The sequence below is a fragment of the Dromaius novaehollandiae genome, unplaced genomic scaffold (assembly GCF_036370855.1).
Source record: "Dromaius novaehollandiae isolate bDroNov1 unplaced genomic scaffold, bDroNov1.hap1 HAP1_SCAFFOLD_32, whole genome shotgun sequence".
NCBI classification, from domain to species: Eukaryota; Metazoa; Chordata; class Aves; order Casuariiformes; family Dromaiidae; genus Dromaius; species Dromaius novaehollandiae.
Window position 1 is genome coordinate 3040498 of NW_026991447.1, and position 136544 is coordinate 3177041.

Sequence of the window (136544 nt, forward strand, 5' to 3'; positions counted from 1 at the left end):
CTGCCAGTGTCAGGCTCATGGCTGCTGGCTGTGCTTGTGAGGTCACAGCAGACTCAGTGTCTCTGTGGATAGTGCCATGCTCATGGCTGCTGGCTGTGCTTTTGAGGTCACAGCAGACTCAGTGCCTCTCAGGCCAGTATCAGGCTCATGGCTGCTGGCTGTGCTTGTGACGTCACAGCAGCCTGATTGCCTCCTAGGCCAGTGGCAGGCTCATGGCTGCTGGTTGTGCTTGTGACGTCACAGAAGCCTCAGTGCCTCTGAGGCCAGTGGCAGGCTCATGGCTGCTGGCTGTGATTGTGAGGTCACAGCAGCCTCAGTGCCTCCTAGGTTAGTGTCCATCACCCCCTACTGGCTGTGCTTGTGAGGTCACAGCAGACTCAGTGCCTCATACTTTAGTGCCCAGCTCCCCCTGCTGGCTCTGCTTGTGAGGTCACAGCAGACTCAGCGCCTTCCAGGCCAGTATCAGGCTCATGGCTGCTGGCTGTGCTTGTGACGTCACAGCAGCCTCAGTGCCTCTGAGGCCAGTGGCCGTCTCATGGCTGCTGGCTGTGCTTGTGAGGTCACAGCAGACTCAGTGCCTGCTAGGTTATCTCCAGTGCCCCCTGCTGGCTGTGCTTGTGAGGTCACAGCAGACTCAGTGCCTCATAGTTTAGTGTCCAGCGCCCCCTGCTGGCTCTGCTTGTGGGTTCACAGCAGACTCAGTGCCTCACAGGCCAGCATCAGGCTCATGGCTGCTGGCTGTGCTTGTGAGGTCACAGCAGCCTGAATGCCTCCTAGACCAGTGTCAGGGTCATGGCTGCTGGCTGTGCTTCTGAGGTCACAGCACCCTGAATGCCTCCTATGCCAGTGGCAGGCTCATGGCTGCTGGCTGTGATTGTGAGGTCACAGCAGACTCAGTGCCTCCTAGGTTAGTGTCCATCTCCCCCTACTGGCTGTGCTTGTGAGGTCACAGCAGACTCAGTGCCTCAGTTTAGTGTCCAGCGTCCACTGCTGGCTGTGCTTGTGAGGTCACAGAAGCCTCAGTGCCTCATACCCCAGCATCAGGCTCCTGGCTGCTGGCTGTGCTTGTGACGTCACAGCAGCCTCAGTGCCTCTTCTGCCAGTGCCATGCTCATGGCTGCTGGCTGTGCTTCTGAGATCACAGCAGCCTGAATGCCTCCTAGGCCAGTGGCAGGCTTATGGCTGCTGGCTGTGCTTGTGAGGTCACAGAAGCCTCAGTGCCTCCTCTGCCAGTGGCAGTCTCATGGCTGCTGGCTGTGCTTGTGAGGTCACAGCAGCCTCAGTGCCTCCAAGACCAGTATCAGGGTCATGGCTGCTGGCTGTGCTTGTGAGGTCACAGCAGAATCAGTGCCTGCTAGGTTATCTCCAGTGCCCCCTGCTGGCTGTGTTGTGAGGTCACAGCAGACTCAGTGCCTCCTCTGCCAGTGTCAGGCTCATGGCTGCTGGCTGTGCTTGTGAGGTCACAGCAGACTCAGTGCCTCTCAGGCCAGTATCAGGCTCATGGCTGCTGGCTGTGCTTGTGACGTCACAGCAGCCTGATTGCCTCCTAGGCCAGTGGCAGTCTCATGGCTGCTGGCTGTGCTTGTGAGGTCACAGAAGCCTCAGTGCCTCCTCTGCCAGTGGCAGGCTCATGGGTGCTGGCTGTGATTGTGAGGTCACAGCAGCCTCAGTGCCTCCTAGGTTAGTGTCCATCACCCTCTACTGGCTGTGCTTGTGAGGTCACAGCAGACTCAGTGCCTCATACTTTAGTGTCCACCTCCCCCTGCTGGCTCTGCTTGTGAGGTCACAGCAGACTCAGCGCCTTCCAGGCCAGTATCAGGCTCATGGCTGCTGGCTGTGCTTGTGACGTCACAGCAGCCTCAGTGCCTCCTCTGCCAGTGCCATGCTCATGGCTGCTGGCTGTGCTTGTGAGGTCACAGCAGCCTCAGTGCCTCTCAGGCCAATATCAGGCTCATGGCTGCTGGCTATGATTGTGAGCTCACAGAAGCCTCAGTGCCTCAAAAGTTAGGGTCCAGCGTCCCCTGCTGGCTCTGCTTGTGAGGTCACAGCAGACTCAGTGCCTCAAAAGTTAGTGTGCAGCGCCCCCTGCTGGCTGTGCTTCTGAGGTCACAGCAGCCTCATTGCCTCCTCTGCCAGTGGCAGGCTCATGGCTGCTGGCTAGGATTGTGAGGTCACAGCAGCCTCAGTGCCTCATAGTTCAGTGTGCAGCGTCCCTTGCTGCCTCTGCTTGTGAGGTCACAGCAGACTCAGTGCCTCAAAAGTTAGTGTCCAGCGCCCCCTGCTGGCTGTGCTTGTGAACTCACAGCAGCCTGAATGCCTCCTATGCCAGTGGCAGGCTCATGGCTGCTGGCTGGGATTGTGAGGTCACAGCAGACTCACGGCCGCATAGTTTAGTGTCCAGCGTCCCCTGCTGGCTGTGCTTGTGAGTTCACAGCAGCCTCAGTGCCTCCCAGGCCAATATCAGGCTCATGGCTGCTGGCTGTGCTTGTGAGGTCACAGCAGCCTCAGTGCCTCTGAGGCCAGTGGCAGTCTCATGGCTGCTGGCTGTGCTTGTGAGATCACAGAAGCCTCAGTGCCTCTGAGGCCAGTGGCAGTCTCATGGCTGCTGGCTGTGCTTGTGAGGTCACAGCAGCCTCAGTGCCTCCTAGGTTAGTGTCCATCGCCCCCTACTGGCTGTGCTTGTGAGGTCACAGCAGACTCAGTGCCTGCTAGGTTCTCTCCAGTGCCCCCTGCTGGCTGTGTTGTGAGGTCACAGCAGCCTCAGTGGCTCCTCTGCCAGTGTCAGGCTCATGGCTGCTGGATGTGCTTGTGAGGTCACAGCAGACTCAGTGTCTCTGTGGATAGTGCCATGCTCATGGCTGCTGGCTGTGCTTTTGAGGTCACAGCAGACTCATTGCCTCTCAGGCCAGTATCAGGCTCATGGCTGCTGGCTGTGCTTGTGACGTCACAGCAGCCTCAGTACCTCCTAGGCCAGTGGCAGGCTCATGGCTGCTGGTTGTGCTTGTGACGTCACAGCAGCCTCAGTGCCTCTGAGGCCAGTGGCAGTCTCATGGCTGCTGGCTGTGCTTGTGAGGTCACAGCAGACTCAGTGCCTCCTCTGCCAGTGGCAGGCTCATGGCTGCTGGCTGTGATTGTGAGGTCACAGCAGCCTCAGTGCCTCCTAGGTTAGTGTCCATCACCCCCTACTGGCTGTGCTTGTGAGGTCACAGCAGACTCAGTGCCTCATACTTTAGTGTCCAGCTCCCCCTGCTGGCTCTGCTTGTGAGGTCACAGCAGACTCAGCGCCTTCCAGGCCAGTATCAGGCTCCTGGCTGCTGGCTATGCTTGTGAGGTCACAGAAGCCTCAGTGCCTCGTAGGCCAGTACCAGGCTCATGGCTGCTGGCTGTGCTTCTGAGGTCACAGAAGCCTTAATGCCTCCTATGCCAGTGGCAGGCTCATGGCTGCTGGCTGTGCTTCTGAGGTCACAGAAGCCTTAATGCCTCCTATGCCAGTGGCAGGCTCATGGCTGCTGGCTCTGCTTGTGAGGTCACAGAAGCCTCAGTGCCTCCTCTGCCAGTGGCAGTCTCATGGCTGCTGGCTGTGCTTGTGAGGTCACAGCAGCCTCAGTGCCTCTCAAGCCAGTATCATGCTCATGGCTGCTGGCTGTGCTTGTGAGGTCACAGCAGCCTGAATGACTCATAGGCCAATATCAGGCTCCTGGCTGCTGGCTGTGCTTGTGAGGTCACAGCAGCCTCAGTGCCTCTGAGGCCAGTGGCTGTCTCATGGCTGCTGGCTGTGCTTGTGAGGTCACAGCAGCCTCAGTGCCTCTGAGGCCAGTGGCTGTCTCATGGCTGCTGGCTGTGCTTGTGAGGTCACAGCAGACTCAGTGCCTGATAGGTTATCTCCAGTGCCCCCTGCTGGCTGTGTTGTGAGGTCACAGCAGCCTCAGTGGCTCCTCTGCCAGTGTCAGGCTCATGGCTGCTGGCTGTGCTTGTGAGGTCACAGCAGACTCAGTGTCTCTGTGGATAGTGCCATGCTCATGGCTGCTGGCTGTGCTTTTGAGGTCACAGCAGACTCAGTGCCTCTCAGGCCAGTATCAGGCTCATGGCTGCTGGCTGTGCTTGTGACGTCACAGCAGCCTGATTGCCTCCTAGGCCAGTGGCAGGCTCATGGCTGCTGGTTGTGCTTGTGACGTCACAGCAGCCTCAGTGCCTCTGAGGCCAGTGGCAGGCTCATGGCTGCTGGCTGTGATTGTGAGGTCACAGCAGCCTCAGTGCCTCCTAGGTTAGTGTCCATCACCCCCTACTGGCTGTGCTTGTGAGGTCACAGCAGACTCAGTGCCTCATACTTTAGTGTCCAGCTCCCCCTGCTGGCTCTGCTTGTGAGGTCACAGCAGACTCAGCGCCTTCCAGGCCAGTATCAGGCTCATGGCTGCTGGCTGTGCTTGTGACGTCACAGCAGCCTCAGTGCCTCTGAGGCCAGTGGCCGTCTCATGGCTGCTGGCTGTGCTTGTGAGGTCACAGCAGACTCAGTGGCTCCTAGGTTAGTGTCCATCGCCCCCTGCTGGCTGTGCTTGTGAGATCACAGCAGACTCAGTGCCTGCTAGGTTCTCTCCAGTGCCCCCTGCTGGCTGTGTTGTGAGGTCACAGCAGACTCAGTGCCTCATAGTTTAGTGTCCAGCGCCCCCTGCTGGCTCTGCTTGTGGGTTCACAGCAGACTCAGTGCCTCACAGGCCAGCATCAGGCTCATGGCTGCTGGCTGTGCTTCTGAGGTCACAGCAGCCTGAATGCCTCCTAGACCAGTGTCAGGGTCATGGCTGCTGGCTGTGCTTGTGAGGTCACAGCAGCCTGAATGCCTCCTATGCCAGTGGCAGGCTCATGGCTGCTGGCTGTGGTTGTGAGGTCACAGCAGACTCAGTGCCTCCTAGGTTAGTGTCCATCGCCCCCTACTGGCTGTGCTTGTGAGGTCACAGCAGACTCAGTGCCTCAGTTTAGTGTCCAGCGTCCACTGCTGGCTGTGCTTGTGAGGTCACAGCAGCCTCAGTGCCTCATACCCCAGCATCAGGCTCATGGCTGCTGGCTGTGCTTGTGACGTCACAGCAGCCTCAGTGCCTCTCAGGCCAGTGCCATGCTCATGGCTGCTGGCTGTGCTTCTGAGATCACAGCAGCCTGAATGCCTCCTAGGCCAGTGGCAGGCTTATGGCTGCTGGCTGTGCTTGTGAGGTCACAGAAGCCTCAGTGCCTCCTCTGCCAGTGGCAGTCTCATGGCTGCTGGCTGTGCTTGTGAGGTCACAGCAGCCTGAATACCTCCAAGACCAGTATCAGGGTCATGGCTGCTGGCTGTGCTTTTGAGGTCACAGCAGACTCAGTGCCTGCTAGGTTATCTCCAGTGCCCCCTGCTGGCTGTGTTGTGAGGTCACAGCAGACTCAGTGGCTCCTCTGCCAGTGTCAGGCTCATGGCTGCTGGCTGTGCTTGTGAGGTCACAGCAGACTCAGTGCCTCTCAGGCCAGTATCAGGCTCATGGCTGCTGGCTGTGCTTGTGACGTCACAGCAGCCTGATTGCCTCCTAGGCCAGTGGCAGGCTCATGGCTGCTGGTTGTGCTTGTGACGTCACAGCAGCCTCAGTGCCTCTAAGGCCAGTGGCAGTCTCATGGCTGCTGGCTGTGCTTGTGAGGTCACAGAAGCCTCAGTGCCTCCTCTGCCAGTGGCAGGCTCATGGGTGCTGGCTGTGATTGTGAGGTCACAGCAGCCTCAGTGCCTCCTAGGTTAGTGTCCATCACCCCCTACTGGCTGTGCTTGTGAGGTCACAGCAGACTCAGTGCCTCATACTTTAGTGTCCAGCAACCCTGCTGGCTCTGCTTGTGAGGTCACAGCAGACTCAGCGCCTTCCAGGCCAGTATCAGGCTCATGGCTGCTGGCTGTGCTTGTGACGTCACAGCAGCCTCAGTGCCTCCTCTGCCAGTACCATGCTCATGGCTGCTGGCTGTGCTTGTGACGTCACAGCAGCCTCAGTGCCTCTCAGGCCAATATCAGGCTCATGGCTGCTGGCTATGATTGTGAGCTCACAGAAGCCTCAGTGCCTCAAAAGTTAGGGTCCAGCGTCCCCTGCTGGCTGTGCTTGTGAGGTCACAGCAGCCTCAGTGCCTCCTCTGCCAGTGGCAGGCTCATGGCTGCTGGCTGGGATTGTGAGGTCACAGCAGCCTCAGTGCCTCATAGTTCAGTGTGCAGCGTCCCCTGCTGCCTCTGCTTGTGAGGTCACAGCAGACTCAGTGCCTCAAAAGTTAGTGTCCAGCGCCCCCTGCTGGCTGTGCTTGTGAACTCACAGCAGCCTGAATGCCTCCTAGACCAGTGTCAGGGTCATGGCTGCTGGCTGTGCTTGTGAGGTCACACAAGCCTGAATGCCTCCTAGGACAGTGGCAGGCTCATGGCTGCTGGCTGGGATTGTGAGGTCACAGCAGACTCACGGCCGCATAGTTTAGTGTCCAGCGTCCCCTGCTGGTTCTGCTTGTGAGTTCACAGCAGCCTCAGTGCCTCCCAGGCCAATATCAGGCTCATGGCTGCTGGCTGTGCTTGTGAGGTCACAGCAGCCTCAGTGCCTCTGAGGCCAGTGGCAGTCTCATGGCTGCTGGCTGTGCTTGTGAGGTCACAGAAGCCTCAGTGCCTCTGAGGCCACTGGCAGTCTCATGGCTGCTGGCTGTGCTTGTGAGGTCACAGCAGCCTCAGTGCCTCCTAGGTTAGTGTCCATCGCCCCCTACTGGCTGTGCTTGTGAGGTCACAGCAGACTCAGTGCCTCAGTTTAGTGTCCAGCGTCCACTGCTGGCTGTGCTTGTGAGGTCACAGCAGCCTCAGTGCCTCATACCCCAGCATCAGGCTCATGGCTGCTGGCTGTGCTTGTGACGTCACAGCAGCCTCAGTGCCTCTTCTGCCAGTGCCATGCTCATGGCTGCTGGCTGTGCTTCTGAGATCACAGCAGCCTGAATGCCTCCTAGGCCAGTGGCAGGCTTATGGCTGCTGGCTGTGCTTGTGAGGTCACAGAAGCCTCAGTGCCTCCTCTGCCAGTGGCAGTCTCATGGCTGCTGGCTCTGCTTGTGAGGTCACAGCAGCCTGAATGCCTCCAAGACCAGTATCAGAGTCAGGGCTGCTGGCTGTGCTTGTGAGGTCACAGCAGACTCAGTGCCTGCTAGGTTATCTCCAGTGCCCCCTGCTGGCTGTGTTGTGAGGTCACAGCAGACTCAGTGGCTCCTCTGCCAGTGTCAGGCTCATGGCTGCTGACTGTGCTTGTGACGTCACAGCAGCCTGATTGCCTCCTAGGCCAGTGGCAGGCTCATGGCTGCTGGTTGTGCTTGTGACGTCACAGCAGCCTCAGTGCCTCTAAGGCCAGTGGCAGTCTCATGGCTGCTGGCTGTGCTTGTGAGGTCACAGAAGCCTCAGTGCCTCCTCTGTCAGTGGCAGGCTCAAGGCTGCTGGCTGTGATTGTGAGGTCACAGCAGCCTCAGTGCCTCCTAGGTTAGTGTCCATCACCCCCTACTGGCTGTGCTTGTGAGGTCACAGCAGACTCAGTGCCTCATACTTTAGTGTCCAGCTCCCCCTGCTGGCTCTGCTTGTGAGGTCACAGCAGACTCAGCGCCTTCCAGGCCAGTATCAGGCTCCTGGCTGCTGGCTGTGCTTGTGAGGTCACAGCAGCCTCAGTGCCTCTCAGGCCAATATCAGGCTCATGGCTGCTGGCTATGATTGTGAGCTCACAGAAGCCTCAGTGCCTCAAAAGTTAGGGTCCAGCGTCCCCTGCTGGCTCTGCTTGTGAGGTCACAGCAGACTCAGTGCCTCAAAAGTTAGTGTGCAGCGCCCCCTGCTGGCTGTGCTTGTGAGGTCACAGCAGCCTCAGTGCCTCTGAGGCCAGTGGCAGTCTCATGGCTGCTGGCTGTGCTTGTGAGGTCACAGCAGCCTCAGTGCCTCCTAGGTTAGTGTCCATCGCCCCCTACTGGCTGTGCTTGTGAGGTCACAGCAGACTCAGTGCCTCCTAGGTTAGTGTCCAGCGTCCCCTGCTGCCTCTGCTTGTGAGGTCACAGCAGCCTCAGTGCCTCACAATCCAGCATCAGGCTCATGGCTGCTGGCTGTGCTTGTGACGTCACAGCAGCCTCAGTGCCTCTGAGGCCAGTGCCATGCTCATGGCTGCTGGCTGTGCTTGTGAGGTCACAGCAGCCTGAATGCCTCCTGGGCCTGTGGCAGGCTCATGGCTGCTGGCTATGATTGTGAGCTCACAGAAGCCTCAGTGCCTCAAAAGTTAGGGTCCAGCGTCCCCTGCTGGCTCTGCTTGTGAGGTCACAGCAGCCTCATTGCTTCATACCCCAGCATCAGGCTCAGGGCTGCTGGCTGTGCTTCTGAGGTCACAGAAGCCTCAGTGCCTCCTCTGCCAGTGGCAGGCTCATGGCTACTGGCTGGGATTGTGAGGTCACAGCAGACTCTGTGCCTCAAAAGTTAGTTTGCAGCGCCCCCTGCTGGCTCTGCTTATGAACTCACAGCAGCCTGAATGCCTCCTAGACCAGTGTCAGGGTCATGGCTGCTGGCTGTGCTTGTGAGGTCACACAACGTGAATGCCTCCTAGGACAGTGGCAGGCTCATGGCTGCTGGCTGGGATTGTGAGGTCACAGCAGACTCAGTGCCTCATACTTTAGTGTCCAGCATCCCCTGCTGGCTCTGCTTGTGAGGTCACAGCAGACTCAGTGCCTCATAGGTTAGTGTCCATCGCCCCCTACTGGCTGTGCTTGTGAGTTCACAGCAGCCTCAGTGCCTCCCAGGCCAATATCAGGCTCATGGCTGCTGGCTGTGCTTGTGACGTCACAGCAGCCTGAGTGCCTCCTAGGCCAGTGGCAGGGTCATGGCTGCTGGCTGTGCTTGTGACGTCACAGAAGCCTCAGTGCCTCTGAGGCCAGTGGCAGTCTCATGGCTGCTGGCTGTGCTTGTGAGGTCACAGAAGCCTCAGTGCCTCCTCTGCCAGTGGCAGGCTCATGGCTGCTGGCTGTGATTGTGAGGTCACAGCAGCCTCAGTGCCTCCTAGGTTAGTGTCCATCACCCACTACTGGCTGTGCTTGTGAGGTCACAGCAGACTCAGTGCCTCATAGTTAGTGTCCAGCTCCCCCTGCTGGCTCTGCTTGTGAGGTCACAGCAGACTCAGCGCCTTCCAGGCCAGTATCAGGCTCATGGCTGCTGGCTGTGCTTGTGACGTCACAGCAGCCTCAGTGCCTCCTCTGCCAGTGCCATGCTCATGGCTGCTGCCTGTGCTTGTGAGGTCACAGCAGCCTCAGTGCCTCTCAGGCCAATATCAGGCTCATGGCTGCTGGCTGTGCTTTTGAGGTCACAGCAGCCTGAATGCCTCCTAGACCAGTGTCAGGGTCATGGCTGCTGGCTGTGCTTGTGAGGTCACAGCAGCCTGAATGCCTCCTATGCCAGTGGCAGGCTCCCGGCTGCTGGCTATGCTTGTGACGTCACAGCAGCCTCAGTGCCTCTGAGGTCAGTGGCAGTCTCATGGCTGCTGGCTGTGCTTGTGAGGTCACAGCAGCCTCAGTGCCTCCTAGGTTAATGTCCATCACCCCCTACTGGCTGTGCTTGTGAGGTCACAGCAGACTCAGTGCCTCATAGGTAAGTGTCCAGCGCCCCCTGCTAGCTATGCTTGTGAGGTCACAGCAGCCTCAGTGCCTCACAGGCAGCATCAGGCTCCTGGCTGCAAGCTGTGCTTGTGACGTCACAGCAGCCTCAGTGCCTCCTCTGCCAGTGCCATGCTCATGGCTGCTGGCTGTGCTTGTGAGGTCACAGCAGCCTGAATGCCTCCTAGGCCAGTGGCAGTCTCATGGCTGCTGGCTGTGCTGGTGACGTCACAGCAGCCTCAGTGCCTCTGAGGCCAGTGGCAGTCTCATGGCTGCTGGCTGTGCTTGTGAGGTCACAGAAGCCTCAGTGCCTCCTCTGCCAGTGGCAGGCTCATGGCTGCTGGCTGTGCTTGTGAGGTCACAGCAGCCTCAGTGCCTCCTAGGTTAGTGTCCATCGCCACCTACTGGCTGTGCTTGTGAGGTCACAGCAGACTCAGTGCCTCATAGTTTAGTGTCCAGCGTCCCCTGCTGGCTGTGCTTGTGAGATCACAGCAGACTCAGTGCCTCAATAGTTAGTGTCCAGCGCCCCCTGCTGGCTCTGCTTGTGAGGTCACAGCAGCCTCAGTGCCTCTCAGGCCAGTAGCAGGCTCATGGCTGCTGGCTGTGCTTGTGAGGTCACAGCAGCCTGAATGCCTCCTAGACCAGTGTCAGGGTCATGGCTGCTGTCTGTGCTTCTGAGGTCACAGCAGCCTGAATGCCTCCTATGCCAGTGGCAGGCTCATGGCTGCTGGCTGTGATTGTGAGGTCACAGCAGCCTCAGTGCCTCATAGTTTAGTGTCCAGCATCCCCTGGTGTCTCTGCTTGTGAGGTCACAGCAGCCTCAGTAATTCCCAGGCCAATATCAGGCTCCTGGCTGCTGGCTATGCTTGTGACGTCACAGCAGCCTCAGTGCCTCTGAGGCCAGTGGCAGTCTCATGGCTGCTGGCTGTGCTTGTGAGGTCACAGCAGCCTCAGTGCCTCTCAGGCCAGTATCATGCTCATGGCTGCTGGCTGTGCTTGTGAGGTCACAGCAGCCTGAATGCCTCCAAGACCAGTATCAGGGTCATGGCTGCTGGCTGTGCTTGTGAGGTCACAGCAGCCTCAGTGCCTCCTCTGCCAGTGGCAGTCTCATGGCTGCTGTCTGTGCTTTTGTGGTCACAGCAGCCTCAATGCCTCCTCTGCCAGTGCCATGCTCATGGCTGCTGGCTGTGCTTCTGAGATCACAGCAGCCTTAATGCCTCCTAGGCCAGTGGCAGGCTCATGGCTGCTGGCTCTGCTTCTGAAGTCACAGCAGATTCAGTGCCTCATAGGCCAATATCAGGCTCCTGGCTGCTGGCTGTGCTTGTGAGGTCACAGCAGCCTCAGTGCCTGATAGGTTATCTCCAGTGCCCCCTGCTGGCTGTGCTTGTGAGGTCACAGCAGACTCAGTGCCTCCTCTGCCAGTGTCAGGCTCATGGCTGCTGGCTGTGCTTCTGAGGTCCCAGAAGCCTCAGTGTCTCCGTGGATAGTGCCATGCTAATGGCTGCTGGCTGTGCTTGTGAGGTCACAGAAGCCTCAGTGCCTCTCAGGCCAGTGGCAGTCTCATGGCTGCTGGCTGTGCTTGTGAGGTCACAGCAGCCTCAGTGCCTCTCAGGCCAGTATCATGCTCATGGCTGCTGGCTGTGCTTGTTAGGTCACAGCAGCCTGAATGCCTCCTAGGCCTGTGGCAGGCTCATGGCTGCTGGCTATGATTGTGAGCTCACAGCAGCCTCAGTGCCTCAAAAGTTAGGGTCCAGCGTCCCCTGCTGGCTCTGCTTGTGAGGTCACAGAAGCCTCAGTGCCTCAAAAGTTAGGGTCCAGCGCCCCCTGCTGGCTGTGCTTGTGAGGTCACACCAGCCTCAGTGCCTCCTCTGCCAGTGGCAGGCTCATGGCTACTGGCTGGGATTGTGAGGTCACAGCAGCCTCAGTGCCTCATAGTTCAGTGTCCAGCGTCCCCTGCTGGCTATGCTTGTGACGTCACAGCAGCCTCAGTGCCTCTGAGGTCAGTGGCAGTCTCATGGCTGCTGGCTGTGCTTGTGAGGTCACAGCAGCCTCAGTGCCTCCTAGGTTAATGTCCATCACCCCCTACTGGCTGTGCTTGTGAGGTCACAGCAGACTCAGTGCCTCATAGTTTAGTGTCCAGCGCCCCCTGCTGGCTATGCTTGTGAGGTCACAGCAGCCTCAGTGCCTCACAGGCCAGCATCAGGCTCCTGGCTGCAAGCTGTGCTTGTGACGTCACAGCAGCCTCAGTGCCTCCTCTGCCAGTGCCATGCTCATGGCTGCTGGCTGTGCTTGTGAGGTCACAGCAGCCTGAATGCCTCCTAGGCCAGTGGCAGGCTCCTGGCTGCTGGCTGTGCTTGTGACGTCATAGCAGCCTCAGTGCCTCTGAGGCCAGTGGCAGTCTCATGGCTGCTGGCTGTGCTTGTGAGGTCACAGAAGCCTCAGTGCCTCCTCTGCCAGTGGCAGGCTCATGGCTGCTGGCTGTGATTGTGAGGTCACAGCAGACTCAGTGGCTCCTAGGTTAGTGTCCATCGCCCCCTACTGGCTGTGCTTGTGAGGTCACAGCAGATTCAGTGCCTCATAGTTTAGTGTCCAGCGTCCCCTGCTGCCTCTGCTTGTGAGATCACAGCAGACTCAGTGCCTCATAGTTTAGTGTCCAGCGTCCCCTGCTGCCTCTGCTTGTGAGGTCACAGCAGACTCAGTGCCTCATAGTTTAGTGTCCAGCGTCCCCTGCTGGCTCTGCTTGTGAGGTCACAGCAGACTCAGTGCCTCATAGTTTAGTGTCCAGCGCCCCCTGCTGGCTCTGCTTGTGAGGTCACAGCAGCCTCAGTGCCTCTCAGGCCAGTATCAGCCTCATGGCTGCTGGCTGTGCTTCTGAGGTCACAGCAGCCTGAATGCCTCCTAGACCAGTGTCAGGGTCATGGCTGCTGGCTGTGCTTCTGAGGTCACAGCAGGCTGAATGCATCCTAGGCCAGTGGCAGGGTCATGGCTGCTGGCTGTGCTTGTGACGTCACAGCAGCCTCAGTGCCTCTGAGGCCAGTGGCAGTCTCATGGCTGCTGGCTGTGCTTGTGAGGTCACAGCAGACTCAGTGCCTCATAGTTTAGTGTCCAGCGCCCCCTGCTGGCTCTGCTTGTGAGGTCACAGCAGACTCAGTGCCTCTCAGGCCAGTATCAGCGTCATGGCTGCTGGCTGTGCTTCTGAGGTCACAGCAGCCTGAATGCCTCCTAGACCAGTGTCAGGGTCATGGCTGCTGGCTGTGCTTCTGAGGTCACAGCAGGCTGAATGCATCCTAAGCCAGTGGCAGGGTCATGGCTGCTGGCTGTGCTTGTGACGTCACAGCAGCCTCAGTGCCTCTGAGGCCAGTGGCAGTCTCATGGCTGCTGGCTGTGCTTGTGAGGTCACAGAAGCCTCAGTGCCTCCTCTGCCAGTGGCAGGCTCATGGCTGCTGGCTGTGATTGTGAGGTCACAGCAGACTCAGTGGCTCCTAGGTTAGTGTCCATCGCCACCTACTGGCTGTGCTTGTGAGGTCACAGCAGACTCAGTGCCTCATAGTTTAGTGTCCAGCGTCCCCTGCTGGCTGTGCTTGTGAGATCACAGCAGACTCAGTGCCTCAATAGTTAGTGTCCAGCGCCCCCTGGTGTCTCTGCTTGTGAGGTCACAGCAGACTCAGTGCCTCTCAGGCCAGCATCAGGCTCATGCCTGCTGGCTGTGCTTGTGAGGTCACAGCAGCCTGAATGCCTCCTAGACCAGTGTCAGGGTCATGGCTGCTGGCTGTGCTTCTGAGGTCACAGCAGCCTGAATGCCTCCTATGCCAGTGGCAGGCTCATGGCTGCTGGCTGTGATTGTGAGGTCACAGCAGCCTCAGTGCCTCATAGTTTAGTGTCCAGCGTCCCCTGGTGTCTCTGCTTGTGACGTCACAGCAGCCTCAGTAATTCCCAGGCCAAAATCAGGCTCCTGGCTGCTGGCTATGCTTGTGAGGTCACAGCAGCCTCAGTGCCTCCTCTGCCAGTGGCAGTCTCATGGCTGCTGTCTGTGCTTTTGAGGTCACAGCAGCCTCAGTGGCTCCTAGGTTAGTGTCCATCGCCCCCTACTGGCTGTGCTTGTGACGTCACAGCAGACTCAGTGCCTCATAGTTTAGTGTCCAGCGTCCCCTGCTGCCTCTGCTTGTGAGATCACAGCAGCCTCAGTGCCTCATACCCCAGCATCAGCTCATGGCTGCTGGCTGTGCTTGTGACGTCACAGCAGCCTCAGTGCCTCCTCTGCCAGTGCCATGCACATGGCTGCTGGCTGTGCTTCTGAGGTCACAGCAGCCTGAATGCCTCCTAGGCCAGTGGCAGGCTTATGGCTGCTGGCTGTGCTTGTGAGGTCACAGAAGCCTCAGTGCCTCCTCTGCCAGTGGCAGTCTCATGGCTGCTGGCTGTGCTTGTGAGGTCACAGCAGCCTCAGTGCCTCTCAGGCCAGTAACATGCTCATGGCTGCTGGCTGTGCTTGTGAGGTCACAGCAGCCTCAGTGCCTCTCAGGCCAGTATCATGCTCATGGCTGCTGGCTGTGCTTGTGAGGTCACAGCAGCCTGAATGCCTCCAAGACCAGTATCAGGGTCATGGCTGCTGGCTGTGTTTGTGACGTCACAGCAGCCGGAATGCCTCCTAGGCCTGTGGCAGGCTCATGGCTGCTGGCTGTGCTTGTGAGCTCACAGCAGCCTGAGTGCCTCATAGTTTAGTGTCCAGCGTCCCCTGCTGGCTCTGCTTGTGAGGTCACAGCAGACTCAGTGCCTCAAAAGTTAGTGTGCAGCGCCCCCTGCTGGCTCTGTTTGTGAGGTCACAGCAGCCTGAATGCCTCCTAGACCAGTGTCAGGGTCATGGCTGCTGGCTGTGCTTGTGAGGTCACACAAGCCTGAATGCCTCCTAGGACAGTGGCAGGCTCATGGCTGCTGGCTGTGCTTGTGAGGTCACAGCAGACTCAGTGCCTCCTAGTTTAGTGTCCAGCGTCCCCTGCTGGCTCTGCTTGTGAGGTCACAGCAGACTCAGTGCCTCATAGTTTAGTGTCCAGCGTCCCCTGCTGGCTGTGCTTGTGAGGTCACAGCAGACTCAGTGCCTCCTAGTTTAGTGTCCAGCTCCCCCTGCTGGCTCTGCTTGTGAGGTCACAGCAGACTCAGTGCCTCATAGGCCAATATCAGGCTCATGGCTGCTGGCTCTGCTTGTGACGTCACAGCAGCCTCAGTGGCTCCTCTGCCAGTGCCATGCTCATGGCTGCTGGCTGTGCTTGTGAGGTCACAGCAGCCTCAGTGCCTCCTAGGCCAGTGTCAGGGTCATGGCTGCTGGCTGTGCTTGTGAGCTCACAGAAGCCCGAATGCCTCCTAGGCCATTGGCAGTCTCATGGCTGCTGGCTGTGCTTGTGAGGTCACAGCAGCCTCAGTGCCTCGTAGGCCAGTGGCAGGCTCATGGCTGCTGGCTGTGCTTGTGACGTCACAGCAGCCTCAGTGCCTCATAGTTTAGTGTCCAGCGTCCCCTGCTGGCTCTGCTTGTGAGGTCACAGCAGACTCAGTGCCTCATAGGTTAGTGTCCAGCGTCCCCTGCTGGCTGTGCTTGTGAGGTCACAGCAGCCTCAGTGCCTCTCAGGCCAGTATCAGGCTCATGGCTGCTGGCTGTGCTTCTGAGGTCACAGCAGCATGAATGCCTCCTAGACCAGTGTCAGGGTCATGGCTGCTGGCTGTGCTTGTGAGCTCACAGCAGCCTGAATGCCTCCTAGGCCAGTGGCAGGCTCATGGCTGCTGGCTGTGCTTGTGACGTCACAGCAGCCTCAGTGCCTCCTCTGCCAGTGCCATGCTCATGGCTGCTGGCTGTGCTTCTGAGATCACAGCAGCCTTAATGCCTCCTAGGCCAGTGGCAGGCTCATGGCTGCTGGCTCTGCTTCTGAAGTCACAGCAGACTCAGTGCCTCATAGGCCAATATCAGGCTCCTGGCTGCTGGCTGTGCTTGTGAGGTCACAGCAGCCTCAGTGCCTGATAGGTTATCTCCAGTGCCCCTGCTGGCTGTGCTTGTGAGGTCACAGCAGACTCAGTGCCTCCTCTGCCAGTGTCAGGCTCGTGGCTGCTGGCTGTGCTTCTGAGGTCCCAGCAGCCTCAGTGTCTCCGTGGATAGTGCCATGCTAATGGCTGCTGGCTGTGCTTGTGAGGTCACAGCAACCTCAGTGCCTCTCAGGCCAGTATCAGGCTCATGGCTGCTGGCTGTGCTTGTGAGGTCACAGCAGCCTCAGTGCCTCTCAGGCCAGTATCATGCTCATGGCTGCTGGCTGTGCTTGTGAGGTCACAGCAGCCTGAATGCCTCCTAGGCCAGTGGCAGGCTCATGGCTGCTGGCTATGATTGTGAGCTCACAGAAGCCTCAGTGCCTCAAAAGGTAGGGTCCAGCGTCCCCTGCTGGCTCTGCTTATGACGTCACAGCAGACTCAGTGCCTCAATAGTTAGTGTCCAGCGCCCCCTGCTGGCTGTGCTTGTGAGGTCACAGCAGCCTCAGTGCCTCATACCCCAGCATCAGGCTCATGGCTGCTGGCTGTGCTTCTGAGGTCACAGCAGCCTGAATGCCTCCTAGGCCAGTGGCAGGCTTATGGCTGCTGGCTGTGCTTGTGAGGTCACAGAAGCCTCAGTGCCTCCTCTGCCAGTGGCAGTCTCATGGCTGCTGGCTGTGCTTGTGAGGTCACAGCAGCCTCAGTGCCTCTCAGGCCAGTATCATGCTCATGGCTGCTGGCTGTGCTTGTGACGTCACAGCAGCCTGAATGCCTCCTAGACCAGTGTCAGGGTCATGGCTGCTGGCTGTGCTTCTGAGGTAACAGCAGTCTGAATGCATCCTAGGCCAGTGGCAGGGTCATGGCTGCTGGCTATGCTTGTGACGTCACAGCAGCCTCAGTGCCTCTGAGGCCAGTGGCAGTCTCATGGCTGCTGGCTGTGCTTGTGAGGTCACAGAAGCCTCAGTGCCTCCTCTGCCAGTGACAGGCTCATGGCTGCTGGCTGTGCTTGTGAGGTCACAGCAGCCTCAGTGCCTCTCAGGCCAGTATCATGCTCATGGCTGCTGGCTGTGCTTGTGAGGTCACAGCAGCCTCAGTGCCTCTGAGGCCAGTGGCAGGCTCCTGGCTGCTGGCTGTGCTTGTGACGTCACAGCAGCCTGAATGCCTCCTAGGCCAGTGGCAGTCTCATGGCTGCTGGCTGTGCTTGTGAGCTCACAGCAGCCTCAGTGCCTCCTAGGTTAGTGTCCAGCATCCCCTGCTGGCTCTGCTTGTGAGGTCACAGCAGACTCAGTGCCTCAAAAGTTAGTGTCCAGCGCCCCCTGCTGGCTCTGCTTGTGAGGTCACAGCAGCCTGAATGCCTCCTAGACCAGTGTCAGGGTCATGGCTGCTGGCTGTGCTTGTGAGGTCACACAAGCCTGAATGCCTCCTAGGACAGTGGCAGGCTCATGGCTGCTGGCTGTGCTTCTGAGGTCACAGCAGACTCAGTGCCTCATAGTTTAGGGTCCAGCGTCCCCTGCTGGCTCTGCTTGTGAGGTCACAGCAGACTCAGTGCCTCAATAGTTAGTGTCCAGCGCCCCCTGCTGGCTGTGCTTGTGAGGTCACAGCAGCCTCAGTGCTTCATACCCCAGCATCAGGCTCATGGCTGCTGGCTGTGCTTCTGAGGTCACAGCAGCCTGAATGCCTCCTAGGCCAGTGGCAGGCTTATGGCTGCTGGCTGTGCTTGTGAGGTCACAGCAGACTCAGTGCCTCATAGGTTAGTGTCCATCGCCCCCTACTGGCTGTGCTTGTGAGGTCACAGCAGACTCAGTGCCTCATAGTTTAGTGTCCAGCGTCCCCTGCTGGCTCTGCTTGTGAGGTCACAGCAGCCTCAGTGCCTCCCAGGCCAATATCAGGCTCCTGGCTGCTGGCTCTGCTTGTGACGGCATAGCAGCCTCAGTGGCTCCTAGGCCATTGGCAGTCTCATGGCTGCTGGCTGTGCTTGTGAGGTCACAGCAGCCTCAGTGCCTCGTAGGCCAGTGGCAGGCTCATGGCTGCTGGCTGTGCTTCTGAGGTCACAGCAGCCTCAGTGCCTCCTAGTTTAGTGTCCAGCGTCCCCTGCTGGCTCTGCTTGTGAGGTCACAGCAGACTCAGTGCCTCATAGTTTAGTGTCCAGCGTCCCCTGCTGGCTCTGCTTGTGAGGTCACAGCAGCCTCAGTGCCTCCCAGGCCAATATCAGGCTCCTGGCTGCTGGCTGTGCTTGTGACGTCATAGCAGCCTGAGTGCCTCCTAGGCCCGTGGCAGGCTCATGGCTGCTGGCTGTGCTTGTGAGGTCACAGCAGCCTCAGTGCCTCCTCTGCCAGTGGCAGTCTCATGGCTGCTGTCTGTGCTTTTGAGGTCACAGCAGCCTCAGTGCCTCCTCTGCCAGTGCCATGCTCATGGCTGCTGGCTGTGCTTCTGAGATCACAGCAGCCTGAATGCCTCCTAGGCCAGTGGCAGGCTCATGGCTGCTGGCTCTGCTTCTGAGGTCACAGCAGACTCAGTGCCTCATAGGCCAATATCAGGCTCCTGGCTGCTGGCTGTGCTTGTGAGGTCACAGCAGACTCAGTGTCTCTGTGGATAGTGCCATGCTCATGGCTGCTGGCTGTGCTTTTGAGGTCACAGCAGACTCAGTGCCTCTCAGGCCAGTATCAGGCTCATGGCTGCTGGCTGTGCTTGTGACGTCACAGCAGCCTGAGTGCCTCCTAGGCCAGTGGCAGGCTCATGGCTGCTGGCTGTGCTTGTGAGGTCACAGAAGCCTCAGTGCCTCTGAGGCCAGTGGCAGTCTCATGGCTGCTGGCTGTGCTTGTGAGGTCACAGAAGCCTCAGTGCCTCTGAGGCCAGTGGCAGTCTCATGGCTGCTGGCTGTGCTTGTGAGGTCACAGCAGACTCAGTGCCTCATAGTTAGTGTCCAGCTCCCCCTGCTGGCTCTGCTTGTGAGGTCACAGCAGACTCAGCGCCTTCCAGGCCAGTATCAGGCTCCTGGCTGCTGGCTGTGCTTGTGACGTCACAGCAGCCTCAGTGCCTCCTCTGCCAGTGCCATGCTCATGGCTGCTGGCTGGGATTGTGAGGTCACAGCAGCCTCAGTGCCTCTCAGGCCAATATCAGGCTCATGGCTGCTGGCTGTGCTTGTGAGGTCACAGCAGTCTGAATGCCTCCTAGACCAGTGTCAGGGTCATGGCTGCTGGCTGTGCTTGTGAGGTCACAGCAGCCTGAATGCCTCCTATGCCAGTGGCAGGCTCCTGGCTGCTGGCTGTGCTTGTGAGGTCACAGCAGCCTCAGTGCCTCCTAGGTTAATGTCCATCACCCCCTACTGGCTGTGCTTGTGAGGTCACAGCAGACTCAGTGGCTCCTAGGTTAGTGTCCAGCGCCCCCTGCTGGCTCTGCTTGTGAGGTCACAGCAGACTCAGTGCCTCACAGGCCAGCATCAGGCTCCTGGCTGCTGGCTGTGCTTGTGACATCACAGCAGCCTCAGTGCCTCCTCTGCCAGTGCCATGCTCATGGCTGCTGGCTGTGCTTGTGAGGTCATAGCAGCCTGAATGCCTCCTAGGCCAGTGGCAGGCTCATGGCTGCTGGCTGTGCTTGTGAGGTCACAGCAGCCTGAATGCCTCGTAGGCCAGTGGCAGTCTCATGGCTGCTGGCTGTGCTTGTGACGTCACAGCAGCATCAGTGCCTCATAGTTTAGTGTCCAGCGTCCCCTGCTGGCTCTGCTTGTGAGGTCACAGCAGACTCAGTGCCTCATAGGTTAGTGTCCAGCGTCCCCTGCTGGCTCTGCTTGTGAGGTCACAGCAGCCTCAGTGCCTCCCAGGCCAATATCAGGCTCATGGCTGCTGGCTGTGCTTGTGACGTCATAGCAGCCTGAGTGCCTCCTAGGCCCGTGCCAGGCTCATGGCTGCTGGCTGTGCTTGTGAGGTCACAGCAGCCTCAGTGCCTCCTCTGCCAGTGGCAGTCTCATGGCTGCTGTCTGTGCTTTTGAGGTCACAGCAGCCTCAGTGCCTCCTAGGCCAGTGCCATGCTCATGGCTGCTGGCTGTGCTTCTGAGATCACAGCAGCCTTAATGCCTCCAAGGCCAGTGGCAGGCTCATGGCTGCTGGCTCTGCTTCTGAGGTCACAGCAGACTCAGTGCCTCATAGGCCAATATCAGGCTCCTGGCTGCTGGCTATGCTTGTGACGTCACAGCAGCCTCAGTTCCTCCTCTCCCAGTGGCAGTCTCATGGCTGCTAGCTGCGCTTGTAAGGTCACAGCAAACTCAGTGCCTGATAGGTTATCTCCAGTGCCCCCTGCTGGCTGTGCTTGTGAGGTCACAGCAGCCACAGTGCCTCCTCTGCCAGTGTCAGGCTCATGGCTGCTGGCTGTGCTTCTGAGGTCCCAGCCGCCTCAGTGTCTCCGTGGATACTGCCGTGCTAATGGCTGCTGGCTGTGATTGTGAGGTCACAGCAGACTCAGTGCCTCTCAGGCCAGTATCAGGCTCATGGCTGCTGGCTGTGCTTGTGAGGTCACAGCAGCCTCAGTGCCTCCTAGGTTAGTGTCCATCACCCCCTACTGGCTGTGCTTATGAGGTCACAGCAGACTCAGTGCCTCATAGTTTGTGTCCAGCTCCCCCTGCTGGCTCTGCTTGTGAGGTCACAGCACACTCAGCGCCTTCCAGGCCAGTATCAGGCTCATGGCTGCTGGCTGTGCTTGTGAGGTCACAGCAGCCTCAGTGCCTCCTCTGCCAGTGCCATGCTCATGGCTGCTGGCTGTGCTTGTGAGGTCACAGCAGCCTCAGTGCCTCTCAGGCCAATATCAGGCTCATGGCTGCTGGCTGTGCTTGTGAGGTCACAGCAGCCTGAATGCCTCCTAGACCAGTGTCAGGGTCATGGCTGCTGGCTGTGCTTGTGAGGTCACAGCAGCCTGAATGCCTCCTATGCCAGTGGCAGGCTCCTGGCTGCTGGCTATGCTTGTGACGTCACAGCAGCCTCAGTGCCTCTGAGGTCAGTGGCAGTCTCATGGCTGCTGGCTGTGCTTGTGAGGTCACAGCAGCCTCAGTGCCTCCTAGGTTAATGTCCATCACCCCCTACTGGCTGTGATTGTGAGGTCACAGCAGACTCAGTGCCTCATAGTTTAGTGTCCAGCGCCCCCTGCTGGCTATGCTTGTGAGGTCACAGCAGCCTCAGTGCCTCACAGGCCAGCATCAGGCTCCTGGCTGCTGGCTGTGCTTGTGACGTCACAGCAGCCTCAGTGCCTCCTCTGCCAGTGCCATGCTCATGGCTGCTGGCTGTGCTTCTGAGGTCACAGCAGCCTGAATGCCTCCTAGGCCAGTGTCAGGGCCATGGCTGCTGACTGTGCTTGTGACGTCATAGCAGCCTCAGTGCCTCTGAGGCCAGTGGCAGTCTCATGGCTGCTGGCTGTGCTTGTGACGTCACAGAAGCCTCAGTGCCTCCTCTGCCAGTGGCAGGCTCATGGCTGCTGGCTGTGATTGTGAGGTCACAGCAGACTCAGTGCCTCATAGGTTAGTGTCCATCGCCCCCTACTGGCTGTGCTTGTGAGGTCACAGCAGACTCATTGCCTCATAGTTTAGTGTCCAGCGTCCCCTGCTGCCTCTGCTTGTGAGATCACAGCAGACTCAGTGCCTCAATAGTTAGTGTCCAGCGCCCCCTGCTGGCTGTGCTTGTGAGGTCACAGCAGACTCAGTGCCTCATAGTTTAGTGTCCAGCGCCCCCTGCTGGCTCTGCTTGTGAGGTTACAGCAGCCTCAGTGCCTCTCAGGCCAGTATCAGGCTTATGGCTGCTGGCTGTGCTTCTGAGGTAACAGCAGCCTGAATGCATCCTAGACCAGTGGCAGGGTCATGGCTGCTGGCTGTGCTTGTGACGTCACAGCAGCCTCAGAGCCTCTGAGGCCAGTGGCAGTCTCATGGCTGCTGGCTGTGCTTGTGAGGTCACAGAAGCCTCAGTGCCTCCTCTGCCAGTGGCAGGCTCATGGCTGCTGGCTGTGATTGTGAGGTCACAGCAGACTCAGTGGCTCCTAGGTTAGTGTCCGTCGCCACCTACTGGCTGTGCTTGTGAGGTCACAGCAGACTCAGTGCCTCATAGTTTAGTGTCCAGCGTCCCCTGCTGGCTGTGCTTGTGAGATCACAGCAGACTCGGTGCCTCAATAGTTAGTGTCCAGCGCCCCCTGCTGGCTGTGCTTGTGAGGTCACAAAAGCCTCAGTGCCTCCTCTGCCAGTGGCAGGCTCATGGCTGCTGGCTGTGATTGTGAGGTCACAGCAGCCTCAGTGCCTCATAGGTTAGTGTCCATCGTCCCCTACTGGCTGTGCTTGTGAGGTCACAGCAGACTCAGTGCCTCATAGTTTAGTGTCCAGCCTCCCCTGCTGCCTCTGCTTGTGAGATCACAGCAGACTCAGTGCCTCAATAGTTAGTGTCCAGCTCCCCCTGCTGGCTCTGCTTGTGAGGTCACAGCAGCCTCAGTGCCTCATACCCCAGCATCAGCTCATGGCTGATGGCTGTGCTTGTGACGTCACAGCAGCCTCAGTGGCTCCTCTGCCAGTGCCATGCACATGGCTGCTGGCTGTGCTTCTGAGGTCACAGCAGCCTGAATGCCTCCTAGGCCAGTGGCAGGCTTATGGCTGCTGGCTGTGCTTGTGAGGTCACAGAAGCCTCCGTGCCTCCTCTGCCAGTGGCAGTCTCATGGCTGCTGGCTGTGTTTGTGAGGTCACAGCAGCCTCAGTGCCTCTCAGGCCAGTATCATGCTCATGGCTGCTGGCTCTGCTTGTGAGGTCACAGCAGCCTCAGTGCCTCCAAGACCAGTATCAGGGTCATGGCTGCTGGCTGTGCTTGTGAGGTCACAGCAGACTCAGTGCCTCATACCCCAGCATCAGGCTCATGGCTGCTGGCTGTGCTTCTGAGGTCACAGCAGCCTGAATGCCTCCTAGGCCAGTGGCAGGCTTATGGCTGCTGGCTGTGCTTGTGAGGTCACAGAAGCCTCAGTGCCTCCACTGCCAGTGGCAGTCTCATGGCTGCTGGCTGTGCTTCTGAGGTCACAGCAGCTTCACTGCCTCTCAGGCCAGTATCATGCTCATGGCTGCTGGCTGTGCTTGTGAGGTCACAGCAGCCTCAGTGCCTCCTAGGCCTGTGGCAGGCTCATGGCTGCTGGCTATGATTGTGAGGTCACAGAAGCCTCAGTGCCTCAAAAGTTAGGGTCCAGCGTCCCCTGCTGGCTCTGCTTGTGAGGTCACAGCAGACTCAGTGCCTCAAAAGTTAGTGTACAGCGCCCCCTGCTGGCTGTGCTTGTGAGGTCACACCAGCCTCAGTGCCTCCTCTGCCAGTGGCAGGCTCATGGCTACTGGCTGGGATTGTGAGGTCACAGCAGCCTCAGTGCCTCATAGTTCAGTGTCCAGCGTCCCCTGCTGGCTCAGCTTGTGAGGTCACAGCAGACTCAGTGCCTCAAAAGTTAGTGTCCAGCGTCCCCTGCTGGCTCTGCTTGTGAACTCACAGCAGCCTGAATGCCCCTTAGACCAGTGTCAGGGTCATGGCTGCTGGCTGTGCTTGTGAGGTCACACAAGCCTGAATGCCTCCTAGGACAGTGGCAGGCTCATGGCTGCTGGCTGGGATTGTGAGGTCACAGCAGACTCAGTGCCTCATAGTTTAGTGTCCAGCATCCCCTGCTGGCTCTGCTTGTGAGGTCACAGCAGACTCAGTGCCTCATAGGTTAGTTTCCATCGCCTCCTACTGGCTGTGCTTGTGAGTTCACAGCAGCCTCAGTGCCTCCCAGGCCAATATCAGGCTCATGGCTGCTGGCTGTGCTTGTGACGTCACAGCAGCCTCAGTGCCTCCAAGACCAGTATCAGGGTCATGGCTGCTGGCTGTGCTTGTGAGGTCACAGCAGCCTCAGTGCCTCATACCCCAGCATCAGGCTCATGGCTGCTGGCTGTGCTTCTGAGGTCACAGCAGCCTGAATGCCTCCTAGGCCAGTGGCAGGCTTATGGCTGCTGGCTGTGCTTGTGAGGTCACAGAAGCCTCAGTGCCTCTGAGGCCAGTGGCAGTCTCATGGCTGCTGGATGTGCTTGTGAGGTCACAGAAGCCTCAGTGCCTCTGAGGCCAGTGGCAGTCTCATGGCTGCTGGCTGTGCCTGTGAGGTCACAGCAGACTCAGTGCCTCCTAAGTTAGTGTCCATCGCCCCCTACTGGCTGTGCTTGTGAGGTCACAGCAGACTCAGTGCCTGCTAGGTTATCTCCAGTGCCCGCTGCTGCCTCTGCTTCTGAGGTCACAGCAGACTCAGTGGCTCCTCTGCCAGTGTCAGGCTCATGGCTGCTGGCTGTGCTTGTGAGGTCACAGCAGCCTCAGTGTCTCTGTGGATAGTGCCATGCTCATGGCTGCTGGCTGTGCTTTTGAGGTCACAGCAGCCTCAGTGCCTCTCAGGCCAGTATCAGGCTCATGGCTGCTGGCTGTGCTTGTGACGTCACAGCAGCCTGAATGCCTCCTAGACCAGTGCCGGGTCATGGCTGCTGGCTGTGCTTGTGACGTCACAGCAGCCTCAGTGCCTCATAGTTTAGTGTCCAGTGCCCCCTGCTGGCTCTGCTTGTGAGATCACAGCAGACTCAGTGCCTCAATAGTTAGTGTCCAGCACCCCCTCCTGGCTCTGCTTGTGAGGTCACAGCAGACTCAGTGCCTCATAGTTTAGTGTCCAGCGCCCCCTGCTGCCTCTGCTTGTGAGATCACAGCAGACTCAGTGCCTCAATAGTTAGTGTCCAGCGCCCCCTGCTGGCTCTGCTTGTGAGGTCACAGCAGACTCAGTGCCTCAATAGTTAGTGTCCAGCACCCCCTGCTGGCTCTGCTTGTGAGGTCACAGCAGCCTCAGTGCCTCTCAGGCCAGTATCAGCGTCATGGCTGCTGGCTGTGCTTCTGAGGTCACAGCAGCCTGAATGCCTCCTAGACCAGTGTCAGGGTCATGGCTGCTGGCTGTGCTTCTGAGGTAACAGCAGCCTGAATGCATCCTAGGCCAGTGGCAGGGTCATGGCTGCTGGCTGTGCTTGTGACGTCACAGCAGCCTCAGTGCCTCTGAGGCCAGTGGCAGTCTCATGGCTGCTGGCTGTGCTTGTGAGGTCACAGAAGCCTCAGTGCCTCCTCTGCCAGTGGCAGGCTCATGGCTGCTGGCTGTGCTTGTGACGTCACAGCAGCCTCAGTGCCTCTCAGGCCAGTATCATGCTCATGGCTGCTGGCTGTGCTTGTGAGGTCACAGCAGCCAGAATGCCTCCAAGACCAGTATCAGGGTCATGGCTGCTGGCTGTGCTTGTGACGTCACAGCAGCCTGAATGCCTCCTAGGCCTGTGGCAGGCTCATGGCTGCTGGCTGTGCTTGTGAGCTCACAGCAGCCTCAGTGCCTCATAGTTTAGTGTCCAGCATCCCCTGCTGGCTCTGCTTGTGAGGTCACAGCAGACTCAGTGCCTCCAAAGTTAGTGTGCAGCGCCCCCTGCTGGCTCTGCTTGTGAGGTCACAGCAGCCTGAATGCCTCCTAGACCAGTGTCAGGGTCATGGCTGCTGGCTGTGCTTGTGAGGTCACACAAGCCTGAATGCCTCCTAGGACAGTGGCAGGCTCATGGCTGCTGGCTGTGCTTGTGAGGTCACAGCAGACTCAGTGCCTCCTAGGTTAGTGTCCAGCGTCCCCTGCTGGCTCTGCTTGTGAGGTCACAGCAGACTCAGTGCCTCATAGTTTAGTGTCCAGCGTCCCCTGCTGGCTGTGCTTGTGAGGTCACAGCAGACTCGGTGCCTCCTAGTTTAGTGTCCAGCGCCCCCTGCTGGCTCTGCTTGTGACGTCACAGCAGCCTCAGTGGCTCCTCTGCCAGTGCCATGCTCATGGCTGCTGGCTGTGCTTGTGAGGTCACAGCAGCCTCAGTGCCTCCTAGGCCAGTATCAGGCTCATGGCTGCTGGCTGTGCTTGTGAGCTCACAGAAGCCCGAATGCCTCCTAGGCCAGTGGCAGTCTCATGGCTGCTGGCTGTGCTTGTGAGGTCACAGCAGCCTCAGTGCCTCGTAGGCCAGTGGCAGGCTCATGGCTGCTGGCTGTGCTTGTGACGTCACAGCAGCCTCAGTGCCTCATAGTTTAGTGTCCAGCGTCCCCTGCTGGCTCTGCTTGTGAGGTCACAGCAGACTCAGTGCCTCATAGGTTAGTGTCCAGCACCCCCTGCTGGCTGTGCTAGTGAGGTCACAGCAGCCTCAGTGCCTCCCAGGCCAATATCAGGCTCCTGGCTGCTGGCTGTGCTTGTGACGTCATAGCAGCCTGAGTGCCTCCTAGGCCCGTGCCAGGCTCATGGCTGCTGGCTGTGCTTGTGAGGTCACAGCAGCCTCAGTGCCTCCTCTGCCAGTGGCAGTCTCATGGCTGCTGTCTGTGCTTTTGAGGTCACAGCAGCCTCAGTGCCTCCTCTGCCAGTGCCATGCTCTTGGCTGCTGGCTGTGCTTCTGAGGTCACAGCAGCCTTAATGCCTCCTAGGCCAGTGGCAGGCTCATGGCTGCTGGCTCTGCTTCTGAGGTCACAGCAGACTCAGTGCCTCATAGGCCAATATCAGGCTCCTGGCTGCTGGCTGTGCTTGTGAGGTCACAGCAGCCTCAGTGCCTCCTCTGCCAGTGGCAGGCTCATGGCTGCTGGCTGTGATTGTGAGGTCACAGCAAACTCAGTGCCTGATAGGTTATCTCCAGTGCCCCCTGCTGGCTGTGCTTGTGAGGTCACAGCAGCCACAGTGCCTCCTCTGCCAGTGTCAGGCTCATGGCTGCTGGCTGTGCTTCTGAGGTCCCAGCAGCCTCAGTGTCTCCGTAGATAGTGCCATGCTAATGGCTGCTGGCTGTGCTTGTGAGGTCACAGCAGACTCAGTGCCTCTCAGGCCAGTATCAGGCTCATGGCTGCTGGCTGTGCTTGTGACGTCACAGCAGCCTGAATGCCTCCTAGGCCAGTGGCAGGCTTATGGCTGCTGGCTGTGCTTGTGAGGTCACAGAAGCCTCAGTGCCTCCTCTGCCAGTGGCAGTCTCATGGCTGCTGGCTGTGCTTTTGAGGTCACAGCAGCCTCAGTGCCTCTCAGGCCAGTATCAGGCTCATGGCTGCTGGCTGTGCTTGTGAGGTCACAGCAGCCTGAATGCCTCCTAGGCCTGTGGCAGGCTCATGGCTGCTGGCTATGATTGTGAGCTCACAGAAGCCTGAGTGCCTCAAATTTTAGGGTCCAGCGTCCCCTGCTGGCTGTGCTTGTAAGGTCACAGCAGCCTCAGGGCCTCCTCTGCCAGTGGCAGGCTCATGGCTGCTGGCTGGGATTGTGAGGTCACAGCAGCCTCAGTGCCTCATAGTTCAGTGTCCAGCGTCCCCTGCTGGCTCAGCTTGTGAGATCACAGCAGACTCAGTGCCTCAAAAGTTAGTGTGCAGCGCCCCCTGCTGGCTGTGCTTGTGAACTCACAGCAGCCTGAATGCCTCCTAGACCAGTGTCAGGGTCATGGCTGCTGGCTGTGCTTGTGAGGTCACACAAGCCTGAATGCCTCCTAGGACAGTGGCAGGCTCATGGCTGCTGGCTGTGCTTGTGACGTCACAGCAGCCTGAGTGCCTCTGAGGCCAGTGGCAGTCTCATGGCTGCTGGCTGTGCTTGTGAGGTCACAGAAGCCTCAGTGCCTCTGAGGCCAGTGGCAGTCTCATGGCTGCTGGCTGTGCTTGTGACGTCACAGAAGCCTCAGTGCCTCTGAGGCCAGTGGCAGTCTCATGGCTGCTGGCTGTGCCTGTGAGGTCACAGCAGACTCAGTGCCTCCTAAGTTAGTGTCCATCGCCCCCTACTGGCTGTGCCTGTGAGGTCACAGCAGACTCAGTGCCTCCTAAGTTAGTGTCCATCGCCCCCTACTGGCTGTGCTTGTGAGGTCACAGCAGACTCAGTGCCTGCTAGGTTATCTCCAGTGCCCGCTGCTGGCTGTGTTGTGAGGTCACAGCAGCCTCAGTGGCTCCTCTGCCAGTGTCAGGCTCATGGCTGCTGGCTGTGATTGTGAGGTCACAGCAGCCTCAGTGTCTCTGTGGATAGTGCCATGCTCATGCCTGCTGGCTGTGCTTGTGAGGTCACAGAAGACTCAGTGCCTCTCAGGCCAGTATCAGGCTCATGGCTGCTGGCTGTGCTTGTGACGTCACACCAGCCTGAGTGCCTCCTAGGCCAATGGCAGGCTCATGGCTGCTGGTTGTGCTTGTGAGGTCACAGAAGCCTCAGTGCCTCTGAGGCCAGTGGCAATCTCATGGCTGCTGGCTGTGCTTGTGAGGTCACAGAAGCCTCAGTGCCTCCTCTGCCAGTGGCAGGCTCATGGCTGCTGGCTGTGATTGTGAGGTCACAGCAGCCTCAGTGCCTCCTAGGTTAGTGTCCATCACCCCCTACTGGCTGTGCTTGTGAGGTCACAGCAGACTCAGTGCCTCATAGTTAGTGTCCAGCTCCCCCTGCTGGCTCTGCTTGTGAGGTCACAGCAGACTCAGCGCCTTCCAGGCCAGTATCAGGCTCACGGCTGCTGGCTGTGCTTGTGACGTCACAGCAGCCTCAGTGCCTCCTCTGCCAGTGCCATGCTCATGGCTGCTGGCTGTGCTTGTGAGGTCACAGCAGACTCAGTGCCTCTCAGGCCAATATCAGGCTCATGGCTGCTGGCTGTGCTTGTGAGGTCACAGCAGCCTGAATGCCTCCTAGACCAGTGTCAGGGTCATGGCTGCTGGCTGTGCTTGTGAGGTCACAGCAGCCTGAATGCCTCCTATGCCAGTGGCAGGCTCCTGGCTGCTGGCTATGCTTGTGACGTCACAGCAGACTCAGTGCCTCTGAGGTCAGTGGCAGTCTCATGGCTGCTGGCTGTGCTTGTGAGGTCACAGCAGCCTCAGTGCCTCCTAGGTTAATGTCCATCACCCCCTACTGGCTGTGCTTGTGAGGTCACAGCAGACTCAGTGCCTCATAGTTTAGTGTCCAGCACCCCCTGCTGGCTATGCTTGTGAGGTCACAGCAGCCTCAGTGCCTCACAGGCCAGCATCAGGCTCCTGGCTGCTGGCTGTGCTTGTGACATCACAGCAGCCTCAGTGCCTCTGAGGCCAGTGGCAGTCTCATGGCTGCTGGCTGTGCTTGTGAGGTCACAGCAGCCTGAATGCCTCCTAGGCCAGTGGCAGGCTCATGGCTGCTGGCTGTTCTTCTGACGTCATAGCAGCCTCAGTGCCTCTGAGGCCAGTGGCAGTCTCATGGCTGCTGGCTGTGCTTGTGAGGTCACAGAAGCCTCAGTGCCTCCTCTGCCAGTGGCAGGCTCATGGCTGCTGGCTGTGATTGTGAGGTCACAGCAGACTCAGTGGCTCCTAGGTTAGTGTGCATCGCCCCCTACTGGCTGTGCTTGTGAGGTCACAGCAGACTCAGTGCCTCATAGTTTAGTGTCCAGCGTCCCCTGCTGCCTCTGCTTGTGAGATCACAGCAGACTCAGTGCCTCAATAGTTAGTGTCCAGCACCCCCTGCTGGCTCTGCTTGTGAGGTCACAGAAGACTCAGTGCCTCATAGTTTAGTGTCCAGCGCCCCCTGCTGGCTCTGCTTGTGAGGTCACAGCAGCCTCAGTGCCTCTCAGGCCAGTAGCAGGCTCATGGCTGCTGGCTGTGCTTGTGAGGTCACAGCAGCCTGAATGCCTCCAAGACCAGTATCAGGGTCATGGCTGCTGGCTGTGCTTGTGAGGTCACAGAAGCCTCAGTGCCTCAAAAGTTAGGGTCCAGCGTCCCCTGCTGGCTCTGCTTGTGAGGTCACAGCAGACTCAGTGCCTCAAAAGTTAGTGTGCAGCGCCCCCTGCTGGCTCTGCTTGTGAGGTCACACCAGCCTCAGTGCCTCCTCTGCCAGTGGCAGGCTCATGGCTGCTGGCTAGGATTGTGAGGTCACAGCAGCCTCAGTGCCGCATAGTTTAGTGTCCAGCGTCCCCTCCTGGCTCTGCTTGTGAGGTCACAGCAGACTCAGTGCCTCATAGGTTAGTGTCCATCGCCCCCTACTGGCTGTGCTTGTGAGGTCACAGCAGCCTCAGTGCCTGCTAGGTTATCTCCAGTGCCCCCTGCTGGCTGTGTTGTGAGGTCACAGCAGCCTCAGTGCCTCCTCTGCCAGTTTCAGGCTCATGGCTGCTGGCTGTGCTTGTGAGGTCACAGCAGCCTCAGTGTCTCTGTGGATAGTGCCATGCTCATGGCTGCTGGCTGTGCTTTTGAGGTCACAGCAGACTCAGTTCCTCTCAGGCCAGTATCAGGCTCATGGCTGCTGGCTGTGCTTGTGAGGTCACAGCAGCCTGAGTGCCTCCTAGGCCAGTGGCAGTGTCATGGCTGCTGGTTGTGCTTGTGAGGTCACAGCAGCCTCAGTGCCTCTGAGGCCAGTGGCAGTCTCATGGCTGCTGGCTGTGCTTGTGAGGTCACAGAAGCCTCAGTGCCTCCTCTGCCAGTGGCAGGCTCACGGCTGCTGGCTGTGATTGTGAGGTCACAGCAGCCTCAGTGCCTCCTAGGTTAGTGTCCATCACCCCCTACTGGCTGTGTTTGTGAGGTCACAGCAGACTCAGTGCCTCATAGTTTAGTGTCCAGCTCCCTCTGCTGGCTCTGCTTCTGAGGTCACAGCAGACTCAGCGCCTTCCAGGCCAGTATCAGGCTCCTGGGTGCTGGCTGTGCTTGAGACGTGACAGCAGCCTCAGTGCCTCCTCTGCCAGTGCCATGCTCATGGCTGCTGGCTGTGCTTGTGAGGTCACAGCAGCCTGAATGCCTCCTAGGCCAGTGGCAGGCTCATGGCTGCTGGCTGTGCTTGTGACGTCATAGCAGCCTCAGTGCCTCTGAGGCCAGTGGCAGTCTCATGGCTGCTGGCTGTGCTTGTGAGGTCACAGAAGCCTCAGTGCCTCCTCTGCCAGTGGCAGGCTCATGGCTGCTGGCTAGGATTGTGAGGTCACAGCAGCCTCAGTGCCTCATAGTTCAGTGTCCAGCGTCCCCTGCTGGCTCAGCTTGTGAGGTCACAGCAGACTCAGTGCCTCAAAAGTTAGTGTGCAGCGCCCCCTGCTGGCTCTGCTTGTGAACTCAGAGCAGCCTGAATGCCTCCTAGACCAGTGTCAGGGTCATGGCTGCTGGCTGTGCTTCTGAGGTCACACAAGCCTGAATGCCTCCTAGACCAGTGGCAGGCTCATGGCTGCTGGCTGGGATTGTGAGGTCACAGCAGACTCAGTGCCGCATAGTTTAGTGTCCAGCGTCCCCTGCTGGCTCTGCTTGTGAGGTCATAGCAGACTCAGTGCCTCATAGGTTAGTGTCCATCGCCCCCTACTGGCTGTGCTTGTGAGGTCACAGCTGCCTCAGTGCCTGCTAGGTTATCTCCAGTGCCCCCTGCTGGCTGTGTTGTGAGGTCACAGCAGCCTCAGTGCCTCCTCTGCCAGTTTCAGGCTCATGGCTGCTGGCTGTGATTGTGAGGTCACAGCAGCCTCAGTGTCTCTGTGGATAGTGCCATGCTCATGGCTGCTGGCTGTGCTTTTGAGGTCACAGCAGACTCAGTGCCTCTCACGCCAGTATCAGGCTCATGGCTGCTGGCTGTGCTTGTGAGGTCACAGCAGCCTGAGTGCCTCCTAGGCCAGTGGCAGTGTCATGGCTGCTGGTTGTGCTTGTGAGGTCACAGCAGCCTCAGTGCCTCTGAGGCCAGTGGCAGTCTCATGGCTGCTGGCTGTGCTTGTGAGGTCACAGAAGCCTCAGTGCCTCCTCTGCCAGTGGCAGGCTCATGGCTGCTGGCTGTGATTGTGAGGTCACAGCAGCCTCAGTGCCTCATAGTTCAGTGTCCAGCGTCCCCTGCTGGCTCAGCTTGTGAGGTCACAGCAGACTCAGTGCCTCAAAGTTAGTGTGCAGCGCCCCCTGCTGGCTCTGCTTGTGAACTCACAGCAGCCTGAATGCCTCCTAGACCAGTGTCAGGGTCATGGCTGCTGGCTGTGCTTGTGAGGTCACAGCAGCCTGAATGCCTCCTATGCCAGTGGCAGGCTCCTGGCTGCTGGCTATGCTTGTGACGTCACAGCAGCCTCAGTGCCTCTGAGGTCAGTGGCAGTCTCATGGCTGCTGGCTGTGCTTGTGAGGTCACAGCAGCCTCAGTGCCTCCTAGGTTAATGTCCATCACCCCCTACTGGCTGTGCTTGTGAGGTCACAGCAGACTCAGTGCCTCATAGTTTAGTGTCCAGCACCCCCTGCTGGCTATGCTTGTGAGGTCACAGCAGCCTCAGTGCCTCACAGGCCAGCATCAGGCTCCTGGCTGCTGGCTGTGCTTGTGACATCACAGCAGCCTCAGTGCCTCCTCTGCCAGTGCCATGCTCATGGCTGCTGGCTGTGCTTCTGAGGTCACAGCAGCCTGAATGCCTCCTAGGCCAGTGGCAGGCTCATGGCTGCTGGCTGTGCTTGTGACGTCATAGCAGCCTCAGTGCCTCTGAGGCCAGTGGCAGTCTCATGGCTGCTGGCTGTGCTTGTGACGTCACAGAAGCCTCAGTGCCTCCTCTGCCAGTGGCAGGCTCATGGCTGCTGGCTGTGCTTGTGAGGTCACAGCAGACTCAGTGGCTCCTAGGTTAGTGTCCATCGCCCCCTACTGGCTGTGCTTGTGAGGTCACAGCAGACTCAGTGCCTCATAGTTTAGTGTCCAGCGTCCCCTGCTGCCTCTGCTTGTGAGATCACAGCAGACTCAGTGCCTCAATAGTTAGTGTCCAGCACCCCCTGCTGGCTCTGCTTGTGAGGTCACAGCAGACTCAGTGCCTCATAGTTTAGTGTCCAGCGCCCCCTGCTGGCTATGATTGTGAGGTCACAGCAGCCTCAGTGCCTCTCAGGCCAGTATCAGGCTTATGGCTGCTGGCTGTGCTTCTGAGGTCACAGCAGCCTGAAGGCCTCCTAGACTAGTGTCAGGGTCATGGCTGCTGGCTGTGCTTCTGAGGTCACAGCAGCCTGAATGCATCCTAGGCCAGTGGCAGGGTCATGGCTGCTGGCTGTGCTTGTGACGTCACAGCAGCCTCAGAGCCTCTGAGGCCAGTGGCAGTCTCATGGCTGCTGGCTGTGCTTGTGAGGTCACAGAAGCCTCAGTGCCTCCTCTGCCAGTGGCAGGCTCATGGCTGCTGGCTGTGATTGTGAGGTCACAGCAGACTCAGTGGCTCCTAGGTTAGTGTCCGTCGCCACCTACTGGCTGTGCTTGTGAGGTCACAGCAGACTCAGTGCCTCATAGTTTAGTGTCCAGCGTCCCCTGCTGGCTATGCTTGTGAGATCACAGCAGACTCAGTGCCTCAATAGTTAGTGTCCAGCGCCCCCTGCTGGCTGTGCTTGTGAGGTCACAGCAGACTCAGTGCCTCTCAGGCCAGTATCAGGCTCATGGCTGCTGGCTGTGCTTGTGAGGTCACAGCAGCCTGAATGCCTCCTAGACCAGTGTCAGGGTCATGGCTGCTGGCTGTGCTTCTGAGGTCACAGCAGCCTGAATGCCTCCTATGCCAGTGGCAGGCTCATGGCTGCTGGCTGTGATTGTGAGGTCACAGCAGCCTCAGTGCCTCATAATTTAGTGTCCAGCGTCCCCTGGTGTCTCTGCTTGTGAGGTCACAGCAGCCTCAGTAATTCCCAGGCCAAAATCAGGCTCCTGGCTGCTGGCTATGCTTGTGACGTCACAGCAGCCTCAGTGCCTCTGAGGCCAGTGGCAGTCTCATGGCTGCTGGCTGTGCTTGTGAGGTCACAGCAGCCTCAGTGCCTCCTAGGTTAGTGTCCATCGCCCCCTACTGGCTGTGCTTGTGAGGTCACAGCAGACTCAGTGCCTCATAGTTTAGTGTCCAGCGTCCCCTGCTGCCTCTGCTTGTGAGATCACAGCAGACTCAGTGCCTCAATAGTAAGTGTCCAGCGCCCCCTGCTGGCTGTGCTTATGAGGTCACAGCAGACTCAGTGCCTCATACCCCAGCATCAGCTCATGGCTGCTGGCTGTGCTTGTGACGTCACAGCAGCCTCAGTGGCTCCTCTGTCAGTGCCATGCACATGGCTGCTGGCTGTGCTTCTGAGGTCACAGCAGCCTGAATGCCTCCTAGGCCAGTGGCAGGCTTATGGCTGCTGGCTGTGCTTGTGAGGTCACAGAAGCCTCAGTGCCTCTCAGGCCAGTATCATGCTCATGGCTGCTGGCTGTGCTTGTGAGGTCACAGAAGCCTCAGTGCCTCAAAAGTTAGTGTGCAGCGCCCCCTGCTGGCTGTGCTTGTGAGGTCACACCAGCCTCAGTGCCTCCTCTGCCAGTGGCAGGCTCATGGCTGCTGGCTAGGATTGTGAGGTCACAGCAGACTCAGTGCCTCATAGTTCAGTGTCCAGCGTCCCCTGCTGGCTCTGCTTGTGAGGTCACAGCAGACTCAGCGTCTTCCAGGCCAGTATCAGGCTCCTGGCTGCTGGCTGTGCTTGTGACGTCACAGCAGCCTCAGTGCCTCCTCTGCCAGTGCCATGCTCATGGCTGCTGGCTGTGCTTGTGAGGTCACAGCAGCCTCAATGCCTCTGAGGTCAGTGGCAGTCTCATGGCTGCTGGCTGTGCTTGTGAGGTCACAGCAGCCTCAGTGCCTCCTAGGTTAATGTCCATCACCCCCTACTGGCTGTGCTTGTGAGGTCACAGCAGACTCAGTGCCTCAAAAGTTAGTGTGCAGCGCCCCCTGCTGGCTCTGCTTGTGAGGTCACACCAGCCTCAGTGCCTCCTCTGCCAGTGGCAGGCTCATGGCTGCTGGCTAGGATTGTGAGGTCACAGCAGCCTCAGGGCCTCATAGTTCAGTGTCCAGCGTCCCCTGCTGGTTCAGCTTGTGAGGTCACAGCAGACTCAGTGCCTCATAGGTTAGTGTCCATCGCCCCCTGCTGGCTCTGCTTGTGAACTCACAGCAGCCTGAATGCCTCCTAGACCAGTGTCAGGGTCATGGCTGCTGGCTGTGCTTCTGAGGTCACACAAGCCTGAATGCCTCCTAGACCAGTGGCAGGCTCATGGCTGCTGGCTGGGATTGTGATGTCACAGCAGACTGAGTGCCGCATAGTTTAGTGTCCAGCGTCCCCTGCTGGCTCTGCTTGTGAGGTCACAGCAGACTCAGTGCCTCATAGGTTAGTGTCCATCGCCCCCTACTGGCTGTGCTTGTGAGGTCACAGCAGACTCAGTGCCTGCTAGGTTATCTCCAGTGCCCCCTGCTGGCTGTGTTGTGAGGTCACAGCAGCCTCAGTGCCTCCTCTGCCAGTGTCAGGCTCATGGCTGCTGGCTGTGCTTGTGAGGTCACAGCAGCCTCAGTGTCTCTGTGGATAGTGCCATGCTCATGGCTGCTGGCTGTGCTTGTGAGGTCACAGCAGACTCAGTGCCTCTCAGGCCAGTATCAGGCTCATGGCTGCTGGCTGTGCTTGTGAGGTCACAGCAGCCTGAGTGCCTCCTAGGCCAGTGGCAGGCTCATGGCTGCTAGCTGTGCTTGTGAGGTCACAGAAGCCTCAGGGCCTCTGAGGCCAGTGGCAGTCTCATGGCTCCTGGCTGTGCTTGTGACGTCACAGAAGCCTCAGTGCCTCCTCTGCCAGTGGCAGGCTCATGGCTGCTGGCTGTGATTGTGAGGTCACAGCAGCCTCAGTGCCTCCTAGGTTAGTGTCCATCACCCCCTACTGGCTGTGTTTGTGAGGTCACAGCAGACTCAGTGCCTCATAGTTTAGTGTCCAGCTCCCCCTGCTGGCTCTGCTTGTGAGGTCACAGCAGACTCAGCGCCTTCCAGGCCAGTATCAGGCTCCTGGCTGCTGGCTGTGCTTGTGACGTCACAGCAGCCTCAGTGCCTCCTCTGCCAGTGGCAGGCTCATGGCTGCTGGCTGTGCTTGTGAGGTCACAGCAGCCTGAATGCCTGCTAGGCCAGTGGCAGGCTCATGGCTGCTGGCTGTGCTTGTGACGTCATAGCAGCCTCAGTGCCTCTGAGGCCAGTGGCAGTCTCATGGCTGCTGGCTGTGCTTGTGAGGTCACAGCAGCCTCAGTGCCTCCTAGGTTAAAGTCCATCACCCCCTACTGGCTGTGCTTGTGAGGTCACAGAAGCCTCAGTGCCTCTGAGGCCAGTGGCAGGCTCATGGCTGCTGGCTGTGCTTGTGAGGTCACACAAGCCTGAATGCCTCCTAGGACAGTGGCAGGCTCATGGCTGCTGGCTGGGATTGTGAGGTCACAGCAGACTCAGTGCCTCATAGTTTAGTGTCCAGCATCCCCTGCTGGCTCTGCTTGTGAGGTCACAGCAGACTCAGTGCCTCATAGGTTAGTGTCCATCGCCCCCTACTGGCTGTGCTTGTGAGTTCACAGCAGCCTCAGTGCCTCCCAGGCCAATATCAGGCTCATGGCTGCTGGCTGTGCTTGTGAGGTCACAGCAGCCTGAGTGCCTCCTAGGCCAGTGGCAGGCTCATGGCTGCTGGCTGTGCTTGTGAGGTCACAGAAGCCTCAGGGCCTCTGAGGCCAGTGGCAGTCTCATGGCTCCTGGCTGTGCTTGTGACGTCACAGAAGCCTCAGTGCCTCTGAGGCCAGTGGCAGTCTCATGGCTGCTGGCTGTGCTTGTGAGGTCACAGAAGCCTCAGTGCCTCTGAGGCCAGTGGCAGTCTCATGGCTGCTGGCTGTGCTTGTGAGGTCACAGAAGCCTCAGTGCCTCCTCTGCCACTGGCAGGCTCATGGCTGCTGGCTGGGATTGTGAGGTCACAGCAGCCTCAGTGCCTCATAGGTTAGTGTCCATCACCCCCTACTGGCTGTGCTTGTGAGGTCACAGCAGACTCAGTGCCTCATAGTTAGTGTCCAGCTCCCCCTGCTGGCTCTGCTTGTGAGGTCACAGCAGACTCAGCGTCTTCCAGGCCAGTATCAGGCTCCTGGCTGCTGGCTGTGCTTGTGACGTCACAGCAGCCTCAGTGCCTCCTCTGCCAGTGCCATGCTCATGGCTGCTGGCTGTGCTTGTGAGGTCACAGCAGCCTCAATGCCTCTCAGGCCAATATCAGGCTCATGGCTGCTGGCTGTGCCTCTGAGGTCACAGCAGCCTGAATGCCTCCTAGACCAGTGTCAGGGTCATGGCTGCTGGCTGTGCTTCTGAGGTCACAGCAGCCTGAATGCCTCCTATGCCAGTGGCAGGCTCATGGCTGCTGGCTATGCTTGTGACGTCACAGCAGCCTCAGTGCCTCTGAGGTCAGTGGCAGTCTCATGGCTGCTGGCTGTGCTTGTGAGGTCACAGCAGCCTCAGTGCCTCCTAGGTTAATGTCCATCACCCCCTACTGGCTGTGCTTGTGAGGTCACAGCAGACTCAGTGCCTCCTCTGCCAGTGGCAGTCTCATGGCTGCTGGCTGTGCTTGTGAGGTCACAGCAGCCTGAATGCCTCCTAGGCCAGTGGCAGGCTCATGGCTGCTGGCTGTTCTTGTGACGTCACAGCAGCCTCAGTGCCTCTGAGGCCAGTGGCAGTCTCATGGCTGCTGGCTGTGCTTGTGAGGTCACAGAAGCCTCAGTGCCTCCTCTGCCAGTGGCAGGCTCATGGCTGCTGGCTGTGATTGTGAGGTCACAGCAGACTCAGTGGCTCCTAGGTTAGTGTCCATCGCGCCCTACTGGCTGTGCTTGTGAGGTCACAGCAGACTCAGTGCCTCATAGTTTAGTGTTCAGCGTCCCCTGCTGCCTCTGCTTGTGAGATCACAGCAGACTCAGTGCGTCAATAGTTAGTGTCCAGCACCCCCTGCTGGCTCTGCTTGTGAGGTCACAGAAGACTCAGTGCCTCATAGTTTAGTGTCCAGCGCCCCCTGCTGGCTCTGCTTGTGAGGTCACAGCAGCCTCAGTGCCTCTCAGGCCAGTAGCAGGCTCATGGCTGCTGGCTGTGCTTGTGAGGTCACAGCAGCCTGAATGCCTCCAAGACCAGTATCAGGGTCATGGCTGCTGGCTGTGCTTGTGAGGTCACAGAAGCCTCAGTGCCTCAAAAGTTAGGGTCCAGCGTCCCCTGCTGGCTCTGCTTGTGAGGTCACAGCAGACTCAGTGCCTCAAAAGTTAGTGTGCAGCGCCCCCTGCTGGCTCTGCTTGTGAGGTCACACCAGCCTCAGTGCCTCCTCTGCCAGTGGCAGGCTCATGGCTGCTGGCTAGGATTGTGAGGTCACAGCAGCCTCAGTGCCTCATAGTTCAGTGTCCAGCGTCCCCTGCTGGCTCAGCTTGTGAGGTCACAGCAGACTCAGTGCCTCAAAAGTTAGTGTGCAGCTCCCCCTGCTGGCTCTGCTTGTGAACTCACAGCAGCCTGAATGCCTCCTAGACCAGTGTCAGGGTCATGGCTGCTGGCTGTGCTTCTGAGGTCACACAAGCCTGAATGCCTCCTAGACCAGTGGCAGGCTCATGGCTGCTGGCTGGGATTGTGAGGTCACAGCAGACTCAGGGCCGCATAGTTTAGTGTTCAGCGTCCCCTGCTGGCTCTGCTTGTGAGGTCACAGCAGACTCAGTGCCTCATAGGTTAGTGTCCATCGCCCCCTACTGGCTGTGCTTGTGAGGTCACAGCAGACTCAGTGCCTCTCAGGCCAGTATCAGGCTCATGGCTGCTGGCTGTGCTTGTGAGGTCACAGCAGCCTGAGTGCCTCCTAGGCCAGTGGCAGTGTCATGGCTGCTGGTTGTGCTTGTGAGGTCACAGAAGCCTCAGTGCCTCTGAGGCCAGTGGCAGTCTCATGGCTGCTGGCTGTGCTTGTGAGGTCACAGAAGCCTCAGTGCCTCCTCTGCCAGTGGCAGGCTCATGGCTGCTGGCTGTGCTTGTGAGGTCACAGCAGCCTCAGTGCCTCCTAGGTTAGTGTCCATCACCCCCTACTGGCTGTGTTTGTGAGGTCACAGCAGACTCAGTGCCTCATAGGTAAGTGTCCAGCTCCCTCTGCTGGCTCTGCTTGTGAGGTCACAGCAGACTCAGCGCCTTCCAGGCCAGTATCAGGCTCCTGGCTGCTGGCTGTGCTTGTGACGTCACAGCAGCCTCAGTGCCTCCTCTGCCAGTGGCAGTCTCATGGCTGCTGGCTGTGCTTGTGAGGTCACAGCAGCCTCAGTGCCTCTCAGGCCAATATCAGGCTCATGGCTGCTGGCTGTGCTTGTGAGGTCACAGCAGCCTGAATGCCTCCTAGACCAGTGTCAGGGTCATGGCAGCTGGCTGTGCTTGTGACGTCACAGCAGCCTGAATGCCTCCTATGCCAGTGGCAGGCTCCTGGCTGCTGGCTATGCTTGTGATGTCACAGCAGCCTCAGTGCCTCTGAGGTCAGTGGCAGTCTCATGGCTGCTGGCTATGCTAGTGAGGTCACAGCAGCCTCAGTGCCTCTTAGGTTAATGTCCATCATCCCCTACTGGCTGTGCTTGTGAGGTCACAGCAGACTCAGTGCCTCATAGGTTAGTGTCCATCGCCCCCTACTGGCTGTGCTTGTGAGTTCACAGCAGCCTCAGTGCCTCCCAGGCCAATATCAGGCTCATGGCTGCTGGCTGTGCTTGTGAGGTCACAGAAGCCTCAGTGCCTCTGAGACCAGTGGCAGTCTCATGGCTGCTGGCTGTGCTTGTGACGTCACAGAAGCCTCAGTGCCTCCTAGGCCAGTGGCAGGCTCATGGCTGCTGGCTAGGATTGTGAGGTCACAGCAGACTCAGTACCTCATAGTTTAGTGTCCAGCATCCCCTGCTGGCTCTGCTTGTGAGGTCACAGCAGACTCAGTGCCTCATAGGTTAGTGTCCATCGCCCCCTACTGGCTGTGCTTGTGAGTTCACAGCAGCCTCAGTGCCTCCCAGGCCAATATCAGGCTCATGGCTGCTGGCTGTGCTTGTGAGGTCACAGAAGCCTCAGTGCCTCTGAGGCCAGTGGCAGTCTCATGGCTGCTGGCTGTGCTTGTGACGTCACAGAAGCCTCAGTGCCTCTGAGGCCAGTGGCAGTCTCATGGCTGCTGGCTGTGCCTGTGAGGTCACAGCAGACTCAGTGCCTCCTAAGTTAGTGTCCATCGCCCCCTACTGGCTGTGCTTGTGAGGCCACAGCTGCCTCAGTGCCTGCTAGGTTATCTCCAGTGCCCCCTGCTGGCTGTGTTGTGAGGTCACGGCAGCCTCAGTGCCTCCTCTGCCAGTGTCAGGCTCATGGCTGCTGGCTGTGATTGTGAGGTCACAGCAGCCTCAGTGTCTCTGTGGATAGTGCCATGCTCATGGCTGCTGGCTGTGCTTTTGAGGTCACAGCAGACTCAGTGCCTCTCAGGCCAGTAGCAGGCTCATGGCTGCTGGCTGTGCTTGTGAGGTCACAGCAGCCTGAATGCCTCCAAGACCAGTATCAGGGTCATGGCTGCTGGCTGTGCTTGTGAGGTCACAGAAGCCTCAGTGCCTCAAAAGTTAGGGTCCAGCGTCCCCTGCTGGCTCTGCTTGTGAGGTCACACCAGCCTCAGTGCCTCCTCTGCCAGTGGCAGGCTCATGGCTGCTGGCTAGGATTGTGAGGTCACAGCAGCCTCAGTGCCTCATAGTTCAGTGTCCAGCGTCCCCTGCTGGCTCAGCTTGTGAGGTCACAGCAGACTCAGTGCCTCAAAAGTTAGTGTGCAGCTCCCCCTGCTGGCTCTGCTTGTGAACTCACAGCAGCCTGAATGCCTCCTAGACCAGTGTCAGGGTCATGGCTGCTGGCTGTGCTTCTGAGGTCACACAAGCCTGAATGCCTCCTAGACCAGTGGCAGGCTCATGGCTGCTGGCTGGGATTGTGAGGTCACAGCAGACTCAGGGCCGCATAGTTTAGTGTCCAGCGTCCCCTGCTGGCTCTGCTTGTGAGGTCACAGCAGACTCAGTGCCTCATAGGTTAGTGTCCATCGCCCCCTACTGGCTGTGCTTGTGAGGTCACAGCAGACTCAGTGCCTCTCAGGCCAGTATCAGGCTCATGGCTGCTGGCTGTGCTTGTGAGGTCACAGCAGCCTGAGTGCCTCCTAGGCCAGTGGCAGTGTCATGGCTGCTGGTTGTGCTTGTGAGGTCACAGAAGCCTCAGTGCCTCTGAGGCCAGTGGCAGTCTCATGGTTGCTGGCTGTGCTTGTGAGGTCACAGAAGCCTCAGTGCCTCCTCTGCCAGTGGCAGGCTCATGGCTGCTGGCTGTGATTGTGAGGTCACAGCAGCCTCAGTGCCTCCTAGGTTAGTGTCCATCACCCCCTACTGGCTGTGTTTGTGAGGTCACAGCAGACTCAGTGCCTCATAGTTTAGTGTCCAGCTCCCTCTGCTGGCTCTGCTTCTGAGGTCACAGCAGACTCAGCGCCTTCCAGGCCAGTATCAGGCTCCTGGCTGCTGGCTGTGCTTGTGACGTCACAGCAGCCTCAGTGCCTCCTCTGCCAGTGCCATGCTCATGGCTGCTGGCTGTGCTTGTGACGTCACAGCAGCCTGAATGCCTCCTATGCCAGTGGCAGGCTCCTGGCTGCTGGCTATGCTTGTGATGTCACAGCAGCCTCAGTGCCTCTGAGGTCAGTGGCAGTCTCATGGCTGCTGGCTATGCTAGTGAGGTCACAGCAGCCTCAGTGCCTCATAGGTTAGTGTCCATCGCCCCCTACTGGCTGTGCTTGTGAGTTCACAGCAGCCTCAGTGCCTCCCAGGCCAATATCAGGCTCATGGCTGCTGGCTGTGCTTGTGAGGTCACAGAAGCCTCAGTGCCTCTGAGGCCAGTGGCAGTCTCATGGCTGCTGGCTGTGCTTGTGATGTCACAGAAGCCTCAGTGCCTCCTAGGCCAGTGGCAGGCTCATGGCTGCTGGCTAGGATTGTGAGGTCACAGCAGACTCAGTACCTCATAGTTTAGTGTCCAGCATCCCCTGCTGGCTCTGCTTGTGAGGTCACAGCAGACTCAGTGCCTCATAGGTTAGTGTCCATCGCCCCCTACTGGCTGTGCTTGTGAGTTCACAGCAGCCTCAGTGCCTCCCAGGCCAATATCAGGCTCATGGCTGCTGGCTGTGCTTGTGAGGTCACAGAAGCCTCAGTGCCTCTGAGGCCAGTGGCAGTCTCAGGGCTGCTGGCTGTGCTTGTGACGTCACAGAAGCCTCAGTGCCTCTGAGGCCAGTGGCAGTCTCATGGCTGCTGGCTGTGCCTGTGAGGTCACAGCAGATTCAGTGCCTCCTAAGTTAGTGTCCATCGCCCCCTACTGGCTGTGCTTGTGAGGCCACAGCAGACTCAGTGCCTGCTAGGTTATCTCCAGTGCCCCCTGCTGGCTGTGTTGTGAGGTCACGGCAGCCTCAGTGGCTCCTCTGCCAGTGTCAGGCTCATGGCTGCTGGCTGTGATTGTGAGGTCACAGCAGCCTCAGTGTCTCTGTGGATAGTGCCATGCTCATGGCTGCTGGCTGTGCTTTTGAGGTCACAGCAGACTCAGTGCCTCTCAGGCCAGTATCAGGCTCATGGCTGCTGGCTGTGCTTGTGACGTCACAGCAGCCTGAATGCCTCCTAGGCCAGTGGCAGGCTCATGGCTGCTGGTTGTGCTTGTGAGGTCACACAAGCCTGAATGCCTCCTAGACCAGTGGCAGTCTCATGGCTGCTGGCTGTGCTTGTGAGGTCACAGAAGCCTCAGTGCCTCCTCTGCCAGTGGCAGTCTCATGGCTGCTGGCTGTGCTTGTGAGGTCACAGCAGCCTCAGTGCCTCCTAGGTTAGTGTCCATCACCCCCTACTGGCTGTGCTTGTGAGGTCACAGCAGACTCAGTGCCTCATAGTTAGTGTCCAGCTCCCCCTGCTGGCTCTGCTTGTGAGGTCACAGCAGACTCAGCGCCTTCCAGGCCAGTATCAGGCTGCTGGCTGCTGGCTGTGCTTGTGACGTCACAGCAGCCTCAGTGCCTCCTCTGCCAGTGCCATGCTCATGGCTGCTGGCTGTGCTTGTGAGGTCACAGCAGCCTCAGTGCCTCCTAGGCCAGTGGCAGGCTCATGGCTGCTGGCTGTTCTTGTGACGTCATAGCAGCCTGAGTGCCTCATAGGCCAGTGGCAGTCTCATGGCTGCTGGCTGTGCTTGTGAGGTCACAGAAGCCTCAGTGCCTCCTCTGCCAGTGGCAGTCTCATGGCTGCTGGCTGTGATTGTGAGGTCACAGCAGACTCAGTGCCTCCTAGGTTAATGTCCATCACCCCCTACTGGCTGTGCTTGTGAGGTCACAGCAGACTCAGTGCCTCCTCTGCCAGTGCCATGCTCATGGCTGCTGGCTGTGCTTGTGAGGTCACAGCAGCCTGAATGCCTCCTAGGCCAGTGGCAGGCTCATGGCTGCTGGCTGTTCTTCTGACGTCATAGCAGCCTGAGTGCCTCTGAGGCCAGTGGCAGTCTCATGGCTGCTGGCTGTGCTTGTGAGGTCAGAGCAGACTCAGTGCCTCCTCTGCCAGTGGCAGGCTCATGGCTGCTGGCTGTGATTGTGAGGTCACAGCAGACTCAGTGGCTCCTAGGTTAGTGTCCATCGCCCCCTACTGGCTGTGCTTGTGAGGTCACAGCAGACTCAGTGCCTCATAGTTTAGTATCCAGCGTCCCCTGCTGCCTCTGCTTGTGAGATCACAGCAGACTCAGTGCCTCAATAGTTAGTGTCCAGCACTCCCTGCTGGCTCTGCTTGTGAGGTCACAGAAGACTCAGTGCCTCATAGTTTAGTGTCCAGCGCCCCCTGCTGGCTCTGCTTGTGAGGTCACAGCAGCCTCAGTGCCTCTCAGGCCAGTAGCAGGCTCATGGCTGCTGGCTGTGCTTGTGAGGTCACAGCAGCCTGAATGCCTCCAAGACCAGTATCAGGGTCCTGGCTGCTGGCTGTGCTTGTGAGGTCACAGAAGCCTCAGTGCCTCAAAAGTTAGGGTCCAGCGTCCCCTGCTGGCTCTGCTTGTGAGGTCACAGCAGACTCAGTGCCTCAAAAGTTAGTGTGCAGCGCCCCCTGCTGGCTCTGCTTGTGAGGTCACACCAGCCTCAGTGCCTCCTCTGCCAGTGGCAGGCTCATGGCTGCTGGCTCAGCTTGTGAGGTCACAGCAGACTCAGTGCCTCAAAAGTTAGTGTGCAGCGCCCCCTGCTGGCTCTGCTTGTGAACTCAGAGCAGCCTGAATGCCTCCTAGACCAGTGGCAGGCTCATGGCTGCTGGCTGGGATTGTGAGGTCACAGCAGACTCAGGGCCGCATAGTTTAGTGTCCAGCGTCCCCTGCTGGTTCTGCTTGTGAGGTCACAGCAGACTCAGTGCCTCATAGGTTAGTGTCCATCGCCCCCTACTGGCTGTGCTTGTGAGGTCACAGCAGCCTCAGTGCCTGCTAGGTTATCTCCAGTGCCCCCTGCTGGCTGTGTTGTGAGGTCACAGCAGCCTCAGTGCCTCCTCTGCCAGTTTCAGGCTCATGGCTGCTGGCTGTGCTTGTGAGGTCACAGCAGCCTCAGTGTCTCTGTGGATAGTGCCATGCTCATGGCTGCTGGCTGTGCTTTTGAGGTCACAGCAGACTCAGTGCCTCTCAGGCCAGTATCAGGCTCATGGCTGCTGGCTGTGCTTGTGAGGTCACAGCAGCCTGAGTGCCTCCTAGGCCAGTGGCAGTGTCCTGGCTGCTCGTTGTGCTTGTGAGGTCACAGCAGCCTCAGTGCCTCTGAGGCTAGTGGCAGTCTCATGGCTGCTGGCTGTGCTTGTGAGGTCACAGAAGCCTCAGTGCCTCCTCTGCCAGTGGCAGGCTCACGGCTGCTGGCTGTGATTGTGAGGTCACAGCAGCCTCAGTGCCTCCTAGGTTAGTGTCCATCACCCCCTACTGGCTGTGTTTGTGAGGTCACAGCAGACTCAGTGCCTCATAGTTTAGTGTCCAGCTCCCTCTGCTGGCTCTGCTTGTGAGGTCACAGCAGACTCAGCGCCTTCCAGGCCAGTATCAGGCTCCTGGCTGCTGGCTGTGCTTGTGAGGTCACAGCAGCCTCAGTGCCTCCTCTGCCAGTGCCATGCTCATGGCTGCTGGCTGTGCTTGTGAGGTCACAGCAGCCTGAATGCCTCCTAGGCCAGTGGCAGGCTCATGGCTGCTGGCTGTGCTTGTGACGTCATAGCAGCCTCAGTGCCTCTGAGGCCAGTGGCAGTCTCATGGCTGCTGGCTGTGCTTGTGAGGTCACAGAAGCCTCAGTGCCTCCTCTGCCAGTGGCAGGCTCATGGCTGCTGGCTGTGATTGTGAGGTCACAGCAGCCTCAGTGCCTCATAGTTCAGTGTCCAGCGTCCCCTGCTGGCTCAGCTTGTGAGGTCACAGCAGACTCAGTGCCTCAAAAGTTAGTGTGCAGCGCCCCCTGCTGGCTCTGCTTGTGAACTCAGAGCAGCCTGAATGCCTCCTAGACCAGTGTCAGGGTCATGGCTGCTGGCTGTGCTTCTGAGGTCACACAAGCCTGAATGCCTCCTAGACCAGTGGCAGGCTCATGGCTGCTGGCTGGGATTGTGAGGTCACAGCAGACTCAGTGCCGCATAGTTTAGTGTCCAGCGTCCCCTTCTGGCTCTGCTTGTGAGGTCACAGCAGACTCAGTGCCTCATAGGTTAGTGTCCATCGCCCCCTACGGGCTGTGCTTGTGAGGTCACAGCAGCCTCAGTGCCTGCTAGGTTATCTCCAGTGCCCCCTGCTGGCTGTGTTGTGAGGTCACAGCAGCCTCAGTGCCTCCTCTGCCAGTTTCAGGCTCATGGCTGCTGGCTGTGCTTGTGAGGTCACAGCAGCCTCAGTGTCTCTGTGGATAGTGCCATGCTCATGGCTGCTGGCTGTGCTTCTGAGGTCACAGCAGACTCAGTGCCTCTCAGGCCAGTATCAGGCTCATGGCTGCTGGCTGTGCTTGTGAGGTCACAGCAGCCTGAGTGCCTCCTAGGCCAGTGGCAGTGTCATGGCTGCTGGTTGTGCTTGTGAGGTCACAGCAGCCTCAGTGCCTCTGAGGCCAGTGGCAGTCTCATGGCTGCTGGCTGTGCTTGTGACGTCACAGAAGCCTCAGTGCCTCCTCTGCCAGTGGCAGGCTCATGGCTGCTGGCTGTGATTGTGAGGTCACAGCAGCCTCAGTGCCTCCTAGGTTAGTGTCCATCACCCCCTACTGGCTGTGTTTGTGAGGTCACAGCAGACTCAGTGCCTCATAGTTTAGTGTCCAGCTCCCTCTGCTGGCTCTGCTTCTGAGGTCACAGCAGACTCAGCGCCTTCCAGGCCAGTATCAGGCTCCTGGCTGCTGGCTGTGCTTGTGACGTCACAGCAGCCTCAGTGCCTCCTCTGCCAGTGCCATGCTCATGGCTGCTGGCTGTGCTTGTGAGGTCACAGCAGCCTCAGTGCCTCTCAGGCCAATATCAGGCTCATGGCTGCTGGCTGTGCTTGTGAGGTCACAGCAGCCTGAATGCCTCCTAGACCAGTGTCAGGGTCATGGCTGCTGGCTGTGCTTGTGACGTCACAGCAGCCTGAATGCCTCCTATGCCAGTGGCAGGCTCCTGGCTGCTGGCTATGCTTGTGATGTCACAGCAGCCTCAGTGCCTCTGAGGTCAGTGGCAGTCTCATGGCTGCTGGCTGTGCTTGTGAGGTCACAGCAGACTCAGTGCCTCCTAGGTTAATGTCCATCACCCCCTACTGGCTGTGCTTGTGAGGTCACAGCAGACTCAGTGCCTCATAGTTTAGTGTCCAGCACGCCCTGCTGGCTCTGCTTTTGAGGTCGCAGCAGCCTCAGTGCCTCCTCTGCCAGTGCCATGCTCATGGCTGCTGGCTGTGCTTGTGAGGTCACAGCAGCCTGAATGCCTCCTAGGCCAGTGGCAGGCTCATGGCTGCTGGCTGTGCTTGTGACGTCATAGCAGCCTCAGTGCCTCTGCGGCCAGTGGCAGTCTCATGGCTGCTGGCTGTGCTTGTGAGGTCACAGAAGCCTCAGTGCCTCCTCTGCCAGTGGCAGGCTCATGGCTGCTGGCTGTGCTTGTGAGGTCACAGCAGCCTCAGTGCCTCATAGTTCAGTGTCCAGCGTCCCCTGCTGGCTCAGCTTGTGAGGTCACAGCAGACTCAGTGCCTCAAAAGTTAGTGTGCAGCGCCCCCTGCTGGCTCTGCTTGTGAACTCACAGCAGCCTGAATGCCTCCTAGACCAGTGTCAGCGTCATGGCTCCTGGCTGTGCTTGTGAGGTCACACAAGCCTGAATGCCTCCTAGGCCAGTGGCAGGCTCATGGCTGCTGGCTGTGCTTGTGACGTCATAGCAGCCTCAGTGCCTCTGAGGCCAGTGGCAGTCTCATGGCTGCTGGCTGTGCTTGTGAGGTCACAGAAGCCTCAGTGCCTCCTCTGCCACTGGCAGGCTCATGGCTGCTGGCTGTGATTGTGAGGTCACAGCAGCCTCAGTGCCTCCTAGGTTAGTGTCCATCACCCCCTACTGGCTGTGCTTGTGAGGTCACAGCAGACTCAGTGCCTCATAGTTAGTGTCCAGCTCCCCTTGCTGGCTCTGCTTGTGAGGTCACAGCAGACTCAGCGCCTTCCAGGCCAGTATCAGGCTCCTGGCTGCTGGCTGTGCTTGTGACGTCACAGCAGCCTCAGTGCCTCCTCTGCCAGTGCCATGCTCATGGCTGCTGGCTGTGCTTGTGAGGTCACAGCAGCCTGAATGCCTCCTAGACCAGTGTCAGGGTCATGGCTGCTGGCTGTGCTTGTGACGTCACAGCAGCCTGAATGCCTCCTATGCCAGTGGCAGGCTCCTGGCTGCTGGCTATGCTTGTGACGTCACAGCAGCCTCAGTGCCTCTGAGGTCAGTGGCAGTCTCATGGCTGCTGGCTATGCTTGTGAGGTCACAGCAGCCTCAGTGCCTCCTCTGCCAGTGCCATGCTCATGGCTGCTGGCTGTGTTGTGAGGTCACAGCAGCCTGAATGCCTCCTAGGCCAGTGGCAGGCTCATGGCTGCTGGCTGTTCTTGTGACGTCATAGCAGCCTCAGTGCCTCTGAGGTCAGTGGCAGTCTCATGGCTGCTGGCTGTGCTTGTGAGGTCACAGCAGCCTCAGTGCCTCCTCTGCCAGTGGCAGGCTCATGGCTGCTGGCTAGGATTGTGAGGTCACAGCAGCCTCAGTGCCTCATAGTTCAGTGTCCAGCGTCCCCTGCTGGCTCAGCTTGTGAGGTCACAGCAGACTCAGTGCCTCAAAAGTTAGTGTGCAGCGCCCCCTGCTGGCTCTTCTTGTGAACTCACAGCAGCCTGAATGCCTCCTAGACCAGTGTCAGCGTCATGGCTGCTGGCTGTGCTTGTGAGGTCACACAAGCCTGAATGCCTCCTATGCCAGTGGCAGGCTCATGGCTGCTGGCTAGGATTGTGAGGTCACAGCAGACTCAGTACCTCATAGTATAGTGTCCAGCATCCCCTGCTGGCTCTGCTTGTGAGGTCACAGCAGACTCAGTGCCTCATAGGTTAGTGTCCATCGCCCCCTACTGGCTGTGCTTGTGAGTTCACAGCAGCCTCAGTGCATCCCAGGCCAATATCAGGCTCATGGCTGCTGGCTGTGCTTGTGAGGTCACAGAAGCCTCAGTGCCTCCTAGGCCAGGGGCAGGCTCATGGCTGCTGGCTGTGCTTGTGAGGTCACAGAAGCCTCAGTGCCTCTGAGGCCAGTGGCAGTCTCATGGCTGCTGGCTGTGCTTGTGACGTCACAGAAGCCTCAGTGCCTCTGAGGCCAGTGGCAGTCTCATGGCTGCTGGCTGTGCCTGTGAGGTCACAGCAGACTCAGTGCCTCCTAAGTTAGTGTCCATCGCCCCCTACTGGCTGTGCTTGTGAGGTCACAGCAGACTCAGTGCCTGCTAGGTTATCTCCAGTGCCCCCTGCTGGCTGTGTTGTGAGGTCACGGCAGCCTCAGTGGCTCCTCTGCCAGTGTCAGGCTCATGGCTGCTGGCTGTGATTGTGAGGTCACAGCAGCCTCAGTGTCTCTGTGGATAGTGCCATGCTCATGGCTGCTGGCTGTGCTTTTGAGGTCACAGCAGACTCAGTGCCTCTCAGGCCAGTATCAGGCTCATGGCTGCTGGCTGTGCTTGTGACGTCACAGCAGCCTGAATGCCTCCTAGGCCAGTGGCAGGCTCATGGCTGCTGGGTGTGCTTGTGAGGTCACAGAAGCCTCAGTGCCTCCTAGACCAGTGGCAGTCTCATGGCTGCTGGCTGTGCTTGTGAGGTCACAGAAGCCTCAGTGCCTCCTCTGCCAGTGGCAGGCTCATGGCTGCTGGCTGTGATTGTGAGGTCACAGCAGACTCAGTGCCTCCTAGGTTAATGTCCATCACCCCCTACTGGCTGTGCTTGTGAGGTCACAGCAGACTCAGTGCCTCCTCTGCCAGTGCCATGCTCATGGCTGCTGGCTGTGCTTGTGAGGTCACAGCAGCCTGAATGCCTCCTAGGCCAGTGGCAGGCTCATGGCTGCTGGCTGTTCTTCTGACGTCATAGCAGCCTCAGTGCCTCTGAGGCCAGTGGCAGTCTCATGGCTGCTGGCTGTGCTTGTGAGGTCACAGAAGCCTCAGTGCCTCCTCTGCCAGTGGCAGGCTCATGGCTGCTGGCTGTGATTGTGAGGTCACAGCAGACTCAGTGCCTCCTAGGTTAGTGTCCATCGCCCCCTACTGGCTGTGCTTGTGAGGTCACAGCAGACTCAGTGCCTCATAGTTTAGTGTCCAGCGTCCCCTGCTGCCTCTGCTTGTGAGATCACAGCAGACTCAGTGCCTCAATAGTTAGTGTCCAGCACCCCCTGCTGGCTGTGCTTGTGAGGTCACAGAAGACTCAGTGCCTCATAGTTTAGTGTCCAGCGCCCCCTGCTGGCTCTGCTTGTGAGGTCACAGCAGCCTCAGTGCCTCTCAGGCCAGTAGCAGGCTCATGGCTGCTGGCTGTGCTTGTGAGGTCACAGCAGCCTGAATGCCTCCAAGACCAGTATCAGGGTCATGGCTGCTGGCTGTGCTTGTGAGGTCGCAGAAGCCTCAGTGCCTCAAAAGTTAGGGTGCAGCGTCCCCTGCTGCCTCTGCTTGTGAGGTCACAGCAGACTCAGTGCCTCAATAGTTAGTGTCCAGCACCCCCTGCTGGCTCTGCTTGTGAGGTCACAGAAGACTCAGTGCCTCATAGTTTAGTGTCCAGCGCCCCCTGCTGGCTCTGCTTGTGAGGTCACACCAGCCTCAGTGCCTCTGAGGCCAGTGGCAGGCTCATGGCTGCTGGCTAGGATTGTGAGGTCACAGCAGCCTCAGTGCCTCATAGTTCAGTGTCCAGCGTCCCCTGCTGGCTCAGCTTGTGAGGTCACAGCAGACTCAGTGCCTCAAAAGTTAGTGTGCAGCGCCCCCTGCTGGCTATGCTTGTGAACTCACAGCAGCCTGAATGCCTCCTAGACCAGTGTCAGGGTCATGGCTGCTGGCTGTGCTTCTGAGGTCACACAAGCCTGAATGCCTCCTAGACCAGTGGCAGGCTCATGGCTGCTGGCTGGGATTGTGAGGTCACAGCAGACTGAGTGCCGCATAGTTTAGTGTCCAGCGTCCCCTGCTGGCTCTGCTTGTGAGGTCACAGCAGACTCAGTGCCTCATAGGTTAGTGTCCATCGCCCCCTACTGGCTGTGCTTGTGAGTTCACAGCAGCCTCAGTGCCTCCTCTGCCAGTGTCAGGCTCATGGCTGCTGGCTGTGCTTGTGAGGTCACAGCAGCCTCAGTGTCTCTGTGGATAGTGCCATGCTCATGGCTGCTGGCTGTGCTTGTGAGGTCACAGCAGACTCAGTGCCTCTCAGGCCAGTATCAGGCTCATGGCTGCTGGCTGTGCTTGTGAGGTCACAGCAGCCTGAGTGCCTGCTAGGCCAGTGGCAGGCTCATGGCTGCTGGTTGTGCTTGTGAGGTCACAGCAGCCTCAGTGCCTCTGAGGCCAGTGGCAGTCTCATGGCTGCTGGCTGTGCTTGTGAGGTCACAGAAGCCTCAGTGCCTCCTCTGCCAGTGGCAGGCTCATGGCTGCTGGCTGTGATTGTGAGGTCACAGCAGCCTCAGTGCCTCCTAGGTTAGTGTCCATTACCCCCTACTGGCTGTGTTTGTGAGGTCACAGCAGACTCAGTGCCTCATAGTTAGTGTCCAGCTCCCCCTGCTGGCTCTGCTTGTGAGGTCACAGCAGACTCAGCGCCTTCCAGGCCTGTATCAGGCTCCTGGCTGCTGGCTGTGCTTGTGACGTCACAGCAGCCTCAGTGCCTCCTCTGCCAGTGCCATGCTCATGGCTGCTGGCTGTGCTTGTGACGTCACAGCAGCCTGAATGCCTCCTAGACCAGTGTCAGGCTCATGGCTGCTGGCTGTGCTTGTGAGCTCACAGAAGCCTGAATGCCTCCTAGGCCAGTGGCAGGCTCCTGGCTGCTGGCTATGCTTGTGACGTCACAGCAGCCTCAGTGCCTCTGAGGTCAGTGGCAGTCTCATGGCTGCTGGCTATGCTTGTGAGGTCACAGCAGAATCAGTGCCTCCTCTGCCAGTGCCATGCTCATGGCTGCTGGCTGTGTTGTGAGGTCACAGCAGGCTGAATGCCTCCTAGGCCAGTGGCAGGCTCATGGCTGCTGGCTGTGCTTGTGACGTCATAGCAGCCTCAGTGCCTCTGAGGTCAGTGGCAGTCTCATGGCTGCTGGCTGTGCTTGTGAGGTCACAGCAGCCTCAGTGCCTCCTAGGTTAGTGTCCATCACCCCCTACTGGCTGTGCTTGTGAGGTCACAGCAGACTCAGTGCCTCATAGTTTAGTGTCCAGCACGCCCTGCTGGCTCTGCTTTGAGGTCACAGCAGCCTCAGTGCCTCCTCTGCCAGTGCCATGCTCATGGCTGCTGGCTGTGCTTGTGAGGTCACAGCAGCCTGAATGCCTCCTAGGCCAGTGGCAGGCTCATGGCTGCTGGCTGTGCTTGTGACCTCATAGCAGCCTCAGTGCCTCTGAGGCCAGTGGCAGTCTCATGGCTGCTGGCTGTGCTTGTGAGGTCACAGCAGCCTCAGTGCCTCCTCTGCCAGTGGCAGGCTCATGGCTGCTGGCTAGGATTGTGAGGTCACAGCAGCCTCAGTGCCTCGTGGTCCAGTGTCCAGCGTCCCCTGCTGGCTCAGCTTGTGAGGTCACAGCAGACTCAGTGCCTCAAAAGTTAGTGTGCAGCGCCCCCTGCTGGCTCTGCTTGTGAACTCACAGCAGCCTGAATGCCTCCTAGACCAGTGTCAGCGTCATGGCTGCTGGCTGTGCTTGTGAGGTCACACAAGCCTGAATGCCTCCTATGCCAGTGGCAGGCTCATGGCTGCTGGCTAGGATTGTGAGGTCACAGCAGACTCAGTACCTCATAGTTTAGTGTCCAGCATCCCCTGCTGGCTCTGCTTGTGAGGTCACAGCAGACTCAGTGCCTCATAGTTTAGTGTCCATCGCCCCCTACTGGCTGTGCTTGTGAGTTCACAGCAGCCTCAGTGCATCCCAGGCCAATATCAGGCTCATGGCTGCTGGCTGTGCTTGTGAGGTCACAGAAGCCTCAGTGCCTCCTAGGCCAGTGGCAGGCTCATGGCTGCTGGCTGTGCTTGTGAGGTCACAGAAGCCTCAGTGCCTCTGAGGCCAGTGGCAGTCTCATGGCTGCTGGCTGTGCTTGTGACGTCACAGAAGCCTCAGTGCCTCTGAGGCCAGTGGCAGTCTCATGGCTGCTGGCTGTGCCTGTGAGGTCACAGCAGACTCAGTGCCTCCTAAGTTAGTGTCCATCGCCCCCTACTGGCTGTGCTTGTGAGGTCACAGCAGACTCAGTGCCTGCTAGGTTATCTCCAGTGCCCCCTGCTGGCTGTGTTGTGAGGTCACGGCAGCCTCAGTGGCTCCTCTGCCAGTGTCAGGCTCATGGCTGCTGGCTGTGATTGTGAGGTCACAGCAGCCTCAGTGTCTCTGTGGATAGTGCCATGCTCATGGCTGCTGGCTGTGCTTTTGAGGTCACAGCAGACTCAGTGCCTCTCAGGCCAGTATCAGGCTCATGGCTGCTGGCTGTGCTTGTGACGTCACAGCAGCCTGAATGCCTCCTAGGCCAGTGGCAGGCTCATGGCTGCTGGGTGTGCTTGTGAGGTCACACAAGCCTGAATGCCTCCTAGACCAGTGGCAGTCTCATGGCTGCTGGCTCTGCTTGTGAGGTCACAGAAGCCTCAGTGCCTCCTCTGCCAGTGGCAGGCTCATGGCTGCTGGCTGTGATTGTGAGGTCACAGCAGCCTCAGTGCCTCCTAGGTTAGTGTCCATCACCCCCTACTGGCTGTGCTTGTGAGGTCACAGCAGACTCAGTGCCTCATAGTTAGTGTCCAGCTCCCCCTGCTGGCTCTGCTTGTGAGGTCACAGCAGACTCAGCGCCTTCCAGGCCAGTATCAGGCTCATGGCTGCTGGCTGTGCTTGTGACGTCACAGCAGCCTCAGTGCCTCCTCTGCCAGTGCCATGCTCATGGCTGCTGGCTGTGCTTGTGAGGTCACAGCAGCCTGAATGCCTCCTAGACCAGTGTCAGGGTCATGGCTGCTGGCTGTGCTTGTGACGTCACAGCAGCCTGAATGCCTCCTATGCCAGTGGCAGGCTCCTGGCTGCTGGCTATGCTTGTGACGTCACAGCAGCCTCAGTGCCTCTGAGGTCAGTGGCAGTCTCATGGCTGCTGGCTGTGCTTGTGAGGTCACAGCAGCCTCAGTGCCTCCTAGGTTAATGTCCATCACCCCCTACTGGCTGTGCTTGTGAGGTCACAGCAGACTCAGTGCCTCATAGTTTAGTGTCCAGCGCCCCCTGCTGGCTATGCTTGTGAGGTCACAGCAGCCTCAGTGCCTCTCAGGCCAGTGCCATGCTCATGGCTGCTGGCTGTTCTTGTGACGTCATAGCAGCCTCAGTGCCTCATAGGCCAGGGGAAATCTCATGGCTGCTGGCTGTGCTTGCGAGGTCACAGAAGCCTCAGTGCCTCCTCTGCCAGTGGCAGGCTCATGGCTGCTGGCTGTGCTTGTGAGGTCACAGCAGACTCAGTGGCTCCTAGGTTAGTGTCCATCGCCCCCTACTGGCTGTGCTTGTGAGGTCACAGCAGACTCAGTGCCTCATAGTTTAGTGTCCAGCGTCCCCTGCTGGCTCTGCTTGTGAGGTCACAGCAGACTCAGTGCCTCAATAGTTAGTGTCCAGCACCCCCTGCTGGCTCTGCTTGTGAGGTCACAGCAGACTCAGTGCCTCATAGTTTAGTGTCCAGCGCCCCCTGCTGGCTCTGCTTGTGAGGTCACAGCAGCCTCAGTGCCTCTCAGGCCAGTAGCAGGCTCATGGCTGCTGGCTGTGCTTCTGAGGTCACAGCAGCCTGAATGCCTCCTAGACCAGTGTCAGGGTGATGGCTGCTGGCTGTGCTTCTGAGGTAACAGCACCCTGAATGCATCCTAGGCCAGTGGCAGGGTCATGGCTGCTGGCTGTTCTTGTGACGTCACAGAAGCCTCAGTGCCTCCTCTGCCAGTGGCAGGCTCATGGCTGCTGGCTGTGATTGTGAGGTCACAGCAGACTCAGTGGCTCCTAGGTTAGTGTCCATCGCCCCCTACTGGCTGTGCTTGTGAGGTCACAGCAGACTCAGTGCCTCATAGTTTAGTGTCCAGCGTCCCCTGCTGGCTCTGCTTGTGAGATCACAGCAGACTAAGTGCCTCAATAGTTAGTGTCCAGCGCCCCCTGCTGGCTCTGCTTGTGAGGTCACAGCAGACTCAGTGCCTCTCAGGCCAGTATCAGGCTCATGGCTGCTGGCTGTGCTTGTGAGGTCACAGCAGCCTGAATGCCTCCTAGACCAGTGTCAGGGTCATGGCTGCTGGCTGTGCTTGTGAGGTCACAGCAGCCTCAGTGCCTCCTATGCCAGTGGCAGGCTCATGGCTGCTGGCTGGGATTATGAGGTCACAGCAGCCTCAGTGCCTCATAGTTTAGTGTCCAGCGTCCCCTGGTGTCTCTGCTTGTGAGGTCACAGCAGCCTCAGTAATTCCCAGGCCAAAATCAGGCTCCTGGCTGCTGGCTGTGCTTGTGAGGTCACAGCAGCCTCAGTGCCTCCTAGGTTAGTGTCCATCGCCCCCTACTGGCTGTGCTTGTGAGGTCACAGCAGCCTCAGTGCCTCATAGTTTAGTGTCCAGCGTCCCCTGCTGGCTCTGCTTGTGAGGTCACAGCAGACTCAGTGCCTCAATAGTTAGTGTCCAGCGCCCCCTGCTGGCTGTGCTTGTGAGGTCACAGCAGCCTCAGTGCCTCATACCCCAGCATCAGGCTCATGGCTGCTGGCTGTGCTTGTGACGTCACAGCAGCCTCAGTGGCTCCTCTGCCAGTGCCATGCACATGGCTGCTGGCTCTGCTTCTGAGGTCACAGCAGCCTGAATGCCTCCTAGGCCAGTGGCAGGCTCATGGCTGCTGGCTGTGCTTGTGAGGTCACAGAAGCCTCAGTGCCTCAAAAGTTAGGGTCCAGCGTGCCCTGCTGGCTCTGCTTGTGAGGTCACAGCAGCCTCAGTGCCTCAAAAGTTAGTGTGCAGCGCCCCCTGCTGGCTGTGCTTGTGAGGTCACACCAGCCTCAGTGCCTCCTCTGCCAGTGGCAGGCTCATGGCTGCTGGCTAGGATTGTGAGGTCACAGCAGACTCAGTGCCTCATAGTTCAGTGTCCAGCGTCCCCTGCTGGCTCAGCTTGTGAGGTCACAGCAGACTCAGTGCCTCAAAAGTTAGTGTGCAGCGCCCCCTGCTGGCTCTTCTTGTGAACTCACAGCAGCCTGAATGCCTCCTAGACCAGTGTCAGCGTCATGGCTGCTGGCTGTGCTTGTGAGGTCACACAAGCCTGAATGCCTCCTAGACCAGTGGCAGGCTCATGGCTGCTGGCTAGGATTGTGAGGTCACAGCAGACTCAGTACCTCATAGTTTAGTGTCCAGCATCCCCTGCTGGCTCTGCTTGTGAGGTCACAGCAGACTCAGTGCCTCATAGGTTAGTGTCCATCGCCCCCTACTGGCTGTGCTTGTGAGTTCACAGCAGCCTCAGTGCCTCCCAGGCCAATATCAGGCTCCTGGCTGCTGGCTGTGCTTGTGACGTCACAGCAGCCTGAGTGCCTCCTAGGCCAGGGGCAGGCTCATGGCTGCTGGCTGTGCTTGTGAGGTCACAGAAGCCTCAGTGCCTCTGAGGCCAGTGGCAGTCTCATGGCTGCTGGCTGTGCTTGTGACGTCACAGAAGCCTCAGTGCCTCTGAGGCCAGTGGCAGTCTCATGGCTGCTGGCTGTGCCTGTGAGGTCACAGCAGACTCAGTGCCTCCTAAGTTAGTGTCCATCGCCCCCAACTGGCTGTGCTTGTGAGGTCACAGCAGACTCAGTGCCTGCTAGGTTATCTCCAGTGCCCCCTGCTGGCTGTGTTGTGAGGTCACAGCAGCCTCAGTGGCTCCTCTGCCAGTGTCAGGCTCATGGCTGCTGGCTGTGCTTTTGAGGTCACAGCAGCCTCAGTGCCTCTCAGGCCAGTATCAGGCTCATGGCTGCTGGCTGTGCTTGTGACGTCACAGCAGCCTGAATGCCTCCTAGACCAGTGGCAGTCTCATGGCTGCTGGCTGTGCTTGTGAGGTCACAGAAGCCTCAGTGCCTCCTCTGCCAGTGGCAGGCTCATGGCTGCTGGCTGTGCTTGTGAGGTCACAGCAGCCTCAGTGCCTCATACCCCAGCATCAGGCTCATGGCTGCTGGCTGTGCTTGTGACGTCACAGCAGCCTCAGTGGCTCCTCTGCCAGTGCCATGCACATGGCTGCTGGCTCTGCTTCTGAGGTCACAGCAGCCTGAATGCCTCCTAGGCCAGTGGCAGGCTTATGGCTGCTGGCTGTGCTTGTGAGGTCACAGAAGCCTCAGTGCCTCAAAAGTTAGGGTCCAGCGTGCCCTGCTGGCTCTGCTTGTGAGGTCACAGCAGCCTCAGTGCCTCAAAAGTTAGTGTGCAGCGCCCCCTGCTGGCTGTGCTTGTGAGGTCACACCAGCCTCAGTGCCTCCTCTGCCAGTGGCAGGCTCATGGCTGCTGGCTAGGATTGTGAGGTCACAGCAGACTCAGTGCCTCATAGTTCAGTGTCCAGCGTCCCCTGCTGTCTCAGCTTGTGAGGTCACAGCAGACTCAGTGCCTCAAAAGTTAGTGTGCAGCGCCCCCTGCTGGCTCTTCTTGTGAACTCACAGCAGCCTGAATGCCTCCTAGACCAGTGTCAGCGTCATGGCTGCTGGCTGTGCTTGTGAGGTCACACAAGCCTGAATGCCTCCTAGACCAGTGGCAGGCTCATGGCTGCTGGCTAGGATTGTGAGGTCACAGCAGACTCAGTACCTCATAGTTTAGTGTCCAGCATCCCCTGCTGGCTCTGCTTGTGAGGTCACAGCAGACTCAGTGCCTCATAGGTTAGTGTCCATCGCCCCCTACTGGCTGTGCTTGTGAGTTCACAGCAGCCTCAGTGCCTCCCAGGCCAATATCAGGCTCCTGGCTGCTGGCTGTGCTTGTGACGTCACAGCAGCCTGAGTGCCTCCTAGGCCAGCGGCAGGCTCATGGCTGCTGGCTGTGCTTGTGAGGTCACAGAAGCCTCAGTGCCTCTGAGGCCAGTGGCAGTCTCATGGCTGCTGGCTGTGCTTGTGACGTCACAGAAGCCTCAGTGCCTCTGAGGCCAGTGGCAGTCTCATGGCTGCTGGCTGTGCCTGTGAGGTCACAGCAGACTCAGTGCCTCCTAAGTTAGTGTCCATCGCCCCCAACTGGCTGTGCTTGTGAGGTCACAGCAGACTCAGTGCCTGCTAGGTTATCTCCAGTGCCCCCTGCTGGCTGTGTTGTGAGGTCACAGCAGCCTCAGTGGCTCCACTGCCAGTGTCAGGCTCATGGCTGCTGGCTGTGCTTTTGAGGTCACAGCAGCCTCAGTGCCTCTCAGGCCAGTATCAGGCTCATGGCTGCTGGCTGTGCTTGTGACGTCACAGCAGCCTGAATGCCTCCTAGACCAGTGGCAGTCTCATGGCTGCTGGCTGTGCTTGTGAGGTCACAGAAGCCTCAGTGCCTCCTCTGCCAGTGGCAGTCTCATGGCTGCTGGCTGTGATTGTGAGGTCACAGCAGCCTCAGTGCCTCCTAGGTTAATGTCCATCACCCCCTACTGGCTGTGCTTGTGAGGTCACAGCAGACTCAGTGCCTCATAGTTTAGTGTCCAGCGCCCCCTGCTGGCTCTGCTTGTGAGGTCACAGCAGACTCAGTGCCTCACAGGCCAGCATCAGGCTCATGGCTGCTGGCTGTGCTTGTGACGTCACAGCAGCCTCAGTGCCTCCTCTGTCAGTGCCATGCTCATGGCTGCTGGCTGTGCTTGTGAGGTCACAGCAGCCTGAATGCATCCTATGCCAGTGGCAGGCTCATGGCTGCTGGCTGTGCTTGTGACGTCACAGCAGCCTCAGTGCCTCCTCTGCCAGTGCCATGCTCATGGCTGCTGGCTGTGCTTGTGACGTCACAGCAGCCTCAGTGCCTCCTAGGTTAATGTCCATCACCCCCTACTGGCTGTGCTTGTGAGGTCACAGCAGACTCAGTGCCTCATAGTTTAGTGTCCAGCGCCCCCTGCTGGCTATGCTTGTGAGGTCACAGCAGCCTCAGTGCCTCTCAGGCCAGTGCCATGCTCATGGCTGCTGGCTGTGCTTGTGAGGTCACAGCAGCCTGAATGCCTCCTAGGCCAGTGGCAGGCTCATGGCTGCTGGCTGTGCTTGTGACGTCATAGCAGCCTCAGTGCCTCATAGGCCAGTGGCAGTCTCATGGCTGCTGGCTGTGCTTGTGAGGTCACAGAAGCCTCAGTGCCTCCTCTGCCAGTGGCAGGCTCATGGCTGCTGGCTGTGATTGTGAGGTCACAGCAGACTCAGTGGCTCCTAGGTTAGTGTCCATCGCTCCCTGCTGGCTGTGCTTGTGAGATCACAGCAGACTCAGTGCCTCAATAGTTAGTGTCCAGCGTCCCCTGCTGGCTCTGCTTGTGAGGTCACAGCAGACTCAGTGCCCCATTGTTTAGTGTCCAGCGCCCCCTGCTGGCTCTGCTTGTGAGGTCACAGCAGCCTCAGTGCCTCTCAGGCCAGTATCAGGCTCATGGCTGCTGGCTGTGCTTCTGAGGTCACAGCAGCCTGAATGCCTCCTATGCCAGTGGCAGGCTCATGGCTGCTGGCTGTGCTTGTGAGGTCACAGCAGCCTCAGTGCCTCTGAGGCCAGTGGCAGTCTCATGGCTGCTGGCTGTGCTTGTGAGGTCACAGAAGCCTCAGTGCCTCCTCTGCCAGTGGCAGGCTCATGGCTGCTGGCTGTGATTGTGAGGTCACAGCAGACTCAGTGCCTCCTAGGTTAGTGTCCATCGCCCCCTACTGGCTGTGCTTGTGAGGTCACAGCAGACTCAGTGCCTCATAGTTTAGTGTCCAGCGTCCCCTGCTGCCTCTGCTTGTGAGATCACAGCAGACTCAGTGCCTCTCAGGCCAGTATCAGGCTCATGGCTGCTGGCTGTGCTTGTGAGGTCACAGCAGCCTGAATGCCTCCTAGACCAGTGTCAGGGTCATGGCTGCTGGCTGTGCTTGTGAGGTCACACAAGCCTGAATGCCTCCTATGCCAGTGGCAGGCTCATGGCTGCTGGCTGTGCTTGTGAGGTCACAGCAGCCTCAGTGCCTCATAGTTCAGTGTCCAGCGTCCCCTGCTGGCTCAGCTTGTGAGGTCACAGCAGACTCAGTGCCTCATAGTTTAGTGTCCAGCGTCCCCTGCTGCCTCTGCTTGTGAGATCACAGCAGACTCAGTGCCTGAATAGTTAGTGTCCAGCGCCCCCTGCTGGCTCTGCTTGTGAGGTCACAGCAGACTCAGTGCCTCTCAGGCCAGTATCAGGCTCATGGCTGCTGGCTGTGCTTGTGAGGTCACAGCAGCCTGAATGCCTCCTAGACCAGTGTCAGGGTCATGGCTGCTGGCTGTGCTTCTGAGGTCACAGCAGCCTGAATGCCTCCTATGCCAGTGGCAGGCTCATGGCTGCTGGCTGTGCTTGTGAGGTCACAGCAGCCTCAGTGCCTCCTAGGTTAGTGTCCATCGCCCCCTACTGGCTGTGCTTGTGAGGTCACAGCAGACTCAGTGCCTCATAGTTTAGTGTCCAGCGTCCCCTGCTGCCTCTGCTTGTGAGATCACAGCAGACTCAGTGCCTCAATAGTTAGTGTCCAGCGCCCCCTGCTGGCTCTGCTTGTGAGGTCACAGCAGCCTCAGTGCCTCTCAGGCCAGTAGCAGGCTCCTGGCTGCTGGCTGTGCTTCTGAGGTCACAGCAGCCTGAATGCCTCCTAGACCAGTGTCAGGGTGATGGCTGCTGGCTGTGCATCTGAGGTAACAGCACCCTGAATGCATCCTAGGCCAGTGGCAGGGTCATGGCTGCTGGCTGTTCTTGTGACGTCACAGCAGCCTCAGTGCCTCTGAGGCCAGTGGCAGTCTCATGGCTGCTGGCTGTGCTTGTGAGGTCACAGAAGCCTCAGTGCCTCCTCTGCCAGTGGCAGGCTCATGGCTGCTGGCTGTGCTTGTGAGGTCACAGCAGACTCAGTGGCTCCTAGGTTAGTGTCCATCGCCCCCTACTGGCTGTGCTTGTGAGGTCACAGCAGACTCAGTGCCTCATAGTTTAGTGTCCAGCGTCCCCTGCTGCCTCTGCTTGTGAGATCACAGCAGACTCAGTGCCTCAATACTTAGTGTCCAGCGCCCCCTGCTGGCTGTGCTTGTGAGGTCACAGCAGACTCAGTGCCTCTCAGGCCAGTATCAGGCTCATGGCTGCTGGCTGTGCTTGTGAGGTCACAGCAGCCTGAATGCCTGTTAGACCAGTGTCAGGGTCATGGCTGCTGGCTGTGCTTGTGAGGTCACAGCAGCCTCAGTGCCTCATAGTTTAGTGTCCAACGTCCCCTGGTGTCTCTGCTTGTGAGGTCACAGCAGCCTCAGTAATTCCCAGGCCAAAATCAGGCTCCTGGCTGCTGGCTATGCTTGTGACGTCACAGCAGCCTCAGTGCCTCTGAGGTCAGTGGCAGTCTCATGGCTGCTGGCTGTGCTTGTGAGGTCACAGCAGCCTCAGTACCTCCTAGGTTAGTGTCCATCGCCCCCTACTGGCTGTGCTTGTGAGGTCACAGCAGCCTCAGTGCCTCATAGTTTAGTGTCCAGCGTCCCCTGCTCCCTCTGCTTGTGAGATCACAGCAGACTCAGTGCCTCAATAGTTAGTGTCCAGCGCCCCCTGCTGGCTGTGCTTGTGAGGTCACAGCAGCCTCAGTGGCTCCTCTGCCAGTGCCATGCACATGGCTGCTGGTTGTGCTTGTGAGGTCACAGCAGCCTGAATGCCTCCTAGGCCAGTGGCAGGCTTATGGCTGCTGGCTGTGCTTGTGAGGTCACAGAAGCCTCAGTGCCTCAAAAGTTAGGGTCCAGCGTCCCCTGCTGGCTCTGCTTGTGAGGTCACAGCAGCCTCAGTGCCTCAAAAGTTAGTGTGCAGCGCCCCCTGCTGGCTGTGCTTGTGAGGTCACACCAGCCTCAGTGCCTCCTCTGCCAGTGGCAGGCTCATGGCTGCTGGCTAGGATTGTGAGGTCACAGCAGACTCAGTGCCTCATAGTTCAGTGTCCAGCGTCCCCTGCTGGCTCAGCTTGTGAGGTCACAGCAGACTCAGTGCCTCAAAAGTTAGTGTGCAGCGCCCCCTGCTGGCTCTTCTTGTGAACTCACAGCAGCCTGAATGCCTCCTAGACCAGTGTCAGCGTCATGGCTGCTGGCTGTGCTTGTGAGGTCACACAAGCCTGAATGCCTCCTAGACCAGTGGCAGGCTCATGGCTGCTGGCTAGGATTGTGAGGTCACAGCAGACTCAGTACCTCATAGTTTAGTGTCCAGCATCCCCTGCTGGCTCTGCTTGTGAGGTCACAGCAGCCTCAGTGCCTCATAGGTTAGTGTCCATCGCCCCCTACTGGCTGTGCTTGTGAGGTCACAGCAGCCTCAGTGCCTCCCAGGCCAATATCAGGCTCCTGGCTGCTGGCTGTGCTTGTGACGTCACAGCAGCCTGAGTGCCTCCTAGGCCAGTGGCAGGCTCATGGCTGCTGGCTGTGCTTGTGACGTCACAGAAGCCTCAGTGCCTCTGAGGCCAGTGGCAGTCTCATGGCTGCTGGCTGTGCTTGTGACGTCACAGAAGCCTCAGTGCCTCTGAGGCCAGTGGCAGTCTCATGGCTGCTGGCTGTGCCTGTGAGGTCACAGCAGACTCAGTGCCTCCTAAGTTAGTGTCCATCGCCCCCTACTGGCTGTGCTTGTGAGGTCACAGCAGACTCAGTGCCTGCTAGGTTATCTCCAGTGCCCCCTGCTGGCTGTGATTGTGAGGTCACAGCAGCCTCAGTGTCTCTGTGGGTAGTGCCATGCTCATGGCTGCTGGCTGTGCTTTTGAGGTCACAGCAGACTCAGTGCCTCTCAGGCCAGTATCAGGCTCATGGCTGCTGGCTGTGCTTGTGACGTCACAGCAGCCTGAATGCCTCCTAGACCAGTGGCAGTCTCATGGCTGCTGGCTGTGCTTGTGAGGTCACAGAAGCCTCAGTGCCTCCTCTGCCAGTGGCAGGCTCATGGCTGCTGGCTGTGATTGTGAGGTCACAGCAGCCTCAGTGCCTCCTAGGTTAGTGTCCATCACCCCCTACTGGCTGTGCTTGTGAGGTCACAGCAGACTCAGCGCCTTCCAGGCCAGTATCAGGCTCTTGGCTGCTGGCTGTGCTTGTGACGTCACAGCAGCCTCAGTGCCTCCTCTGCCAGTGCCATGCTCATGGCTGCTGGCTGTGCTTGTGACGTCACAGCAGCCTCAGTGCCTCCTACGTTAATGTCCATCACCCCCTACTGGCTGTGCTTGTGAGGTCACAGCAGACTCAGTGCCTCATAGTTTAGTGTCCAGCGCCCCCTGCTGGCTATGCTTGTGAGGTCACAGCAGCCTCAGTGCCTCTCAGGCCAGTGCCATGCTCATGGCTGCTGGCTGTGCTTGTGAGGTCACAGCAGCCTGAATGCCTCCTAGGCCAGTGGCAGGCTCATGGCTGCTGGCTGTGCTTGTGACGTCATAGCAGCCTCAGTGCCTCATAGGCCAGTGGCAGTCTCATGGCTGCTGGCTGTGCTTGTGAGGTCACAGAAGCCTCAGTGCCTCCTCTGCCAGTGGCAGGCTCATGGCTGCTGGCTGTGATTGTGAGGTCACAGCAGACTCAGTGGCTCCTAGGTTAGTGTCCATCGCCCCCTGCTGGCTGTGCTTGTGAGATCACAGCAGACTCAGTGCCTCAATAGTTAGTGTCCAGCGTCCCCTGCTGGCTCTGCTTGTGAGGTCACAGCAGACTCAGTGCCCCATTGTTTAGTGTCCAGCGCCCCCTGCTGGCTCTGCTTGTGAGGTCACAGCAGCCTCAGTGCCTCTCAGGCCAGTATCAGGCTCATGGCTGCTGGCTGTGCTTCTGAGGTCACAGCAGCCTGAATGCCTCCTAGGCCAGTGGCAGGCTCATGGCTGCTGGCTGTGCTTGTGACGTCACAGCAGCCTCAGTTCCTCTGAGGCCAGTGGCAGTCTCACGGCTGCTGGCTGTGCTTGTGAGGTCACAGAAGCCTCAGTGCCTCCTCTGCCAGTGGCAGGCTCATGGCTGCTGGCTGTGATTGTGAGGTCACAGCAGACTCAGTGGCTCCTAGGTTAGTCTCCATCGCCCCCTGCTGGCTGTGCTTGTGAGATCACAGCAGACTCAGTGCCTCAATAGTTAGTGTCCAGCGCCCCCTGCTGGCTCTGCTTGTGAGGTCACAGCAGACTCAGTGCCTCATAGTTTAGTGTCCAGCACGCCCTGCTGGCTCTGCTTGTGAGGTCACAGCAGCCTCAGTGCCTCTCAGGCCAGTATCAGGCTCATGGCTGCTGGCTGTGCTTCTGAGGTCACAGCAGCCTGAATGCCTCCTAGGCCAGTGGCAGGCTCATGGCTGCTGGCTGTGCTTGTGACGTCACAGCAGCCTCAGTGCCTCTGAGGCCAGTGGCAGTCTCATGGCTGCTGGCTGTGCTTGTGAGGTCACAGAAGCCTCAGTGCCTCCTCTGCCAGTGGCAGGCTCATGGCTGCTGGCTGTGATTGTGAGGTCACAGCAGACTCAGTGCCTCCTAGGTTAGTGTCCATCGCCCCCTACTGGCTGGGATTGTGAGGTCACAGCAGACTCAGTGCCTCATAGTTTAGTGTCCAGCGTCCCCTGCTGCCTCTGCTTGTGAGATCACAGCAGACTCAGTGCCTCTCAGGCCAGTATCAGGCTCATGGCTGCTGGCTGTGCTTGTGAGGTCACAGCAGCCTGAATGCCTCCTAGACCAGTGTCAGGGTCATGGCTGCTGGCTGTGCTTGTGAGGTCACACAAGCCTGAATGCCTCCTATGCCAGTGGCAGGCTCATGGCTGCTGGCTGTGCTTGTGAGGTCACAGCAGCCTCAGTGCCTCATAGTTCAGTGTCCAGCGTCCCCTGCTGGCTCAGCTTGTGAGGTCACAGCAGACTCAGTGCCTCATAGTTTAGTGTTCAGCGTCCCCTGCTGCCTCTGCTTGTGAGATCACAGCAGACTCAGTGCCTCAATAGTTAGTGTCCAGCGCCCCCTGCTGGCTCTGCTTGTGAGGTCACAGCAGACTCAGTGCCTCTCAGGCCAGTATCAGGCTCATGGCTGCTGGCTGTGCTTTTGAGGTCACAGCAGCCTGAATGCCTCCTAGACCAGTGTCAGGGTCATGGCTGCTGGCTGTGCTTCTGAGGTCACAGCAGCCTGAATGCCTCCTATGCCAGTGGCAGGCTCATGGCTGCTGGCTGTGCTTGTGAGGTCACAGCAGCCTCAGTGCCTCCTAGGTTAGTGTCCATCGCCCCCTACTGGCTGTGCTTGTGAGGTCACAGCAGACTCAGTGCCTCATAGTTTAGTGTCCAGCGTCCCCTGCTGCCTCTGCTTGTGAGATCACAGCAGACTCAGTGCCTCAATAGTTAGTGTCCATCGCCCCCTGCTGGCTGTGCTTGTGAGGTCACAGCAGACTCAGTGCCTCATACCCCAGCATCAGGCTCATGGCTGCTGGCTGTGCTTGTGAGGTCACAGCAGCCTCAGTGGCTCCTTCTGCCAGTGCCATGCACATGGCTGCTGGCTCTGCTTCTGAGGTCACAGCAGCCTGAATGCCTCCAAGACCAGTATCAGGGTCATGGCTGCTGGCTGTGCTTGTGACGTCACAGCAGCCTCAGTGGCTCCTCTGCCAGTGCCATGCACATGGCTGCTGGCTCTGCTTCTGAGGTCACAGCAGCCTGAATGCCTCCAAGACCAGTATCAGGGTCATGGCTGCTGGCTGTGCTTGTGAGGTCACAGAAGCCTCAGTGCCTCAAAAGTTAGGGTCCAGCGTCCCCTGCTGGCTCAGCTTGTGAGGTCACAGCAGACTCAGTGCCTCAAAAGTTAGTGTGCAGCGGCCCCTGCTGGCTCTGCTTGTGAACTCACAGCAGTCTGAATGCCTCCTAGACCAGTGTCAGGGTCATGGCTGCTGGCTGTGATTGTGAGGTCACACAAGCCTGAATGCCTCCTAGACCAGTGGCAGGCTCATGGCTGCTGGCTGGGATTGTGAGGTCACAGCAGACTCAGTGCCGCATAGTTTAGTGTCCAGCGTCCCCTGCTGGCTCTGCTTGTGAGGTCACAGCAGACTCAGTGCCTCATAGGTTAGTGTCCATCGCCCCCTACTGGCTGTGCTTGTGAGTTCACAGCAGCCTCAGTGCCTCCCAGGCCAATATCAGGCTCCTGGCTGCTGGCTGTGCTTGTGAGGTCACAGCAGCCTGAATGCCTCCTAGGCCAGTGTCAGGGTCATGGCTGCTGGCTGTGCTTGTGAGGTCACAGAAGCCTCAGTGCCTCTGAGGCCAGTGGCAGTCTCATGGCTGCTGGCTGTGCTTGTGAGGTCACAGCAGCCTCAGTGCCTCTGAGGCCAGTGGCAGTCTCATGGCTGCTGGCTGTGCCTGTGAGGTCACAGCAGACTCAGGGCCTCCTAAGTTAGTGTCCATCGCCCCCTACTGGCTGTGCTTGTGAGGTCACAGCAGACTCAGTGCCTCAATAGTTCGTGTCCAGCGCCCCCTGCTGGCTGTGCTTGTGAGGTCACAGCAGACTCAGTGCCTCATAGTTTATTGTCCAGCGCCCCCTGCTGGCTCTGCTTGTGAGGTCACAGCAGCCTCAGTGCCTCTCAGGCCAGTATCAGGCTCATGGCTGCTGGCTGTGCTTCTGAGGTCACAGCAGCCTGAATGCCTCCTAGACCAGTGTCAGGGTCATGGCTGCTGGCTGTGCTTCTGAGGTCACAGCAGCCTGAATGCCTCGTAGGCCAGTGGCAGGCTCATGGCTGCTGGCTGTGCTTGTGAGGTCACAGAAGCCTCAGTGCCTCCTCTGCCAGTGGCAGTCTCATGGCTGCTGGCTGTGCTTGTGAGGTCACAGCAGCCTCAGTGGCTCCTAGGTTAGTGTCCATCGCCCCCTACTGGCTGTGCTTGTGAGGTCACAGCAGACTCAGTGCCTCATAGTTTAGTGTCCAGTGTCCCCTGCTGCCTCTGCTTGTGAGATCACAGCAGACTCAGTGCCTCAATAGTTAGTGTCCAGCGCCCCCTGCTGGCTCTGCTTGTGAGGTCACAGCAGCCTCAGTGCCTCTCAGGCCAGTATCAGGCTCATGGCTGCTGGCTGTGCTTGTGAGGTCACAGCAGCCTGAATGCCTCCTAGACCAGTGTCAGGGTCATGGCTGCTGGCTGTGGTTGTGACGTCACAGCAGCCTGAATGCCTCCTATGCCAGTGGCAGGCTCCTGGCTGCTGGCTATGCTTGTGACGTCACAGCAGCCTCAGTGCCTCTGAGGTCAGTGGCAGTCTCATGGCTGCTGGCTGTGCTTGTGAGGTCACAGCAGCCTCAGTGCCTCCTAGGTTAATGTCCATCACCCCCTACTGGCTGTGCTTGTGAGGTCACAGCAGACTCAGTGCCTCATAGTTTAGTGTCCAGCGCCCCCTGCTGGCTCTGCTTGTGAGGTCACAGCAGCCTCAGTGCCTCACAGGCCAGCATCAGGCTCATGGCTGCTGGCTGTGCTTGTGACGTCACAGCAGCCTCAGTGCCTCCTCTGCCAGTGCCATGCTCATGGCTGCTGGCTGTGCTTGTGAGGTCACAGAAGCCTGAATGCGTCCTAGACCAGTGTCAGGGTCATGGCTGCTGGCTGTGCTTCTGAGGTCACAGCAGCCTGAATGCCTCCTACGCCAGTGGCAGGCTCATGGCTGCTGGCTGTGCTTGTGAGGTCACAGCAGCCTCAGTGCCTCAATAGTTAGTGTCCAGCGCCCCCTGCTGGCTCTGCTTGTGAGGTCACAGCAGACTCAGTGCCTCATAGTTTAGTGTCCAGCGCCCCCTGCTGGCTCTGCTTGTGAGGTCACAGCAGCCTCAGTGCCTCACAGGCCAGCATCAGGCTCATGGCTGCTGGCTGTGCTTGTGACGTCACAGCAGCCTCAGTGCCTCCTAGACCAGTGTCAGGGTCATGGCTGCTGGCTGTGCTTGTGAGGTCACAGCAGCCTGAATGCCTCCTATGCCAGTGGCAGGCTCATGGCTGCTGGCTGGGATTGTGAGGTCACAGCAGACTCAGTGCCTCAATAGTTAGTGTCCAGCGCCCCCTGCTGGCTCTGCTTGTGAGGTCACAGCAGACTCAGTGCCTCATAGTTTAGTGTCCAGCGCCCCCTGCTGGCTCTGCTTGTGAGGTCACAGCAGCCTCAGTGCCTCTCAGGCCAGTATCAGGCTCATGGCTGCTGGCTGTGCTTGTGAGGTCACAGCAGCCTGAATGCCTCCTAGACCAGTTTCAGGGTCATGGCTGCTGGCTGTGCTTCTGAGGTCACAGCAGCCTGAATGCCTCCTAGGCCAGTGGCAGGCTCATGGCTGCTGGCTGTGCTTGTGACGTCACAGCAGCCTCAGTGCCTCTGAGGTCAGTGGCAGTCTCATGGCTGCTGGCTGTGCTTGTGAGGTCACAGAAGCCTCAGTGCCTCCTCTGCCAGTGGCAGGCTCATGGCTGCTGGCTGTGCTTGTGAGGTCACAGCAGACTCAGTGGCTCCTAGGTTAGTGTCCATCGCCCCCTACTGGCTGTGCTTGTGAGGTCACAGCAGACTCAGTGCCTCATACTTTAGTGTCCAGTGTCCCCTGCTGCCTCTGCTTGTGAGATCACAGCAGACTCAGGGCCTCAATAGTTAGTGTCCAGCGCCCCCTACTGGCTCTGCTTGTGAGTTCACAGCAGACTCTTTACCTCTCAGGCCAGTATCAGGCTCATGGCTGCTGGCTGTGCTTGTGACGTCACAGCAGCCTGAATGCCTCCTATGCCAGTGGCAGGCTCCTGGCTGCTGGCTATGCTTGTGACGTCACAGCAGCCTCAGTGCCTCTGAGGTCAGTGGCAGTCTCATGGCTGCTGGCTGTGCTTGTGAGGTCACAGCAGACTCAGTGGCTCCTAGGTTAATGTCCATCACCCCCTACTGGCTGTGCTTGTCAGGTCACAGCAGACTCAGTGCCTCATAGTTTAGTGTCCAGCGCCCCCTGCTGGCTCTGGTTGTGAGGTCACAGCAGCCTCAGTGCCTCACAGGCCAGCATCAGGCTCCTGGCTGCTGGCTGTGCTTGTGACGTCACAGCAGCCTCAGTGCCTCCTCTGCCAGTGCCATGCTCATGGCTGCTGGCTGTGCTTGTGAGCTCACAGCAGCCTGAATGCCTCCTAAGCCAGTGGCAGGCTCATGGCTGCTGGCTGTGCTTGTGACGTCATAGCAGCCTCAGTGCCTCTGAGGCCAGTGGCAGTCTCATGGCTGCTGGCTGTGCTTGTGAGGTCACAGAAGCCTCAGTGCCTCCTCTGCCAGTGGCAGGCTCATGGCTGCTGGCTGTGATTGTGAGGTCACAGCAGACTCAGTGGCTCCTAGGTTAGTGTCCATCGCCCCCTACTGGCTGTGCTTGTGAGGTCACAGCAGACTCAGTGCCTCATAGTTTAGTGTCCAATGTCCCCTGCTGCCTCTGCTTGTGAGATCACAGCAGACTCAGTGCCTCAATAGTTAGTGTCCAGCGCCCCCTGCTGGCTGTGCTTGTGAGGTCACAGCAGCCTCAGTGCCTCTCAGGCCAGTATCAGGCTCATGGCTGCTGGCTGTGCTTGTGAGGTCACAGCAGCCTCAGTGCCTCATAGTTTAGTGTCCAGCGTCCCCTGCTGGCTCTGCTTGTGAGGTCACAGCAGACTCAGGGCCTCATAGGTTAGTGTCCAGCGCCTCCTGCTGGCTGTGCTTGTGAGGTCACAGCAGCCTCAGTGCCTCTCAGGCCAGAATCATGCTCATGACTGCTGGCTGTGCTTGTGAGGTCACAGCAGCCTGAATGCCTCCTAGACCAGTGTCAGGGTCATGGCTGCTGGCTGTGGTTGTGACGTCACAGCAGCCTGAATGCCTCCTATGCCAGTGGCAGGCTCCTGGCTGCTGGCTATGCTTGTGACGTCACAGCAGCCTCAGTGCCTCTGAGGTCAGTGGCAGTCTCATGGCTGCTGGCTGTGCTTGTGAGGTCACAGCAGCCTCAGTGCCTCCTAGGTTAATGTCCATCACCCCCTACTGGCTGTGCTTGTCAGGTCACAGCAGACTCAGTGCCTCATAGTTTAGTGTCCAGCGCCCCCTGCTGGCTCTGCTTGTGAGGTCACAGCAGCCTCAGTGCCTCTCAGGCCAGCATCAGGCTCATGGCTGCTGGCTGTGCTTGTGACGTCACAGCAGCCTCAGTGCCTCCTCTGCCAGTGCCATGCTCATGGCTGCTGGCTGTGCTTGTGAGGTCACAGAAGCCTGAATGCGTCCTAGACCAGTGTCAGGGTCATGGCTGCTGGCTGTGCTTCTGAGGTCACAGCAGCCTGAATGCCTCCTACGCCAGTGGCAGGCTCATGGCTGCTGGCTGGGATTGTGAGGTCACAGCAGCCTCAGTGCCTCAATAGTTAGTGTCCAGCGCCCCCTGCTGGCTCTGCTTGTGAGGTCACAGCAGACTCAGTGCCTCATAGTTTAGTGTCCAGCGCCCCCTGCTGGCTCTGCTTGTGAGGTCACAGCAGCCTCAGTGCCTCACAGGCCAGCATCAGGCTCATGGCTGCTGGCTGTGCTTGTGACGTCACAGCAGCCTCAGTGCCTCCTAGACCAGTGTCAGGGTCATGGCTGCTGGCTGTGCTTGTAAGGTCACAGCAGCCTGAATGCCTCCTATGCCAGTGGCAGGCTCATGGCTGCTGGCTGGGATTGTGAGGTCACAGCAGACTCAGTGCCTCAATAGTTAGTGTCCAGCGCCCCCTGCTGGCTCTGCTTGTGAGGTCACAGCAGACTCAGTGCCTCATAGTTTAGTGTCCAGCGCCCCCTGCTGGCTCTGCTTGTGAGGTCACAGCAGCCTCAGTGCCTCTCAGGCCAGTATCAGGCTCATGGCTGCTGGCTGTGCTTTTGAGGTCACAGCAGCCTGAATGCCTCCTAGACCAGTGTCAGGGTCATGGCTGCTGGCTGTGCTTCTGAGGTCACAGCAGCCTGAATGCCTCCTATGCCAGTGGCAGGCTCATGGCTGCTGGCTGTGCTTGTGAGGTCACAGCAGCCTCAGTGCCTCCTAGGTTAGTGTCCATCGCCCCCTACTGGCTGTGCTTGTGAGGTCACAGCAGACTCAGTGCCTCATAGTTTAGTGTCCAGCGTCCCCTGCTGCCTCTGCTTGTGAGATCACAGCAGACTCAGTGCCTCAATAGTTAGTGTCCATCGCCCCCTGCTGGCTGTGCTTGTGAGGTCACAGCAGACTCAGTGCCTCATACCCCAGCATCAGGCTCATGGCTGCTGGCTGTGCTTGTGAGGTCACAGCAGCCTCAGTGGCTCCTTCTGCCAGTGCCATGCACATGGCTGCTGGCTCTGCTTCTGAGGTCACAGCAGCCTGAATGCCTCCAAGACCAGTATCAGGGTCATGGCTGCTGGCTGTGCTTGTGACGTCACAGCAGCCTCAGTGGCTCCTCTGCCAGTGCCATGCACATGGCTGCTGGCTCTGCTTCTGAGGTCACAGCAGCCTGAATGCCTCCAAGACCAGTATCAGGGTCATGGCTGCTGGCTGTGCTTGTGAGGTCACAGAAGCCTCAGTGCCTCAAAAGTTAGGGTCCAGCGTCCCCTGCTGGCTCAGCTTGTGAGGTCACAGCAGACTCAGTGCCTCAAAAGTTAGTGTGCAGCGGCCCCTGCTGGCTCTGCTTGTGAACTCACAGCAGTCTGAATGCCTCCTAGACCAGTGTCAGGGTCATGGCTGCTGGCTGTGATTGTGAGGTCACACAAGCCTGAATGCCTCCTAGACCAGTGGCAGGCTCATGGCTGCTGGCTGGGATTGTGAGGTCACAGCAGACTCAGTGCCGCATAGTTTAGTGTCCAGCGTCCCCTGCTGGCTCTGCTTGTGAGGTCACAGCAGACTCAGTGCCTCATAGGTTAGTGTCCATCGCCCCCTACTGGCTGTGCTTGTGAGTTCACAGCAGCCTCAGTGCCTCCCAGGCCAATATCAGGCTCCTGGCTGCTGGCTGTGCTTGTGAGGTCACAGCAGCCTGAATGCCTCCTAGGCCAGTGTCAGGGTCATGGCTGCTGGCTGTGCTTGTGAGGTCACAGAAGCCTCAGTGCCTCTGAGGCCAGTGGCAGTCTCATGGCTGCTGGCTGTGCTTGTGAGGTCACAGAAGCCTCAGTGCCTCTGAGGCCAGTGGCAGTCTCATGGCTGCTGGCTGTGCCTGTGAGGTCACAGCAGACTCAGGGCCTCCTAAGTTAGTGTCCATCGCCCCCTACTGGCTGTGCTTGTGAGGTCACAGCAGACTCAGTGCCTCAATAGTTCGTGTCCAGCGCCCCCTGCTGGCTGTGCTTGTGAGGTCACAGCAGACTCAGTGCCTCATAGTTTATTGTCCAGCGCCCCCTGCTGGCTCTGCTTGTGAGGTCACAGCAGCCTCAGTGCCTCTCAGGCCAGTATCAGGCTCATGGCTGCTGGCTGTGCTTCTGAGGTCACAGCAGCCTGAATGCCTCCTAGACCAGTGTCAGGGTCATGGCTGCTGGCTGTGCTTCTGAGGTCACAGCAGCCTGAATGCCTCGTAGGCCAGTGGCAGGCTCATGGCTGCTGGCTGTGCTTGTGAGGTCACAGAAGCCTCAGTGCCTCCTCTGCCAGTGGCAGTCTCATGGCTGCTGGCTGTGCTTGTGAGGTCACAGCAGCCTCAGTGGCTCCTAGGTTAGTGTCCATCGCCCCCTACTGGCTGTGCTTGTGAGGTCACAGCAGACTCAGTGCCTCATAGTTTAGTGTCCAGTGTCCCCTGCTGCCTCTGCTTGTGAGATCACAGCAGACTCAGTGCCTCAATAGTTAGTGTCCAGCGCCCCCTGCTGGCTCTGCTTGTGAGGTCACAGCAGCCTCAGTGCCTCTCAGGCCAGTATCAGGCTCATGGCTGCTGGCTGTGCTTGTGAGGTCACAGCAGCCTGAATGCCTCCTAGACCAGTGTCAGGGTCATGGCTGCTGGCTGTGGTTGTGACGTCACAGCAGCCTGAATGCCTCCTATGCCAGTGGCAGGCTCCTGGCTGCTGGCTATGCTTGTGACGTCACAGCAGCCTCAGTGCCTCTGAGGTCAGTGGCAGTCTCATGGCTGCTGGCTGTGCTTGTGAGGTCACAGCAGCCTCAGTGCCTCCTAGGTTAATGTCCATCACCCCCTACTGGCTGTGCTTGTGAGGTCACAGCAGACTCAGTGCCTCATAGTTTAGTGTCCAGCGCCCCCTGCTGGCTCTGCTTGTGAGGTCACAGCAGCCTCAGTGCCTCACAGGCCAGCATCAGGCTCATGGCTGCTGGCTGTGCTTGTGACGTCACAGCAGCCTCAGTGCCTCCTCTGCCAGTGCCATGCTCATGGCTGCTGGCTGTGCTTGTGAGGTCACAGAAGCCTGAATGCGTCCTAGACCAGTGTCAGGGTCATGGCTGCTGGCTGTGCTTCTGAGGTCACAGCAGCCTGAATGCCTCCTCTGCCAGTGGCAGGCTCATGGCTGCTGGCTGTGCTTGTGAGGTCACAGCAGCCTCAGTGCCTCAATAGTTAGTGTCCAGCGCCCCCTGCTGGCTCTGCTTGTGAGGTCACAGCAGACTCTGTGCCTCATAGTTTAGTGTCCAGCGCCCCCTGCTGGCTCTGCTTGTGAGGTCACAGCAGCCTCAGTGCCTCACAGGCCAGCATCAGGCTCATGGCTGCTGGCTGTGCTTGTGACGTCACAGCAGCCTCAGTGCCTCCTAGACCAGTGTCAGGGTCATGGCTGCTGGCTGTGCTTGTGAGGTCACAGCAGCCTGAATGCCTCCTATGCCAGTGGCAGGCTCATGGCTGCTGGCTGGGATTGTGAGGTCACAGCAGACTCAGTGCCTCAATAGTTAGTGTCCAGCGCCCCCTGCTGGCTCTGCTTGTGAGGTCACAGCAGACTCAGTGCCTCATAGTTTAGTGTCCAGCGCCCCCTGCTGGCTCTGCTTGTGAGGTCACAGCAGCCTCAGTGCCTCTCAGGCCAGTATCAGGCTCATGGCTGCTGGCTGTGCTTGTGAGGTCACAGCAGCCTGAATGCCTCCTAGACCAGTTTCAGGGTCATGGCTGCTGGCTGTGCTTCTGAGGTCACAGCAGCCTGAATGCCTCCTAGGCCAGTGGCAGGCTCATGGCTGCTGGCTGTGCTTGTGACGTCACAGCAGCCTCAGTGCCTCTGAGGTCAGTGGCAGTCTCATGGCTGCTGGCTGTGCTTGTGAGGTCACAGAAGCCTCAGTGCCTCCTCTGCCAGTGGCAGGCTCATGGCTGCTGGCCTTGCTTGTGAGGTCACAGCAGACTCAGTGGCTCCTAGGTTAGTGTCCATCGCCCCCTACTGGCTGTGCTTGTGAGGTCACAGCAGACTCAGTGCCTCATAGTTTAGTGTCCAGTGTCCCCTGCTGCCTCTGCTTGTGAGATCACAGCAGACTCAGGGCCTCAATAGTTAGTGTCCAGCGCCCCCTACTGGCTCTGCTTGTGAGTTCACAGCAGACTCTTTACCTCTCAGGCCAGTATCAGGCTCATGGCTGCTGGCTGTGCTTGTGACGTCACAGCAGCCTGAATGCCTCCTATGCCAGTGGCAGGCTCCTGGCTGCTGGCTATGCTTGTGACGTCACAGCAGCCTCAGTGCCTCTGAGGTCAGTGGCAGTCTCATGGCTGCTGGCTGTGCTTGTGAGGTCACAGCAGACTCAGTGCCTCATAGGTTAATGTCCATCACCCCCTACTGGCTGTGCTTGTCAGGTCACAGCAGACTCAGTGCCTCATAGTTTAGTGTCCAGCGCCCCCTGCTGGCTCTGCTTGTGAGGTCACAGCAGCCTCAGTGCCTCACAGGCCAGCATCAGGCTCCTGGCTGCTGGCTGTGCTTGTGACGTCACAGCAGCCTCAGTGCCTCCTCTGCCAGTGCCATGCTCATGGCTGCTGGCTGTGCTTCTGAGGTCACAGCAGCCTGAATGCCTCCTAAGCCAGTGGCAGGCTCATGGCTGCTGGCTGTGCTTGTGACGTCATAGCAGCCTCAGTGCCTCTGAGGCCAGTGGCAGTCTCATGGCTGCTGGCTGTGCTTGTGAGGTCACAGAAGCCTCAGTGCCTCCTCTGCCAGTGGCAGGCTCATGGCTGCTGGCTGTGATTGTGAGGTCACAGCAGACTCAGTGGCTCCTAGGTTAGTGTCCATCGCCCCCTACTGGCTGTGCTTGTGAGGTCACAGCAGACTCAGTGCCTCATAGTTTAGTGTCCAGCGTCCCCTGCTGGCTGTGCTTGTGAGATCACAGCAGACTCAGTGCCTCAATAGTTAGTGTCCAGCGCCCCCTGCTGGCTGTGCTTGTGAGGTCACAGCAGACTCAGTGCCTCATAGTTTAGTGTCCAGCGCCCCCTGCTGGCTCTGCTTGTGAGGTCACAGCAGCCTGAATGCCTCGTAGGCCAGTGGCAGGCTCATGGCTGCTGGCTGTGCTTGTGACATCACAGCAGCCTCAGTGCCTCTGAGGCCAGTGGCAGTCTCATGGCTGCTGGCTGTGCTTGTGAGGTCACAGAAGCCTCAGTGCCTCCTCTGCCAGTGGCAGTCTCATGGCTGCTGGCTGTTCTTGTGAGGTCACAGCAGACTCAGTGGCTCCTAGGTTAGTGTCCATCGCCCCCTACTGGCTGTGCTTGTGAGGTCACAGCAGACTCAGTGCCTCATAGTTTAGTGTCCAATGTCCCCTGCTGCCTCTGCTTGTGAGATCACAGCAGACTCAGTGCCTCAATAGTTAGTGTCCAGCGCCCCCTGCTGGCTGTGCTTGTGAGGTCACAGCAGCCTCAGTTCCTCTCAGGCCAGTATCAGGCTCATGGCTGCTGGCTGTGCTTGTGAGGTCACAGCAGCCTCAGTGCCTCATAGTTTAGTGTCCAGCGTCCCCTGCTGGCTCTGCTTGTGAGGTCACAGCAGACTCAGGGCCTCATAGGTTAGTGTCCAGCGCCTCCTGCTGGCTGTGCTTGTGAGGTCACAGCAGCCTCAGTGCCTCTCAGGCCAGAATCATGCTCATGACTGCTGGCTGTGCTTGTGAGGTCACAGCAGCCTGAATGCCTCCTAGACCAGTGTCAGGGTCATGGCTGCTGGCTGTGGTTGTGACGTCACAGCAGCCTGAATGCCTCCTATGCCAGTGGCAGGCTCCTGGCTGCTGGCTATGCTTGTGACGTCACAGCAGCCTCAGTGCCTCTGAGGTCAGTGGCAGTCTCATGGCTGCTGGCTGTGCTTGTGAGGTCACAGCAGCCTCAGTGCCTCCTAGGTTAATGTCCATCACCCCCTACTGGCTGTGCTTGTCAGGTCACAGCAGACTCAGTGCCTCATAGTTTAGTGTCCAGCGCCCCCTGCTGGCTCTGCTTGTGAGGTCACAGCAGCCTCAGTGCCTCTCAGGCCAGCATCAGGCTCATGGCTGCTGGCTGTGCTTGTGACGTCACAGCAGCCTCAGTGCCTCCTCTGCCAGTGCCATGCTCATGGCTGCTGGCTGTGCTTGTGAGGTCACAGAAGCCTGAATGCGTCCTAGACCAGTGTCAGGGTCATGGCTGCTGGCTGTGCTTCTGAGGTCACAGCAGCCTGAATGCCTCCTACGCCAGTGGCAGGCTCATGGCTGCTGGCTGGGATTGTGAGGTCACAGCAGCCTCAGTGCCTCAATAGTTAGTGTCCAGCGCCCCCTGCTGGCTCTGCTTGTGAGGTCACAGCAGACTCAGTGCCTCATAGTTTAGTGTCCAGCGCCCCCTGCTGGCTGTGCTTGTGAGGTCACAGCAGCCTCAGTGCCTCACAGGCCAGCATCAGGCTCATGGCTGCTGGCTGTGCTTGTGACGTCACAGCAGCCTCAGTGCCTCCTAGACCAGTGTCAGGGTCATGGCTGCTGGCTGTGCTTGTAAGGTCACAGCAGCCTGAATGCCTCCTATGCCAGTGGCAGGCTCATGGCTGCTGGCTGGGATTGTGAGGTCACAGCAGACTCAGTGCCTCAATAGTTAGTGTCCAGCGCCCCCTGCTGGCTCTGCTTGTGAGGTCACAGCAGACTCAGTGCCTCATAGTTTATTGTCCAGCGCCCCCTGCTGGCTCTGCTTGTGAGGTCACAGCAGCCTCAGTGCCTCTCAGGCCAGTATCAGGCTCATGGCTGCTGGCTGTGCTTCTGAGGTCACAGCAGCCTGAATGCCTCCTAGACCAGTGTCAGGGTCATGGCTGCTGGCTGTGCTTCTGAGGTCACAGCAGCCTGAATGCCTCGTAGGCCAGTGGCAGGCTCATGGCTGCTGGCTGTGCTTGTGAGGTCACAGAAGCCTCAGTGCCTCCTCTGCCAGTGGCAGTCTCATGGCTGCTGGCTGTGCTTGTGAGGTCACAGCAGCCTCAGTGGCTCCTAGGTTAGTGTCCATCGCCCCCTACTGGCTGTGCTTGTGAGGTCACAGCAGACTCAGTGCCTCATAGTTTAGTGTCCAGTGTCCCCTGCTGCCTCTGCTTGTGAGATCACAGTAGACTCAGTGCCTCAATAGTTAGTGTCCAGCGCCCCCTGCTGGCTCTGCTTGTGAGGTCACAGCAGCCTCAGTGCCTCTCAGGCCAGTATCAGGCTCATGGCTGCTGGCTGTGCTTGTGAGGTCACAGCAGCCTGAATGCCTCCTAGACCAGTGTCAGGGTCATGGCTGCTGGCTGTGGTTGTGACGTCACAGCAGCCTGAATGCCTCCTATGCCAGTGGCAGGCTCCTGGCTGCTGGCTATGCTTGTGACGTCACAGCAGCCTCAGTGCCTCTGAGGTCAGTGGCAGTCTCATGGCTGCTGGCTGTGCTTGTGAGGTCACAGCAGCCTCAGTGCCTCCTAGGTTAATGTCCATCACCCCCTACTGGCTGTGCTTGTGAGGTCACAGCAGACTCAGTGCCTCATAGTTTAGTGTCCAGCGCCCCCTGCTGGCTCTGCTTGTGAGGTCACAGCAGCCTCAGTGCCTCACAGGCCAGCATCAGGCTCATGGCTGCTGGCTGTGCTTGTGACGTCACAGCAGCCTCAGTGCCTCCTCTGCCAGTGCCATGCTCATGGCTGCTGGCTGTGCTTGTGAGGTCACAGAAGCCTGAATGCGTCCTAGACCAGTGTCAGGGTCATGGCTGCTGGCTGTGCTTCTGAGGTCACAGCAGCCTGAATGCCTCCTACGCCAGTGGCAGGCTCATGGCTGCTGGCTGGGATTGTGAGGTCACAGCAGCCTCAGTGCCTCAATAGTTAGTGTCCAGCGCCCCCTGCTGGCTCTGCTTGTGAGGTCACAGCAGACTCAGTGCCTCATAGTTTAGTGTCCAGCGCCCCCTGCTGGCTCTGCTTGTGAGGTCACAGCAGCCTCAGTGCCTCACAGGCCAGCATCAGGCTCATGGCTGCTGGCTGTGCTTGTGACGTCACAGCAGCCTCAGTGCCTCCTAGACCAGTGTCAGGGTCATGGCTGCTGGCTGTGCTTGTGAGGTCACAGCAGCCTGAATGCCTCCTATGCCAGTGGCAGGCTCATGGCTGCTGGCTGGGATTGTGAGGTCACAGCAGACTCAGTGCCTCAATAGTTAGTGTCCAGCGCCCCCTGCTGGCTCTGCTTGTGAGGTCACAGCAGACTCAGTGCCTCATAGTTTAGTGTCCAGCGCCCCCTGCTGGCTCTGCTTGTGAGGTCACAGCAGCCTCAGTGCCTCTCAGGCCAGTATCAGGCTCATGGCTGCTGGCTGTGCTTGTGAGGTCACAGCAGCCTGAATGCCTCCTAGACCAGTTTCAGGGTCATGGCTGCTGGCTGTGCTTCTGAGGTCACAGCAGCCTGAATGCCTCCTAGGCCAGTGGCAGGCTCATGGCTGCTGGCTGTGCTTGTGACGTCACAGCAGCCTCAGTGCCTCTGAGGTCAGTGGCAGTCTCATGGCTGCTGGCTGTGCTTGTGAGGTCACAGAAGCCTCAGTGCCTCCTCTGCCAGTGGCAGGCTCATGGCTGCTGGCTGTGCTTGTGAGGTCACAGCAGACTCAGTGGCTCAATAGTTAGTGTCCATCGCCCCCTACTGGCTGTGCTTGTGAGGTCACAGCAGACTCAGTGCCTCATACTTTAGTGTCCAGTGTCCCCTGCTGCCTCTGCTTGTGAGATCACAGCAGACTCAGGGCCTCAATAGTTAGTGTCCAGCGCCCCCTACTGGCTCTGCTTGTGAGTTCACAGCAGACTCTTTACCTCTCAGGCCAGTATCAGGCTCATGGCTGCTGGCTGTGCTTGTGACGTCACAGCAGCCTGAATGCCTCCTATGCCAGTGGCAGGCTCCTGGCTGCTGGCTATGCTTGTGACGTCACAGCAGCCTCAGTGCCTCTGAGGTCAGTGGCAGTCTCATGGCTGCTGGCTGTGCTTGTGAGGTCACAGCAGACTCAGTGGCTCCTAGGTTAATGTCCATCACCCCCTACTGGCTGTGCTTGTCAGGTCACAGCAGACTCAGTGCCTCATAGTTTAGTGTCCAGCGCCCCCTGCTGGCTCTGGTTGTGAGGTCACAGCAGCCTCAGTGCCTCACAGGCCAGCATCAGGCTCCTGGCTGCTGGCTGTGCTTGTGACGTCACAGCAGCCTCAGTGCCTCCTCTGCCAGTGCCATGCTCATGGCTGCTGGCTGTGCTTGTGAGCTCACAGCAGCCTGAATGCCTCCTAAGCCAGTGGCAGGCTCATGGCTGCTGGCTGTGCTTGTGACGTCATAGCAGCCTCAGTGCCTCTGAGGCCAGTGGCAGTCTCATGGCTGCTGGCTGTGCTTGTGAGGTCACAGCAGACTCAGTGCCTCATAGTTTAGTGTCCAGCGTCCCCTGCTGGCTGTGCTTGTGAGATCACAGCAGACTCAGTGCCTCAATAGTTAGTGTCCAGCGCCCCCTGCTGGCTGTGCTTGTGAGGTCACAGCAGACTCAGTGCCTCATAGTTTAGTGTCCAGCGCCCCCTGCTGGCTCTGCTTGTGAGGTCACAGCAGCCTGAATGCCTCGTAGGCCAGTGGCAGGCTCATGGCTGCTGGCTGTGCTTGTGACATCACAGCAGCCTCAGTGCCTCTGAGGCCAGTGGCAGTCTCATGGCTGCTGGCTGTGCTTGTGAGGTCACAGAAGCCTCAGTGCCTCCTCTGCCAGTGGCAGTCTCATGGCTGCTGGCTGTGCTTGTGAGGTCACAGCAGACTCAGTGGCTCCTAGGTTAGTGTCCATCGCCCCCTACTGGCTGTGCTTGTGAGGTCACAGCAGACTCAGTGCCTCATAGTTTAGTGTCCAATGTCCCCTGCTGCCTCTGCTTGTGAGATCACAGCAGACTCAGTGCCTCAATAGTTAGTGTCCAGCGCCCCCTGCTGGCTGTGCTTGTGAGGTCACAGCAGCCTCAGTTCCTCTCAGGCCAGTATCAGGCTCATGGCTGCTGGCTGTGCTTGTGAGGTCACAGCAGCCTCAGTGCCTCATAGTTTAGTGTCCAGCGTCCCCTGCTGGCTCTGCTTGTGAGGTCACAGCAGACTCAGGGCCTCATAGGTTAGTGTCCAGCGCCTCCTGCTGGCTGTGCTTGTGAGGTCACAGCAGCCTCAGTGCCTCTCAGGCCAGAATCAGGCTCATGACTGCTGGCTGTGCTTGTGAGGTCACAGCAGCCTGAATGCCTCCTAGACCAGTGTCAGGGTCATGGCTGCTGGCTGTGGTTGTGACGTCACAGCAGCCTGAATGCCTCCTATGCCAGTGGCAGGCTCCTGGCTGCTGGCTATGCTTGTGACGTCACAGCAGCCTCAGTGCCTCTGAGGTCAGTGGCAGTCTCATGGCTGCTGGCTGTGCTTGTGAGGTCACAGCAGCCTCAGTGCCTCCTAGGTTAATGTCCATCACCCCCTACTGGCTGTGCTTGTCAGGTCACAGCAGACTCAGTGCCTCATAGTTTAGTGTCCAGCGCCCCCTGCTGGCTCTGCTTGTGAGGTCACAGCAGCCTCAGTGCCTCTCAGGCCAGCATCAGGCTCATGGCTGCTGGCTGTGCTTGTGACGTCACAGCAGCCTCAGTGCCTCCTCTGCCAGTGCCATGCTCATGGCTGCTGGCTGTGCTTGTGAGGTCACAGAAGCCTGAATGCGTCCTAGACCAGTGTCAGGGTCATGGCTGCTGGCTGTGCTTCTGAGGTCACAGCAGCCTGAATGCCTCCTACGCCAGTGGCAGGCTCATGGCTGCTGGCTGGGATTGTGAGGTCACAGCAGCCTCAGTGCCTCAATAGTTAGTGTCCAGCGCCCCCTGCTGGCTCTGCTTGTGAGGTCACAGCAGACTCAGTGCCTCATAGTTTAGTGTCCAGCGCCCCCTGCTGGCTCTGCTTGTGAGGTCACAGCAGCCTCAGTGCCTCACAGGCCAGCATCAGGCTCATGGCTGCTGGCTGTGCTTGTGAGGTCACAGCAGCCTCAGTGCCTCCTAGACCAGTGTCAGGGTCATGGCTGCTGGCTGTGCTTGTAAGGTCACAGCAGCCTGAATGCCTCCTATGCCAGTGGCAGGCTCATGGCTGCTGGCTGGGATTGTGAGGTCACAGCAGACTCAGTGCCTCAATAGTTAGTGTCCAGCGCCCCCTGCTGGCTCTGCTTGTGAGGTCACAGCAGACTCAGTGCCTCATAGTTTATTGTCCAGCGCCCCCTGCTGGCTCTGCTTGTGAGGTCACAGCAGCCTCAGTGCCTCTCAGGCCAGTATCAGGCTCATGGCTGCTGGCTGTGCTTCTGAGGTCACAGCAGCCTGAATGCCTCCTAGACCAGTGTCAGGGTCATGGCTGCTGGCTGTGCTTCTGAGGTCACAGCAGCCTGAATGCCTCGTAGGCCAGTGGCAGGCTCATGGCTGCTGGCTGTGCTTGTGAGGTCACAGAAGCCTCAGTGCCTCCTCTGCCAGTGGCAGTCTCATGGCTGCTGGCTGTGCTTGTGAGGTCACAGCAGCCTCAGTGGCTCCTAGGTTAGTGTCCATCGCCCCCTACTGGCTGTGCTTGTGAGGTCACAGCAGACTCAGTGCCTCATAGTTTAGTGTCCAGTGTCCCCTGCTGCCTCTGCTTGTGAGATCACAGTAGACTCAGTGCCTCAATAGTTAGTGTCCAGCGCCCCCTGCTGGCTCTGCTTGTGAGGTCACAGCAGCCTCAGTGCCTCTCAGGCCAGTATCAGGCTCATGGCTGCTGGCTGTGCTTGTGAGGTCACAGCAGCCTGAATGCCTCCTAGACCAGTGTCAGGGTCATGGCTGCTGGCTGTGGTTGTGACGTCACAGCAGCCTGAATGCCTCCTATGCCAGTGGCAGGCTCCTGGCTGCTGGCTATGCTTGTGACGTCACAGCAGCCTCAGTGCCTCTGAGGTCAGTGGCAGTCTCATGGCTGCTGGCTGTGCTTGTGAGGTCACAGCAGCCTCAGTGCCTCCTAGGTTAATGTCCATCACCCCCTACTGGCTGTGCTTGTGAGGTCACAGCAGACTCAGTGCCTCATAGTTTAGTGTCCAGCGCCCCCTGCTGGCTCTGCTTGTGAGGTCACAGCAGCCTCAGTGCCTCACAGGCCAGCATCAGGCTCATGGCTGCTGGCTGTGCTTGTGACGTCACAGCAGCCTCAGTGCCTCCTCTGCCAGTGCCATGCTCATGGCTGCTGGCTGTGCTTGTGAGGTCACAGAAGCCTGAATGCGTCCTAGACCAGTGTCAGGGTCATGGCTGCTGGCTGTGCTTCTGAGGTCACAGCAGCCTGAATGCCTCCTACGCCAGTGGCAGGCTCATGGCTGCTGGCTGGGATTGTGAGGTCACAGCAGCCTCAGTGCCTCAATAGTTAGTGTCCAGCGCCCCCTGCTGGCTCTGCTTGTGAGGTCACAGCAGACTCAGTGCCTCATAGTTTAGTGTCCAGCGCCCCCTGCTGGCTCTGCTTGTGAGGTCACAGCAGCCTCAGTGCCTCACAGGCCAGCATCAGGCTCATGGCTGCTGGCTGTGCTTGTGACGTCACAGCAGCCTCAGTGCCTCCTAGACCAGTGTCAGGGTCATGGCTGCTGGCTGTGCTTGTGAGGTCACAGCAGCCTGAATGCCTCCTATGCCAGTGGCAGGCTCATGGCTGCTGGCTGGGATTGTGAGGTCACAGCAGACTCAGTGCCTCAATAGTTAGTGTCCAGCGCCCCCTGCTGGCTCTGCTTGTGAGGTCACAGCAGACTCAGTGCCTCATAGTTTAGTGTCCAGCGCCCCCTGCTGGCTCTGCTTGTGAGGTCACAGCAGCCTCAGTGCCTCTCAGGCCAGTATCAGGCTCATGGCTGCTGGCTGTGCTTGTGAGGTCACAGCAGCCTGAATGCCTCCTAGACCAGTTTCAGGGTCATGGCTGCTGGCTGTGCTTCTGAGGTCACAGCAGCCTGAATGCCTCCTAGGCCAGTGGCAGGCTCATGGCTGCTGGCTGTGCTTGTGACGTCACAGCAGCCTCAGTGCCTCTGAGGTCAGTGGCAGTCTCATGGCTGCTGGCTGTGCTTGTGAGGTCACAGAAGCCTCAGTGCCTCCTCTGCCAGTGGCAGGCTCATGGCTGCTGGCTGTGCTTGTGAGGTCACAGCAGACTCAGTGGCTCCTAGGTTAGTGTCCATCGCCCCCTACTGGCTGTGCTTGTGAGGTCACAGCAGACTCAGTGCCTCATACTTTAGTGTCCAGTGTCCCCTGCTGCCTCTGCTTGTGAGATCACAGCAGACTCAGGGCCTCAATAGTTAGTGTCCAGCGCCCCCTACTGGCTCTGCTTGTGAGTTCACAGCAGACTCTTTACCTCTCAGGCCAGTATCAGGCTCATGGCTGCTGGCTGTGCTTGTGACGTCACAGCAGCCTGAATGCCTCCTATGCCAGTGGCAGGCTCCTGGCTGCTGGCTATGCTTGTGACGTCACAGCAGCCTCAGTGCCTCTGAGGTCAGTGGCAGTCTCATGGCTGCTGGCTGTGCTTGTGAGGTCACAGCAGACTCAGTGGCTCCTAGGTTAATGTCCATCACCCCCTACTGGCTGTGCTTGTCAGGTCACAGCAGACTCAGTGCCTCATAGTTTAGTGTCCAGCGCCCCCTGCTGGCTCTGGTTGTGAGGTCACAGCAGCCTCAGTGCCTCACAGGCCAGCATCAGGCTCCTGGCTGCTGGCTGTGCTTGTGACGTCACAGCAGCCTCAGTGCCTCCTCTGCCAGTGCCATGCTCATGGCTGCTGGCTGTGCTTGTGAGCTCACAGCAGCCTGAATGCCTCCTAAGCCAGTGGCAGGCTCATGGCTGCTGGCTGTGCTTGTGACGTCATAGCAGCCTCAGTGCCTCTGAGGCCAGTGGCAGTCTCATGGCTGCTGGCTGTGCTTGTGAGGTCACAGAAGCCTCAGTGCCTCCTCTGCCAGTGGCAGGCTCATGGCTGCTGGCTGTGATTGTGAGGTCACAGCAGACTCAGTGGCTCCTAGGTTAGTGTCCATCGCCCCCTACTGGCTGTGCTTGTGAGGTCACAGCAGACTCAGTGCCTCATAGTTTAGTGTCCAATGTCCCCTGCTGCCTCTGCTTGTGAGATCACAGCAGACTCAGTGCCTCAATAGTTAGTGTCCAGCGCCCCCTGCTGGCTGTGCTTGTGAGGTCACAGCAGCCTCAGTGCCTCTCAGGCCAGTATCAGGCTCATGGCTGCTGGCTGTGCTTGTGAGGTCACAGCAGCCTCAGTGCCTCATAGTTTAGTGTCCAGCGTCCCCTGCTGGCTCTGCTTGTGAGGTCACAGCAGACTCAGGGCCTCATAGGTTAGTGTCCAGCGCCTCCTGCTGGCTGTGCTTGTGAGGTCACAGCAGCCTCAGTGCCTCTCAGGCCAGAATCATGCTCATGACTGCTGGCTGTGCTTGTGAGGTCACAGCAGCCTGAATGCCTCCTAGACCAGTGTCAGGGTCATGGCTGCTGGCTGTGGTTGTGACGTCACAGCAGCCTGAATGCCTCCTATGCCAGTGGCAGGCTCCTGGCTGCTGGCTATGCTTGTGACGTCACAGCAGCCTCAGTGCCTCTGAGGTCAGTGGCAGTCTCATGGCTGCTGGCTGTGCTTGTGAGGTCACAGCAGCCTCAGTGCCTCCTAGGTTAATGTCCATCACCCCCTACTGGCTGTGCTTGTCAGGTCACAGCAGACTCAGTGCCTCATAGTTTAGTGTCCAGCGCCCCCTGCTGGCTCTGCTTGTGAGGTCACAGCAGCCTCAGTGCCTCTCAGGCCAGCATCAGGCTCATGGCTGCTGGCTGTGCTTGTGACGTCACAGCAGCCTCAGTGCCTCCTCTGCCAGTGCCATGCTCATGGCTGCTGGCTGTGCTTGTGAGGTCACAGAAGCCTGAATGCGTCCTAGACCAGTGTCAGGGTCATGGCTGCTGGCTGTGCTTCTGAGGTCACAGCAGCCTGAATGCCTTCTACGCCAGTGGCAGGCTCATGGCTGCTGGCTGGGATTGTGAGGTCACAGCAGCCTCAGTGCCTCAATAGTTAGTGTCCAGCGCCCCCTGCTGGCTCTGCTTGTGAGGTCACAGCAGACTCAGTGCCTCATAGTTTAGTGTCCAGCGCCCCCTGCTGGCTCTGCTTGTGAGGTCACAGCAGCCTCAGTGCCTCACAGGCCAGCATCAGGCTCATGGCTGCTGGCTGTGCTTGTGACGTCACAGCAGCCTCAGTGCCTCCTAGACCAGTGTCAGGGTCATGGCTGCTGGCTGTGCTTGTAAGGTCACAGCAGCCTGAATGCCTCCTATGCCAGTGGCAGGCTCATGGCTGCTGGCTGGGATTGTGAGGTCACAGCAGACTCAGTGCCTCAATAGTTAGTGTCCAGCGCCCCCTGCTGGCTCTGCTTGTGAGGTCACAGCAGACTCAGTGCCTCATAGTTTAGTGTCCAGCGCCCCCTGCTGGCTCTGCTTGTGAGGTCACAGCAGCCTCAGTGCCTCTCAGGCCAGTATCAGGCTCATGGCTGCTGGCTGTGCTTGTGAGGTCACAGCAGCCTGAATGCCTCCTAGACCAGTTTCAGGCTCATGGCTGCTGGCTGTGCTTCTGAGGTCACAGCAGCCTGAATGCCTCCTAGGCCAGTGGCAGGCTCATGGCTGCTGGCTGTGCTTGTGAGGTCACAGCAGCCTCAGTGCCTCTGAGGCCAGTGGCAGTCTCATGGCTGCTGGCTGTGCTTGTGAGGTCACAGAAGCCTCAGTGCCTCCTCTGCCAGTGGCAGGCTCATGGCTGCTGGCTGGGATTGTGAGGTCACAGCAGACTCAGTGGCTCCTAGGTTAGTGTCCATCGCCCCCTACTGGCTGTGCTTGTGAGGTCACAGCAGACTCAGTGCCTCATAGTTTAGTGTCCAGTGTCCCCTGCTGCCTCTGCTTGTGAGGTCACAGCAGCCTCAGTGCCTCAATAGTTAGTGTCCAGCGCCCCCTGCTGGCTCTGCTTGTGAGGTCACAGCAGCCTCAGTGCCTCTCAGGCCAGTATCAGGCTCATGGCTGCTGGCTGTGCTTGTGAGGTCACAGCAGCCTGAATGCCTCCTAGACCAGTGTCAGGGTCATGGCTGCTGGCTGTGGTTGTGACGTCACAGCAGCCTGAATGCCTCCTATGCCAGTGGCAGGCTCCTGGCTGCTGGCTATGCTTGTGACGTCACAGCAGCCTCAGTGCCTCTGAGGTCAGTGGCAGTCTCATGGCTGCTGGCTGTGCTTGTGAGGTCACAGCAGACTCAGTGCCTCATAGGTTAATGTCCATCACCCCCTACTGGCTGTGCTTGTGAGGTCACAGCAGACTCAGTGCCTCATAGTTTAGTGTCCAGCGCCCCCTGCTGGCTCTGCTTGTGAGGTCACAGCAGACTCAGTGCCTCACAGGCCAGCATCAGGCTCCTGGCTGCTGGCTGTGCTTGTGACGTCACAGCAGCCTCAGTGCCTCCTCTGCCAGTGCCATGCTCATGGCTGCTGGCTGTGCTTGTGACGTCACAGCAGCCTGAATGCCTCCTAAGCCAGTGGCAGGCTCATGGCTGCTGGCTGTGCTTGTGACATCATAGCAGCCTCAGTGCCTCTGAGGCCAGTGGCAGTCTCATGGCTGCTGGCTGTGCTTCTGAGGTCACAGAAGCCTCAGTGCCTCCTCTGCCAGTGGCAGGCTCATGGCTGCTGGCTGTGATTGTGAGGTCACAGCAGACTCAGTGGCTCCTAGGTTAGTGTCCATCGCCCCCTACTGGCTGTGCTTGTGAGGTCACAGCAGACTCAGTGCCTCATAGTTTAGTGTCCAGCGTCCCCTGCTGGCTGTGCTTGTGAGATCACAGCAGACTCAGTGCCTCAATAGTTAGTGTCCAGCGCCCCCTGCTGGCTGTGCTTGTGAGGTCACAGCAGACTCAGTGCCGCATAGTTTAGTGTCCAGTGCCCCCTGCTGGCTCTGCTTGTGAGGTCACAGCAGCCTCAGTGCCTCTCAGGCCAGTATCAGGCTCATGGCTGCTGGCTGTGCTTGTGAGGTCACAGCAGCCTGAATGCCTCCTAGGCCAGTGGCAGGCTCATGGCTGCTGGCTGTGCTTGTGACGTCACAGCAGCCTCAGTGCCTCTGAGGCCAGCGGCAGTCTCATGGCTGCTGGCTGTGATTGTGAGGTCACAGAAGCCTCAGTGCCTCCTCTGCCGGTGGCAGTCTCATGGCTGCTGGCTGTGATTGTGAGGTCACAGCAGCCTCAGTGGCTCCTAGGTTAGTGTCCATCGCCCCCTACTGGCTGTGCTTGTGAGATCACAGCAGACTCAGTGCCTCAATAGTTAGTGTCCAGCGCCCCCTGCTGGCTCTGCTTGTGAGGTCACAGCAGCCTCAGTGCCTCTCAGGCCAGTATCAGGCTCATGGCTGCTGGCTGTGCTTGTGCTGTCACAGCAGACTCAGTGCCTCCTAGGTTAGTGTTCAGCGCCCCCTGCTGGCTCTGCTTGTGAGGTCACAGCAGACTCAGTGCCTCATAGTTTAGTGTCCAGCGCCCCCTGCTGGCTCTGCTTGTGAGGTCACAGCAGCCTCAGTGCCTCTCAGGCCAGTATCTGGCTCCTGGCTCCTGGCTGTGCTTCTGAGGTCACAGCAGCCTGAATGCCTCCTATGCCAGTGGCAGGCTCATGGCTGCTGGCTTGGATTGTGAGGTCACAGCAGACTCAGTGCCTCATAGTTTAGTGTCCAGCGTCCCCTGCTGCCTCTGCTTGTGAGATCACAGCAGCCTGAATGCCTCAATAGTTAGTGTCCAGCGCCCCCTGCTGGCTGTGCTTGTGAGGTCACAGCAGCCTCAGTGCCTCATACCCCAGCAACAGGCTCATGGCTGCTGGCTGTGCTTGTGACGTCACAGCAGCCTCAGTGCCTCCTCTGCCAGTGCCATGCTCATGGCTGCTGGCTGTGCTTCTGAGATCACAGCAGCCTGAATGCCTCCTAGGCCAGTGGCAGGCTTATGGCTGCTGGCTGTGCTTGTGAGGTCACAGAAGCCTCAGTGCCTCCTCTGCCAGTGGCAGTCTCATGGCTGCTGGCTGTGCTTGTGAGGTCACAGCAGCCTCAGTGCCTCTCAAGCCAGTATCATGCTCATGGCTGCTGGCTGTGCTTGTGAGGTCACAGCAGCCTGAATGCCTCCAAGACCAGTATCAGGGTCATGGCTGCTGGCTGTGCTTGTGAGGTCACAGCAGACTCTGTGCCTGCTAGGTTATCTCCAGTGCCCCTTGCTGGCTGTGTTGTGAGGTCACAGCAGCCTCAGTGGCTCCTCTGCCAGTGTCAGGCTCATGGCTGCTGGCTGTGCTTGTGAGGTCACAGCAGCCTCAGTGTCTCTGTGGATAGTGCCATGCTCATGGCTGCTGGCTGTGCTTTTGAGGTCACAGCAGACTCAGTGCCTCTCAGGCCAGTATCAGGCTCATGGCTGCTGGCTGTGCTTGTGACGTCACAGCAGCCTGATTGCCTCCTATGCCAGTGGCAGGCTCATGGCTGCTGGTTGTGCTTGTGAGGTCACAGCAGCCTCAGTGGCTCCTCTGCCAGTGTCAGGCTCATGGCTGCTGGCTGTGCTTGTGAGGTCACAGAAGCCTCAGTGCCTCCTCTGCCAGTGGCAGGCTCATGGCTGCTGGCTGTGATTGTGAGGTCACAGCAGCCTCAGTGCCTCCTAGGTTAGTGTCCATCACCCCCTACTGGCTGTGCTTGTGAGGTCACAGCAGACTCAGTGCCTCATAGTTTAGTGTCCAGCGTCCCCTGCTGCCTCTGCTTGTGAGATCACAGCAGACTCAGTGCCTCAATAGTTAGTGTCCAGCGCCCCCTGCTGGCTGTGCTTGTGAGGTCACAGCAGCCTCAGTGCCTCATACCCCAGCATCAGGCTCCTGGCTGCTGGCTGTGCTTGTGACGTCACAGCAGCCTCAGTGCCTCCTCTGTCAGTGCCATGCTCATGGCTGCTGGCTGTGCTTCTGAGATCGCAGCAGCCTGAATGCCTCCTAGGCCAGTGGCAGGCTTATGGCTGCTGGCTGTGCTTGTGAGGTCACAGAAGCCTCAGTGCCTCCTCTGCCACTGGCAGTATCATGGCTGCTGGCTGTGCTTGTGAGGTCACAGGAGCCTCAGTGCCTCTCAGGCCAGTATCATGCTCATGGCTGCTGGCTGTGCTTGTGAGGTCACAGCAGCCTGAATGCCTCCAAGACCAGTATCAGGGTCATGGCTGCTGGCTGTGCTTGTGAGGTCACAGCAGACTCAGTGCCTGCTAGGTTATCTCCAGTGCCCCCTGCTGGCTGTGTTGTGAGGTCACAGCAGCCTCAGTGGCTCCTCTGCCAGTGTCAGGCTCATGGCTGCTGGCTGTGCTTGTGAGGTCACAGCAGCCTCAGTGTCTCTGTGGATAGTGCCATGCTCATGGCTGCTGGCTGTGCTTTTGAGGTCACAGCAGACTCAGTGCCTCTCAGGCCAGTATCAGGCTCATGGCTGCTGGCTGTGCTTGTGAGGTCACAGCAGCCTGATTGCCTCCTAGGCCAGTGGCAGGCTCATGGCTGCTGGTTGTGCTTGTGACATCACAGCAGCCTCAGTGCCTCTGAGGCCAGTGGCAGTCTCATGGCTGCTGGCTGTGCTTGTGAGGTCACAGAAGCCTCAGTGCCTCCTCTGCCAGTGGCAGGCTCATGGCTGCTGGCTGTGCTTGTGAGGTCACAGCAGCCTCAGTGCCTCCTAGGTTAGTGTCCATCACCCCCTACTGGCTGTGCTTGTGAGGTCACAGCAGACTCAGTGCCTCATACTTTAGTGTCCAGCTCCCCCTGCTGGCTCTGCTTGTGAGGTCACAGCAGACTCAGCGCCTTCCAGGCCAGTATCAGGCTCATGGCTGCTGGCTGTGCTTGTGACGTCACAGCAGCCTCAGTGCCTCCTCTGCCAGTGCCATGCTCATGGCTGCTGGCTGTGCTTGTGAGGTCACAGCAGCCTCAGTGCCTCTCAGGCCAATATCAGGCTCATGGCTGCTGGCTATGCTTGTGACGTTACAGCAGCCTGAATGCCTCCTAGGCCTGTGGCAGGCTCATGGCTGCTGGCTATGATTGTGAGCTCACAGAAGCCTCAGTGCCTCAAAGGTTAGGGTCCAGCGCCCCCTGCTGGCTGTGCTTGTGAGGTCACAGCAGACTCAGTGCCTCATAGTTTAGTGTCCAGCGTCCCCTGCTGCCTCTGCTTGTGAGATCACAGCAGACTCAGTGCCTCAATAGTCAGTGTCCAGCGCCCCCTGCTGGCTCTGCTTGTGAGGTCACAGCAGCCTCAGTGCCTCATACCCCAGCATCAGGCTCATGGCTGCTGGCTGTGCTTGTGACGTCACAGCAGCCTCAGTGCCTCCTCTGCCAGTGCCATGCTCATGGCTGCTGGCTGTGCTTCTGAGATCACCGCACCCTGAATGCCTCCTCTGCCAGTGGCAGGCTTATGGCTGCTGGCTGTGATTGTGAGGTCACAGAAGCCTCAGTGCCTCCTCTGCCAGTGGCAGTCTCATGGCTGCTGGCTGTGCTTGTGAGGTCACAGCAGCCTCAGTGCCTCTCAAGCCAGTATCATGCTCATGGCTGCTGGCTGTGCTTGTGAGGTCACAGCAGCCTGAATGCCTCCAAGACCAGTATCAGGGTCATGGCTGCTGGCTGTGCTTGTGAGGTCACAGCAGACTCAGTGCCTGCTAGGTTATCTCCAGTGCCCCCTGCTGGCTGTGTTGTGAGGTCACAGCAGCCTCAGTGGCTCCTCTGCCAGTGTCAGGCTCATGGCTGCTGGCTGTGCTTGTGAGGTCACAGCAGACTCAGTGTCTCTGTGGATAGTGCCAAGCTCATGGCTGCTGGCTGTGCTTGTGAGGTCACAGCAGCCTGATTGCCTCCTATGCCAGTGGCAGGCTCATGGCTGCTGGTTGTGCTTGTGAGGTCACAGCAGCCTCAGTGGCTCCTCTGCCAGTGTCAGGCTCATGGCTGCTGGCTGTGCTTGTGACGTCACAGAAGCCTCAGTGCCTCCTCTGCCAGTGGCAGGCTCATGGCTGCTGGCTGTGATTGTGAGGTCACAGCAGCCTCAGTGCCTCCTAGGTTAGTGTCCATCACCCCCTACTGGCTGTGCTTGTGAGGTCACAGCAGACTCAGTGCCTCATAGTTTAGTGTCCAGCGTCCCCTGCTGCCTCTGCTTGTGAGATCACAGCAGACTCAGTGCCTCAATAGTTAGTGTCCAGCGCCCCCTGCTGGCTGTGCTTGTGAGGTCACAGCAGCCTCAGTGCCTCATACCCCAGCATCAGGCTCCTGGCTGCTGGCTGTGCTTGTGACGTCACAGCAGCCTCAGTGCCTCCTCTGTCAGTGCCATGCTCATGGCTGCTGGCTGTGCTTTTGAGATCACAGCAGCCTGAATGCCTCCTAGGCCAGTGGCAGGCTTATGGCTGCTGGCTGTGCTTGTGAGGTCACAGAAGCCTCAGTGCCTCCTCTGCCACTGGCAATCTCATGGCTGCTGGCTGTGCTTGTGAGGTCACAGCAGCCTCAGTGCCTCTCAAGCCAGTATCATGCTCATGGCTGCTGGCTGTGCTTGTGAGGTCACAGCAGCCTGAATGCCTCCAAGACCAGTATCAGGGTCATGGCTGCTGGCTGTGCTTGTGAGGTCACAGCAGACTCAGTGCCTGCTAGGTTATCTCCAGTGCCCCCTGCTGGCTGTGTTGTGAGGTCACAGCAGCCTCAGTGGCTCCTCTGCCAGTGTCAGGCTCATGGCTGCTGGCTGTGCTTGTGAGGTCACAGCAGCCTCAGTGTCTCTGTGGATAGTGCCATGCTCATGGCTGCTGGCTGTGCTTTTGAGGTCACAGCAGACTCAGTGCCTCTCAGGCCAGTATCAGGCTCATGGCTGCTGGCTGTGCTTGTGAGGTCACAGCAGCCTGATTGCCTCCTAGGCCAGTGGCAGGCTCATGGCTGCTGGTTGTGCTTGTGACATCACAGCAGCCTCAGTGCCTCTGAGGCCAGTGGCAGTCTCATGGCTGCTGGCTGTGCTTGTGAGGTCACAGAAGCCTCAGTGCCTCCTCTGCCAGTGGCAGGCTCATGGCTGCTGGCTGTGCTTGTGAGGTCACAGCAGCCTCAGTGCCTCCTAGGTTAGTGTCCATCACCCCCTACTGGCTGTGCTTGTGAGGTCACAGCAGACTCAGTGCCTCATACTTTAGTGTTCAGCTCCCCCTGCTGGCTCTGCTTGTGAGGTCACAGCAGACTCAGCGCCTTCCAGGCCAGTATCAGGCTCATGGCTGCTGGCTGTGCTTGTGAGGTCACAGCAGACTCAGTGTCTCTGTGGATAGTGCCATGCTCATGGCTGCTGGCTGTGCTTGTGAGGTCACAGCAGCCTCAGTGCCTCTCAGGCCAATATCAGGCTCATGGCTGCTGGCTATGCTTGTGACGTCACAGCAGCCTGAATGCCTCCTAGGCCTGTGGCAGGCTCATGGCTGCTGGCTATGATTGTGAGCTCACAGAAGCCTCACTGCCTCAAAAGTAAGGGTCCAGCGCCCCCTGCTGGCTGTGCTTGTGAGGTCACAGCAGACTCAGTGCCTCATAGTTTAGTGTCCAGCGTCCCCTGCTGCCTCTGCTTGTGAGATCACAGCAGACTCAGTGCCTCAATAGTTAGTGTCCAGCGCCCCCTGCTGGCTGTGCTTGTGAGGTCACAGCAGCCTCAGTGCCTCATACCCCAGCATCAGGCTCATGGCTGCTGGCTGTGCTTGTGACGTCACAGCAGCCTCAGTGCCTCCTCTGCCAGTGCCATGCTCATGGCTGCTGGCTGTGCTTCTGAGATCACAGCAGCCTGAATGCCTCCTAGGCCAGTGGCAGGCTTATGGCTGCTGGCTGTGCTTGTGAGGTCACAGAAGCCTCAGTGCCTCCTCTGCCAGTGGCAGTCTCATGGCTGCTGGCTGTGCTTGTGAGGTCACAGCAGCCTCAGTGCCTCTCAAGCCAGTATCATGCTCATGGCTGCTGGCTGTGCTTGTGAGGTCACAGCAGCCTGAATGCCTCCAAGACCAGTATCAGGGTCATGGCTGCTGGCTGTGCTTGTGAGGTCACAGCAGACTCAGTGCCTGCTAGGTTATCTCCAGTGCCCCCTGCTGGCTGTGTTGTGAGGTCACAGCAGCCTCAGTGGCTCCTCTGCCAGTGTCAGGCTCATGGCTGCTGGCTGTGATTGTGAGGTCACAGCAGACTCAGTGTCTCTGTGGATAGTGCCATGCTCATGGCTGCTGTCTGTGCTTGTGAGGTCACAGCAGCCTGATTGCCTCCTAGGCCAGTGGCAGGCTCATGGCTGCTGGTTGTGCTTGTGACATCACAGCAGCCTCAGTGCCTCTGAGGCCAGTGGCAGTCTCATGGCTGCTGGCTGTGCTTGTGAGGTCACAGAAGCCTCAGTGCCTCCTCTGCCAGTGGCAGGCTCATGGCTGCTGGCTGTGCTTGTGAGGTCACAGCAGCCTCAGTGCCTCCTAGGTTAGTGTCCATCACCCCCTACTGGCTGGGATTGTGAGGTCACAGCAGACTCAGGGCCGCATAGTTTAGTGTCCAGCGTGCCCTGGTGTCTCTGCTTGTGAGGTCACAGCAGACTCAGCGCCTTCCAGGCCAGTATCAGGCTCCTGGCTGCTGGCTGTGCTTGTGACGTCACAGCAGCCTCAGTGCCTCTGAGGCCAGTGGCAGTCTCATGGCTGCTGGCTGTGCTTGTGAGGTCACAGCAGCCTCAGTGCCTCCTCTGCCAGTGCCATGCTCATGGCTGCTGGCTGTGCTTGTGAGGTCACAGCAGACTCAGTGGCTCCTAGGTTCGTGTCCATCTCCCCCTGCTGGCTCTGCTTGTGAAGTCACAGCAGACTCAGTGCCTCTCAGGCCAGTATCAGGCTCATGGCTGCTGGCTGTGCTTGTGAGGTCACAGCAGCCTGAATGCCTCCTATGCCAGTGGCAGGGTCATGGCTGCTGGCTGTGCTTCTGAGGTCACAGCAGCCTGAATGCCTCCTATGCCAGTGGCAGGCTCCTGGCTGCTGGCTATGCTTGTGACGTCACAGCAGCCTCATTGCCTCTGAGGTCAGTGGCAGTCTCATGGCTGCTGGCTGTGCTTGTGAAGTCACAGCAGCCTCAGTGCCTCCTAGGTTAATGTCCATCACCCCCTACTGGCTGTGCTTGTCAGGTCACAGCAGACTCAGTGCCTCATAGTTTAGTGTCCAGCGCCCCCTGCTGGCTCTGCTTGTGAGGTCACAGCAGACTCAGTGCCTCACAGGCCAGCATCAGGCTCATGGCTGCTGGCTGTGCTTGTGAGGTCACAGCAGCCTGAATGCCTCCTAGACCAGTGTCAGGGTCATGGCTGCTGGCTGTGCTTCTCAGGTCACAGCAGCCTGAATGCCTCCTATGCCAGTGGCAGGCTCATGGCTGCTGGCTGGGATTGTGATGTCACAGCAGCCTCAGTGCCTCTTAGGCCAGTGGCAGTCTCATGGCTGCTGGCTGTGCTTGTGAGGTCACAGCAGCCTCAGTGCCTCCTAGGTGAGTGTCCATCGCCCCCTACTGGCTGTGCTTGTGAGGTCACAGCAGACTCAGTGCCTCAGTTTAGTGTCCAGCGTCCCCTGCTGCCTCTGCTTGTGAGATCACAGCAGACTCAGTGCCTCAATAGTTAGTGTCCAGCGCCCCCTGCTGGCTCTGGTTGTGAGGTCACAGCAGACTCAGTACCTCATACCCCAGCATCAGGCTCATGGCTGCTGGCTGTGCTTGTGACGTCACAGCAGCCTCAGTGCCTCCTCTGCCAGTGCCATGCTCATGGCTGCTGGCTGTGCTTCTGAGATCACAGCAGCCTGAATGCCTCCTAGGCCAGTGGCAGGCTTATGGCTGCTGGCTGTGCTTGTGACGTCACAGAAGCCTCAGTGCCTCCTCTGCCAGTGGCAGTCTCATGGCTGCTGGCTGTGCTTGTGAGGTCACAGCAGCCTCAGTGCCTCTCAAGCCAGTATCATGCTCATGGCTGCTGGCTGTGCTTGTGAGGTCACAGCAGCCTGAATGCCTCCAAGACCAGTATCAGGGTCATGGCTCCTGGCTGTGCTTCTGAGGTCACAGCAGACTCAGTGCCTCCTAGGTTAGTGTCCATCGCCCCCTACTGGCTGTGCTTGTGAGGTCACAGCAGACTCAGTGCCTCAATAGTTAGTGTCCAGCGCCCCCTGCTGGCTCTGCTTGTGAGGTCACAGCAGCCTCAGTGCCTCATACCCCAGCATCAGGCTCCTGGCTGCTGGCTGTGCTTGTGACGTCACAGCAGCCTCAGTGCCTCCTCTGCCAGTGCCATGCTCATGGCTGCTGGCTGTGCTTGTGACGTCACAGCAGCCTGAATGCCTCCTAGGCCAGTGGCAGGCTTATGGCTGCTGGCTGTGCTTGTGAGGTCACAGAAGCCTCAGTGCCTCCTCTGCCAGTGGCTGTCTCATGGCTGCTGGCTGTGCTTGTGAGGTCACAGCAGCCTCAGTGCCTCTCAAGCCAGTATCATGCTCATGGCTGCTGGCTGTGCTTGTGAGGTCACAGCAGCCTGAATGCCTCCAAGACCAGTATCAGGGTCATGGCTGCTGGCTGTGCTTGTGAGGTCACAGCAGACTCAGTGCCTGCTAGGTTATCTCCAGTGCCCCCTGCTGGCTGTGTTGTGAGGTCACAGCAGCCTCAGTGGCTCCTCTGCCAGTGTCAGGCTCATGGCTGCTGGCTGTGCTTGTGAGGTCACAGCAGCCTCAGTGTCTCTGTGGATAGTGCCATGCTCATGGCTGCTGGCTGTGCTTTTGAGGTCACAGCAGACTCTGTGTCTCTGTGGATAGTGCCATGCTCATGGCTGCTGGCTGTGCTTGTGACGTCACAGCAGCCTGATTGCCTCCTAGGCCAGTGGCAGGCTCATGGCTGCTGGTTGTGCTTGTGACGTCACAGCAGCCTCAGTGCCTCTGAGGCCAGTGGCAGTCTCATGGCTGCTGGCTGTGCTTGTGAGGTCACAGAAGCCTCAGTGCCTCCTCTGCCAGTGGCAGTCTCATGGCTGCTGGCTGTGATTGTGAGGTCACAGCAGCCTCAGTGCCTCCTAGGTTAGTGTCCATCGCCCCCTACTGGCTGTGCTTGTGAGGTCACAGCAGACTCAGTGCCTCATACTTCAGTGTCCAGCGTCCCCTGCTGGCTCTGCTTGTGAGGTCACAGCAGACTCAGCGCCTTCCAGGCCAGTATCAGGCTCATGGCTGCTGGCTGTGCTTGTGACGTCACAGCAGCCTCAGTGCCTCCTCTGTCAGTGCCATGCTCATGGCTGCTGGCTGTGCTTTTGAGGTCACAGCAGCCTGAATGCCTCCTAGACCAGTGTCAGGGTCATGGCTGCTGGCTGTGCTTGTGACGTCACAGCAGCCTGAATGCCTCCTATGCCAGTGGCAGGCTCCTGGCTGCTGGCTATGCTTGTGACGTCACAGCAGCCTCAGTGCCTCTGAGGTCAGTGGCAGTCTCATGGCTGCTGGCTGTGCTTGTGAGGTCACAGAAGCCTCAGTGCCTCCTAGGTTAATGTCCATCACCCCCTACTGGCTGTGCTTGTCAGGTCACAGCAGACTCAGTGCCTCAATAGTTTAGTGTCCAGCGCCCCCTGCTGGCTCTGCTTGTGAGGTCACAGCAGACTCAGTGCCTCACAGGCCAGCATCAGGCTCATGGCTGCTGGCTGTGCTTGTGACATCACAGCAGCCTCAGTGCCTCCTCTGCCAGTGCCATGCTCATGGCTGCTGGCTGTGCTTCTGAGGTCACAGCAGCCTGAATGCCTCCTATGCCAGTGGCAGGCTCATGGCTGCTGGCTGTGCTTCTGAGATCACAGCAGCCTGAATGCCTCCTAGGCCAGTGGCAGGCTCATGGCTGCTGGCTGTGCTTGTGACGTCACAGCAGCCTCAGTGCCTCTGAGGCCAGTGGCAGTCTCATGGCTGCTGGCTGTGCTTGTGAGGTCACAGAAGCCTCAGTGCCTCCTCTACCAGTGGCAGTCTCATGGCTGCTGGCTGTGCTTGTGAGGTCACAGCAGCCTCAGTGCCTCCTAGGTTAGTGTCCATCGCCCCCTACTGGCTGTGCTTGTGAGGTCACAGCAGACTCAGTGCCTCATAGTTTAGTGTTCAGCGTCCCCTGCTGCCTCTGCTTGTGAGATCACAGCAGACTCAGTGCCTCAATAGTTAGTGTCCAGCGCCCCGTGCTGGGTCTGCTTGTGAGGTCACAGCAGACTCAGTGCCTCTCAGGCCAGTATCAGGCTCATGGCTGCTGGCTGTGCTTGTGAGGTCACAGCAGCCTGAATGCCTCCTAGACCAGTGTCAGGGTCATGGCTGCTGGCTGTGCTTCTGAGGTCACAGCAGCCTGAATGCCTCCTATGCCAGTGGCAGGCTCCTGGCTGCTGGCTATGCTTGTGAGGTCACAGCAGCCTCAGTGCCTCCTAGGTTAATGTCCATCACCCGCTACTGGCTGTGCTTGTGAGGTCACAGCAGACTCAGTGCCTCATAGTTAAGTGTCCAGCGCCCCCTGCTGGCTCTGCTTGTGAGGTCACAGCAGCCTCAGTGCCTCTCAAGCCAGTATCATGCTCATGGCTGCTGGCTGTGCTTGTGAGGTCACAGCAGCCTGAATGCCTCCAAGACCAGTATCAGGGTCATTGCTGCTGGCTATGCTTGTGAGGTCACAGCAGACTCAGTGCCTGCTAGGTTATCTCCAGTGCCCCCTGCTGGCTGTGTTGTGAGGTCACAGCAGCCTCAGTGGCTCCTCTGCCAGTGTCAGGCTCATGGCTGCTGGCTGTGCTTGTGAGGTCACAGCAGCCTCAGTGTCTCTGTGGATAGTGCCATGCTCATGGCTGCTGGCTGTGCTTTTGAGGTCACAGCAGACTCAGTGCCTCTCAGGCCAGTATCAGGCTCATGGCTGCTGGCTGTGCTTGTGAGGTCACAGCAGCCTGATTGTCTCCTAGGCCAGTGGCAGGCTCATGGCTGCTGGCTGTGCTTGTGACGTCACAGCAGCCTCAGTGGCTCCTCTGCCAGTGTCAGGCTCATGGCTGCTGGCTGTGCTTGTGAGGTCACAGAAGCCTCAGTGCCTCCTCTGCCAGTGGCAGGCTCATGGCTGCTGGCTGTGATTGTGAGGTCACAGCAGCCTCAGTGCCTCCTAGGTTAGTGTCCATCACCCCCTACTGGCTGTGCTTGTGAGGTCACAGCAGACTCAGAGCCTCATACTTTAGTGTCCAGCTCCCCCTGCTGGCTCTGCTTGTGAGGTCACAGCAGCCTCAGTGCCTCTCAGGCCAGCATCAGGCTCATGGCTGCTGGCTGTGCTTGTGAGGTCACAGCAGACTCAGTGCCTGCCAGGTTATCTCCAGTGCCCCCTGCTGGCTGTGTTGTGAGGTCACAGCAGCATCAGTGGCTCCTCTGCCAGTATCAGGCTCATGGCTGCTGGCTGTGCTTGTGAGGTCACAGCAGCCTCAGTGCCTCCTAGGTTAGTGTCCATCGCCCCCTACTGGCTGTGCTTGTGAGGTCACAGCAGACTCAGTGCCTGCTAGGTTCTCTCCAGTGCCCCCTGCTGGCTGTGTTGTGAGGTCACAGCAGCCTCAGTGGCTCCTCTGCCAGTGGCAGGCTCATGGCTGCTAGCTGTGATTGTGAGGTCACAGCAGACTCAGTGCCTCCTAGGTTAGTGTCCAGCTCCCCCTGCTGGCTGTGCTTGTGAGGTCACAGCAGACTCAGTGCCTCATACTTTAGTGTCCAGCTCCCCCTGCTGGCTCTGCTTGTGAGGTCACAGCAGACTCAGCGCCTTCCAGGCCAGTATCAGGCTCATGGCTGCTGGCTGTGCTTGTGACGTCACAGCAGCCTCAGTGCCTCCTCTGCCAGTGCCATGCTCATGGCTGCTGGCTGTGCTTGTGAGGTCACAGCAGACTCAGTGCCTCTCAGGCCAATATCAGGCTCATGGCTGCTGGCTGTGCTTGTGAGGTCACAGCAGCCTGAATGCCTCCTAGACCAGTGTCAGGGTCATGGCTGCTGGCTGTGCTTGTGACGTCACAGCAGCCTGAATGCCTCCTATGCCGGTGGCAGGCTCATGGCTGCTGGCTATGCTTGTGATGTCACAGCAGCCTCAGGGCCTCTGAGGTCAGTGGCAGTCTCATGGCTGCTGGCTGTGCTTGTGAGGTCACAGCAGCCTCAGTGCCTCATAGTTTAGTGTCCAGCGCCCCCTGCTGGCTCTGCTTGTGAGGTCACAGCAGACTCAGTGCCTCACAGGCCAGCATCAGGCTCATGGCTGCTGGCTGTGCTTGTGACATCACAGCAGCCTCAGTGCCTCCTCTGCCAGTGCCATGCTCATGGCTGCTGGCTGTGCTTGTGAGGTCACAGCAGCCTCAGTGCCTCCTAAGCCAGTGGCAGTCTCATGGCTGCTGGCTGTGCTTGTGAGGTCACAGAAGCCTCAGTGCCTCCTCTGCCAGTGGCAGGCTCATGGCTGCTGGCTGTGCTTGTGAGGTCACAGCAGCCTCAGTGCCTCCTAGGTTAGTGTCCATCGCCCCCTACTGGCTGTGCTTGTGAGGTCACAGCAGACTCAGTGCCTCATAGTTTAGTGTCCAGCGTCCCCTGCTGCCTCTGCTTGTGAGATCACAGCAGACTCAGTGCTTCAATAGTTAGTGTCCAGCGCCCCCTGCTGGCTCTGCTTGTGAGGTCACAGCAGACTCAGTGCCTCTCAGGCCAGTATCAGGCTCATGGCTGCTGGCTGTGCTTGTGAGGTCACAGCAGCCTGAATGCCTCCTAGACCAGTGTCAGGGTCATGGCTGCTGGCTGTGCTTCTGAGGTCACAGCAGCCTGAATGCCTCCTATGCCAGTGGCAGGCTCCTGGCTGCTGGCTATGCTTGTGACGTCACAGCAGCCTCATTGCCTCTGAGGTCAGTGGCAGTCTCATGGCTGCTGGCTGTGCTTGTGAGGTCACAGCAGCCTCAGTGCCTCCTAGGTTAATGTCCATCACCCCCTACTGGCTGTGCTTGTGAGGTCACAGCAGACTCAGTGCCTCATAGTTTAGTGTCCAGCGCCCCCTGCTGGCTCTGCTTGTGAGGTCACAGCAGCCTCAGTGCCTCTCAGGCCAGCATCAGGCTCATGGCTGCTGGCTGTGCTTGTGAGGTTATAGCAGCCTGAATGCCTCCTAGACTAGTGTCAGGGTCATGGCTGCTGGCTGTGCTTGTGACGTCACAGCAGCCTCAGTGCCTCCTCTGCCAGTGCCATGCTCATGGCTGCTGGCTGTGCTTGTGAGGTCACAGCAGCCTGAATGCCTCCTAGGCCAGTGGCAGGCTCATGGCTGCTGGCTGTGCTTGTGACGTCACAGCAGCCTCTGTGCCTCTGAGGCCAGTGGCAGTCTCATGGCTGCTGGCTGTGCTTGTGAGGTCACAGAAGCCTCAGTGCCTCCTCTGCCAGTGGCAGGCTCATGGCTGCTGGCTGTGATTGTGAGGTCACAGCAGCCTCAGTGGCTCCTAGGTTAGTGTCCATCGCCCCCTACTGGCTGTGCTTGTGACGTCACAGCAGACTCAGTGCCTCCTAGGTTAGTGTCCATCGCCCCCTACTGGCTGTGCTTGTGAGGTCACAGCAGACTCAGTGCCTCCTAGGTTAGTGTCCATCACCCACTACTGGCTGTGCTTGTGAGTTCACAGCAGACTCAGTGCCTCAGTAGTTAGTGTCCAGCGCCCCCTGCTGGCTGTGCTTTTGAGGTCACAGCAGCCTCAGTGCCTCCTCTGCCAGTGCCATGCTCATGGCTGCTGGCTGTGCTTCTGAGGTCACAGCAGCCTGAATGCCTCCTAGGCCAGTGGCAGGCTCATGGCTGCTGGCTGTGCTTGTGAGGTCACAGAAGCCTCAATGCCTCCTCTGCCAGTGGCAGTCTCATGGCTGCTGGCTGTGCTTGTGAGGTCACAGCAGCCTCAGTGCCTCCTAGGTTAGTGTCCATCGCCCCCTACTGGCTGTGCTTGTGAGGTCACAGCAGACTCAGTGCCTCAGTTCAGTGTCCAGCGTCCCCTGCTGCCTCTGCTTGTGAGATCACAGCAGACTCAGTGCCTCAATAGTTAGTGTCCAGCGCCCCCTGCTGGCTCTGCTTGTGAGGTCACAGCAGCCTCAGTGCCTCATACCCCAGCATCAGGCTCCTGGCTGCTGGCTGTGCTTGTGACGTCACAGCAGCCTCAGTGTCTCCTCTGCCAGTGCCATGCTCATGGCTGCTGGCTGTGCTTCTGAGATCACAGCAGCCTGAATGCCTCCTAGGCCAGTGGCAGGCTTATGGCTGCTGGCTGTGATTGTGAGGTCACAGAAGCCTCAGTGCCTCCTCTGCCAGTGGCAGTCTCATGGCTGCTGGCTGTGCTTGTGAGGTCACAGCAGCCTCAGTGCCTCTGAGGCCAGTGGCAGTGCCATGGCTGCTGGCTGTGGTTGTGAGGTCACAGCAGCCTCAGTGCCTCTGAGGCCAGTGGCTGTCTCATGGCTGCTGGCTGTGCTTGTGAGGTCACAGCAGACTCAGTGCCTGATAGGTTATCTCCAGTGCCCCCTGCTGGCTGTGTTGTGAGGTCACAGCAGCCTCAGTGGCTCCTCTGCCAGTGTCAGGCTCATGGCTGCTGGCTGTGCTTGTGAGGTCACAGCAGACTCAGTGTCTCTGTGGATAGTGCCATGCTCATGGCTGCTGGCTGTGCTTTTGAGGTCACAGCAGACTCAGTGCCTCTCAGGCCAGTATCAGGCTCATGGCTGCTGGCTGTGCTTGTGACGTCACAGCAGCCTGATTGCCTCCTAGGCCAGTGGCAGGCTCATGGCTGCTGGTTGTGCTTGTGACGTCACAGAAGCCTCAGTGCCTCCTCTGCCAGTGGCAGGCTCATGGCTGCTGGCTGTGATTGTGAGGTCACAGCAGACTCAGTGCCTCCTAGGTTAGTGTCCATCACCCCCTACTGGCTGTGCTTGTGAGGTCACAGCAGACTCAGTGCCTCATACTTTAGTGTCCAGCTCCCCCTGCTGGCTCTGCTTGTGAGGTCACAGCAGACTCAGCGCCTTCCAGGCCAGTATCAGGCTCATGGCTGCTGGCTGTGCTTGTGACGTCACAGCAGCCTCAGTGCCTCCTCTGCCAGTGCCATGCTCATGGCTGCTGGCTGTGCTTGTGAGGTCACAGCAGCCTCAGTGCCTCTCAGGCCAATATCAGGCTCATGGCTGCTGGCTGTGCTTGTGAGGTCACAGCAGCCTGAATGCCTCCTAGACCAGTGTCAGGGTCATGGCTGCTGGCTGTGCTTGTGACGTCACAGCAGCCTGAATGCCTCCTATGCCAGTGGCAGGCTCCTGGCTGCTGGCTATGCTTGTGACGTCACAGCAGCCTCAGTGCCTCTGAGGTCAGTGGCAGTCTCATGGCTGCTGGCTGTGCTTGTGAGGTCACAGCAGCCTCAGTGCCTCCTAGGTTAATGTCCATCACCCCCTACTGGCTGTGCTTGTGAGGTCACAGCAGACTCAGTGCCTCAATAGTTTAGTGTCCAGCGCCCCCTGCTGGCTCTGCTTGTGAGGTCACAGCAGACTCAGTGCCTCACAGGCCAGCATCAGGCTCATGGCTGCTGGCTGTGCTTGTGACATCACAGCAGCCTCAGTGCCTCCTCTGCCAGTGCCATGCTCATGGCTGCTGGCTGTGCTTGTGAGGTCACAGCAGCCTGAATGCCTCCTAGGCCAGTGGCAGGCTCATGGCTGCTGGCTGTGCTTGTGAGGTCACAGCAGCCTCAGTGCCTCTGAGGCCAGTGGCAGTCTCATGGCTGCTGGCTGTGCTTGTGAGGTCACAGCAGCCTCAGTGCCTCCTCTGCCAGTGGCAGTCTCATGGCTGCTGGCTGTGCTTGTGAGGTCACAGCAGCCTCAGTGGCTCCTAGGTTAGTGTCCATCGCGCCCTACTGGCTGTGCTTGTGAGGTCACAGCAGACTCAGTGCCTCATAGTTTAGTGTTCAGCGTCCCCTGCTGCCTCTGCTTGTGAGATCACAGCAGACTCAGTGCCTCAATAGTTAGTGTCCAGCGCCCCCTGCTGGCTCTGCTTGTGAGGTCACAGCAGACTCAGTGCCTCTCAGGCCAGTATCAGGCTCATGGCTGCTGGCTGTGCTTGTGAGGTCACAGCAGCCTGAATGCCTCCTAGACCAGTGTCAGGGTCATGGCTGCTGGCTGTGCTTCTGAGGTCACAGCAGCCTGAATGCCTCCTATGCCAGTGGCTGGCTCCTGGCTTCTGGCTATGCTTGTGACGTCACAGCAGCCTCATTGCCTCTGAGGTCAGTGGCAGTCTCATGGCTGCTGGCTGTGCTTGTGAGGTCACAGCAGCCTCAGTGGCTCCTAGGTTAGTGTCCATCGCCCCCTACCGGCTGTGCTTGTGAGGTCACAGCAGACTCAGTGCCTCATAGTTTAGTGTCCAGCTCCCCCTGCTGGCTCTGCTTGTGAGGTCACAGCAGACTCAGTGCCTCTCAGGCCAGTATCAGGCTCATGGCTGCTGGCTCTGCTTGTGACGTCACAGCAGCCTGAGTGCCTCCTAGGCCCGTGGCAGACTCATGGCTGCTGGCTGTGCTTGTGACGTCACAGCAGCCTCAGTGCCTCTGAGGCCAGTGGCAGTCTCATGGCTGCTGGCTGTGCTTGTGAGGTCACAGCAGCCTCAGTGCCTCCTAGGTTAGTGTCCATCACCCACTACTGGCTGTGCTTGTGAGTTCACAGCAGACTCAGTGCCTTAATAGTTAGTGTCCAGCGCCCCCTGCTGGCTGTGCTTGTGAGGTCACAGCAGCCTCAGTGCCTCGTCTGCCAGTGCCATGCTCATGGCTGCTGGCTGTGCTTCTGAGGTCACAGCAGCCTGAATGCCTCCTAGGCCCGTGGCAGGCTCATGGCTGCTGGCTCTGCTTGTGAGGTCACAGAAGCCTCAATGCCTCCTCTGCCAGTGGCAGTCTCATGGCTGCTGGCTGTGCTTGTGAGGTCACAGCAGCCTCAGTGTCTCCTAGGTTAGTGTCCATCGCCCCCTACTGGCTGTGCTTGTGAGGTCACAGCAGACTCAGTGCCTCAGTTTAGTGTCCAGCGTCCCCTGCTGCCTCTGCTTGTGAGATCACAGCAGCCTCAGTGCCTCAATAGTTAGTGTCCAGCGCCCCCTGCTGGCTGTGCTTGTGAGGTCACAGCAGCCTCAGTGCCTCATACCCCAGCATCAGGCTCCTGGCTGCTGGCTGTGCTTGTGAGGTCACAGCAGCCTCAGTGCCTCCTCTGCCAGTGGCAGTCTCATGGCTGCTGGCTGTGCTTCTGAGATCACAGCAGCCTGAATGCCTCCTAGGCCAGTGGCAGGCTTATGGCTGCTGGCTGTGCTTGTGAGGTCACAGAAGCCTCAGTGCCTCCTCTGCCAGTGGCAGTCTCATGGCTGCTGGCTGTGCTTGTGAGGTCACAGCAGCCTCAGTGCCTCTCAAGCCAGTATCATGCTCATGGCTGCTGGCTGTGCTTGTGAGGTCACAGCAGCCTGAATGCCTCCAAAACCAGTATCGGGGTCATGGCTGCTGGCTGTGCTTGTGAGGTCACAGAAGCCTCAGTGCCTGCTAGGTTATCTCCAGTGCCCCCTGCTGGCTGTGTTGTGAGGTCACAGCAGCCTCAGTGGCTCCTCTGCCAGTGTCAGGCTCATGGCTGCTGGCTGTGCTTGTGAGGTCACAGCAGACTCAGTGTCTTTGTGGATAGTGCCATGGTCATGGCTGCTGGCTGTGCTTTTGAGGTCACAGCAGACTCAGTGCCTCTCAAGCCAGTATCAGGCTCATGGCTGCTGGCTGTGCTTGTGACGTCACAGCAGCCTGATTGCCTCCTAGGCCAGTGGCAGGCTCATGGCTGCTGGCTATGCTTGTGACGTCACAGCAGCCTCAGTGCCTCTGAGGTCAGTGGCAGTCTCATGGCTGCTGGCTGTGCTTGTGAGCTCACAGCAGCCTCAGTGCCTCCTAGGTTAATGTCCATCACCCCCTACTGGCTGTGCTTGTGAGGTCACAGCAGACTCAGTGCCTCATAGTTTAGTGTCCAGCGTCCCCTGCTGGCTCTGCTTGTGAGGTCACAGCAGACTCAGTGCCTCACAGGCCAGCATCAGGCTCATGGCTGCTGGCTGTGCTTGTGACATCACAGCAGCCTCAGTGCCTCCTCTGCCAGTGCCATGCTCATGGCTGCTGGCTGTGATTGTGAGGTCACAGCAGCCTGAATGCCTCCTATGCCAGTGGCAGGCTCATGGCTGCTGGCTGTGCTTGTGACGTCACAGCAGCCTCAGTGCCTCTGAGGCCAGTGGCAGTCTCATGGCTGCTGGCTGTGCTTGTGAGGTCACAGAAGCCTCAGTGCCTCCTCTGCCAGTGGCAGGCTCATGGCTGCTGGCTGTGATTGTGAGGTCACAGCAGACTCAGTGGCTCCTAGGTTAGTGTCCATCGCCCCCTACTGGCTGTGCTTGTGAGGTCACAGCAGACTCAGGGCCTCATAGTTTATTGTCCAGCGTCCCCTGCTGGCTGTGCTTGTGAGATCACAGCAGACTCAGTGCCTCAATAGTTAGTGTCCAGCGCCCCCTGCTGGCTCTGCTTGTGAGGTCACAGCAGACTCAGTGCCTCTCAGGCCAGTATCAGGCTCATGGCTGCTGGCTGTGCTTGTGACGTCACAGCAGCCTGAGTGCCTCCTAGGCCCGTGGCAGGCTCAAGGCTGCTGGCTGTGCTTGTGACGTCACAGCAGCCTCAGTGCCTCTGAGGCCAGTGGCAGTCTCATGGCTGCTGGCTGTGCTTGTGAGGTCACAGAAGCCTCAGTGCCTCTGAGGCCAGTGGCAGTCTCATGGCTGCTGGCTGTGCTTGTGAGGTCACAGCAGCCTGATTGCCTCCTAGGCCAGTGGCAGGCTCATGGCTGCTGGTTGTGCTTGTGACGTCACAGCAGCCTCAGTGCCTCTGAGGCCAGTGGCAGTCTCATGGCTGCTGGCTGTGCTTGTGAGGTCACAGAAGCCTCAGTGCCTCCTCTGCCAGTGGCAGTCTCATGGCTGCTGGCTGTGATTGTGATGTCACAGCAGCCTCAGTGTCTCCTAGGTTAGTGTCCATCACCCCCTACTGGCTGTGCTTGTGAGGTCACAGCAGACTCAATGCCTCATAGTTTAGTGTCCAGCGCCCCCTGCTGGCTGTGCTTGTGAGGTCACAGAAGACTCAGCGCCTCACAGGCCAGTATCAGGCTCATGGCTGCTGGCTGTGCTTGTGACGTCACAGCAGCCTCAGTGCCTCCTCTGCCAGTGCCATGCTCATGGCTGCTGGCTGTGCTTGTGAGGTCACAGCAGCCTCAGTGCCTCTCAGACCAATATCAGGCTCATGGCTGCTGGCTGTGCTTGTGAGGTCACACAAGCCTGAATGCCTCCTATGCCAGTGGCAGGCTCCTGCCTGCTGGCTATGCTTGTGACGTCACAGCAGCCTCAGTGCCTCTGAGGTCAGTGGCAGTCTCATGGCTGCTGGCTGTGCTTGTGACGTCACAGCAGCCTCAGTGCCTCCTAGGTTAAAGTCCATCACCCCCTACTGGCTGTGCTTGTGAGGTCACAGCAGACTCAGTGCCTCATAGTTTAGTGTCCAGCGCCCCCTGCTGGCTCTGCTTGTGAGGTCACAGCAGACTCAGTGCCCCACACCCCAGCATCAGGCTCCTGGCTGCTGGCTGTGCTTGTGAGGTCACAGCAGCCTCAGTGCCTCCTCTGCCAGTGCCATGCTCATGGCTGCTGGCTGTGATTGTGAGGTCACAGCAGCCTGAATGCCTCCTAGGCCAGTGGCAGGCTCATGGCTGCTGGCTGTGCTTGTGACGTCACAGCATCCTCAGTGCCTCTGAGGCCAGTGGCAGTCTCATGGCTGCTGGCTGTGCTTGTGAGGTCACAGAAGCCTCAGTGCCTCCTCTGCCAGTGGCAGGCTCATGGCTGCTGGCTGTGATTGTGAGGTCACAGCAGACTCAGTGGCTCCTAGGTTAGTGTCCATCGCCCCCTACTGGCTGTGCTTGTGAGGTCACAGCAGACTCAGTGCCTCATAGTTTAGTGTCCAGCTCCCCCTGCTGTCTCTGCTTGTGATGTCACAGCAGACTCAGTTCCTCTCAGGCCAGTATCAGGCTCATGGCTGCTGGCTGTGCTTGTGACGTCACAGCAGCCTGAGTGCCTCCTAGACTAGTGTCAGGGTCATGGCTGCTGGCTGTGCTTCTGAGGTCACAGCAGACTCAGTGCCTCACAGGCCAATATCAGGCTCATGGCTGCTGGCTGTGCTTGTGAGGTCACAGCAGCCTCAGTGCCTCTGAGGCCAGTGGCTGTTTCATGGCTGCTGGCTGTGCTTGTGAGGTCACAGCAGCCTCAGTGCCTCCTAGGTTAGTGTCCATCGCCCCCTACTGGCTGTGCTTGTGAGGTCACAGCAGACTCAGTGCCTCCTAGGTTAGTGTCCATCACCCACTACTGGCTGTGCTTGTGAGTTCACAGCAGACTCAGTGCCTCAATAGTTAGTGTCCAGCGCCCCCTGCTGGCTGTGCTTGTGAGGTCACAGCAGCCTCAGTGCCTCATACCCCAGCATCAGGCTCCTGGCTGCTGGCTGTGCTTGTGACGTCACAGCAGCCTCAGTGCCTCCTCTGCCAGTGCCATGCTCATGGCTGCTGGCTGTGCTTCTGAGATCACAGCAGCCTGAATGCCTCCTAGGCCAGTGGCAGGCTTATGGCTGCTGGCTGTGCTTGAGAGGTCACAGAAGCCTCAGTGCCTCCTCTGCCAGTGGCAGTCTCATGGCTGCTGGCTGTGCTTGTGAGGTCACAGCAGCCTCAGTGCCTCTCAAGCCAGTATCATGCTCATGTATGCTGGCTGTGCTTGTGAGGTCACAGCAGCCTGAATGCCTCCAAGACCAGTATCAGGGTCATGGCTGCTGGCTGTGCTTGTGAGGTCACAGCAGACTCAGTGCCTGCTAGGTTATCTCCAGTGCCCCCTGCTGGCTGTGTTGTGAGGTCACAGCAGCCTCAGTGGCTCCTCTGCCAGTGTCAGGCTCATGGCTGCTGGCTGTGCTTGTGAGGTCACAGCAGACTCAGTGCCTCAAAACTTAGTGTGCAGCGCCCCCTGCTGGTTCTGCTTGTGAACTCACAGCAGCCTGAATGCCTCCTAGACCAGTGTCAGGGTCATGGCTGCTGGCTGTGCTTGTGAGGTCACACAAGCCTGAATGCCTCCTATGCCAGTGGCAGGCTCATGGCTGCTGGCTGGGATTGTGAGGTCACAGCAGACTCAGGGCCTCATAGTTTAGTGTCCAGCGTCCCCTGCTGGCTCTGCTTGTGAGGTCACAGCAGACTCAGTGCCTCTCAGGCCAGTATAAGGCTCATGGCTGCTGGCTGTGCTTGTGACGTCACAGCAGCCTGAATGCCTCCTATGCCAGTGGCAGGCTCCTGGCTGCTGGCTATGCTTGTGACATCACAGCAGCCTCAGTGCCTCTGAGGTCAGTGGCAGTCTCATGGCTGCTGGCTGTGCTTGTGAGGTCACAGCAGCCTCAGTGCCTCCTAGGTTAATGTCCATCACCCCCTACTGGCTGTGCTTGTGAGGTCACAGCAGACTCAGTGCCTCATAGTTTAGTGTCCAGCGCCCCCTGCTGGCTCTGCTTGTGAGGTCACAGCAGACTCAGTGCCTCACAGGCCAGCATCAGGCTCATGGCTGCTGGCTGTGCTTGTGACATCACAGCAGCCTCAGTGCCTCCTCTGCCAGTGCCATGCTCATGGCTGCTGGCTGTGCTTCTGAGGTCACAGCAGCCTGAATGCCTCCTAGGCCAGTGGCAGGCTCATGGCTGCTGGCTGTGCTTGTGACGTCACAGCAGCCTCAGTGCCTCTGAGGCCAGTGGCAGTCTCATGGCTGCTGGCTGTGCTTGTGAGGTCACAGAAGCCTCAGTGCCTCCTCTGCCAGTGGCAGGCTCATGGCTGCTGGCTGTGCTTGTGAGGTCACAGCAGACTCAGTGCCTCCTAGGTTAGTGTCCATCGCCCCCTACTGGCTGTGCTTGTGAGGTCACAGCAGACTCAGTGCCTCATAGTTTAGTGTCCAGCGTCCCCTGCTGCCTCTGCTTGTGAGATCACAGCAGACTCAGTGCCTCAATAGTTAGTGTCCAGCGCCCCCTGCTGGCTCTGCTTGTGAGGTCACAGCAGACTCAGTGCCTCTCAGGCCAGTATCAGGCTCATGGCTGCTGGCTGTGCTTGTGAGGTCACAGCAGCCTGAATGCCTCCTAGACCAGTGTCAGGGTCATGGCTGCTGGCTATGCTTGTGACGTCACAGCAGCCTCATTGCCTCTGAGGTCAGTGGCAGTCTCATGGCTGCTGGCTGTGCTTGTGAGGTCACAGCAGCCTCAGTGCCTCCTAGGTTAATGTCCATCACCCCCTACTGGCTGTGCTTGTGAGGTCACAGCAGACTCAGTGCCTCATAGTTTAGTGTCCAGCGCCCCCTGCTGGCTCTGCTTGTGAGGTCACAGCAGCCTCAGTGCCTCTCAGGCCAGCATCAGGCTCATGGCTGCTGGCTGTGCTTGTGAGGTTATAGCAGCCTGAATGCCTCCTAGACTAGTGTCAGGGTCATGGCTGCTGGCTGTGCTTCTGAGGTCACAGCAGACTCAGTGCCTCACAGGCCAATATCAGGCTCATGGCTGCTGGCTGTGCTTGTGAGGTCACAGCAGCCTGAATGCCTCCTAGACCAGTGCCGGGTCATGGCTGCTGGCTGTGCTTGTGACGTCACAGCAGCCTGAATGCCTCCTATGCCAGTGGCAGGCTCCTGGCTGCTGGCTATGCTTGTGACGTCACAGCAGCCTCAGTGCCTCTGAGGCCAGTGGCAGTCTCATGGCTGCTGGCTGTGCTTGTGAGGTCACAGCAGCCTCAGTGCCTCCTAGGTTAATGTCCATCACCCCCTACTGGCTGTGCTTGTGAGGTCACAGCAGACTCAGTGCCTCATAGTTTAGTGTCCAGCGCCCCCTGCTGGCTCTGCTTGTGAGGTCACAGCAGACTCAGTGCCTCACAGGCCAGCATCAGGCTCCTGGCTGCTGGCTGTGCTTGTGACATCACAGCAGCCTCAGTGGCTCCTCTGCCAGTGCCATGCTCATGGCTGCTGGCTGTGCTTGTGACATCACAGCAGCCTGAATGCCTCCTAGGCCAGTATCAGGCTCATGGCTGCTGGCTGTGCTTGTGACGTCACAGCAGCCTCAGTGCCTCTGAGGCCAGTGGCAGTCTCATGGCTGCTGGCTGTGCTTGTGAGGTCACAGCAGCCTGAATGCCTCCTAGACCAGTGTCAGGGTCATGGCTGCTGGCTGTGCTTGTGACGTCACAGCAGCCTGAATGCCTCCTATGCCAGTGGCAGGCTCCTGGCTGCTGGCTATGCTTGTGACGTCACAGCAGCCTCATTGCCTCTGAGGTCAGTGGCAGTCTCATGGCTGCTGGCTGTGCTTGCGAGGTCACAGCAGCCTCAGTGCCTCCTAGGTTAATGTCCATCACCCCCTACTGGCTGTGCTTGTGAGGTCACAGCAGACTCAGTGCCTCATAGTTTAGTGTCCAGCGCCCCCTGCTGGCTCTGCTTGTGAGGTCACAGCAGCCTCAGTGCCTCTCAGGCCAGCATCAGGCTCATGGCTGCTGGCTGTGCTTGTGAGGTTATAGCAGCCTGAATGCCTCCTAGACTAGTGTCAGGGTCATGGCTGCTGGCTGTGCTTCTGAGGTCACAGCAGACTCAGTGCCTCACAGGCCAATATCAGGCTCATGGCTGCTGGCTGTGCTTGTGAGGTCACAGCAGCCTGAATGCCTCCTAGACCAGTGCCGGGTCATGGCTGCTGGCTGTGCTTGTGACGTCACAGCAGCCTGAATGCCTCCTATGCCAGTGGCAGGCTCCTGGCTGCTGGCTATGCTTGTGACGTCACAGCAGCCTCAGTGCCTCTGAGGCCAGTGGCAGTCTCATGGCTGCTGGCTGTGCTTGTGAGGTCACAGCAGCCTCAGTGCCTCCTAGGTTAATGTCCATCACCCCCTACTGGCTGTGCTTGTGAGGTCACAGCAGACTCAGTGCCTCATAGTTTAGTGTCCAGCGCCCCCTGCTGGCTCTGCTTGTGAGGTCACAGCAGACTCAGTGCCTCACAGGCCAGCATCAGGCTCCTGGCTGCTGGCTGTGCTTGTGACATCACAGCAGCCTCAGTGGCTCCTCTGCCAGTGCCATGCTCATGGCTGCTGGCTGTGCTTGTGACATCACAGCAGCCTGAATGCCTCCTAGGCCAGTGGCAGGCTCATGGCTGCTGGCTGTGCTTGTGAGGTCACAGCAGCCTCAGTGCCTCTGAGGCCAGTGGCAGTCTCATGGCTGCTGGCTGTGCTTGTGAGGTCACAGAAGCCTCAGTGCCTCCTCTGCCAGTGGCAGGCTCATGGCTGCTGGCTGTGCTTGTGAGGTCACAGCAGACTCAGTGCCTCCTAGGTTAGTGTCCATCGCCCCCTACTGGCTGTGCTTGTGAGGTCACAGCAGACTCAGTGCCTCATAGTTTAGTGTCCAGCGTCCCCTGCTGCCTCTGCTTGTGAGATCACAGCAGACTCAGTGCCTCAATAGTTAGTGTCCAGCGCCCCCTGCTGGCTCTGCTTGTGAGGTCACAGCAGACTCAGTGCCTCATAGTTTAGTGTCCAGCGCCCCCTGCTGGCTCTGCTTGTGAGGTCACAGCAGCCTCAGTGCCTCTCAGGCCAGCATCAGGCTCATGGCTGCTGGCTGTGCTTGTGAGGTTATAGCAGCCTGAATGCCTCCTAGACTAGTGTCAGGGTCGTGGCTGCTGGCTGTGCTTGTGAGGTCACAGCAGCCTGAATGCCTCCTCTGCCAGTGTCAGGCTCCTGGCTGCTGGCTATGCTTGTGACGTCACAGCAGCCTCATTGCCTCTGAGGTCAGTGGCAGTCTCATGGCTGCTGGCTGTGCTTGTGAGGTCACAGCAGCCTCAGTGCCTCCTAGGTTAAAGTCCATCACCCCCTACTGGCTGTGCTTGTGAGGTCACAGCAGCCTCAGTGCCTCATAGTTTAGTGTCCAGCGTGCCCTGGTGTCTCTGCTTGTGAGGTCACAGCAGCCTCAGTGATTCCCAGGCCAAAATCAGGCTCCTGGCTGCTGGCTATGCTTGTGACGTCACAGCAGCCTCAGTGCCTCTGAGGCCAGTGGCAGTCTCATGGCTGCTGGCTCTGCTTGTGAGGTCACAGCAGACTCAGTGCCTCATACTCCAGCATCAGGCTCATGGCTGCTGGCTGTGCTTGTGACGTCACAGCAGCCTCAGTGCCTCCTCTGCCAGTGCCATGCTCATGGCTGCTGGCTGTGCTTCTGAGATCACAGCAGCCTGAATGCCTCCTAGGCCAGTGGCAGGCTTATGGCTGCTGGTTGTGCTTGTGAGGTCAGAGAAGCCTCAGTGCCTCTCAAGCCAGTATCATGCTCATGGCTGCTGGCTGTGCTTGTGAGGTCACTGCAGCCTGAATGCCTCCAAGACCAGTATCAGGGTCATGGCTGCTGGCTGTGCTTCTGAGGTCACAGCAGCCTGAATGCCTCCTAGGCCTGTGGCAGGCTCATGGCTGCTGGCTGTGATTGTGAGCTCACAGAAGCCTCAGTGCCTCAAAAGTTAGGGTCCAGCGTCCCCTGCTGGCTCTGCTTGTGAGGTCACAGCAGCCTCAGTGCCTCATAGTTTAGTGTCCAGCGCCCCCTGCTGGCTGTGCTTGTGAGGTCACACCAGCCTCAGTGCCTCCTCTGCCAGTGGCAGGCTCATGGCTGCTGGCTGTGCTTGTGAGGTCACACCAGCCTCAGTGCCTCCTCTGCCAGTGGCAGGCTCATGGCTGCTGGCTGTGCTTGTGAACTCACAGCAGCCTGAATGCCTCCTACACCAGTGTCAGGGTCATGGCTGCTGGCTGTGCTTGTGAGGTCACAGCAGCCTCAGTGCCTCCTCTGCCAGTGGCAGTCTCATGGCTGCTGGCTGGGATTGTGAGGTCACAGCAGACTCAGGGCCGCATAGTTTAGTGTCCAGCGTCCCCTGCTGGCTCTGCTTGTGAGGTCACAGCAGACTCAGTGCCTCATAGGTTAGTGTCCATCGCCCCCTACTGGCTGTGCTTGTGAGTTCACAGCAGCCTCAGTGCCTCCCAGGCCAATATCAGGCTCATGGCTGCTGGCTGTGCTTGTGAGGTCACAGAAGCCTCAGTGCCTCTGAGGCCAGTGGCAGTCTCATGGCTGCTGGCTGTGCTTGTGAGGTCACAGCAGCCTCAGTGCCTCCTCTGCCAGTGGCAGTCTCATGGCTGCTGGCTGTGCTTGTGAGGTCACAGGAGCCTCAGTGCCTCCTCTGCCAGTGCCATGCTCATGGCTGCTGGCTCTGCTTTTGAGGTCACAGCAGACTCAGTGCCTCTTAGGTCAGTGGCAGGCTCATGGCTGCTGGCTGTGCATGTGACGTCACAGCAGCCTGATTGCCTCCTAGGCCAGTGGCAGGCTCATGGCTGCTGGTTGTGCTTGTGACGTCACAGCAGCCTCAGTGCCTCTGAGGCCAGTGGCAGTCTCATGGCTGCTGGCTGTGCTTGTGAGGTCACAGAAGCCTCAGTGCCTCCTCTGCCAGTGGCAGTCTCATGGCTGCTGGCTGTGATTGTGATGTCACAGCAGCCTCAGTGCCTCCTAGGTTAGTGTCCATCCCCCCCCTCTGGCTGTGCTTGTGAGGTCACAGCAGACTCAGTGCCTCATAGTTTAGTGTCCAGCGTCCCCTGCTGGCTGTGCTTGTGAGGTCACAGAAGACTCAGTGCCTCAATAGTTAGTGTCCAGCGCCCCCTGCTGGCTGTGCTTGTGAGGTCACAGCAGCCTCAGTGCCTCGTCTGCCAGTGCCATACTCATGGCTGCTGGCTGTGCTTCTGAGGTCACAGCAGCCTGAATGCCTCCTAGGCCCGTGGCAGTCTCATGGCTGCTGGCTGTGCTTGTGAGGTCACAGCAGCCTCAGTGCCTCTGAGGCCAGTGGCAGTCTCATGGCTGCTGGCTGTGCTTGTGAGGTCACAGCAGCCTCAGTGCCTCCTAGGTTAGTGTCCATCGCCCCCTACTGGCTGTGCTTGTGAGGTCACAGCAGACTCAGTGCCTCAGTTTAGTGTCCAGCGTCCCCTGCTGCCTCTGCTTGTGAGGTCACAGCAGACTCAGTGCCTCATACCCCAGCATCAGGCTCCTGGCTGCTGGCTGTGCTTGTGACGTCACAGCAGCCTCAGTGCCTCCTCTGCCAGTGCCATGCTCATGGCTGCTGGCTGTGCTTCTGAGATCACAGCAGCCTGAATGCCTCCTAGGCCAGTGGCAGGCTTATGGATGCTGGCTGTGCTTGTGAGGTCACAGAAGATTCAGTGCCTCCTCTGCCAGTGGCAGTCTCATGGCTGCTGGCTGTGCTTGTGAGGTCACAGCAGCCTCAGTGCCTCTCAAGCCAGTATCATGCTCATGGCTGCTGGCTGTGCTTGTGAGGTCACAGCAGCCTCAGTGCCTCCAAGACCAGTATCAGGGTCTTGGCTGCTGGCTGTGCTTGTGAGGTCACAGCAGACTCAGTGCCTGCTAGGTTATCTCCAGTGCCCCCTGCTGGCTGTGTTGTGAGGTCACAGCAGCCTCAGTGGCTCCTCTGCCAGTGTCAGGCTCATGGCTGCTGGCTGTGCTTGTGAGGTCACAGCAGACTCAGTGTCTCTGTGGATACTGCCATGCTCATGGCTGCTGGCTGTGCTTTTGAGGTCACAGCAGACTCAGTGCCTCTCAGGCCAGTATCAGGCTCATGGCTGCTGGCTGTGCTTGTGACGTCACAGCAGCCTGATTGCCTCCTAGGCCAGTGGCAGGCTCATGGCTGCTGGTTGTGCTTGTGACGTCACAGCAGCCTCAGTGCCTCTGAGGCCAGTGGCAGTCTCATGGCTGCTGGCTGTGCTTGTGAGGTCACAGCAGCCTCAGTGCCTCCTCTGCCAGTGGCAGGCTCATGGCTGCTGGCTGTGATTGTGAGGTCACAGCAGCCTCAGTGCCTCCTAGGTTAGTGTCCATCACCCCCTACTGGCTGTGCTTGTGAGGTCACAGCAGACTCAGCGCCTTCCAGGCCAGTATCAGGCTCATGGCTGCTGGCTGTGCTTGTGACGTCACAGCAGCCTCAGTGCCTCCTCTGCCAGTGCCATGCTCATGGCTGCTGGCTGTGCTTGTGAGGTCACAGCAGCCTCAGTGCCTCTCAGGCCAATATCAGGCTCATGGCTGCTGGCTGTGCTTGTGAGGTCACAGCAGCCTGAATGCCTCCTAGACCAGTGTCAGGGTCATGGCTGCTGGCTGTGCTTGTGACGTCACAGCAGCCTGAATGCCTCCTATGCCAGTGGCAGGCTCCTGGCTGCTGGCTATGCTTGTGACGTCACAGCAGCCTCAGTGCCTCTGAGGTCAGTGGCAGTCTCATGGCTGCTGGCTGTGATTGTGAGGTCACAGCAGCCTCAGTGCCTCCTAGGTTAATGTCCATCACCCCCTACTGGCTGTGCTTGTGAGGTCACAGCAGACTCAGTGCCTCAATAGTTTAGTGTCCAGCGCCCCCTGCTGGCTCTGCTTGTGAGGTCACAGCAGACTCAGTGCCTCACAGGCCAGCATCAGGCTCATGGCTGCTGGCTGTGCTTGTGACATCACAGCAGCCTCAGTGCCTCCTCTGCCAGTGCCATGCTCATGGCTGCTGGCTGTGCTTCTGAGGTCACAGCAGCCTGAATGCCTCCTAGGCCAGTGGCAGGCTCATGGCTGCTGGCTGTGCTTGTGACGTCACAGCAGCCTCAGTGCCTCTGAGGTCAGTGGCAGTCTCATGGCTGCTGGCTGTGCTTGTGAGGTCAGAGAAGCCTCAGTGCCTCCTCTGCCAGTGGCAGGCTCATGGCTGCTGGCTGTTCTTGTGAGGTCACAGCAGCCTCAGTGCCTCCTAGGTTAGTGTCCATCGCCCCCTACTGGCTGTGCTTGTGAGGTCACAGCAGACTCAGTGCCTCATAGTTTAGTGTTCAGCGTCCCCTGCTGCCTCTGCTTGTGAGATCACAGCAGACTCAGTGCCTCAATAGTTAGTGTCCAGCGCCCCCTACTGGCTCTGCTTGTGAGGTCACAGCAGACTCAGTGCCTCTCAGGCCAGTATCAGGCTCATGGCTGCTGGCTGTGCTTGTGAGGTCACAGCAGCCTGAATGCCTCCTAGACCAGTGTCAGGGTCATGGCTGCTGGCTGTGCTTCTGAGGTCACAGCAGCCTGAATGCCTCCTATGCCAGTGGCAGGCTCCTGGCTGCTGGCTATGCTTGTGACGTCACAGCAGCCTCAGTGCCTCTGAGGTCAGTGGCAGTCTCATGGCTGCTGGCTGTGCTTGTGAGGTCACAACAGCCTCAGTGCCTTCTAGGTTAATATCCATCACCCCCTACTGGCTCTGCTTGTGAGGTCACAGCAGCCTCAGTGCCTCATAGTTTAGTGTCCAGCGTCCCCTGGTGTCTCTGCTTGTGAGGTCACAGCGGCCTCAGTAATTCCCAGGCCAAAATCAGGCTCCTGGCTGCTGGCTATGCTTGTGACGTCACAGCAGCCTCAGTGCCTGTGAGGCCAGTGGCAGTCTCATGGCTGCTGGCTATGCTTGTGAGGTCACAGCAGACTCAGTGCCTCATACTCCAGCTTCAGGCTCATGGCTGCTGGCTGTGCTTGTGACGTCACAGCAGCCTCAGTGCCTCCTCTGCCAGTGCCATGCTCATGGCTGCTGGCTGTGCTTCTGAGATCACAGCAGCCTGAATGCCTCCTAGGCCAGTGGCAGGCTTATGGCTGCTGGCTGTGCTTGTGAGGTCACAGCAGCCTCAATGCCTCCAAAACCAGTATCAGGGTCATGGCTGCTGGCTGTGCTTCTGAGGTCACAGCAGCCTGAATGCCTCCTAGGCCAGTGGCAGGCTCATGGCTGCTGGCTGGGATTGTGAGGTCACAGCAGCCTCAGTGCCTCATAGTTCAGTGTCCAGCGTCCCCTGCTGGCTCTGCTTGTGAGGTCACAGCAGACTCAGTGCCTCGTAGGCCAGTGGCAGGCTCATGGCTGCTGGCTGTGCTTGTGACGTCACAGCAGCCTCAGTGCCTCATAGTTTAGTGTCCAGCGTCCCCTGCTGGCTGTGCTTGTGAGGTCACAGCAGCCTAAGTGCCTCCCAGGCCAATATCATGCTCCTGGCTGCTGGCTGTGCTTGTGACGTCATAGCAGCCTGAGTGCCTCTAGGCCCGTGGCAGGCTCATGGCTGCTGGCTGTGCTTGTGAGGTCACAGCAGCCTCAGTGGCTCCTATGCCAGTGCCATGCTCATGGCTGCTGTCTGTGCTTGTGAGGTCACAGCAGCCTCAGTGCCTCCTAGGCCAGTATCAGGCTCATGGCTGCTGGCTGTGCTTCTGAGGTCACAGAAGCCTTAATGCCTCCTAGGCCAGTGGCAGGCTCATGGCTGCTGGCTCTGCTTCTGAGGTCACAGCAGACTCAGTGCCTCCTCTGCCAGTGGCAGTCTCATGGTTGCTAGCTGTGCTTGTAAGGTCACAGCAAACTCAGTGCCTGATAGGTTATCTCCAGTGCCCCCTGCTGGCTGTGCTTGTGAGGTCACAGCAGCCACAGTGCCTCCTCTGCCAGTGTCAGGCTCATGGCTGCTGGCTGTGCTTCTGAGGTCCCAGCAGCCTCAGTGTCTCGGTGGATAGTGCCATGCTAATGGCTGCTGGCTGTGCTTGTGAGGTCACAGCAACCTCAGTGCCTCCCAGGCCAGTATCAGGCTCAAGGCTGCTGGCTGTGCTTGTGAGGTCACAGCACACTCAGTGCCCCCTGGGCCGTGGCAGGCTGATGGCTGCTGGCTGTGCTTGTGAGGTCACAGCAGCCTCAGTGCCTCTGAGGCCAGTGGCAGTCTCATGGCTGCTGGCTGTGCTTGTGAGGTCACAGCAGCCTCAGTGCCTCATAGTTTAGTGTCCAGCATCCCCTGCTGGCTCTGCTTGTAAGGTCACAGCAGCCTCAGTGCCTCCTAGGCTAGTATCAGGCTCATGGCTGCTGGCTGTGCTTCTGAGGTCACAGAAGCCTGAATGCCTCCTAGGCCACTGGCAGGCTCATGGCTGCTGGCTGGGATTGTGAGGTCACAGCAGCCTCAGTGCCTCAAAGTTTAGTGTCCAGCGTCCCCTGCTGGCTCTGCTTGTGACGTCACAGCAGCCTCAGTGCCTCATAAGATAGAGTCCAGCGCACCCTACTGGCTCTGCTTGTGAGGTCACAGCAGTCTCAGTGCCTCACAGGCCAGCATCAGGCTCCTGGCTGCTGGCTGTGCTTGTGAGGTCACAGCAGCCTCAGTGCCTCCTAGGCCCGTGGCAGTCTCATGGCTGCTGGCTGTGCTTGTGAGGTCACAGCAGACTCAGTGCCTCCTAGGCCAGTGGCAGTCTCATGGTTGCTGGCTGTGTTTGTGAGGTCACAGAAGCCTCAGTGCCTCCTCTGCCAGTGGCAGGCTCATGGCTGCTGGCTGTGCTTGTGAGGTCACAGCAGCCTCAGTGCCTCAAAGTTTAGTGTCCAGCGCTCCCTGCTGGCTCTGCTTGTGAGGTCACAGCAGACACAGTGCCTCAAAAGTTAGTGTCCGTCGCCCCCTGCTGGCTCTGCTTGTGAGGTCACAGCAGACTCAGTGCCTCCCAGGCCAATATCAGGCTCCTGGCTGCTGGCTGTGCTTGTGACGTCACAGCAGCCTCAGTGCCTCCTAGGCCAGTGGCAGGCTCATGGCTGCTGGTTCTGCTTGTGAGGTCACAACAGCCTCAGTGCCTCATAGTTTAGTGGCCATCGTCCCCTGCTGACTCTGCTTGTGAGGTCACAGCAGACTCAGTGCCTCATAGGTAAGTGTCCAGCGTCCCCTGCTGGCTGTGCTTGTGAGGTCACAGCAGCCTCAGTGCCTCCCAGGCCAATATCAGGCTCCTGGCTGCTGGCTGTGCTTGTGACGTCACAGCAGCCTGAGTGCCTCCTAGGCCCGTGGCAGGCTCATGGCTGCTGGCTGTGCTTGTGAGGTCACAGCAGCCTCAGTGCCTCCTCTACCAGTGGCAGTCTCATGGCTGCTGGCTGTGATTGTGAGGTCACAGCAGACTCAGTGCCTCATAGTTTAGTGTCCAGCGTCCCCTGCTGGCTGTGCTTGTGAGGTCACAGCAGACTCAGTGCCTCATAAGTTACTGTCCAGCGTGCCCTGCTGGCTCTGCTTGTGAGCTCACACCAGCCTCAGTGCCTCACAGGCCAGCATCAGGCTCATGGCTGCTGGCTGTGCTTGTGACGTCACAGCAGCCTCAGTGCCTCCTCTGCCAGTGCCATGCTCATGGCTGCTGGCTGTGCTTGTGAGGTCACAGTAGCCTCAGTGCCTCACAGGCCAGTATCAGGCTCATGGCTGCTGGCTGTGCTTGTGAGCTCACAGAAGCCTGAATGCCTCCTAGGCCAGTGGCAGACTCATGGCTCTGCTTGTGAGGTCACAGCGGCCTCAGTGCCTTCCAGGCCAGTATCAAGCTCCTGGCTGCTGGCTGTGCTTGTGACGTCACAGCAGCCTCAGTGCCTCCTCTGCCAGTGGCAGGCTCATGCCTGCTGGCTGTGCTTCTGAGGTCACAGCAGCCTCAGTATCTCCGGGGATAGTGCCATGCTCATGGCTGCTGGCTGTGCTTGTGAGGTCACAGCAACCCCAGTTCCTCCTAGGCCAGTATCAGGCTCATGGCTGCTGGCTGTGCTTGTGAGCTCACAGCAGCCTGAATGCCTCTGAGGCCAGTGGCAGGTTCATGGCTGCTGGCTCTGCTTGTGACGTCACAGCAGCCTCAGTGCCTCATAGTTTAGTGTCCAGCGTCCCCTGCTGGCTCTGCTTGTGAGGTCACAGCAGAATCATTGCCTCAAAAGTTAGTGTACAGCGCCCCCTGCTGGCTGTGTTTGTGAGGTCACACCAGCCTCAGTGCCTCCTCTGCCAGTGGCAGGCTCATGGCTGCTGGCTGTGCTTGTGAGGTCACAGCAGCCTCAGTGCCTCATAGTTTAGTGTCCAGCATCCCCTGCTGGCTCTGCTTGTGAGGTCACAGCAGCCTCAGTGCCTCAAAAGTTTGTGTGCAGCGCCCCCTGCTGGCTGTGCTTGTGAGGTCACACCAGCCTCAGTGCCTCCTCTGCCAGTGGCAGGCTCATGGCTGCTGGCTGGGATTGTGAGGTCACAGCAGCCTCAGTGCCTCATAGTTTAGTGTCCAGCGTCCCCTTCTGGCTCTGCTTGTGAGGTCACAGCAGCCTCAGTGCCTCCTAGGCTAGTATCAGGCTCATGGCTGCTGGCTGTGCTTCTGAGGTCACAGAAGCCTGAATGCCTCCTAGGCCACTGGCAGGCTCATGGCTGCTGGCTGGGATTGTGAGGTCACAGCAGCCTCAGTGCCTCAAAGTTTAGTGTCCAGCGTCCCCTGCTGGCTCTGCTTGTGACGTCACAGCAGCCTCAGTGCCTCATAAGATAGAGTCCAGCGCACCCTACTGGCTCTGCTTGTGAGGTCACAGCAGTCTCAGTGCCTCACAGGCCAGCATCAGGCTCCTGGCTGCTGGCTGTGCTTGTGAGGTCACAGCAGCCTCAGTGCCTCCTAGGCCCGTGGCAGTCTCATGGCTGCTGGCTGTGCTTGTGAGGTCACAGCAGCCTCAGTGCCTCCTAGGCCAGTGGCAGTCTCATGGTTGCTGGCTGTGTTTGTGAGGTCACAGAAGCCTCAGTGCCTCCTCTGCCAGTGGCAGGCTCATGGCTGCTGGCTGTGCTTGTGAGGTCACAGCAGCCTCAGTGCCTCAAAGTTTAGTGTCCAGCGCTCCCTGCTGGCTCTGCTTGTGAGGTCACAGCAGACACAGTGCCTCAAAAGTTAGTGTCCGTCGCCCCCTGCTGGCTCTGCTTGTGAGGTCACAGCAGCCTCAGTGCCTCCCAGGCCAATATCAGGCTCCTGGCTGCTGGCTGTGCTTGTGACGTCACAGCAGCCTCAGTGCCTCCTAGGCCAGTGGCAGGCTCATGGCTGCTGGTTCTGCTTGTGAGGTCACAACAGGCTCAGTGCCTCATAGTTTAGTGGCCATCGTCCCCTGCTGACTCTGCTTGTGAGGTCACAGCAGACTCAGTGCCTCATAGGTAAGTGTCCAGCGTCCCCTGCTGGCTGTGCTTGTGAGGTCACAGCAGCCTCAGTGCCTCCCAGGCCAATATCAGGCTCCTGGCTGCTGGCTGTGCTTGTGACGTCACAGCAGCCTGAGTGCCTCCTAGGCCCGTGGCAGGCTCATGGCTGCTGGCTGTGCTTGTGAGGTCACAGCAGACTCAGTGCCTCCTCTACCAGTGGCAGTCTCATGGCTGCTGGCTGTGATTGTGAGGTCACAGCAGACTCAGTGCCTCATAGTTTAGTGTCCAGCGTCCCCTGCTGGCTGTGCTTGTGAGGTCACAGCAGACTCAGTGCCTCATAAGTTACTGTCCAGCGTGCCCTGCTGGCTCTGCTTGTGAGCTCACACCAGCCTCAGTGCCTCACAGGCCAGCATCAGGCTCATGGCTGCTGGCTGTGCTTGTGACGTCACAGCAGCCTCAGTGCCTCCTCTGCCAGTGCCATGCTCATGGCTGCTGGCTGTGCTTGTGAGGTCACAGTAGCCTCAGTGCCTCACAGGCCAGTATCAGGCTCATGGCTGCTGGCTGTGCTTGTGAGCTCACAGAAGCCTGAATGCCTCCTAGGCCAGTGGCAGACTCATGGCTCTGCTTGTGAGGTCACAGCGGCCTCAGTGCCTTCCAGGCCAGTATCAAGCTCCTGGCTGCTGGCTGTGCTTGTGACGTCACAGCAGCCTCAGTGCCTCCTCTGCCAGTGGCAGGCTAATGCCTGCTGGCTGTGCTTCTGAGGTCACAGCAGCCTCAGTATCTCCGGGGATAGTGCCATGCTCATGGCTGCTGGCTGTGCTTGTGAGGTCACAGCAACCCCAGTTCCTCCTAGGCCAGTATCAGGCTCATGGCTGCTGGCTGTGCTTGTGAGCTCACAGCAGCCTGAATGCCTCTGAGGCCAGTGGCAGGCTCATGGCTGCTGGCTCTGCTTGTGAGGTCACAGCAGCCTCAGTGCCTCATCGTTTAGTGTCCAGCGTCCCCTGCTGGCTCTGCTTGTGAGGTCACAGCAGAATCATTGCCTCAAAAGTTAGTGTACAGCGCCCCCTGCTGGCTGTGTTTGTGAGGTCACACCAGCCTCAGTGCCTCCTCTGCCAGTGGCAGGCTCATGGCTGCTGGCTGTGCTTGTGAGGTCACAGCAGCCTCAGTGCCTCATAGTTTAGTGTCCAGCATCCCCTGCTGGCTCTGCTTGTGAGGTCACAGCAGCCTCAGTGCCTCAAAAGTTTGTGTGCAGCGCCCCCTGCTGGCTGTGCTTGTGAGGTCACACCAGCCTCAGTGCCTCCTCTGCCAGTGGCAGGCTCATGGCTGCTGGCTGGGATTGTGAGGTCACAGCAGCCTCAGTGCCTCATAGTTTAGTGTCCAGCGTCCCCTGCTGGCTCTGCTTGTGAGGTCACAGCAGACTCAGTGCCTCAAAAGTTAGTGTGCAGCGCCCCCTGCTGGGTCTGCTTGTGAGGTCACACCAGCCTCAGTGCCTCCTCTGCCAGTGGCAGGCTCATGGCTGCTGGCTGGGATTGTGAGGTCACAGCAGCCTCAGTGCCTCATAGTTTAGTGTCCAGCGTCCCCTGCTGGCTCTGCTTGTAAGGTCACAGCAGACTCAGTGCCTCCTAGGCCAGTGGCAGTCTCATGGCTGCTGGCTGTGATTCTGAGGTCACAGAAGCCTGAATGCCTCCTAGGCCACTGGCAGGCTCATGGCTGCTGGCTGTGCTTGTGAGGTCACAGCAGCCTCAGTGCCTCAAAGTTTAGTGTCCAGCGTCCCCTGCTGGCTCTGCTTCTGAGGTCACAGCAGACTCAGTGCCTCATAGGTTAGTGTCCATCGTCCCCTGCTGGCTGTGCTTGTGAGCTAACAGCAGCCTCAGTGCCTCCTCTGCCAGTGGCAGTCTCATGGCTGCTGGCTGTGCTTGTGAGGTCACAGCAGCCTCAGTGCCTCCTAGGTTAGTGTCCATCGCGCCCTACTGGCTGTGCTTGTGAGGTCACAGCAGACTCAGTGCCTCCTAGGTTAGTGTCCAGCGCCCCCTGCTGGCTGTGCTTGTGAGTTCACAGCAGACTATGTGCCTCATAGGTAAGTGTCCAGCGCCCCCTGCTGGCTGTGCTTGTGAGGCCACAGCAGACTCAGTGCCTCCTAGGCCCGTGGCAGGCTCATGGCTGCTGGCTGTGATTGTGAGGTAACAGCAGACTCAGTGCCTCATAGTTTAGTGTCCAGCGTCCCCTGCTGGCTCTGCTTGTGAGGTCACAGCAGACTCAGTGCCTCATAAGTTAGAGTCCAGCGCCCCCTGCTGGCTCTGCTTGTGAGGTCACAACAGCCTCAGTGCATCACAGGCCAGCATCAGGCTCCTGGCTGCTGGCTCTGCTTGTGAGGTCACAGCAGACTCAGTGCCTCAGAAGATAGTGCCCAGCGCACCCTGCTGGCTCTGCTTGTGAGCTCACAGCAGCCTCAGTGCCTCCCAGGCCAATATCAGGCTCCTGGCTGTTGGCTGTGCTTGTGACGTCACAGCAGACTCAGTGACTCCTAGGCCCGTGGCAGTCTCATGGCTGCTGGCTGTGCTTGTGAGGTCACAGCAGCCTCAGTGCCTCTGAGGCCAGTGGCAGTCTCATGGCTGCTGGCTGTGCTTGTGAGGTCACAGCAGCCTCAGTGCCTCCTAGGTTAGTGTCCATCGCGCCCTACTGGCTGTGCTTGTGAGGTCACAGCAGACTCAGTGCCTGCTAGGTTATCTCCAGTGCCCCCTGCTGGCTGTGTTGTGAGGTCACAGCAGCCTCAGTGCCTCCTCTGCCACTGTCAGGTTCAGGGCTGCTGGCTGTGCTTCTGAGGTCACAGCAGCCTGAATGCCTCCTAGGCCAGTGGCAGGCTCCTGGCTGCTGGCTGTGCTTGTGAGGTCACAGAAGCCTCAGTGCCTCCTCTGCCAGTGGCAGTCTCATGGCTGCTGGCTGTGCTTGTGAGGTCACAGCAGCCTCAGTGCCTCCTAGGCCAGTGGCAGGCTCATGGCTGCTGGCTGTGCTTCTGAGGTCACAGCAGCCTCAGTGCCTCATAGTTTAGTGTCCAGCGTCCCCTGCTGGCTCTGCTTGTGAGGTCACAGCAGACTAAGTGCCTCCTAGGTTAGTGTCCAGCGCCCCCTGCTGGCTGTGCTTGTGAGGCCACAGCAGCCTAAGTGCCTCCCAGGCCAATATCAGGCTCCTGGCTGCTGGCTGTGCTTGTGAGGTCACAGCAGCCTCAGTGCCTCCTAGGCCAGTGGCAGGCTCATGGCTGCTGGCTGTGCTTCTGAGGTCCCAGCAGCCTCAGTGTCTCCGTGGATAGTGCCATGCTAATGGCTGCTGGCTGTGCTTGTGAGGTCACAGCAACCTCAGTGCCTCTCAGGCCAGTATCAGGTTCATGGCTGCTGGCTGTGCTTCTGAGGTCACAGCAGACTCAGTGCACCCTGGGCCCTGGCAGGCTCATGGCTGCTGACTGTGCTTGTGACGTCACAGCAGCCTCAGTGCCCCTGAGGCCAGTGGCAGTCTCATGGCTGCTGGCTGTGCTTGTGAGGTCACAGCAGACTCAGTGCCTCATAGTTTAGTGTCCAGCGTTCCCTGCTGGCTCTGCTTGCAAGGTCACAGCAGACTTAGTGCCTCAGAAGATAGTGTCCAGCGCACCCTGCTGGCTGTGCTTGTGAGGTCACAGCAGCCTCAGTGCCTCCCAGGCCAATATCAGGCTCATGGCTGTTGGCTGTGCTTGTGACGTCACAGCAGCCTCAGTGACTCCTAGGCCCGTGGCAGTCTCATGGCTGCTGGCTGTGCTTGTGAGGTCACAGCAGCCTCAGTGCCTCTGAGGCCAGTGGCAGTCTCATGGCTGCTGGCTGAGCTTGTGAGGTCACAGAAGCCTCAGTGCCTCCTCTGCCAGTGGCAGTCTCATGGCTGCTGGCTGTGCTTGTGAGGTCACAGCAGACTCAGTGCCTCCTAGGTTAGTGTCCATCGCGCCCTACTGGCTGTGCTTGTGAGGTCACAGCAGACTCAGTGCCTCCTAGGTTAGTGTCCAGCGCCCCCTGCTGGCTGTGTTTGTGAGGTCACAGCAGCCTCAGTGCCTCCCAGGCCAATATCAGGCTCCTGGCTGCTGGCTGTGCTTGTGACGTCACAGCAGCCTCAGTGCCTCCTCTGCCAGCGCCATGATCATGGCTGCTGGCTGGGCTTCTGAGGTCACAGTAGACTCAGTGCCTTCTAGGCCAGTGGCAGGCTCATGGCTGCTGGCTGTGCTTGTGAGGTCACAGCAGCCTCAGTGCCTCACAGGTAAGTGTCCATCGTCCCCTGCTGGCTGTGCTTCTGACGTCACAGCAGACTCAGTGCGTCCCAGGCCAATATCAGGCTCATGGTTGCTGGCTGTGCTTGTGACCTCACAGCAGCCTGAGTGCCTCCTCTGCCAGTGGCAGTATCATGGCTGCTGGCTGTGATTGTGAGGTCACAGCAGACTCAGTGCCTCATAGTTTAGTGTCCAGCGTCCCCTGCTGGCTGTGCTTGTGAGGTCACAGCAGACTCAGTGCCTCATAGTTTAGTGTCCAGCATCCCCTGCTGGCTGTGCTTCTTGAGCTCACACCAGCCTCAGTGCCTCATAGGCCAATATCAGGCTCATGGCTGCTGGCTGTGCTTGTGACGTCACAGCAGCCTCAGTGCCTCCTCTGCCAGTGCCATGCTCATGGCTGCTGGCTGTGCTTGTGAGGTCACAGCAGCCTCAGTGCCTCCTAGGCCAGTATCAGGCTCATGGTTGCTGGCTGTGCTTGTGACGTCACAGCAGCCTGAGTGCCTCCTCTGCCAGTGGCAGTATCAATGCTGCTGTCTGTGCTTGTGAGGTCACAGCAGACTCAGTGCCTCCTAGTTTAGTGTCCAGCATCCCCTGCTGGCTGTGCTTCTTGAGCTCACACCAGCCTCAGTGCCTCATAGGCCAATATCAGGCTCATGGCTGCTGGCTCTGCTTGTGAGGTCACAGCAGCCTCAGTGCCTCCTCTGCCAGTGCCATGCTCATGGCTGCTGGCTGTGCTTGTGAGGTCACAGCAGCCTCAGTGCCTCCCAGGCCAATATCAGGCTCCTGGCTGCTGGCTGTGCTTGTGACGTCACAGAAGCCTCAGTGCCTCTGAGGCCAGTGGCAGGCTCATGGCTGCTGGCTGTGATTGTGAGGTCACAGCAGCCTCAGTGGCTCCTATGCCAGTGCCATGCTCATGGCTGCTGTCTGTGCTTGTGAGGTCACAGCAGCCTCAGTGCCTCCTAGGCCAGTATCAGGCTCATGGCTGCTGGCTGTGCTTCTGAGGTCACAGAAGCCTTAATGCCTCCTAGGCCAGTGGCAGGCTCATGGCTGCTGGCTCTGCTTCTGAGGTCACAGCAGACTCAGTGCCTCCTCTGCCAGTGGCAGTCTCATGGCTGCTAGCTGTGCTTGTAAGGTCACAGCAAACTCAGTGCCTGATAGGTTATCTCCAGTGCCCCCTGCTGGCTGTGCTTGTGAGGTCACAGCAGCCACAGTGCCTCCTCTGCCACTGTCAGGCTCATGGCTGCTGGCTGTGCTTCTGAGGTCCCAGCAGCCTCAGTGTCTCCGTGGATAGTGCCATGCTAATGGCTGCTGGCTGTGCTTGTGAGGTCACAGCAGCCTCAGTGCCTCCCAGGCCAATATCAGGCTCCTGGCTGCTGGCTGTGCTTGTGACGTCACAGCAGCCTCAGTGCCTCCTAGGCACGTGGCAGGCTCATGGCTGCTGGCTGTGCTTGTGAGGTCACAGCAGACTCAGTGCCTCCTCTACCAGTGGCAGTCTCATGGCTGCTGGCTGTGCTTCTGAGGTCACAGCAGACTCAGTGCCTCATAGTTTAGTGTCCAGCGTCCCCTGCTGGCTGTGCTTGTGAGGTCACAGCAGACTCAGTGCCTCATAAGTTACTGTCCAGCGTGCCCTGCTGGCTCTGCTTGTGAGCTCACACCAGCCTCAGTGCCTCACAGGCCAGCATCAGGCTCATGGCTGCTGGCTGTGCTTGTGACGTCACAGCAGCCTCAGTGGCTCCTCTGCCAGTGCCATGCTCATGGCTGCTGGCTGTGCTTGTGACGTCACAGCAGCCTCAGTGCCTCACAGGCCAGTATCAGGCTCATGGCTGCTGGCTGTGCTTGTGAGCTCACAGAAGCCTGAATGCCTCCTAGGCCAGTGGCAGACTCATGGCTCTGCTTGTGAGGTCACAGCGGCCTCAGTGCCTTCCAGGCCAGTATCAAGCTCCTGGCTGCTGGCTGTGCTTGTGACGTCACAGCAGCCTCAGTGCCTCCTCTGCCAGTGGCAGGCTCATGCCTGCTGGCTGTGCTTCTGAGGTCACAGCAGCCTCAGTATCTCCGGGGATAGTGCCATGCTCATGGCTGCTGGCTGTGCTTGTGAGGTCACAGCAACCCCAGTTCCTCCTAGGCCAGTATCAGGCTCATGGCTGCTGGCTGTGCTTGTGAGCTCACAGCAGCCTCAATGCCTGTGAGGCCAGTGGCAGGCTCATGGCTGCTGGCTGTGCTTGTGACGTCACAGCAGACTCAGTGCCTCATAGTTTAGTGTCCAGCGTCCCCTGCTGGCTCTGCTTGTGAGGTCACAGCAGAATCATTGCCTCAAAAGATAGTGTACAGCGCCCCCTGCTGGCTCTGCTTGTGAGGTCACACCAGCCTCAGTGCCTCCTCTGCCAGTGGCAGGCTCATGGCTGCTGGCTGGGATTGTGAGGTCACAGCAGCCTCAGTGCCTCATAGTTTAGTGTCCAGCGTCCCCTGCTAGCTCTGCTTGTGAGGTCACAGCAGACTCAGTGCCTCAAAAGTTTGTGTACAGCGCCCCCTGCTGGCTGTGCTTGTGAGGTCACACCAGCCTCAGTGCCTCCTCTGCCAGTGGCAGGCTCATGGCTGCTGGCTGTGATTGTGAGGTCACAGCAGCCTCAGGGCCTCATAGTTTATTGTCCAGCGTCCCCTGCTGGCTCTGCTTGTGAGGTCACAGCAGACTCAGTGCCTCATAGGTTAGTGTCCATCGTCCCCTGCTGGCTGTGCTTGTGAGTTCACAGCAGCCTCAGTGCCTCCCAGGCCAATATCAGGCTCCTGGCTGCTGGCTGTGCTTGTGACGTCACAGCAGCCTCAGTGCCTCCTAGGCCCGTGGCAGGCTCATGGCTGCTGGCTGTGCTTGTGAGGTCACAGAAGCCTCAGTGCCTCCTCTGCAAGTGGCAGTCTCATGGCTGCTGGCTGTGCTTGTGAGGTCACAGCAGCCTCAGTGCCTCCTAGGTTAGTGTCCATCACCCCCTACTGGCTGTGCTTGTGAGGTCACAGCAGACTCAGTGCCTGCTAGGTTATCTCCAGTGCCCCCTGCTGGCTGTGTTGTGAGGTCACAGCAGCCTCAGTGCCTCCTCTGCCACTGTCAGGTTCAGGGCTGCTGGCTGTGCTTCTGAGATCACAGCAGCCTCAGTGGCTCCTATGCCAGTGCCATGCTCATGGCTGCTGGCTGTGCTTTTGAGGTCACAGCAGCCTCAGTGCCTCTCAGGCCAGTATCAGGCTCATGGCTGCTGGCTGTGATTGTGACGTCACAGCAGCCTGAATGCCTCCTAGGCCAGTGGCAGTGTCATGGCTGCTGGCTGTGCTTGTGACGTCACAGCAGCCTCAGTGCCTCATCGTTTAGTGTCCAGCATCCCCTGCTGGCTGTGCTTGTGAGGTCACAGCAGACTCAGTGCCTCACAGGCAAGTATCAGGCTCATGGCTGCTGGCTGTGCTTGTGACGTCACAGCAGCCTGATTGCCTCCTAGGCCAGTGGCAGGCTCATGGCTGCTGGCTGTGCTTGTGACGTCACAGCAGCCTCAGTGCCTACTAGGCCAGTATCAGGTTCATGACTGCTGGCTGTGCTTGTGAGGTCACAGAAGCCTCAGTGCCTCCTCTGCCAGTGCCATGCTCATGGCTGCTTGCTGTGATTGTGAGGTCACAGCAGCCTCAGTGGCTCCTAGGTTAGTGTCCATCACCCCCTACTGGCTGTGCTTGTGAGGTCACAGCAGACTCAGTGCCTCATAGTTTAGTGTCCAGCGTCCCCTGCTGGCTGTGCTTGTGAGATCACAGCAGACTCAGTGCCTCAATAGTTAGTGTCCAGCTCCCCCTGCTGGCTCTGCTTGTGAGGTCACAGCAGACTCAGTGCCTTCCAGGCCAATATCAGGCTCCTGGCTGCTGGCTGTGCTTGTGACGTCACAGCAGCCTCAGTGCCTCCTCTGTCAGTGCCATGCTCATGGCTGCTGGCTGTGCTTGTGAGGTCACAGCAGCCTCAGTGCCTCTCAGGCCAATATCAGGCTCATGGCTGCTGGCTGTGCTTGTGAGGTCACAGCAGCCTGAATGCCTCCTAGACCAGTGGCAGTCTCATGGCTGCTGGCTGTGCTTGTGAGGTCACAGCAGCCTCAGTGCCTCCTAGGTTAGTGTCCATCACCCCCTACTGGCTGTGCTTGTGAGGTCACAGCAGACTCAGTGCCTGCTAGGTTATCTCCAGTGCCCCCTGCTGGCTGTGTTGTGAGGTCACAGCAGCCTCAGTGCCTCCTCTGCCACTGTCAGGTTCAGGGCTGCTGGCTGTGCTTCTGAGATCACAGCAGCCTCAGTGGCTCCTATGCCAGTGCCATGCTCATGGCTGCTGGCTGTGCTTTTGAGGTCACAGCAGCCTCAGTGCCTCTCAGGCCAGTATCAGGCTCATGGCTGCTGGCTGTGATTGTGACGTCACAGCAGCCTGAATGCCTCCTAGGCCAGTGGCAGTGTCATGGCTGCTGGCTGTTCTTGTGACGTCACAGCAGCCTCAGTGCCTCATCGTTTAGTGTCCAGCATCCCCTGCTGGCTGTGCTTGTGAGGTCACAGCAGACTCAGTGCCTCACAGGCAAGTATCAGGCTCATGGCTGCTGGCTGTGCTTGTGACGTCACAGCAGCCTGATTGCCTCCTAGGCCAGTGGCAGGCTCATGGCTGCTGGCTGTGCTTGTGACGTCACAGCAGCCTCAGTGCCTACTAGGCCAGTATCAGGTTCATGACTGCTGGCTGTGCTTGTGAGGTCACAGAAGCCTCAGTGCCTCCTCTGCCAGTGCCATGCTCATGGCTGCTTGCTGTGATTGTGAGGTCACAGCAGCCTCAGTGGCTCCTAGGTTAGTGTCCATCACCCCCTACTGGCTGTGCTTGTGAGGTCACAGCAGACTCAGTGCCTCATAGTTTAGTGTCCAGCGTCCCCTGCTGGCTGTGCTTGTGAGATCACAGCAGACTCAGTGCCTCAATAGTTAGTGTCCAGCTCCCCCTGCTGGCTCTGCTTGTGAGGTCACAGCAGACTCAGTGCCTTCCAGGCCAATATCAGGCTCCTGGCTGCTGGCTGTGCTTGTGACGTCACAGCAGCCTCAGTGCCTCCTCTGTCAGTGCCATGCTCATGGCTGCTGGCTGTGCTTGTGAGGTCACAGCAGCCTCAGTGCCTCTCAGGCCAATATCAGGCTCATGGCTGCTGGCTGTGCTTGTGAGGTCACAGCAGCCTGAATGCCTCCTAGACCAGTGGCAGTCTCATGGCTGCTGGCTGTGCTTGTGAGGTCACAGCAGCCTCAGTGCCTCCTAGGTTAGTGTCCATCGCCCCCTACTGGCTGTGATTGTGAGGTCACAGCAGACTCAGTGCCTCCTAGGTTAGTGTCCAGCGTCCCCTGCTGCCTCTGCTTGTGAGATCACAGCAGACTCAGTGCCTCAATAGTTAGTGTCCAGCGCCGCCTGCTGGCTGTGCTTGTGAGGTCACAGAAGCCTCAGTGCCTCCTCTGCCAGTGGCAGTCTCATGGCTGCTGGCTGTGCTTGTGAGGTCACAGCAGCCTCAGTGCCTCAAAGGTTAGTGTCCAGCACTCCCTGCTGGCTCTGCTTGTGAGGTCACAGCAGACACAGTGCCTCAAAAGTTAGTGTCCATCGCCCCCGCTGGCTCTGCTTGTGAGGTCACAGCAGCCTCAGTGCCTCCCAGGCCAATATCAGGCTCCTGGCTGCTGGCTGTGCTTGTGACGTCACAGCGGCCTCAGTGCCTCCTCTGCCAGTGCCATGCTCATGGCTCCTGGCTGTGCTTGTGAGGTCACAGCAGCCTCAGTGCCTCTGAGGCCAGTGGCAGGCTCATGGCTGCTGGTTCTGCTTGTGAGGTCACAACAGCCTCAGTGCCTCATAGTTTAGTGGCCATCGTCCCCTGCTGACTCTGCTTGTGAGGTCACAGCAGACTCAGTGCCTCATAGGTAAGTGTCCAGCGTCCCCTGCTGGCTGTGCTTGTGAGGTCACAGCAGCCTCAGTGCCTCCCAGGCCAATATCAGGCTCCTGGCTGCTGGCTGTGCTTGTGATGTCACAGCAGCCTGAGTGCCTCCTAGGCCTGTGGCAGGCTCATGGCAGCTGGCTGTGCTTGTGAGGTCACAGCAGACTCAGTGCCTCCTCTACCAGTGGCAGTCTCATGGCTGCTGGCTGGGATTGTGAGGTCACAGCAGACTCAGTGCCTCATAGTTTAGTGTCCAGCGTCCCCTGCTGGCTGTGCTTGTGAGGTCACAGCAGACTCAGTGCCTCATAAGTTACTGTCCAGCGTGCCCTGCTGGCTCTGCTTGTGAGCTCACACCAGCCTCAGTGCCTCACAGGCCAGCATCAGGCTCATGGCTGCTGGCTGTGCTTGTGACGTCACAGCAGCCTCAGTGGCTCCTCTGCCAGTGCCATGCTCATGGCTGCTGGCTGTGCTTGTGATGTCACAGCAGCCTCAGTGCCTCCTAGGCCAGTATCAGGCTCATGGCTGCTGGCTGTGCTTGTGAGCTCACAGCAGCCTGAATGCCTCTGAGGCCAGTGGCAGGCTCATGGCTGCTGGCTCTGCTTGTGACGTCACAGCAGCCTCAGTGCCTCATCGTTTAGTGTCCAGCGTCCCCTGCTGGCTCTGCTTGTGAGGTCACAGCAGAATCATTGCCTCAAAAGTTAGTGTACAGCGCCCCCTGCTGGCTGTGTTTGTGAGGTCACACCAGCCTCAGTGCCTCCTCTGCCAGTGGCAGGCTCATGGCTGCTGGCTGGGATTGTGAGGTCACAGCAGCCTCAGTGCCTCATAGTTTAGTGTCCAGCGTCCCCTGCTGGCTCTGCTTGTGAGGTCACAGCAGACTCAGTGCCTCCTAGGTTAGTGTCCAGCGTCCCCTGCTGGCTCTGCTTGTGAGGTCACAGCAGAATCATTGCCTCAAAAGTTAGTGTACAGCGCCCCCTGCTGGCTGTGTTTGTGAGGTCACACCAGCCTCAGTGCCTCCTCTGCCAGTGGCAGGCTCATGGCTGCTGGCTGGGATTGTGAGGTCACAGCAGCCTCAGTGCCTCATAGTTTAGTGTCCAGCATCCCCTGCTGGCTCTGCTTGTGAGGTCACAGCAGACTCAGTGCCTCAAAAGTTAGTGCGCAGCGCCCCCTGCTGGCTCTGCTTGTGAGGTCACACCAGCCTCAGTGCCTCTGAGGCCAGTGGCAGTCTCATGGCTGCTGGCTGTGCTTGTGAGGTCACAGCAGCCTCAGTGCCTCATAGTTTAGTGTCCAGCGTCCCCTGCTAGCTCTGCTTGTGAGGTCACAGCAGACTCAGTGCCTCAAAAGTTTGTGTACAGCGCCACCTGCTGGCTGTGCTTGTGAGGTCACACCAGCCTCAGTGCCTCCTCTGCCAGTGGCAGGCTCATGGCTGCTGGCTGGGATTGTGAGGTCACAGCAGCCTCAGTGCCTCATAGTTTATTGTCCAGCGTCCCCTGCTGGCTCTGCTTGTGAGGTCACAGCAGACTCAGTGCCTCATAAGTTACTGTCCAGCGTGCCCTGCTGGCTCTGCTTGTGAGCTCACACCAGCCTCAGTGCCTCACAGGCCAGCATCAGGCTCATGGCTGCTGGCTGTGCTTGTGACGTCACAGCAGCCTCAGTGGCTCCTCTGCCAGTGCCATGCTCATGGTTGCTGGCTGTGCTTGTGACGTCACAGCAGCCTCAGTGCCTCCTAAGCCAGTATCAGGCTCATGGCTGCTGGCTGTGCTTGTGAGCTCACAGAAGCCTGAATGCCTCCTAGGCCAGTGGCAGACTCATGGCTCTGCTTGTGAGGTCACAGCGGCCTCAGTGCCTCCAAGACCAGTATCAAGCTCCTGGCTGCTGGCTGTGCTTGTGACGTCACAGAAGCCTCAGTGCCTCCTCTGCCAGTGCCAGGCTCATGGCTGCTGGCTGTGCTTGTGAGGTCACAGCAACCCCAGTTCCTCATAGGCCAGTATCAGGCTCATGGCTGCTGGCTGTGCGTGTGAGCTCACAGCAGCCTGAATGCCTCTGAGGCCAGTGGCAGGCTCATGGCTGCTGGCTCTGCTTGTGAGGTCACAGCAGCCTCAGTGCCTCATAGTTTAGTGTCCAGCGTCCCCTGCTGGCTCTGCTTGTGAGGTCACAGCAGAATCATTGCCTCAAAAGTTAGTGTACAGCGCCCCCTGCTGGCTGTGTTTGTGAGGTCACACCAGCCTCAGTGCCTCCTCTGCCAGTGGCAGGCTCATGGCTGCTGGCTGGGATTGTGAGGTCACAGCAGCCTCAGTGCCTCATAGTTTAGTGTCCAGCGCCCCCTGCTGGCTCTGCTTGTGAGGTCACACCAGCCTCAGTGCCTCCTCTGCCAGTGGCAGGCTCATGGCTGCTGGCTGGGATTCTGAGGTCACAGCAGCCTCAGTGCCTCATAGTTTAGTGTCCAGCGTCCCCTGCTAGCTTTGCTTGTGAGGTCACAGCAGACTCAGTGCCTCAAAAGTTTGTGTACAGCGCCCCCTGCTGGCTGTGCTTGTGAGGTCACACCAGCCTCAGTGCCTCCTCTGCCAGTGGCAGGCTCATGGCTGCTGGCTGGGATTGTGAGGTCACAGCAGACTCAGTGCCTCATAGTTTAGTGTCCAGCGTCCCCTGCTGGCTCTGCTTGTGAGGTCACAGCAGACTCAGTGCCTCATAGGTTAGTGTCCAGCGTCCCCTGCTGGCTGTGCTTGTGAGTTCACAGCAGCCTCAGTGCCTCCCAGGCCAATATCAGGCTCCTGGCTGCTGGCTGTGCTTGTGACGTCACAGCAGCCTGAGTGCCTCCTAGGCCCGTGGCAGGCTCATGGCTGCTGGCTGTGCTTGTGAGGTCACAGAAGCCTCAGTGCCTCCTCTGCCACTGGCAGTCTCATGGCTGCTGGCTGTGCTTGTGAGGTCACAGCAGCCTCAGTGCCTCCTAGGTTAGTGTCCATCGCCCCCTACTGGCTGTGCTTGTGAGGTCACAGCAGACTCAGTGCCTGCTAGGTTATCTCCAGTGCCCCCTGCTGGCTGTGTTGTGAGGTCACAGCAGCCTCAGTGCCTCCTCTGCCACTGTCAGGTTCAGGGCTGCTGGCTGTGCTTCTGAGGTCACAGCAGCCTCAGTGTCTCTGTGGATAGTGCCATGCTCATGGCTGCTGGCTGTGCTTTTGAGGTCACAGCAGACTCAGTGCCTCTCAGGCCAGTATCAGGCTCATGGCTGCTGGCTGTGATTGTGACGTCACAGCAGCCTGAATGCCTCCTAGGCCAGTGGCAGTGTCATGGCTGCTGGCTGTGCTTGTGACGTCACAGCAGCCTCAGTGCCTCATCGTTTAGTGTCCAGCATCCCCTGCTGGCTGTGCTTGTGAGGTCACAGCAGACTCAGTGCCTCACAGGCAAGTATCAGGCTCATGGCTGCTGGCTGTGCTTGTGACGTCACAGCAGCCTGATTGCCTCCTAGGCCAGTGGCAGGCTCATGGCTGCTGGCTGTGCTTGTGACGTCACAGCAGCCTCAGTGCCTACTAGGCCAGTATCAGGTTCCTGGCTGCTGGCTGTGCTTGTGAGGTCACAGAAGCCTCAGTGCCTCCTCTGCCAGTGGCAGGCTCATGGCTGCTGGCTGTGATTGTGAGGTCACAGCAGCCTCAGTGCCTCCTAGGTTAGTGTCCATCGCCCCCTACTGGCTGTGCTTGTGAGGTCACAGCAGCCTCAGTGCCTCATAGTTTAGTGTCCAGCGTCCCCTGCTGGCTGTGCTTGTGAGATCACAGCAGACTCAGTGCCTCAATAGTTAGTGTCCAGCTCCCCCTGCTGGCTCTGCTTGTGAGGTCAGAGCAGCCTCAGTTCCTCCTAGGTTAGTGTCCATCGCCCCCTACTGGCTGTGCTTGTGAGGTCACAGCAGCCTCAGTGCCTCATAGTTTAGTGTCCAGCTCCCCCTGCTGGCTGTGCTTGTGAGGTCACAGCAGACTCAGCGCCTTCCAGGCCAGTATCATGCTCATGGCTGCTGGCTGTGCTTGTGACGTCACAGCAGCCTCAGTGCCTCTGAGGCCAGTGGCAGTCTCATGGCTGCTGGCTGTGCTTGTGAGGTCACAGCAGCCTCAGTGCCTCCTCTGCCAGTGGCAGTCTCATGGCTGCTGGCTGTGCTTCTGAGATCACAGCAGCCTGAATGCCTCCTAGGCCAGTGGCAGGCTTATGGCTGCTGGCTGTGCTTGTGAGGTCACAGAAGCCTCAGTGCCTCCTCTGCCAGTGGCAGTCTCATGGCTGCTGGCTGTGCTTCTGAGGTCACAGCAGCCTGAATGCCTCCAAGACCAGTATCAGGGTCATGGCTGCTGGCTGTGCTTGTGAGGTCACAGCAGACTCAGTGCCTGCTAGGTTTTCTCCAGTGCCCCCTGCTGGCTGTGTTGTGAGGTCACAGCAGCCTCAGTGGCTCCTCTGCCAGTGTCAGGCTCATGGCTGCTGGCTGTGCTTGTGAGGTCACAGCAGACTCAGTGTCTCTGTGGATAGTGCCATGCTCATGGCTGCTGGCTGTGCTTGTGAGATCACAGCAGACTCAGTGCCTCAATAGTTAGTGTCCAGCGCCCCATGCTGGCTATGCTTGTGAGGTCACAGCAGCCTCAGTGCCTCATACCCCAGCATCAGGCTCATGGCTGCTGGCTGTGCTTGTGAGGTCACAGCAGCCTCAGTGCCTCCTCTGCCAGTGCCATGCTCATGGCTGCTGGCTGTGCTTCTGAGATCACAGCAGCCTGAATGCCTCCTAGGCCAGTGGCAGGCTCATGGCTGCTGGCTGTGCTTGTGAGGGCACAGAAGCCTCAGTGCCTCCTCTGCCAGTGGCAGTCTCATGGCTGCTGGCTGTGCTTGTGAGGTCACAGCAGCCTCAGTGCCTCTCAAGCCAGTATCTTGCTCATGTATGCTGGCTGTGCTTGTGAGGTCACAGCAGCCTGAATGCCTCCAAGATCAGTAGCAGGGTCATGGCTGCTGGCTCTGCTTGTGAGGTCACAGCAGACTCAGTGCCTGCTAGGTTATCTCCAGTGCCCCCTGCTGGCTGTGTTGTGCGGTCACAGCAGCCTCAGTGATTCCCAGGCCAAAATCAGGCTCCTGGCTGCTGGCTATGCTTGTGACGTCACAGCAGCCTCAGTGCCTCTGAGGCCAGTGGCAGTCTCATGGCTGCTGGCTGTGCTTGTGAGGTCACAGCAGCCTCAGTGCCTCCTCTGCCAGTGCCATGCTCATGGCTGCTGGCTGTGCTTCTGAGATCACAGTAGCCTCAGTGCCTCCTCTGCCAGTGCCATGCTCATGGCTGCTGGCTGTGCTTTTGAGGTCACAGCAGACTCAGTGCCTCTCAAGCCAGTATCATGCTCATGGCTGCTGGCTGTGCTTGTGAGGTCGCAGCAGCCTGAATGCCTCCAAGACCAGTATCAGGGTCATGGCTGCTGGCTGTGCTTGTGACGTCACAGCAGACTCAGTGCCTGCTAGGTTATCTCCAGTGCCCCCTGCTGGCTGTGTTGTGAGGTCACAGCAGCCTCAGTGGCTCCTCTGCCAGTGTCAGGCTCATGGCTGCTGGCTGTGCTTGTGAGGTCACAGCAGCCTCAGTGTCTCTGTGAATAGTGCCATGCTCATGGCTGCTGGCTGTGCTTTTGAGGTCACAGCAGACTCAGTGCCTCTCAGGCCAGTATCAGGCTCATGGCTGCTGGCTGTGCTTGTGAGGTCACAGCAGCCTCAGTGCCTCCTCTGCCAGTGCCATGCTCATGGCTGCTGGCTGTGCTTGTGAGGTCACAGCAGCCTCAGTGCCTCTCAGGCCAATATCAGGCTCATGGCTGCTGGCTGTGCTTGTGAGGTCACAGCAGCCTGAATGCCTCCTAGACCAGTGTCAGGGAAATGACTGCTGGCTGTGCTTCTGAGGTCACAGCAGCCTGAATGCCTCCTATGCCAGTGGCAGGCTCCTGGCTGCTGGCTATGCTTGTGACGTCACAGCAGCCTCAGTGCCTCTGAGGTCAGTGGCAGTCTCATGGCTGCTGGCTGTGCTTGTGAGGTCACAGCAGCCTCAGTGCCTCCTAGGTTAATGTCCATCACCCACTACTGGCTGTGCTTGTGAGGTCACAGCAGACTCAGTGCCTCATAGTTTAGTGTCCAGCGCCACCTGCTGGCTCTGCTTGTGAGGTCACAGCAGACTCAGTGCCTCACAGGCCAGCATCAGGCTCAT